Source organism: Acanthochromis polyacanthus, chromosome 2 (assembly GCF_021347895.1).
Source record: "Acanthochromis polyacanthus isolate Apoly-LR-REF ecotype Palm Island chromosome 2, KAUST_Apoly_ChrSc, whole genome shotgun sequence".
NCBI lineage: Eukaryota > Metazoa > Chordata > Actinopteri > Pomacentridae > Acanthochromis > Acanthochromis polyacanthus.
Window position 1 is genome coordinate 19,028,100 of NC_067114.1, and position 106,315 is coordinate 19,134,414.

Below are 106,315 nucleotides of genomic sequence, written 5' to 3' on the forward strand. Positions count from 1 at the left end.
TTATAGGTGTGAAGATATACAGGACTGTGCAAAAGTTTAGGCACAAATAACGTCACAAATCGTTTTTCATTATCAGTTAACTTGATAAAAGGTTAGTGACCACCCTTTGCCTGTAAAACAATATCAATTCTCCTACAATTGGCACACTGGCTCTAACAGGCTTGGCAGGTAGGTTGTTCGGAAGAACTTGCCACAGCTCTTTGGTCTCAGCTGATTCTGTCTCATCATGTGATCCCACACTGACACCATGATGTTGAGATCAGGGCTCTGTGGGGGTCATGCCATCTGCTGCAAGAGTCCTTGTTCTTCTTGGCGCTTCAGATAAATCCGTGTGACTCTGTCTGTATGTTTGACACCTCTCTGATGAAACTGCAAGATAGTAAAAATCTACAGTGCCTCAAGCATTTGCACGGCACTGCACATATCAACAGCCTCGACAGTTCTTACAAGAGACTAAATGTTCTTACGGCAGAGTTTAAGCTTGATCTATACTCCTGCACTGAATGTATGCAGAGCCTGTCTGCTGTATACAGCAGCATGTCTACCAGCATAATGGTGTCTGTGTTGATCTGGAATTACACCATATAAACACTGATGAGCGGTAGGGAATGTATGCCGCTATGTTGAGCTTCTTTGTGTGCTTCAAACAACGGTGACCGAAGCAGCACAGGTTGTGTTTTAGCTGAAGCTAATAAATGTCAATAAAACAAAATTACTACTATGCTGTTGGAGAAGACATTAGAAACAACTACACAAACTGGTAGAGCTATGAAAATTGGTGAAAAAAGGGCAGAACACTGGCTCCTAGGTTGGCTGTATTGGCAAGCCAGGTACAATTCGATCTATTACATGCTGTATTTTGTTTCACATAAGCATTATTTGGGCTGCACAGTGGCCTCACAGCTAGAAGATACCCGGTTCGCATCCCTGCTTTTGCCTGAGATCTTTCTGTGTGGAGTTTGCTTGTTCTCCCTTTGCATGTGTGGGTTTTCTCCAGGTTCTTCTGCTTCCTCCCACAGTCCAAAAACATGCTGAGGTTAATTGGTAATTATAAATTGTCTGCAAGTGTGAATGTGAGTGTGCTTGTTTATCTCTCTGTGCAACCCTGTGATAGTCTGGTGACCTGTCCAGAGTGTCCCCTGCCTTCACCCAAAGTCAGCTGGGATAGACTCCAGCACACCCACAACCCTAATGAGGACCAATCGGTGTATAGATAATGGATGGATAACCATTATTTGTGCATGAAAACATGAAAACACATCGTATTACTACCAGGTGAACAAATCTTGGTGTTACGTTTGGCTTCACTGCAACATCCAATTGCATTTCTGAGGAGGTGCACATCTGGCTACAGTGTAGGATACATGTATACCATAGATTCAGTGGAGAATTATAAATGGAACTAAAGTCTTTAGCATACATCTGTCACATCAACTGTATGCTCTTTCTTAAAGGCATGCCTCGGTTAACTCTGAATACACTGACACAGCATACATAATAATAGATTCAATGTGATGTAGACTGTCTAAGAACATCATTATGTCTGATGTCATCACAAATAAAAATCCATAAATTAGTTTTAATATCAAAGAAAACCATATCTCATGTATCTCCAGAACTTGTTTGAGAATCATCGCATTTGAACTTTTCTTCGGTATCAGAGTAATCCAGTGAGAGTTGCTGGCACATGTGAGGATACTGTTCAAAGAGGTGCTGCTCATAGATAATTCAGAATACTAGTAATGGTGCCAGTTTGTCAAGATGTAAACAAATATAGGTTGAAAAAGCTCAGCTCCATTCGTGCCCCACAGCTAACTCAGAAACTCTATGAAACATTCCTGTTTACGTCTCCCACAGCATTATGAGAGCTGTAGAACTGACCTGATACAAACACAGCATTTGGAAATATGGCCAAGAGTTTCTATAGAATGTTTATGATGAAATTCTATTTATTTACATCAGCTTACATTCTGGGCAATTCTACACCTTGCAGCAGTCACAATAAATGCCTTTACTAAGAATTCATTTGAAGCGAATGACTGCTTGATTGCTCAACTGATTCCCAGCATCTTGCATACAGTGAACATGTCCGCCCTGTCTGATGGACTCGGGCTCTACACTATGCAAAACAACAAAAATCACACTGCAATATGAGTCACAGTTTTAGTGGGTTTGGTATTTTTTGCATTTCTTTTTTCACTGAAGCCAATATAAAAATGATATGAGATATTTGCTGCAGTACGTACCAAACAAATATGATTTCTAGGCCGGGGCATCTCTGTCGCACCACAAAGCCTCATTTAAAATGCTGCGACACATTTGGGCAAAAGACAGCAGCTCCTGCAACATGGATATTGCACTTGGCCATATTGCAATTTTGATAATATTTCAATTAAGTGTTCAGCCCCAATGACAACTGACACCAATGAAGCACATTGTGATGGTATTAATTGTTTTGTGACCATGACTTACTGTTGATAAAAATAAACTGCCAAAAAGCGGCCAAACGTGTCTATGCTCGCTTCATTATAAGGCACAACTCCATTTAGTTCAACATGCGTTTTTATTATTTCTCAATGAAAGTTTCCACCTCTTGAATCATTTCTCCTCCCTACAAAACCTAAGCCAGCAAAACCTCACATTCTCTAAAACCTGCAAAATACATTTAACTCCTCAGTATCAGGACTACTTCTCCCCTATTTACAGCCTCTGTTTAAAGCAGTTAGGAGCACTAACAGCTGAGTAACACAACGTGCTGGTCAAAGCAACACTGTAGAATGGCTGCATTGTCTCCATCTCCCTAGAGGCTAACACCATCCATCCACAGAGGTGTAGCGGAGCTAAACATTCATCACCAACTGTAAAACTACTGAGCTAACTAGTTGAGCATCGCTGACCTGAGTGCTGCACAGTGTCAAGACTGAAGTCCCATTACTGAGAGACACACAGATGCAGGGGCAGCGTGAAAGGACTGAGAGGGAGAGGAGAGAGAATGGAAATGGAGACAGTGAAAGAAAGAGACGGCGTGCGTGCACACACACTCACTCACTCACACGCAGCTAAAATTACATTGAAGAGGGCATGAACTAGGCCACCGCTCTGCATTATGCTGGAAAGTGGTAGTTAGCTAACTGAGCAGAGGCTTGCAGAGACCTGAGGGCTAAAGGCCAACACTGAATATAGTTACAGACTGCATACTCTGCTCTATAACATGTCAGCACAAATGATTGTGGATCTGCTCCTGACTGGCTGATGATCAGGATGCAATCAGAAAGAAAGAGGGAGAAAAAGAGAAAAAAAGTAGGATGATTAGTCTTCTTTCTTCGCAGGGGAACTGACAGTTGAAAAATTGTTCCAGCCATAAAATAATTAACAGATAGTATAATAGTGCGTTCTGTTAAACTGCAGTAAAATAAGTTCAACACTGCTAATCTCTTTCACACAGAGAATTTGGCAGGATCGGGGTACACTGACAGGCCCAAACCGACTCGCCAGACAACTAGTAGCAACTTCACACAGAAAAAGCTGGCAAGGACAGCGTTTAGCCAGACCAGCAGCGAGACCAAAACTGACAGGCATGACTCGCACCTAATAAGCATTACATTACTGTAGCTGTCATTAAAAACTCCCTATGAGAACAGCCCATGAAACATAGAGAAGTTTCCTTAAAAAAAAACTAATTAAAATGATCGATTTATGCTGGTATTTTTCTAACTTAATCATCATCAGACAACAGATAGTGCTCTGCATGTTGTCTGTATTCAAACAGAACGAACACAACTTCATTTCAAGCACAGAAACAACAACAGTGAGAGCCTGAGCCATGCAGGAGGTTCTGTGCAGCATAAGGCACAGTGGTGCTCTGAGCTGATGTCAGCATGCCAAAATGCTCACTATGCTGACGGTTAGCAGATATAATGGTAACCATGCTCAACATCTTAGTTTAGCATCTGATATTCCGTAATCTGTGCTCAACACAAATGAAGCTGGAGATTTTTGAAGGTTTCTGGCCACAAGCAAAGGTATGGGATGAGAAGTTAAAGGCTCACCAGAGTCACATGTGGTCTTTAAGGAACATGATTTTATGAGAAAGCATCCAGTATTTGTCAGAGACACAAACATCAACCTCGTGGTGGCGCGAGATGAACAGTCAGGAGATCATCAGGGTCAACGGGATTAAACCTCGAGACTTTGTGAATGTCTGCAAAACATTTCATGGCAATCCACCCAACAGTTGTTCAGAGATTTCAGGCTGAACCAACAGAGACCGACACTGCAATCCCCTGAGCCATTCCACCAGCAGGAGGGGGAAAAAAATTAGCCCTGCCACAGATGAGGCCAGGTTTAAATCTAGACTGCTTTTTGCCTGCTGTCTGTAAAACGCCATGCATCACAAGCAATCAAACTGTGTGTCGAGGTTCCTTCTGATAATAGCGGCTGACAAGACCGTTTTAGTTCTGGTTCGCAATCACATTCACCCATGTGATTGTAACAGTCAGACGAACGCAGTGACAGTTGTGCTACAAACAGTGAAAACTCACTCAAACTGCAACCAAACCGCTAAGCAATTTCAACTAGCAGATTAATTAATGAAGCCATGCAGAACAAACTGTCTGCTTGCTTCAGGATCACAGTTAACCTAAATTTGGTTTCGTTTTGAACAACTCAACACCGCGCTGCCGTCCTGTTTCCAGAAGGTTTGAGCATTATGCCTACACATTTCACTCACACAGCAAACACAAACAAACTGGCGGTGCACACTGGAGGTCGTTCAGCATGGCTGTAACCAACAGGCCCCACACATTAGGCCTTTGTGCTTTGAGAAACATCAGCCTCTTTTTTTTTTTTTTTTAACCCTGCCTGCAGCACAGCCGAGCGCTGCAATGTGCTGACACCATCATCAGCTATTCTAAAGCTTTTGCCACAGCTATATTCCCACATCCTGATAGAGGAGGGGATGGAGAACAGAGAGAAAGCCTAATTTTCATTTATCTTCATTTGCAGGAGATGTGTCGAATTTTCAGCGTCCGCTAGGATGATTGGTTTGGTATTTTAAAGGAATGTTGCGGATAGGTTTTCTGTTTGGCCACGCTGGACTTCTTTCAACGCGGCCACTCTGCCTCTGATGATCCATGAAGGAACGGCTTCTGATCCCCTGAGTAGCATACAGATTGTGTAGAAGCAGCAGCAGCCTAATAACACAGTATTGATCTAAACTTGGGGGGAATTCATCTATCACTGTGCAATTCAAACTGGCCAAGAAATTAGAAAAAAAAAATTGTACTGTTAATCTTGGAGGCATAATTTCTGCAGACAGAATATGAGCCGAAATTGCTGACAACTTGCCGGCGCTTTCTGTTGAATTTTTTGTACACTACTATTAAACTGAACGCTGTCCTGTCATCATCAGGCTATCATTCTACGCTACAAACAAGGCAGTGTGGTCCACATACCAACACACAACGGCTATTATTCGCCGGGGAGAATAGGCAAGGCAGATTAAATACACCATCAACACAAGGCTGACACAATAGACAACAAATATGGCAGTGAGCCGAGAGAGAGGAAGTTTGGAAAGAGAATTAACGTTAGGCCGGGATTCCTTCCAGGCAGTTATCATCAAACAGTGGAAGTCAAAGAGTCCCAAAACTGCATGCAGCTAGGCAGGGCAGTGCAATCGATGTAGCCACGACTGGTCATCCTACAAGAGCTGCTTGACAGTACAGGGAAAAAGTACAGAAAGAGACACTGACACACTGTTTAAAAGACACAGGTGGACTCCAGAGTCAGAAAATATCAAGCCGGCTTCACTTATACAGAGACAAGGTGAGGATGGGAGGTCAATAAGGAGTGCTCAGATGAAGAGCTGGAATGAAATGGGATGTACAATAACACTAGAGAAGAGTTGGACAGGGGCGGTTGACGCCCTGTGCTCCTCCGGGCCCCGACACGATCAAGTCATTTGAATCGAGTCACTTTCAAAAAATGCAAACACCAACTTCTCCGACGTGTATTCAGACCTGCAGGGCCTCTGCTGACTCATTTAAATATTTCCATCAATCAGATGACCCACAGACCACAAAGGGGAGGATGTCTTTTTAATTACTGCCAGCTGCTGGAGTGCACTGACACCCAACTGCATCAGAGCACATCTACAGGCCCCGGGCTGCCAACTGGTATGCACAGTGTGCCGCTGCCGTGCTGCATGCAGTGCACCACCATCACTACATGATTAGACACTGCATGGGCAGGTATGCGGAAGGGTCAGCGGTGTGGCTCCATCTTCTGCATTTCATCACATAAAAAAATGGCACAGAGTCAGCCCTGAAATGAGGGTTACATATGCAGACATCCACACAGGACCTTCACATCCCTTTGACAAGCCAGTGTGAGATGCACTGCCCTCATTAGTGCAGTGGAGGATACCTGTGTGGCCTACCAATGATCTCTGACAGCCCTGAGAGGAGTCAGCCAACTGGTGGGAGTCTGTCCTCCTCTCAGCAGCAGCAGTAGCAGCATCAGTTGGGGCTACAGGTTATCTGCTGCAGTGCATCTTTCCCCGTGCTTTGCGGTGTCGAAATATCCCCTCTGCGCAAGGGTTCGGACCAAAAATGTGGCCTCGGCTGTGCGTTACATTCAGCAGATGTGCCAGAGCGCAGCGTTATCTCTGTGCGCACTCCAGCCTGCTCCAAAATAAACCATGATCCCCGCGAGAAAAAAAACTTGCCCGAAAAGAAGAAAGACCCGATAACTTAACAGCTAAAAACTTTCTTCAAAACAGGCCTACCCGAGACACCTTGGCCTCCCGCGTCTCGGCATGATGGGGTGGGTTATGTGTCTGTGCAGGGTACAGATTAGTGATGGGCTAATGTGGCCTGGTGTCGCCCCTTTTCTGCGTCTCTTTATTTCCCCCATTCTCTCCATCCCCCCTCTCTCGACGCCATCTGTTTGTGGCATGAGAGAATGTGGAAGTAAAAAAAGAAAAGACGACATTTTGACTGTAGTTGCTGACCTACATCGCGCATTTGTTTTCGGTACAGCCGCGACAAAAAAAAAGCCGCGCCAGAAAAAGAGGACAGTCCGTCCGAAGCGCACGATCGCCGCACAAAAACGCGCATACATTTTCTAGCCTGGTCAGGAGGAATTTAATAAGTTACGGTTGAAACACTCCTCCTCCGCCTCGCCGGGCCGGACAAGTCAACGCTCCGGCACCGCGTCCACATAGATCCCCTCTACTGCATCCGAAAAGGAAGAGAAAAGCGCAACTCACCTGATTCCAAAATCGGTTTATGGTGGCGACGTGACTGTGGTTAATTTTAATATGGGAAAAACAGTTACAACGGTGGGTCCCCGTTGTGTGTAGCAGGAAGGAGGGAGGGGAAGGGAAGAGGGGCTGACGTGAATGAATAAACAACTGAGCTCCTCCTCAACGCCACAAGTAAAAGCGGAATGTGGCTGACTTTAGTGGAATTAACCGGAGAACACTGGACATCATCTGTACGCAGTCTCGGTCACTTATTACCGCAGTTTGCAACATTAAATGGCGGCTTTTGTAGGCTAGACACGTTAAGTTGGTTATTTTAGGAAGACCTAATTTAAAGACACCACATATTATGGTTGTATTATTGTGTAATTTTTATATTATTATTAATAATGAAATCTTTTTAAATCAAATTTCACCATTTGTTTTTTTACTGGAAAACAACAATTGTATGAAATTATCTAAATCCACCAGATGGCAGTATGTCTGCACTCCAACAGGAGTTAAAGAGCCTCCTCACAGGATTTAAGTTGCACAAAATAGCATCATTTTTTCTTTTTAAACAAGAAATTCTTAATTCTGATTATATCAATATGAACACATTAATGTTTCACAAGTATAAACACCACATAGGTCATATCTCTGCAGCTGTGCGCTAAAGGCTTCCTCATCACACCTGTGTGTGACGAATACTGGACTGTGATTGGCTCCCACACGATTTGAGCTATGACGTCACAACATTCCATTTTTCAATCTGAGATTTTAGGAGTTCTCACAGAAACTTTCCACGCTCAGCAGAAGAATTTGAAAAAGCTTTCTGCTGCCAAAGTCATTTTTGAAAGTCAACCATCCCAGCGAGGCAACAAAAAGCAAAACATATTTTTGAGCAGAAGAAGACTTTAAAAGTATTTCTCACATATATCATTTTTATCCTGTGTGAATTAACTGTGTAATGTGACTGTAAGAAGCAGTGTATATCCAAGCAGACTTAATGTATGCTAAATTGTGTTGCAGCAGCCGAATAGAGCAGCAAACACATTGAAATGAAAAAATAATGAGAAATTAGTAAAACAGCTCCACGTACATAGTAGAAAAATTCACACAATGATGCAGAATTACAGGCAGATAATGAAGCAACAGTGACATCTAATTTGCAATATTTATTTGGTGTATGAAACTTATTACAGAAAAAAATCTATTGTGATTATTCAGTATGAAAAGGCTGCACACTGAATATCAGATCTACACAAAATAGCAATTTAAAAAAAAATAAAGTTAAGATAGATACATGAGGGAGCACATTTCAGATTTTGAAAAAAAAATAGCCTCTTAATGTATCAAAATGATTGGTGCCTCCTCACTCAAATCTGAATAATTGGATTAAATTCTATTATGGGGGCTAATATCATGATTAATATCAGTCCAGAAATCATTTGTGAGCAAAAATTAGAAAATTGAGCAGCAGTTATTTCTGTCTGAAGACAAATGCACAATTCTGGCACTAGAGGGCACAGGCACTCCACTGAACTCATGCAACTGAGACGATAAAGTGTCCTTCTCTGTCTAAGTGATTCACATGTCATTTGATTAAAATACCTTAATTAATTCACTGCTGGTAATGTGTGAATAACTACATTAGTGTTCGTCTGTAAACCGTCAGAGAAGATCGAGTGGGTTCCCTGCAGCAGCACTGGATCATGTGATACACAAATCTTCTATGAAATACATGTCAGTGATATGGCTCTGCTCCTTTTAATTTCACTCATTTTTACAACATGAAAGAAAATAAGACTCAGTCAAATTCATTTGCTGCTGACAGTCAGAAAAGGGCTGATTGCTTATGCAGATGTGTGTCCTGTTGTTCTGTGCTATCAGTCCACCCAGAAGGCTGTGCAGCCAGCACTCCTGCAGCCTGTGATTATCCAGTGTTATTGACAGAAAATGCTCTTTTACATAAAGACGCTCCCGTGCCCTTGAGTATTCACAGGCCCATCAACAGAAATGCGCTGTGCATTTAAATGTTTGCGGGTCAGTGGTCTCAAAACTTAGGTTAAAACTGTGTCAGCAGAGTGAGATGAGTTTTTATTGATTGTTATGCAAAAGATTCAGGGGGAAGAACACTGCACGCTTTGTCAGAAGGAAAATGCACTTGTTTTCCCACAGGTAGTGAACAATACTGGAGCATGCAACAGACAATGTGGGGGTGTTTGGAAAGCTTACTGGGTTATAGCTCACACTTGTTAGACACTGACCATCTGAGGTTCTCTCGCAGCCTTTTGCCTTTGCATATGCCTTTCTGTCTGTTAGCTAAGAAACTACTGTTCATTAGTACACAGTATGTTAAGTAATGCACTGCTGTTTTCCATGCAAACATATTAATATTCACGTCTGGTGCTGCTGGTTTATCCTGATAAAGCCACCATGATAATTTGACTGCCTGCTTTTTTTGCACTGAACGAATCTGTGCAGCAGAGTCTTTGAAAATGACTTTAAAACGTTGTACCTGTGGGTGGTTATTTAACAGTGAGGTCTATCTCCTCCTCGCCTACCTCCTCTCTGCCCTGCCTGTCTAGACTGTGATTACCATCTGCTTCATCACTCTGGACGGTCCACTGTTTACAGTGCTCTCCATCCCTCTCCCCCCATCTCTCACGCAAACACAGCCACAAACACAATAAAATAAGATACAAAGGCAGATTCCTTTCAGCCAGATCTGCCAATAAATCCAGTTCTCAGAGTGGACTCATCGGTAGTGCACAGCATTAGAGGTTCGTGTATTTCCAGACTAACGCAATAACAGTGAGATGACTGCATTTGTTTCTCAGAAACCGGTTGCTCAATCTGAAACAGGCATTCTTTTACAGGGAAAATATATCACAGAGGGAATTTAGCATGTGCTACTTTTTAAGACTTCAGCTGACTGAGGCTTGTTTTGAGTTCAAGGTTAATTTTCCTCAAAACTACACATGAAACCAATGATGATGTAATCTGCAAGTCCGTTCTTTAACAAGTTACTGACAGTGAACCTAAGACAGGCTGAGTGAACATGTCCTGGTGATCATTACACCTGTTCAACATGATTATGTTAATATTATAATTGTGATTATGTTAGGATAACAATGTTAGCGTTTCGCTCAAAGCACCCTATGTGACTCTAGAGACTCTAATAAAGAAATCATTCCTGCAAATTAAAAGAAATGCAATAATTGGAGTCCATTAGTTGGGCCGTAAAGTTGAATTGTATCACCGCGAACGCAACATTTATCGCACATGTTAAATTCCACAAATTACAAATAATAAAAGCAAAAGAGTCCTGCGTGCTTAATTTGTTACACCAGTGGATTTTAACTTTGGCCTGCCATGTGTTTGCTATTCAATCCAGGCAGTGTAGTACTCTGGTTTCCCATTCACTTGACAGTGTGTTTTTATTAGGGTGTAACAGTATTACCTCATTCGTCCTCTGAAAGCCCAGTCCGAGCTTTCAGTGCTTTCCAGAGATGTACACGCAGGGCGTGTAGGGGAAACTGAAGTTCACATGTTCAAATTCAAACCAAATCCCCCAAGAATGCATGAACTGTTGTGTAAGACCCTCTTTCAAAGAAATATCCAGTGTTGTCATGAAGCATTTAAAACAGAACATTCTTTTCTGTACAGGATGTGTCATGCTAAAATCCAGCACATTATATTGACAGGGAGATATTGCATACACATTCCACAGGGTTGCAGGAGAAGCATGTGAACTATGACAGCGGTGTGAATGCCATAGCGGGGCCAGAGTCTCTCTAAGAACCCTTTTGGTTTAATATAGCCGAGGTCCTTCTCACCCCCTGATGGGAGACCAGTAATTACCACTGGGCCATCCTCCTCCTGCTTGACATCCTGCCCCACAGCCCACCACACCAAGTGCTGTGCCTATTTCAGCATATATGGCTCCTGTTAGGTTTGTTCAGGAGTGTACAGTGTTAAACATATGTGAGCATGCAGACAGACTGCAGACATGGAAGAGACATCTTCATCGACAACTGGGTAATATTCTCGTAACAGAAGACAGACAGAAGTATACTGTCACAGAGCATTTCCGTCCTGGTCAGTCCATCAGTATTTTTGCAGCTGGAGCAAAGAAAAACAAGATAAAAACATTCCAGATTTCTAAAAAGAAGTCTAACTACTAAACCTGATTTGATTACTTGAGTGCAACAAGTGCTTGATAATGATTCTTCAGTCAACCTTAAAATGTGGTCACATTATTCACATCTAAAATAAATCCAAAGATCCTCATGCAATTCAAAATACTGCATGTCTGAGCTTGAGTCGACTGAAACATGGGAAAAAAACGCATAAAGGATTTAAATTCATTGTCTAGTTTTCGACAAGCTCTAATCAATGTGACACACTCTCCTTTCTGTTAACTTTTCTTAATCCAGACAAATTATCCACTTGTTTAGAGGTATGAGAGGTATTTCCAGAAATATGCAAGCGCCACAAGCGCTAATGGGTAGCTACCATTAGTGGGGAATGCACGGACGCAGCATAATGTCAGACAGCACATGGCAGACGAGACAGTGGGACTGAAGGGTTCCTTGACAACTGGGCCACTGCCAAATCACACAAGTCAACAAAGTGTCTGATGCTTCAATACTTTTACATTTAAGTTCCATCTGAATAAACCTGGGCCTCTGACACATGTCCTACAGGTGTATTTGCAGCATGCATCACCTTCTGAGCCTCTAGTACGTTACTGAAGAGCACGGTTGCTGTAACAGAGGCTCCCCTCTAATTGCTGCAGTGCTTTGTTCAGTGAACACAGACTCTGAACAAGTGAACAAGCAGCAGTCCAATCACTAATTGGTCCCGCTTTCCTCAAGACTGTTTCTGCTCTCTGATGTTCAGTGTGAAGAGTTCTCAGTGTGATCACCTCTCTCTCTCAGAAAGATTCCATTTATCAATACTTACTTTTTGCATATAGCTAATTAGTTATTGAAACAAATATATATATATATATATATATATATATATATATATATATACTCAATAACCAATGGCATTTCAATCCTGGTTGATTATGTCAATCTTATGATGTAGTAAGTGTTGGATTAATGCTGCAGTCAATGATACTGCAACACCAGTTCTCTGCATTTTCTGTTGCTTCTTTATAATAAAAACTGTCATATGTTTTGTCAGTTCAGTGTTTTTATTGTGAGGCAGCCAAGTGTTCACAGAGTGATCAGGGATGCAGTCATCACTGGGTTAAAATTAATTAATAATTAAATAAGTTACTGCAGCAAAATCTTTCTTGTATTTTAAAGCACTTCAAATTCAATACAGGTATGGAGTCTGCAGCTAGCAACCAAAACTACAAACTGAGGCAAGTATCTAATACTGATAGTACAGAAAGCCTATGGAAGGACAATTACAGAGCAAAGGCCAAAGCTAAAGTATCTTTAGAAATTACATTTGGTTTCACAAAAATCAGAAGGATTATGACTATCCAACGTTTATTTTACACGTTTTTTTTAAGTCTCTGATCAGTGGTTTGTTGGATTACAGCAAATGTGTCAAAAATCCAAAAAAGTTCCTTTGGCGCATCAAAAAGCAAAAATAGTTTCTTCAAGGAACCATTTTAAAGAAATTTCTTTGTGAAATGACCTGGTTCTATCTTGATAACAAGCCTTGATGATAGTCTAAGTAATGCTTTGAGCCTTTCTGTGCCTTTCGTTGTAATACATTTAAAAAAATTTTTGTTCTGGACTGTTGGTCAGACAGAACATCATATGACAAGATGCCAATCTGAATTTTGGAAATTGTGATTGACATTTCTCACCGTTTTCTTATGTTTACGAAAAAATGATTGATCGAGTGATTGAGAAAATAATCTATTCAATCAATTGATAATGGAAATAAATGTCAGTTGCAGCTAATTTTAGGTTATTACCTGTCAAAAAACCAAATAACTCCATCTACCATCCCCTAAAAAGAGGCTGTTCAGTTGTGGTGGGACTTAGAGAACCAGAGAAACATCTAAGAACTGTTATTTTTCTGAGAGTCTGAAGGACATCCTCTTGCAGGATGTTGAAAACGGCGGTGATGCTCAGTTTCCTTAAAGACTATATGGAAATAAGCCAAATGGATACTTCATTTGCCACTTTTTTCACTTACTGAGTGTAATTTCCACTTCATTTGTTTACCTCTAAAACATGCAGAGCTGGATATGAACGTAAACAACAATTGTCTAAACCATATATGAAACATTTTGTTTACATATTTGCTTTCTCGACATTTATGTATTTTCTGGTAGAAATAATAGTAGAAAATGATTGCTTTAATTTGAACTTAGTTTGGACTGAAGAGCCCTAGGAGTTTTAAGAGTATCAAAGTTGATTGTTATAAATAAACAGCACTTTAAAACACCACATCAGTTTGTTAAAATTGTGAAATTGCAGCCCATCTACAAATGTTTTTTCTGTTTTGTCTGCAAAACACAAATGCTACTGCAGCCCCATTCAAACACAGGTCAGTAAACTCAGTGTATTTTACATCTTACATCAAGACCATTTGAACCCGTACTGAAAGTGTATTGTGAACATTTTGTTTAGTAAATTAAAACACCAGGTGAAATGTGTGCTTTTTGCTTTTAGCAGCAGTCTGTGTTCGTGCCATAGCTGATAACAGAGAGAGGAGTTTACTTTCTGCTCGTCCATTGAGGAGAACGTGTTTCAGTTCAAAAACTTTCTGCTAATGAGCTTTTGTCAACTCTGAACATCTTTGCAGACTAATTGACCATTAAAGGCTTTGCGTGTGAATGTGTGTGTGTGTGTGTGTGTGTGTGTGCGTGCGTGCGTGCGTGCGTGCGTGCGTGCGTGCGTGCGTGTGTGTGTAAAAATGTGCTGATAGAGTTCAAGTCTGAGCCAGTGATGGATTTACAAATGAAAACGGAGACATGAAAATGATGTTTGTAAGAAATGACAAGTTTTTAATGGTATGATGTTAATTTTTTACTCCACTCTTTCCTCCTCCTGTCTCTAACATTACACACAATATAATTCAGTCAGCGACAGTTCAGTTCTAAGATTCAGGTGTGCTATGCTAGCAGTGGCTAATGTAGCCCTAAGCTGAGATAAGGATTGAGCTACAGGGGATTTATTTCTGCTTGTCCATCTCAATACTAGGAGGATGCAAACGCCTCATGGAAAGCCGAGGGCAGTTCATGTGTGAGAGCTCATCTGGGAGAAGGGGAATTCACCGAGGTTTTTGGTGTCCAACACAAAGCTTTGACACAAACCTCTTGATTTTAGTAGATGGCAGACTGTAAGCTGTGCATCTGTTAAGGGCTTCTCCCTCCTTCTTTGAAAAAGAGAACATTTTGTAGCCTGAGGTGAGAGGATAGCACAGGTGCTGCCTCTGTTTGATGTAGACACTCTGACTCGGGGAAATCCACCCACCTGTATCCATCGGAGTTATTGAAAACTTTCTCTCCTCTGAATTGTCGGTGGGCTTTACAGCGCTATTACACATGAAGGATCTGTCTCTGGCACATGACTGAAGAGATGGAGATTGTTCAAACGCATAATGTTACGGTTTGAAGCTGAGAGGATGTTAACCTGAGGGTTTCTTTTCCACAGACAGCCAGGACTAAAGGTTATACATAGTTCATGAGCTTTGTACGTCATAATATTACTGAGGGTATTGTGTGTCAGAGAACATGTCTCTATCTGGCACCTTTTCAAAGCAGACACAATAAACACATTCATTTTAAGTTACATGTGTTACCAAGCAAGGAGTGGAAACACAAACAGATACCAGCAAAATACAAATACTTCTTTTCCTGGGGCGGCAGCAGAAATCTCAGCAGTGACATCTGAAAATCTGAGTTAGTAAAACCAAACGTATTTGCATGACTAACCTCTAGATTGAGTTGGAAAATATATACTTAAATAATAAGAGAAGGTTTGTTTCCACTTTTTTATTGTTTCATAAGTAGAGGGAAGGGAAAGGCTGGTAAGAGCTTGCAGCAGGCGAATAAAGTGTCACGGAGGCCACGTTTACCACATGGCTAAAAATATGAGATGCGACTTTGGACTGACTGAACACAGCTTGCACTTCATACTCAGGAGATCTCAAGCATCTGAAGCAACTCGCACAACCTCACAGTGCATCATTTTGCTGAAAATAATGAAACACAACGATCTACTGGAAGCTGTTCTGCAGAAATTACCTGACATGTTCCGCTTATATACATTTATTTTTGCCATTTTGCAATCTGTGAGTATTCTTCAGTATTTCAATGTAAAGGTTTTATGGAGCTAGCACTTAAACGTGGAGTGAAGAGGAAACAGTTTGACCTCAGCGCCTCACATCATCAAAAAGCACATCCATCATAAATCATTAAAGAGCGACACTGACTACTGACTCATATGTCACTGCAGCACATTACTGTGTCACAGATTCACACATGCTTCCATGTATCAATTAAATGCCATCAGTCAAAGGTTATTCGTTATCTAGTGGGTCAAAAGAGGAGCCTGGGATGATGCTTCAGCACGTCCTGCTTCAGCTGAGTCACTTTAACACTGAAAGACCAATTGTATCATTAAAGGGAAGCAAAATGTCCCAGTGGCCTTGTTGGTCACATCTCCCTGACTTTATTGTATGCAGTGATGGGTTATTACTCTTCTCTTCTCTCAAAGGGGCCTTAAGGCATCTTAAGCTGAGCTTTTCGCTGAGATGTTGTGTTCTTGATGTCAGAATCAGTGAGGTCAAAGATGCTTTAAACGTCAGTATGGCAGAAATGTGATTTTACTGGTGCCACAAAGGAAGCAATCACAAGCAATCACAGCAGTGTAATTATGTATTTTTCTTTTTGTTTGTTTCGTTTTCAATATAATTGCAAAGCTACAATTTGACAATTTCAAAAAAACATTTAGCAGGATTCTGCAGGAAAATGAGTAAATCTGAATTCCAGCAAGGTCTTGAATTTCATTCATTCATTTATTTATCCATGCATTATCTTAATGAGGATTAAGCAGCATATAGATAATGGATGGATTTATTTGTTCATGCATTCTCTGTGCATCCTATAGCCCTTTGGGAAGAATGATAACACCTAAACACACACTCTGCCCAGATTGTTTTAGTTATTCTTGGCTAAAATACAGTTGGTGTTTCAGTGTGTATGCAGTGTGCATACATAAATCACTCCAGCTACATTAGTAAACAAACAGAGGGCTTTGTCAATCATTTAAGTGCTGCGTACATTATGGTTGGATATGAACCAAGTGTGCTTTAAGCTGCACTGGTCTGTGTTTTTCCCACCTGTCTAATTGGTGATGTTGTGGTAATTGTAAAGGTAGTCTGTCTAAATTTCATTCAGTATTTCTAATCTCACAGTCACACTAATCAGTTGTCTTTTTATTAGCATTTCATCAACTAACAGTGTATATATATTTTTTTAAAAATACTGCAGTGAGACTTTCATTATGCCAAATCCACAGAGAAATATCAAATCAATCTGCAGTGTTCCTCACATCAGCAGAGGTTCTTATAGGCTCTCTTAGCTCCTTGTTTTGCTTTTGCAGGTGTCAGTGAAAAACCTCATATGTATGGTCCACCGCTTATTGGTCTTATCTGACTGATCCAATATTACATTTTTATTTCCATTCTATATTTTTTTAAATAATTGTCAATATTAATTATACGGGCTCTGTGATGGACCGGTGACCTGCCCCTGCCTTTTGTTCTGAGCCAGTTAGTATAGGCTCAAACCCCCTACAACTCTCTGCAGGATAAAATGGAGTAAGTATAGAAAATGGATGAATTATAGAGCAAAAGTCAACAGTTTCAGTCTGGTACAGGTTTTCTCAAATTCAGTGAATATCTCCTTATGGGCTGCTAGATGTCTGTTCGAGACTGTCCTCCTTGAAAAAAACGACCACATAGGTCATCTGTACACGCCCTTATTACGACCAAGTGTTACGTTTTGAAGTTAAGGGACCTCTAGCGGTTGAGTAAATGTCGACACTCCGTTGTCTCAGCTGAAACGTCACCATGAACAAACTTTGACCTAACACTAACACTAACACTAACCATAACCATAACCATAACCCTAAACCCGTCTTGCGAAAGTGAGGGAAAAGCCGTTTCGCGAATTAAATCCCGCAATGCCTTCCTGTCCCTCGTAGGGGCGCTAACCTAAATACGCTCTCATGGGTCGTATTTCAGGGGCACGTACATACGACCTGTGTGGTTGTATGAGTTTGAGGGCTTGTGTGAAATGAATCATAAAAAGCACCTATAATTCAAAAATGCATTACTTTGGCTCTCATATAGTCGCCTCTCTCTCTCACACACCATGTCCATGTAGCCTATCAACACTGAATGATAAATAATACTGAAAATTTAAGAAAGAATTTTAACAAAGCTATATATTGTTTCTAAATATCACTTATCAGGCCCGTTGATCACTAATAACTGGTGTCAGTGTTGGCCCTGAAAAAAAAACCTCTTCAGGTTACCTGAATAACCATGATGGAGCATTCAGAGGCTAAAAAGCTCATTTTTCAAACCAAAGCACAGTTAAAAGGAGAAGGAATACTACTCTCACTTTTCCATTTGGAATGAATCACAACTCTCCTGTATAAGAGCAGATTAGCTCTAATGTTTTGCTTTTCTTACTCCATCTTAACATCCATCAGTATATCTGTCTAGACCAACCAAGCTGTAAAACATCAATCTGTTGTGGGCTTGCCAACATGTCAATTGGTGCATTTTTATCCTGAAACACCATAAGTGGCAGACAGATGTGCAAAAGTCAACGCTTTGGCAATCAACACAAATTATTGTGTAGAATGACGCTCAAGCACAGGATATGACGAGTGCTCCTGGAAAACGCTTGTTTTTAGTGTCCAAGCCCTTGTCATGTGTTGCATCATATCCTTCTTTTCCCCTCCCTACTGATTGGATTCATATGTGCAGGGATGGGCTTGGCCAGGCCGGACAGCGATGACTCCTCTGCTTCTCGACAAGGTCAGAACTCGACGGTGTAAGACTGTGTTTGTTGTCTGCTCTCTCCTGGCTCTCCTTCTGTCTCTCTCTCAGCCTTTCTTCTCAGATGTGTCAGCCTATCAATGATTGATGTCTCCCCATAGGACTTGACTCATCTTTCACCTGCAGCCTGCCTCACAGCTGTTCAGTGAGCTCAGCACCGTCCCACATGCATGAACACACGGCTCCCGCACAACATAATATAAGCTCCTCGGAGGCTATGTGGTTTTTGGAGAGTCCAAAGGCTGATGTATCACATGGCTGTCTCCACATGAATCATCTCGCATCCAGTATGTCTCTCCCGGCGGAGTTTCATCCTCTGCGTGTTTGTTTCTTCTTTACAGAGGAGATTCAGGAGTGACAGATCAGTCCAGATGCTAGCTATGCCTCCTTTTTGCCACTCGCATCTTTGTACGAGAATCAATGCTTTTATTCAATACATGTCCCACCCTTTACTGCCATTCCCAGGAGCGCAGAAATAAAAAGCCACTTTTCAGCTGCAGAGGCTGTAATTCCATGTTGTCAGAGCCCATTGTATTGTAAAAGCTGCATCTGTTCTTGTCTTGTATTGTCTATTGACGGTGTGGGAGCGGCAGATGCCTCAATGGGCACAATTATGCAGCTTCACAAACCAGCAAAACTGCATTTCCCTGCCCATGGATCAGCGTTTTCTTGAAGCTAAAGGTGAGGAAAGGCTGAATAAATATGTTTATCCTCCACAGCAAGAGACCTCTGAGCTTTATGCTAACGCTCAGCGCTTCAACGCCTACAGTAACAGATTCATGCAAATGAGCAGGTCACATGCCCTCAGCGCAGGCTTAGCCACAGTATCATTTCTGTTTGTTTGGCCTTGGATTTTGGTTTAGGGCAGAGATTACGCTTGCAGAAAGTTCTGAACCAAAATCCTCGCTTTAAACAGGCAGACTCACGTGTTTGGAACGACATTTACACAGCTTTTAGAAATATGTGAGTGCAATTGAGAGCACGTATTTTGTATTTGCACTTAACACCATGTACAAAGCTCAAAGACAGTAGGAAAAAGAAAGTGCTTGTAGTATGTGTTAGCCGTTGGAAAGCTCCAGGATTGCACTGAATCGTGTGAAGTTTCTCTATATTTGACCCTTTTTCTGACGTGATATCTTTTGACTGGATTGCTACTCATTCACACGTAAGTAGAATAATTAAGCAGAACGCATGCCAAACTGTTACAAAGGAGTTGGAAAAGTAGAACATGACAGTATGCTGCTTTAACTCCAACTTGTTAAAATACAAGGCCAAACAGATCATGTTACTACACCTAAACAGCAATGTGCCAAAAAGCACAGGACTCATGCCTGGCTGTTACACAATAGACGTGCACAAAAACAACGTTGGATGATTCATGTCTCCAAAACAGTTGATGTGAAACAGGACACCAGTAATCCAGTTGTTTATTTCAACTCCTTCAGTGTAGCTTTCCTCTTCTGTTTGGAAAAATTCTGGGTTCAAACGACAGAAAGTCAAGACAATTATGAAAGAATAAAGTTTTGTCAACAACGACGTGAAACCAGCAATCGAACCCGAACTGCTTTACTGGAACTGAACCAGCAAACATCAACAGTGTGTGTAAATTGCATTACTGTCCTAGATGGCTGGTCCTGAATCATTCGCTTCCTAGAAATCTGACACAATCCTCTCGGCCAGCTGGGAAGAAATGTGCTCTGACGGCTGTGCTCGGTTCCCAGAGCCAAATATATATACAAAAAATAAATAAAGTGCGTCACACTCCCGCTGCACATGTCATTTTGAATTGTTTGTCTGACTTCATGTTCAGCTTCAGAGTCTGGATTGTGTGTGAGTGTATGTGCTTTACATGTTGTGTAAGTGTGAGAGAAGTGAGAGGTCAGAGGGTTAGGATTAAGATTAATAACCCAGTTTTACTGCTGGACTTAGATTAACGTTGTGGTAGTGACTCGGATAAGCAAAAGTAATAAATTAGCAATGACAGATTTATATAACTAATAAAATGAATTTACAGTGATTCTACTTGATTCAAAGCCTGATGCAAGTATATTATTTTCTCCCTCTGATACAGCTGGTGGAAGCATCATTATCCCCAACAGGACACAAAGGGTTTATTTGTCTGACTTCAAGCATGTTTTTGGATCAAAGGAGGCTGCATTTTGTTTGTCTAGGTCATTGTCTTTTACACCAGATTCTTCATTTTTGCATTAAAGCTTCTTCTTCTTTTTTTTTTACAGTAATAATGAAAGTAAATGAATTTATCAAAGCATCCTTCCTCCCTTGCCAAATCTAACTTTAATTACATTCTTTCCTCTTGCACACACATGTTCTGACTGTGGAAGGGGAAAAAAGGCCAAACCAGAATAATTTGCCCTTATGGATCCCATCAAACCACAGCTCTGTTGGAATTTTATTTGTAAGTCAAATAAAACAAGCGGTGAAAATCAAGCATAGTGCATGACAACAGTGTGTTACTGAGGAAAATAATGCAGTTGTTGTAGCACATTGACCCAAAGCTGCTCATCCACCTCTGTCACCTAATTAGTGGCATTTAAAAGCATAGTCAACATTAGATCATGAGTTGTATTATAACTAGTGGTGGGATGCGATCACAGATTACTACATTCAACATTTTCCTTTTTCAGTGTCTTAAAAAGTGGTCTAAAAAGGATCCATCAATTTTTAGCACCCCATTCATGAAACACACAGCGTTGCATGCTGGATGTGTCTCCCTGGAGCTTATTTGTATACAGTAGACTCACTTCTGCATCTAAACTAGCCGTCGTTACACTAAAACAAGGACAGATTCAGCAACATATTTCTTGCCTCAAATGCTTCTAAAAATACTTTTTGCTGAACAGTTTTTGTATTAAAAGAGAATAAAGGGCCGTTTTTTTTTATATCGCAGTGCGTTGCCATGCGAGAAAAAATGGCCATGTGAACACCTAGCTTTAGCTCTGGTGTCTGTGCTCGCAGCAGCATATTTTGCATTGAGGTGACACTGTCGGCTTTAAGCGCTGCGGTAAGAAGAAAACTGCGCCACAAAGAAAACTCTTTGTGGCAAAATTTGCACACAACCACGCTTTTATCCAAACTTTTAAAAGAAAACTTTCTGCCCAAAAAGCAAAGTAATTGGTCTCGTCTCCCTTCACTGTTCACCAAACTACTTTCTGTGATGATCGTAGACTACGACAGCACTCCTGTGAATCCTCTTCACTGCTGGCAAACAGACTTCAAAGTTTATTAGCACCACCTACCGGGCTGTACACTGCTTCAGTGTGAAGGTACGTGTCCACTAGATCCAGCAGTTTCCCGCATCCCATCACGTTGCATGCTGGTTCTGTTGTGGTGTGTTTCGAGCTGCAATCCAGCGTGTGCAATCTGTTTATGCTCATTTGCACAAAGTAGACTTGACTTCTACTTTATGCAAATTCGATGTCCAACACATCACAAAACTTAAAGGTCTAAACTAGCCGTTGTTGAACTAAAATGAGGACATATTCAGCAACTGCACTTCTTGTCTCATATGCTTTCAGAAATACTTTGCGCTGAAGTGTCGAAATAAAAGAGAAAGTTTGTGGCCGAGCTGCCATGTTGGTCCAACTCATCTACCAGACTGAAGGTCTGAAGCGCTGTCATGTGACCACCTAGTGGCTCGTTCGTGACCTCCCACCAAGTAGGCGATTTTCAGATGCAGCGTGTTTACATGCGGGAAAAACTGATCTAGTGGACACGTAGCATTACCGGTGTGCCAGAAATTATGGAACAGAGAAAGGTGCAATTAAATGCGGGTTTTTTTTTAGCACTTTATTTTTTCTTTAATTAATTAATCGAAATGAACGCATTGAAGTCCCAGTCCTAATTATAACAGATTGTCTCATTTAGAAATTGCCTCTTGATCACTGCAGTGCTGCTACAATGAATATACTATTTTAAAAAAAGATGTTGTTAACTGGACTTGCTGACTGTATGGAGGTAAAAATACCATTCACTCTTGGTGTAAAGTCTAAAGATTGTTTGGAAAGCCATATGCAGCTAAGAGCAGCCATAATCGGTTCCCATTTTGCCAGAAGGAAGTTGACCTCATCAACATGAGAATCGTCAAATGGATGATGTCATGGGGAACGTATCCGCTGCACTAATAACCCCCCTGCCACATCTCAAAGAGTTTCCTTTCCCCCTTGTTCCTGTGTGTGCCTCCTGTTTAGTGGGACAGAGGCAGAATATATGTATGTATTCATTCCTGGACCGGCCAATGCACAAAACGCTATTGAGATGCATCGGGGGTATCTGCCTCAAACTCCCCATGACATCACATTAGTTACAATAAGACATCAATTGCTGGGCCTTCCTCTACATTGCTGTGAATGGACGTCTGCCACTGCTTGACAGGTCTTATTGGTTCTTGGGAATTTAATGCCCTTAACATTTAACTAAGCCCAGTGTGGCTCCACTGACATTTGCACATGACCCTGACAGATTATATACAGTCAATCTAAGAGAGAACAATGAGGTTTCATGGTGCATTTTCAGTTGACTGGAAGATGCACTGTATCTGAAATCTCATGTTAGTGCTCATAAGAGAGGGAGAGCTTCTTAAAAAATATACAGATGGAGTAATATAAGTGTCATTGGCCAGTTAATTCTACCGCACAGACCTTAATCTATCAAATCCATCCATCCATCTATTATCTATACACCACTTGATCCTCATTACAGTGGCAGGGGACTGGAGTCTATCCCAGCTGACTTAAGGTGAAGGGAGGGGACACCCTGGACAGGTCGCCAGTCTATCACAGGGCTGCATACACAGACAAAGAAGCACACTCACATTCACACCTACGGACAGTTTAGACTCACCAATTAACCTCAGCATTTTTTTTACTGACTGTGGGAGGAAGCCTGAGTACCCTGAGAAACATGCAAACTCCACGCAAAAAGATCCCAGGCCCAGGCCAGGACACAAAGGTAGATCTTATAGCTGTGAGGTGACAGTGCTAACCACCAAGTCACCGTCCAGCCCTAATCTATAAAATGTACACACTAATTAATTAATATATACATTAAGTCACTCATTTGTCATTTATAGCGAGTCAGTTTTTTCCTCTGCAGTCCTGCTTTCATCAGCTTTTTCCCATTTCCCTTATGTTCCCACTATGTCATCAGTCTTGTGGACGACTGGCTGCCGAGCTCATTAATTGGCTGGTTGGCTGCTGTGCAATCTGACTGTGACTGTGAGACCGACTGACATAGAGAATGAATGACTGATTAACTCTTTTGCTGACTTCTTACCAAGGTGACCAACTGGCTGGTTTGCTGACTGTGTCTCTCATCATCAGATGCTCTCAGTAATGACATGACCAGCTGAGTTAATGAGTAAGGCCTTCTGCATTTTAGTTATTGTCAATATGGCCCATGAAAAAAAAACAGACACACAGAGTGTTAGTGTGTGTTTCAGTACTTTTCCATCTTGACATGGTGATATATGATACGGTTCTCTGCTCTAATCCCATTTGGTCCTAAAAAGAATACTAAATTGATTACATTTCATTTAAAATACCATATTACATTAAAATATAAGTATTTTAGTGGTTAATCCGAATGATTAGAGAAGGATAAATAATATCCTTACACAGCAGGGTAGTGCAGCTTTTAGCAAATTCTGCCAAAACAGGATACAACAATGCTGTTGTTGGGGACTATTTTCAAAGGCGGATTAATACATAAAACATATTAGTTGTTTTTCCAGTGGGTTTTTGTGAGAACTGTGAATGTAAGACTAACTCCCAATAAACAACAGTGTCCAGATTCACTGTAATGATGGAACATGTCACCCAATGCAAACACTGTGGCTCAGTGAAGTGTTTTTGATATTTTTAGACAATCTGTTGAAGGCTTTGGGGCAATACTTGTGAGTGGTGTCAGTTCATGGTTGTTCTTTTCAAGGGGTTTGTTAAGGTAAGAAAATTACCAGATTTACCCTTTAAACCCTTCAGGCTCTCTAGCATACATACAGACAAAGCGATCATTCTCTTACTGTAGTTTCACTGTCATTGAAGTCATCATCTGACAGCACAAATCCTTAATATTCAAGCAGTATAAACCATTTTCAGACACTAAATAAGCAACAATAGCAGCAGAAGGAATTCTTTTATTTAGAACAGGAATGCATATATGGTAAAATAGTAGTTACTTTTTCTGTCACCTTTAAGTGCACTTACCTGTTGGATCACATGTCCAACAGTTAATGTGTTTCCAAACGTTTAAAAAAGTAATCGGTTGATTTTAAGGGGTTCAAATGAAGACAACACAAAACACTTAACCAAATGGTTTGGGTTATACTGTAACTGTAATATCTGGGGAAAAGGAAATCAGCTAGATAATAGTATGTGAGGGTGCCAGACATGGACCCCAGAATCCCATATAAGGTTTGGGTTGTTATGCACTTTTCGCTCACGACAACTTGGGAGTTCTTGGTTGTTGTGGCAGAAACTGTCCAACTGATGGAAGTGAATGAAGGAGGTCAGGAGAGGACAGATCATCTCATTCTCATAAAGCTTTTACTTCAGTCATTGTTTGCATTTATGATTGAGTAATTATCTCATTAGGTTACACAAGTGATTTGTGTCTTTCGTTGCCAGTGTCAACAAAACAAGCTGTTCCTGAACATCTATCCGTCTGTCACCCGGGGCAGTCACAGCCAGATATCGCTCCAAGAAAACTCCTTATTTGTCCCTTTTCTCCTCATCTGCCTCATGAAAGAGAGCAAAGTGATGGTTTAAGGCAGAGAGGCATCCTGTTTCTCTTTTCCTTCCTTCATATCGCTTTCACTCCCTTGCACACACTCAATCATTAAAAGAAGCAACAGTTTCCGCTCTCGCTGAATCTGAAAGCTAATAAATGGCAACTATTTCTAGGAAGTATTTGTATACTTCTAATCAGAACAAGTCAAATACCAGGAACATGCCAGGATAAACCCTTCAGTGTTTGTGTATTGTTCCCTGCAAAGGTATAGAGGCTGCACCTGCTTCTTTTATTCTGTTTCCCTGAGCTCTGAGAGGTCCTTGACCACAGAATCTCTATGAGAGTGGACGATCTTGTTAAGAAGAGGACAATTTGTTCTGCCAAGGGGAAGGCCAAACATACAAAAACCAAGTTAAAGTTCCTTCAAGTCAAAACCAGGCAATTAAAGCTGATGAGTTACAGCTGAAGAGACAAAGTGGTATCCATTCTCTTGACACTTCATTAAATCCCTCGCAACAGAACATGAGAGAAGGCCCCTTGCTGTACATATCATATTGTATGGTGTTGAGGTGAATTGGAACGTGAGGCAACAGCAGCTGAACTCTGGTTATCAGCCTTACATCAAGTTTGTACCAGTTAAAGTTTATGCACTTCACCGCTCAGGAAATTTGTGTTGTTTCTAGAAATACAGAGTCAGACAAAGCAGTCTGAGCTGCTATTTTGTGATGCTGGTTTTGAAAGCAGGAAACAATTTTGCGCCAGCTGAACAATCTTGACATTTCCCAGACTCCACTGAAAAGCTATTTAGACCTGTTTAGTGGCAGATTGGCACAAGTGACATATGACTGGTGTCACTGAAGTCATTGTGTTTAAGCACAGTGACACACAGGTTTATAATGTCGCAGTCCAGTGGTGTCAACACAGTTACTGTTCACAACCTGAGTCTCTTAAAAATAATAAATACTCAAGTTAGCCCAAGTCTGAATAATAATTGGAGTTAAATTTAAAAACAAAACCAACATTTTAAGTCATATATCTACTTTATTTTTTAGAAAAGCATGAGACAATTGATGCAGCTCCCATATCTGTGTGTGAGGTACAGAGCTGGAGCTGGGTGCTAATTAGCCTAGCTTAGCAGAAAGACTGGAAGCAGAAAGAAAATGCCGCCCAAATTTCACCAAAGTTAGAAAAAAACATCTAGAAGCTAGTCCTTAATAACTTTGTGGTTATTTAATCTGTTTGTTCAATGCATGGACAAATTGGAATGTGATTTAACTAGTTCTTGACAATGACATAAAATGGTTGTAGGAATCAGCTTTATAAGCTAAAGTAACTAGTGACATATTTGAGACAAGAAATTAAATATTTAGCGTGTATAATGCTGGTCGTCTTACAGTTTAAGACAAAATAAAAACATACATTTAGAGAATCTGATAGGTAAATATTTTAGCTTTTGATGTAGCTCAAGACTCTCCTGCTTTGAATCTTTATGCTAAGCTAGGCTAATCACATCCAGACATGACAGTGGTATCAATCCCTGTTCACTGTCAAATGCCTAGCCAGACCATTCTGCAGCATAGAACGATGCAGCGATGCTCCCACAAAATAATGACGGATTGTTTTGGTGGAACATTTGCACACATGGATGTGAGCACTGTCATTAAAATGACTAATTCGCTGAAAAAAACTAGCAGGGCTGCTTTACTGCACGATCCACATCCTCTGCATAACTTGAACTTTTCAGTGTGGTTGGTTGCTGCCCAGAGGTTTTTGTTTTGTTTGCTGGTAACATGCATGGATACAACACATAGATGGCAGAAGGAAAGGAGAAGGCCACATGAAATGTTCAGTCAGTGACAGTCTTATGGACATAATCAGACAGACTATTGAATAAAAGAAAAATGGCTCTTTAAATTATCTCAAAATTAAAAATAGACTGATTTACTTTCATCTATTTGGCACAAAGCATAAAAACACATTTGTTGCAATGTGTAAAACTGGATCATTTTGCCCCATACAGTGGATTTTCCACTGAATGGATAAAGCAGTGGATAAAAGCAACAGATACACTGTTTGTCCTCAAAATGTATTGCAGCCAACATTCATTTATCCTCAAAATGACAAAGCACATTATTGTTTTCCTGTTACTCCCTCAGGGATGGAAGGGATTGCATCTTTTTGACCTTAACACGGTCTGACCTGCTAAGGCTCCTACGTTCCTACATACATCCCAGCTTTCAGAATCTGCACCATATAAATTTGAAAAGGTTTAAGTGGAGCCCTTTTCCTGTTTGCTGTCATGCACATTTCTCATTGGGGAGAGAAGAAAATGGCATGCATGTACCTTTTTCTTTGCACCACCTCAGTGAATCCCTCTTCAGCTGTTTGGGGGCAAGAACAGAAGTCGCTGTGTATCCATAGAGAGAGGGAGGCCTGACTGGCCGCAGGGTTGCCAAGGCAACAGGGAACATTGCAGGCATGGTGGTGAAAGAAGAGGGGGTCTTGGCTGATAGGGATAACTGAGACGCCAGGGGACACCTTTGTGCATTAAGATACTCCACAGTCCCTTTTGAAGGGGGAAAAGAGACATTTTTTTTTAGAGCAAACTAAATTAAACCATAAATAGTGCTGCTTAGGCAGTGTCTGAAATTGAAGAACCCAATATCAGGGATTGTACCTCATGGGTGGACACAGAGCATTTTACGGTATCCAGACCAGGGTGAATTGGTACTTTGATCTCTTTCTTGTGTCTGTGTTATTTGATGTGTGGTCTGCAGCACACTGAAAATGAACACACTCGAAATGATGAGCAATGTTTCATACCAGCAATGTAAAATGTATACTAGCAGAATTTACACATATGCTTACATTGAAATAGAAACACTGACACAGGCTCATTCCCATCACCAGATCACTTTATTCGTATTTATTTATTAACTTAGAACAAATAAAATACAAGCACTGATAAAATATGATTTCTGCGTGGCAAAATTGTGTGTGGACATATAACAGCATTTTAATGAAACATGGCAAAAAAAAGAGAAAATTATGTGATTAATACACGTCATCACAGAAACAACACCTGTGACCATCATCTGACGAGCAGGATCTGATGTTATACTTTCGTTCAGAGAGATACCTGAATTTCTTTTGCTACAGTTTCCCATCAGCAGGTTTTTAAAGGCCAGCTCATGTCAGACATTCTTGTGGCCCAATGATTTAAGGTGTAATTGCAGCATCCCTGCTTCAGTTCTGCCTGGGTACCCATGTTGCACATCTTCTCCTTTTACTATCCTTCCACATATCCTGCCTTTGTTCAGTGTCAGCCATCACATAAAAGCAAAATATTACCACCAAATGTGTTTAAATTTAAAACAAATAATTCTGGTCCGTTAAATTTAATTAAATTGACTTTACATTCCTGATGTAAACACATGAAGTAACACGTCAGGAACATTAATTGCAGATTCATTGACACCATTAATTGTTGCTTTTAGGAAACACTGAGCGCAGGAACAGCTGTTAAGTTGAATGTGTCTTACAAACCTTCTTCACAGCGGACAGTTTGACTTGTTGCAGGAAAACCTCATATGTAACTGATAATACTGAAAAGAACTGCATTCCATTAAGTTTAGCTAAGGTTGTTGTATTGTGCACGCTGTTTGAATAGAACCAACTATTTGTCGGTGTAACACCTGCGCCTTTTGTTAAACGTCAAATTAAAATGTTGGCTGTAATAGGAGCTTATTAATGCAGCTGCTCATTCTGTAGTTTCATGACTGAAGGTTGAACTCCTGCTTCCATTTTTGGTAACAGGATCACAGCAAATGTTTTCCATAATTACAAAAACAAGTAAAGCAACATGGCAGCAAACATAACTATAATATGCAATAAAGCAAGTGGAACATTTGATAGTGTGCACGTACTGCCATATTGACTGAGCATCCAGTGCAGCTTGGCCTGCCATTCACATGTCAGCAGTCCTAACTACTGCTTCATTTCCAGAGCCTGGGAACCCTGCCACCATGTTGACTTTAGATGTGGCCCCTTCCCAACAGGGCATAGTTTTGTTTTTATAAGACTCGGAAGATACAGCTTGACTGGAACTGACTGCAAGTTGCTCAGAATGGGCAAGAAATTACCATTCTTTTAAAGTAATGTAAACAGCTACAGGGTGCTGTTTCATCTTTCAGCACAGTTCTTAACCTTTTTATGAGTGCTACTCCCTTCTGAGGATGAAAGGTGAAGCTTAGAAGTGTGTAAGAAAATAGGCAGCAATGTAAAGTGGCATTAGTCAACTATTTTGCTTCAACTTATCATTTTAAAGGAAAATGTTGACTGGTTTTGAGTAGTGACACCAAGAATCAGAGCCCCAAAAACAAATGTTCAGATAACTCAAGTTATTTGTGTCTATAAGAGTTGAGTTGAACCATTCAGATGGCTGGATGCTGCTGAGGAAAAAGCATAAACTATCTCCTACCTGGGACAAGCTCTGTGCTTGTCTTTAAGGAACACCAGCAATGATAAGACACCTTCACAGTGATAACTTGATGCAAATGGAAGAGGTCTTTTCTCAGCTATTTCACTGATTTCTCAAGCTCATCCAATGGCATCTCCACAAAAGTATACCTTAGAGCCATACTGGTTGTAATGCCAATCTTCCAGCTCATTTGGCATTTCTGTCAATTTTGTCACTGCAAAAGCATATTTAATCTACTTTTTTCCAACCACATGTTGCACCAGCAGATTCAGAGTAATAAATGAAGACAGCAACACACACACAGTAATTGCTGAGTTGATTGTGAATAGGACTTGACTGATGTTAATATTCATATCTTGTCCATTTTCAATAATATCTTTTGAACATTTTTGATATTTAGAATGGACATTGACAACCAATGACAACAGTTGTGTTGACTCATCTTCCAGTTCCCTCTTTCTATATTTCTACTTGCCTCTCTTTTGTTGAGGAAATTTCACTCTTGGTTCTGCAAAGTTTGCTGTAGTGGGGTGTTTATTGGTATTCCAGAATACGGTGAGCTTACCAACACAGAGCATGAGCCAGTGAAGGTGAGCCAACCCAGAACATTTGGAGATTTCCCATTTTATAGGAATGTCAGAGGGTGGATCAGAGGGTAGGGAGGGGCTGTATGCAAGTACAGAGGGTAAGACAAAAGGATCAGAGGAAGGGTTGGGGGGTTGTAAGTAAATACTAAGGTAGACAGTGGCTAATTTGCGTATTGTTGAATCAAGGGTAAGACAACAGAACCAAAGGGCAATTGGATAACAGGAGGTAAGATGGGGGGTATAACAGACGGTAACAAAGGATGAGTCTGGTAAACACTTGCAAATAGCAAAGGTGTGATAACAGGAGGTAAGACGGAGGGTATGGCAGACGGTAATAAAGGATGAGTCTGGTAAACACTTGCAAATAGCAAAGGAATTGTGGATAACCATGAGACATTGAATGAACGGGTGACATGTGACAGTGGTACCAAAGGTGTGCTATTTTCTTCATCACTTTCTACAGTTGCATCCAAGCTCTGAGCTTGTTCTTCCGTTTTTTGGCCTCTTACTTGAAAATCATCATGCCTCTAAACAGCAGAGTTCGGGAGTAACCTTCATTATCATCGATTAATTAGTGGTGTCTAGCGCATTGTCATAAGGTCAATGCATTTTCCCAACTAAGACTGAAAACTTTTCAAGTTGGAAGAAACGTTGTATACATGAGGCCTAACAGACTCAACTTTGATTTGTCCTTTTGCGCTGCATAGGTATGGTGTAGTGCAGTGTGTACTGTACAGCATCGATACACCGTTTAACTGTATGTTTACCTCCACAGACCACAGCAACACAGACCACAACATATGTCATGGATTTGTTTGGCCCACTTGGTTAAATATTACTATGTTTACATGACGTGTTGATTTGTGCACAGATAATGCTTCTGTGAGGCAAAATGTAATGCACTTTCATTGTTTGTGGCTTGCCCCAATGCAAGAGGCAGTATTCTGCCAATGCGCATAGCCAAATGTCGTTTTCTCGTTTTTACACTTCTACCAATTTGTGTATAGACTGAATTGGTTCTGATGACTTCTGTCTCTTCTGCAATGCAGTATTTTTCGCAAAAGTAACAAGTATTAGCTACAGCTCCAACACGGTCGGTTATTATTAGCTGTCATTGCTTGAAGTATGTGAAGAAATGCAGCAGAGTGACTTAGAAACCCCTCTAAAAGCTTGTGTTTTGGAAGTGTAACTGAAACACAGACACACAAGCACACATCTCTAAATGCTTATATTAGTTTAGACCAATTGAATAAGTCATGGAGTTTACAGTTTTGAGCACCTTGTAGGAGTGTCATTATTCAAGTATAAATATGCATGTATTAGTTGAAATAATGAATGCTTTTGTGTGCTTTTATTTCAGATTATGTCACTTTAGCACAGTTGGCACAACCCCCCTCATTGAGAACTCCCACAGTATCCTGACCAAGTACTTAATAACCACTGAATCAAAGTATTTGAAACATGAAACGACTTCTTGGAGACTCTGCCAGTTACTTAATAGTCATGAATGTTTGATCAAATATTCTCACATCATAATAGTTGCACATTGATTGCATCATTTCCTCCTAATCTCATGTGGATCGTATGGCTGTGCTAACAAATGCATCATATGTTAATGTCACTTTCATTCTCTCACAGCTGCTCCTGCAATAACCAGCAACTACTCGATGAAGCATCCATGTCATGAGCAACATGTGGCCCAAACGATTCACATCCACTCACATGTGTGCACGGGAACATTAACCTTTGTCACATTTCATTTGGTGACTTAAGAGGATCTCTAATGGCTTGTGACAAATAAAAAGGTCAAACCTCTTAAAGCAGGATACAGAAGAAGAAGTGAAGAGTGTGTGCCTCATGCCATACTCTGTAAAAACACTGCTGAAATTCTTGTTGCACTATTGCTTCACTTTGAACAGGAACTGGGTTTAATTGAGCTGATCTGAAAAATCTGCACCATTAGCTCCAAACACGCAAACGTTTGATAGCGACTATTACAGCAAACCTTTTTAACATTCCCACCTCACCATCCAATAAACATCTTAGTATGAGGCCTTTATATAAAATGAGCTACAGTTCTGACAGTATATCTCACAGAGGAGCGATGGAGTGACCCAGTCAGCATTTCTATGTGAAAGATGCGTGTACTATGACATAAAAGAAGCTTTTTAATCCTTTGGCCAGTTACTGATCATAGCCTTAACTTGAAACAGCAGCAAGAATCATTAGGTTGAAAGTGTGTGTGTGAAAATATCTGCTATCTCATAAAATAATATTGGCAAGAGAAGCAGAAGGCAGCACTTCTAAAAGGCGGCGCAGCGATTGTGCCAGAAATGTTGTAGATGGAGAACAATCATCAATCATTCCCACTCAGTAGAACCGTCTCTGTTTGTTTCCCCACTGAGATTTCCTCTTGTACTTTGAGGTGTGATAACTGCATTAGTGTTGCATTAACCCATGTCACTGTTAAATCTTTGGGCCTGTTATCTTTCAAACAAAGCCCTGCTTCCTCCTCTATAGTATCACACATAATGAACTTGTCTTTGGTCTGAGGCCTCTCAAGGACTGGACTTAAAATCTGCCAGTGTTCCTCATAGAGTTGACCAACAACAGCTAGCTGTCTTGGTAGTGCAGCCCTCAGAAGTGAATAATAGCCCATACTTCCAAAACAGAGGAAGTTTTTGTGGCTTATTAGTCTTGTTACACCACTCATTTTCTTTAATCTAAGCTTAAATATAAATTGCTCCACAGCAGAGCAATGACATGCAGAGTAATGGAACAGGAGTTCTTGGTTAAAATATGTCTTTCGGATAAACTGTGAACTTAATGTAGCCAAAGTAGTTATTTTTGGATTGATTGTAATTATTGAGATGATAATCAGCCGAGATAGAAGAAATGCGTGGGACTGTATCTTGAGGAAAACATGCAGACTGGGGCACTGGTATAGTCTTTGAGTTTCATGGGCTTTTCTTTTAATTTATTTAAACTGTGCCACTTTGACATTCCTGCTCTACTTGACTCACATGTTAAACAGCCCAAATCACAACACTGCAGCAGCAAATTCCCCTGCCTTCATTTGGTTGGTTTATTCTCACGTTAGATATAGAAATATTTGGTTATTTTGTTAACCCTCAGAACCCCAAGTAGATTCTGAATTTCTTTGCTCCTGTCGCATTTACTCATTGTGGGCTCCGTTTTTGCAGCAATGTAAAGTTCTTCACCTCGAAGTAGAGAGAACTCAGAAATGTCTTTTGTGCATTATTAAAACGTTACAAAGCCGTACATTATTTAAAAGCAACATACAAAAAAAGCTGAATTTCTGAGATTATTCATTTTTAGAAAAGACTGCAACATTTCTCCAGAATCGAACAGGTGTTACCAATAATGGGGGAAAACATTGTGATTGAGCTCAGTTCAGCTGAATAGTCCACTTTTAGTCACATTACTAAATGTAAACGCAAAATTTATATCTGATGTATCTGATAAATGTTGCAATGTTAGGAATATTTTTTAAAAGATAGCTTGACTTTCAATCCCACGTATATGATGTGGAGTTCAGAGGGTTAAAGTAGTCAGCTAAATGAAGACCGCAGGATCAGCAGCTGCAGAATTGTGATCTGAACTGTTCAACATGTGAGCCAAGATGTGGAGCTGTGGGAAGGTGACACAGTTTAGAGTAAGTTAAAAAACAGGCCATGGCACTCGCAGAGCAGAATTTTCCCTCCTAAAAAGCTTTTTTATTGAACAAAGTGGTGTTAAATTTGAATAAAACACCAGTGGAAAGTAAACTGAGAAAACTGGGAGCGACTCATACAAGGCCACCGAGCAAGTTAGCGGTTAGTTTGCCATCTACAGGCGTTCACCAGTTAGTCCTGGTAGTAGTCACTATTGTCACAGACCTGAGCTAACCTCGCACATGTTTTGCAGATGAGCAAAGACATTTTGTGTTTGACTGTCGCTTTGGAGAAGTGACATAAGGCGGATATAACTGCATCCTGGAGGAGAGTGCAACATACAAATGTGCTATAAGTCACAGAGAGCCTTCAGGGCTAAACACTGGCATGACTTATGAAAATTAATGAAGAGAGCTGGGAGAAGAGACTTCCTTATCTTTGTGCTTCTGCCACCTGCACCCTTCCTATCTCGTTTTCTGCCTGTCTTGTGCCAGATTGGTACAGACAGAGCAGAGGTGTGAGGATGACCCTGAGCTGTCATTGTTTTCCTACTAACGCCCTTCTTTCCCTCCTTCCTTCTCCCTCTCTGCTCCTCTTTAGGGATGGCAGACTGCACAAAGACAGGTGATTGGTGTTGCTATAAGATAAAAAAATAAATAAAAAATAAGGTGAGAGTTTTTTTTCTCGCTTCCATTTATGTCAAGGCCAGCAGAAAGTGTTTGAAATCACTCACCTGAAATGTCAGTGACTTCCTAACAGGGTGTCCATCAGTGCTTTTTTAAACTGACATGGGAGCCATTAGCCAGCTCTGAGTGTGTGTGTCTGTGGTGGACAGGGACAGGAATGTGATTTTTATTTTTGTGTATGTAACGGGGGAGAGAAAAAAAAGGAAAGAAGAATCCGCATCTGGTATGCATCTGTACATGAAAGCTGTGAGCGTACTTATTTATAGTTGTGAGACGGTTTGGGGACATGATCCATTAAATGTGGATCACACAGTTGTGATTATTTTCCCATCTTGATTATAGCTGTTGTTTATGTTGTGCTCAGATGTACACAACCAGACACACACACACACACACACACGCACACACACACGCACACGCACACGCACGCGCACGCACACGCACACGCACACGCACACGCACACGCACACGCACACGCACACGCACACACACACACACACACAGGTGCAGGCACCATGACGACACTGCACTGTATGCAGCATGGACACAATCTTTAACCATCCCATGGTCTGCTGCAGAGGGACAATATACAGTGATGCAGACACAAACACAAACACAAGGACACACACACACACACTCGTGCACACACACCTTCCCCCACCCGTAGCCCACCCCCTGCAAACCTGCCGTTCCCTAGTCCATGATGTAATGCTATCAGACCCCTCCTCTGCTGTCTCTCCCTCCCTCCGTCTCACACACTCTCCTCTCCCTCTCCTGCTCCTCATTCTATTGGTGGCTCCCGCCTGCATCTGCTGGATCAGCTCTGACTCCCTGAACGCACACATACATACACACACACACATTCACACACATGCACACGCGCACACACACACACACACACACACACACACACACACACACACACACACACACACACACACACACACACACACACACACTCTCATGCTCCCCTACTCACACACACTCTTACACATACACTACCAGGGGGATTCCTCCGCCACTGCAGCCCTCTGCTCGCTCCACCTGGCTCCCGTCTTCCGCCGTGGGGGGAAGAAAAAGCACGGTGAGTCCCTCCTTTCTCTCATGACAGCAGGCGATTGGGCTTCACAATAAGACAAAAGGAAGAAAGGACGTTTCTTTTAATCTGCAGAGAGTGACGGACAAACACCGGGAGGCACTGCAGCCTGGGAGGAGAGGCTCACAGCTGAGTTTGTGCTTGGAGTAATGAAGTGGTGTGGGGTTGCTCAGTTACTACAGATACCGGTCATCTTGGCGCTGGGTGCCATGGCAATAGATTGTACTCAGCCGTGGTCTTGGCTCATTGTGTGTCTGTGTTCTAGTATGATGCTGAGGTGCACGTGTGTGTGTGTGTGTGTGTGTGTGTGTGTGTGTGTGTGTGTGTGTGTGTGTGTGTGTGTGTGTGTGTGTGTGTGTGTGTGTGTGTGTGTGTGTGTGTGTGAGAGAGATCTCAGTGAAACGAAAAATGGGTTTGTATGCATATGTGCACGTGCAGCCTGAATTAGGAAGCCTAAATCTGCTCCAGGGTGTTGTGTGCTATCTGATTTCCTCTTTGAGAAATGTCAGTCACCTTGCATTGAGGGGGGGGGAGGATGTTGGGAGCTGAATCACTTGAATGTAAAACCAAAGCTGCATTAAGTTCCTGCGATGCTTTAGTTTGTTCTGAGTCCTGCCTACTGGACAGAAAGGATACACCGACTACAATAAAGCCCTGACAGTCTCATTATGTTCGTATAGATTGTTCCTCTTGTGTCACTGACAAAACAGGGTGTGTGCATGTGGTGTGAACTTGTGCGCCTGTGACATTTGGACACTTGCAATGCTCTGGCTGTCTTCTCCTTCCCCATTATGTGCACTGGGCTCTTTCACTGTGAGTCTCAATGACATTGAGTCTAATAGGAAAAAGTAATTCTATTATTGCCACGGCTTTTGACTGCTAAATGACACATTAATGATAATGGAATCGGGTGAAATGAAATCACTGGTGCATTTTTCTTCCTTGGCCAAGGTTGACCAGTTTGTATTTTGTCTAGCATTGCACAGCAACCTCACCTTTTGTATCCAGTGTGCTTAAATGTTAATATTTTATATGGCTGGTCTACTTCACATGTGGACACTCTCATAAGTAATTCATCCAGATGTCTTTTTTTTTTCATTTCTATAGCTGGAAAAAATAACTCGGACATGATTCACTTGTTTTCCATTTCAACTTCTTCATCTTGATCAGTTGATTACTACATTGGTAGAATCCATAATTCAAACAAATATCTTACTAAATCTGGGTGGAAATGTTATCCATCAAATGCCACCAGCTCACTGGCTGCAGACCAAACAATATATTTTCCAAGCTTGATAATCCGCATGCCGTTCTTCAATTAACCACCAAACAAATTAGCTTTGCGATGCCTTTCAACTCTCTCATTATTTATTAGGATTGCAGCCATAACCACATATAAATGAAGAAACCGAGATATTCAGTCAGCTGGCCTTATTCAGATTCAGTCCCTCATGGAACAGTGGGTGCAAATATGTTGGTGGATTTTTTAATCGATGATTAGCACATGAAACAGCTCTTCCTCCAGGCTGTTTAACTCTGACACAGTCTCTGTAGGCATACATGGCAAGTAATTAGATGGTGGTCCAACAAAAAAACTAATAAACCAACAGGCAATGAGGAAGTGTAGTGTATAATCACTTCCTATTGGGGGGCTGAAGCATTATTTTAGTGCTTAAAAGGTTAGTGTGGGGTCATATTGAGACGCTTTATTGATTTCTTACTGTTTGAATCCCATCACTGCTGACAAATGGACACTGTGTCTCCCCGCTGCCCCAAAGACGTAAAAAAGTGACACCAGAAGCAAATATCGCAATCATATGCTGCACTTTGCGAACTTGGCATAGAGTCAACGTGTGAAGGCTCTCCCTGAAGCAGTTCTTCAGTTATTAGATCTTTCTCACATTGGATAGATATTCCTGCTTCACCTGTTCTGACACAAACTCTGACTTTTTTGTGTTTTCTTAAAGTGAAGCTGAGGTTGCAGAACTTTGTTGCTGCGATGTCGTGCTGCCTGAACTGGTTAATTCTGTATCTGCCCTCGCTGACTGCACTGACGTCAAAGCAGCTGGGTGAAGTACATGTGAATAACTCAAGGTAAAATATTGAAAGGCCAGGGCGGATTGTGATTACAGCAAAGAAAAGGACTCAGATACTTCTCATCTCAGGTCTGTTTCATTGAACGCTCTGTTGTTTTCTGCTCCTTTTTATCAGATTGTTTGATAGCTTTTTCCAGCTGCTCTAAACAGGGACACCACAAGTATTTCTAAGAATAAAACATGTGATGATGTGGGGCCTACTTATGGAAAAAACAAGCTCATGGCAGCTGCTCTGGTTCTTCCATCCTAAAATGAAAACACTCTTGCTCCATAATAAGACTCAAGTACTCTTTCAGTCAAACGTCATGCATACATTATCACTAAAACAGCTTCAATTAAAAAAAAAACCTCTAAGTCCAAATGTATTTAGTCTAACTTGTCTACCTGCACTGATAAAAGTAGAGGGCAGAGACGTAAAACACAAGCATACACTACAGCGGTTTAGCTGAGACTAAACACAGAACAGAAGGTTGACAGCAAAGCAAAATATGGGGGAAGATCTTTGTTTAACAGTTGAAAATCCACGTTGTCTGTGCTCTCACTTTCAACTGTATCAGCTAAAACTCCTAAATACTTGTTTGTATTGCTGATATCTTTGCTGTCCAAGCGGCTGATTGAAATTGAATTGTGCTTTTAATATTTTTCCTAACCTATTCACGAACCTGCATGCTGTTTCATTAAAAGCAAAGCTGCTCCAAGTTAGGATTCCCTGCCCTTTAATTTCAGGGAGATCACAGAAATCCTAATGGATAAACTTGCCATTAAAAATAAAAAATACATAGGCATGCTCATCATTTTTAAAGGTATTCCCTTTTAACGCTCTGCCTTCTTTAATGTCATGATTAATAAAGTTATTTGCGCTGAAAAATTCATTTTAAAACCCAAAACTCATTAATTCCTTCTCTGCGCCTGGAGGCTTTCTTCCACGGTCCTCCCCCTTCACGCTGTGCAGCTGTGCAGGACCTTCACCTATGCCCTCGTACTGCGGCACCTCGCAGCCTCTCAGCTTCAAAACCAAGAAGAAAGGACCAGACAAAGAAAATCTATGCGCTGAGCAAACACACACACACACCGATGTCTTCATTTAAGCTGGACTGGCCGTCACTGACATCACTTCCTTTGGTCTCTCAGGGGAAAATCAAATCACATTAATGTGCATTAATCTTACAACATCCCATAGTATTCATATTAACGCTACACGTCAGCCCTTCCCCCAAAGCTGTCGGGCAGCTGATAATGCTTTTATTCATTATAGAAGATAAAGAGGTGTCCAAACAGTTCAGCTGGCTCCAGTGTGTACTTCTGGCGCCAATACTTTGAGTCCATTTCACAATCTTTGTCTCATGTCTGACTTTTATTTATCTCATTTCCTATTTCTCTTCTGTTGTTTGTGTGTGGAATTTGACTGCAACTTTGCTGTTTACTGACCCACAGAGCAAATACATACAAAGTTAGTCCATAGATAGGCTGCTTCTTCTCCTTTGGCAGTTTTCCTTTTGTGAAGTTTTATCAAGCACCTTGAAGAACACTCGAAAGAATAAAAAATTTGGTTGCAACATGAAATCTTACACACTGCAGAGCCTTGAAAGTAAAACCAGGACTGTTCACTGGTAGTCTCAGTCATCCAGGCTTCAGCTCTGACTGTTATCTGTGATGAGTGGAATCGACAAGTTAGCTGGTAAACCTCAAAGCTTTAATTATCTGGGGAGCCAAAAACCTTCAGAAAGTCACTCCGAGATGATTGAACGTAGCAGGATTGAAAGTACGAGCCAATTAAAGCTGATGACATGATTTGCATCTTCTGTTTAATTATCGTCGCCATAAACACAAGCGCAGTTCTGACATTTATGAGTCTGAGAGAGAGAGGCAGTGAGACGGGTGTGAGGTTGAAAGGATGGATAGAAAAATAACAGGGGAAGCCACCACCTCTGTCATCTTTGATATGGACATGAGCTGCCATCTGTGGAAACTGAGAGATTTTTTCTCTGCAATGTCTGTTGGTCACATTGGCTGTTGCTATCAACCTACAGGGTCATAAGCACATTGCCTGCTTTCTTAAAGGGTCAGTTCACCAAAATAGCAAAAAAAAAAAGAGAAGCATACTCAAGCACTGATAGTTCCGGTTTAATAGGGCCAGATTTTGGTACATTTGTCACTGAGCTTTCTGTCTTTATCCAAGTACAGCTATGATGAAATGAGTCTTGTTTGTGATACTCTCAGCTTTGAAAAAAGTCAAAGCCTCACGTCTTTCCATAAAATCAACAGATCATAGCTTCTCTGTTGGTAATTTTTATGGGGACTGTTGAAAACTGAAGCCTGTGGACTTTACAGTGTACAAGGGTCATTGTTACTGCTGCATATTTGAGTCATTCTAGTGGCTCTACAGGGATGGCAGTGTTGGACTGTCAGTCAGCCAGACCAACTCTTTGGGCCAGATTGAAATGTCTCTGCTACTATTAAATGGATTGGCACAAAATTTGGTGGACAATTTCATGTTCCCCTCAGGAGGAGTTGAATAACTGCCTTTTCATCTCGTGCCATCGCTGGGTCAAAATTTCAGTTTGTCCAGAATTTCAGTTTATGAACAAAAACCAGCAAATGCAGTGACATTCAAATAAGCTTCAACTGGACTTTCATTGCTACAAATGTATATTACTAATATATTTTTTACAGTATGTGCTTTACTTTTTCAGAACATACTATATAGTGTATATGTTAGTCCAACTCCAACTTTGAAATGTTGCTGCAAAGCAAACTACAGTAGAAATAAACAAATGTTTCTCCGATATATATTTTTGGAACTGCTTTAACACCATGTAGAAGTTATTTTATCTGTTTGGTTTTTTTGGCTATGAGCTGCTCTTCCATTTCCACTGTGAGCTGTGACTCAAAAACCAGCCATTTTTATTCTGCTTTCAGTTTATTTTTTAAATTTCCAGTCCTGACAAAATCTATAAAAACCTGCCTGTAATGAGTATGCAGTATGGATTCAGGGCACACGCTTACCAGCATGCTAGCATGCTAATATGCTATGCTAAGATTGAGCTGCTTAACATGAACACAGCATTGTCAGTGTGAACATGATAGGAAGCTAACATTTAGCTCAGAGCACTGCTGTGGAGCTGCAGAATTTTGTCACTTTATTTGATCTGCGTCTAAAATTCACTTTCAAAGTCAGGCCACCATATGACAAGAAAAAGCAATTAAATGTCTTTTTAGCTGTTTTGATATATCATTTAGATTTCTGAATGAGTTTAGTCAATTTAACTATGCAGACAGATAAACTCTTGTACTTTGGGGTTCATGAAATATGTACAAAAAAACGTGTGTTGATGGTTTCTCATTTACATAAGTGTCAGTGACAAAAAATGATTTCTCATCTGGACCCAGAAACAAGCCATATATGAGGAAATCATGGGGTCACAGTCATCAGAACTTTCCATTTAAGTTAAAGGTATCAGAACCACATGCCATTACTATTTCTGATATATGACCAACTTGTCAAAACAACCCATCCTGAGATCATTTATAGAGGAAGCAAATTGGAAAATTTCAGCCTCCACTGGAGTGCAGCCTCAGTTGAATAGTCATGAATCATCAGTGTGAAGAGAGAAGGTGTCCTGAAGAGAGAGAGAGAGGGTGAGTGAGATGTGGCGACATTTTTGGGACTGTCGGAGTGCGACAAGGTGAGGAAACGGAGACGAGTCTCAGAGCTGTTGGCCATGCAGGAAACGCCTGCAGTGGACCGCTTTGACTGAATGTGGCAGTCTGCAGGGCTGAGCACACCCTGTACCCAGAGTTTGACCTTGTTGCTTGTGAACAACTCATATCTTCATTTGCCTTAAGAGAAGCCGCTCAACTTTTTTGTAATATCCTGTTCTTCAGAGTAGGACTAATGGCAAAACATCAGTTACACCAATAGGTGGTGAAGAAGACTACATGTTAAACCCATTCAAGCAGCTACCATCACTATGAGATTGGGCTTAGCACAGACAGTATAAAAACATGGACGTACCTTTGGGGTATGAAAAGCGAAGCCAATGTTACAGTTACAGAAAGTTACAGTTTTCCTAATGGCCTGCATCGATAAGTGTGTCGGTGGCAAAAACAGGTCACATTGCACAGAAGTTTATGAGTACATGACTCTTCTTCTCTCTCGATTTGTTACCTCAGTAGATATTTTTCTGATAAGTTTTTGATTTTAATTGCTATTTTCAATTCTTCAATACAGCATCATGTTCATTTTACAGTAAATTATGGTCTTATTTACAGCACAATAGATGAAAAAGAAGGATAAGTCGCTGGAGTATTATGTCCTTGAGTTCTCAGTCAGATCTACTCCTTGCTCACCATGTCCAGTTTCCAAACAAAAAGATATTGATGGTCAAATTCAAAATTTGAGTCTTCCAGCAGTAGTCCACTAACTAATAGGTGGCGTCACAGTGGCTACATAATGTTTTTATGTACACACGTGGACAAAATTGTTGGTACCCCTCAGTTAAAGAAGGAAAAACCCACAATTCTCACTGAAATCACTTGAAACTCACAAAAGTAACAATAAATAAAAATTTATTGAAAATTAAATAATCAAAATCAGCCATCACTTTTGAATTGTTGATTAACATAATTATTTAAAAAAACAAACTAATGAAACAGGGCTGGACAAAAATGATGGTACCCATAACTTAATATTTTGTTGCACAACCTTTTGAGGCAATCACTGCAATTAAACGATTTCTGTATTTGTCAATGAGCGTTCTGCAGCTGTCAACAGGTATTTTGGCCCACTCCTCATGAGCAAACAGCTCCAGTTGTCTCAGGTTTGATGGGTGTCTTCTCCAAATGGCATGTTTCAGCTCCTTCCACATATGTTCAATGGGATTCAGATCTGGGCTCATAGAAGGCCACTTTAGAATAGTCCAACGCTTTTCTCTCAGCCATTCTTGGGTGTTTTTGGCTGTGTGTTTTGGATCGTTGTCCTGTTGGAAGACCCATGACCTGCGACTGAGACCAAGCTTTCTGACACTAGGCAGCACATTTCTCTCCAGAATGCCTTGATAGTCTTCAGATTTCATCGTACCTTGCACACTTTCAAGACACCCTGTGCCAGATGCAGCAAAGCAGCCCCAAAACATTACTGAGCCTCCTCCATGTTTCACCGTAGGGACAGTGTTCTTTTCTTCGTATGCTTGGTTTTTGAGTCTATGAACATAGAGTTGATGTGCCTTACCAAAAAGCTCCAGTTTGGTCTCATCTGTCCAAAGGACATTCTCCCAGAAGCTTTGTGGCTTGTCAACATGCATTTTTGCAAATTCCAGTCTGGCTTTTTTATGAGTTTTTTTCAGCAGTGGTGTCCTCCTTGGTCGTCTCCCATGAAGTCCACTTTGGCTCAAACAACGACGAATGGTGCGATCTGACACTGATGTACCTTGGCCTTGGAGTTCACCTTTAATTTCTTTGGAGGTTGCTCTGGGCTCTTTGGATACAATTCCAACGATCCGTCTCTTCAATTTGTCATCAATTTTCCTCTTGCGGCCACGTCCAGGGAGGTTGGCTACTGTCCCGTGGGTCTTGAACTTCTGAATAATATGAGCCACTGTTGTCACAGGAACTTCAAGCTGTTTAGAGATGGTCTTATAGCCTTTACCTTTAAGATGTTTGTCTATCATTTTTTTTTCGGATGTCCTGGGACAATTCTCTCCTTCGCTTTCTGTTGTCCATGTTCAGTGTGGTACACACCTTTTCACCAAACAGCAGGGTGACTACTTGTCTCCCTTTAAATAGGCAGACTGACTGATTATGAGTTTGGAAACACCTGTGATGTCAATTAAATGACACACCTGAGTTAATCATGTCACTCTGGTCAAATAGTTTTCAATCTTTTATAGAGGTACCATCATTTTTGTCCAGGCCTGTTTCATTAGTTTGTTTTTTTAAATAATTATGTTAATCAACAATTCAAAAGTAATGGCTGTTTTTGATGATTTAATTTTCAATAAATTTTTATTTATTGTTACTTTTGTGAGTTTCAAGTGATTTCAGTGAGAATTGTGGGTTTTTCCTTCTTTAACTGAGGGGTACCAACAATTTTGTCCACGTGTGTACAGTCTGTGGTGCTTATACAGCAGTGCTTCAAAATAAATGCAAACATCCATCCATCCATCCATTCTCTATACACCGCTTTATCCTCACTAGGGTTGCGGGGAGTGCTGGAGCCTATCTCAGCTGACTCAGGCGAAGGCAGGGGACACCCTGGACAGGTCGCCAGTCTGTCGCAGGGCTACATACACAGACATACAATCACACTCACATTCACACCTACGGGCAATTTAGAGTAATCAATTAACCTCAGCATATTTTTGGACTGTAGGAGGAAGCAGGAGTGCCCGGAGAAAACCCACGCATGCAAAGGGAGAACATGCAAACTCCATGCAGAAAGATCCCAGGGATTTGAACTGGGGCTCTTCTTGCTGCAAGGCGAAAGTGCTAACCACTACGCCACTGTGTAAATGCAAACATCTGCATGCTAATATGTGAACATGCTAACAAGCTAAAGGTTAGGACTAACAATGATTACCACGCTCACCAACTTAGCACATTATCATGCTAATATTTGTACAGCTGATAGAAACACATTTGCACATTTTTAGTCTAGACTTGCATTACAAACCAAAGCACTGGACAATTTCTAATATGTTGGTGGCATGACAGGAGGATTGTAGCAGCCATTAGGCTTCATACTTGACACCATAAATATTTGTACAAGTTTATGAAAGAAATTTAATACTTATTGAACATAGACTGCATATAAAAGATAGATGTAGCCTCCATGGCATCACATGACATGACATTGACTACCACTTTGAAGTCTCGCGTTTGGAATTTGACCGTCACCATTTTGGTCTTTTGAAGCTGGATGTGACAAGTGAAGGGAGGATTTTGCTGAAAACTCAAGGGCGTTTCCCATGCTGATATGGTAGCAAGTTGTGGGGCGACATAACATACCCTCCTTCATTGTCTATTTTGCTCTAAATGGAACCATAGAGGACTTTAAACCACCAACTAAGACTACAAGCTTATTAGGAAAATGTTTACTGAGGTAATAACAGTGAGAAATGGTGTCATTTTCTCATCGACTTCTATGCAATCTGACTTCCTTTTGCTATCCTTGGGGTTCTGCTGGCCCTTAGAACAAAGGCAGGTTTAAGGGACTCTTATGTTGGTTTTATTTTTAAGACCTGCCGTGTACGTTTGTGTTGTTGAGACAAAACTGGTGGACCAACTGCCTGCTAAATCGCTAGCATGGCTAAAAAAAATTGCTGTAGTTATCTTTTAAAGTAAAACAATGGATTTTTATTGCCGGAAAAGACGATCATAAATAATCATATCACATTATACATTATCACAGATCAACAATAGTTGATCTCACTGGCATAAGCTTTGCTTAGTGGTGAACTGCTGCTGCTGCTTAGGGCTTTTGGTGGGTGAGTAAATCCACAAAACATTTAGGCAGATCTCCAAATCTGATGTTGTCTGTCATATACTTAACCCCAATAAAAGCTCCATGGGTGGCCATGACCTTAATAAGAATGGCTGCTGTGTGCTTCCCACTTACAGGTTCGCGTGCGGCGACAAAGGGATATTATTTGAGTGCAGCACCAGATTAAGGGTGATGTGGTCAACAAATGAGCTTTTGTCAAAGTCAGAAAATTCTCCACCGTGTAATATGCTCCAGATAAACTCCAGCATGCTCATTACAGGAGGCTTTAAAACGGGTCAAAGTTCTCCACCTAAAGCTGCACACCTACTCAGGTAGCATCTTCTATTTGCAAGTGCCGATATGTGAGGATTTCTCGGTACTTTCATTTACTCTCCTTTTGTCGGTGTGAGGTAGAGACCAATTTTCATGCATATTTTTAATCTTTTTATTCTTGGAGAACTCATTTTCAGTTTTGTTCTGTATATTTTCTTGACATAAATTACTGTGCAATGAACTGAAAAGTAAGAAGACGAATTCTGGCCATTTCTATAAGAATCTGTCCTGCTGAGTAGTCCATCCTCCCCCTGTTGTTTCAAGCCTGACTTTTGCATAAGTTGGATGATTTTAATCTCCTCAAAAGTAATCCTTGTTTGAATTTGAGGGATTACGAAGGGCTCAGCAGATAAAGAAGAGCAACTCTGATTTGAGTGTCTGCCTATCAGAAAACACATAATCGAGAGAGATGTGTACAGTCAAAGCAAAAGAAAGACGGTTGCAGAAATCCAGAATGAAATGTGGCTTCTGTCATAAGTTTAACCCCCACATTTTTCCAGTGGTAGTGGTGGTGAGAGTCAGGGAGAAGGGCTACATTGGCCTTTGCCTTATCTGAGGTACAGTCATGCAAAACCAGTCAGATAGTGTCAACGTTTTCAGAATAAAGCGTCAGGACTCTGTCAGACCGACGAGCAGGATGCAGCCTCAAGCATCCTGTGCCTGCTTGCCTACTGTCATCACATTTCTTTGTGCTAACAGTCAAAACATCTGACAAATTCTCACATTGTCATGGCAAGCAACTTGCTGGAGACTAATTATGAATGTTATCTTCTCCCCTGCAGGTGTAAATAGTGGCTTTGCATTAAGCATGACCTTGATGTGTGTCTCCCCTCGTTAGGAAAAGATAATATTAACTTTAATTGTATGTTCTGAACAGAGCAGAAGGGCTAGCTTTTCTCTGTGTTGTTTCAAACTCGTGAAGTAAAATTAGTTGACTCGACTCAACGGCCCTTTTTGCTCTTTTTTCAGGGCCAAAAAGAGATTACATGAATGAGTGAGTTTGGTTGTGCTCAGGTCTTTGCCTTTGTACATAATCCCTTGTAATTCTCTTTGTGGTGGACACTCTCACTTGTCATTCATTGTTTGATGGCTGCAGCGTGACTCTGAGGAGAGAGAGAAAAGAAACACCGATAGCCAAGAAAACCGAGCAGGAAACATTCTCTCTGGTTCTGTCAGAATCTAGAAGATGATACAATACATTTGATATATACTTGACAATCTTTTTCAGAGAGAAACTACTCTAAAAGCATACAATTTCTATACATTTCTAACCCTTGTGTTGTGATTATCTTTTCTGCATTTTTAGAAGGGGTTGACCCATTGTCAGATACAACATTTTTCTTTTCCAGTAGTAAGTATCAATATTTTTTGTAACTGATTCGTGATAAAATAATTTAAACATCCTCTCTCAGCCGTATGTGATCTCCAACACTATAGAATAGAATAGAATAGAATAGAATAGAATAGAATAGAATAGAACAGAATGTGCTTTATTGTCATTATACAGCGTATAACGAGATTGAAGAGCTTCTCCTATTCAGAAATCTGAATGGTTACACATCAGCAGCAATAACTTATTGTCACTGATGAACAAAGATTGAAAAAATCTCTTTTAATGAAACCATAAATTAAAAATATAATGTAAAAAATATGTATATTAAAAATTTTAAGCACAAATAAACACGGATTTTAAAATATTTTGTGTTCGAGTTACTGTTACTCTAAATTTTGACATCAAGATTTTCATTTTTATTGTATATCTGTTTTAATGTATGCCAATTTTAAGCTTGATTGCAAATATTTAGCACTGGCTCTCAAAAACTGTCAATTTTTAGTTGCCTTAAACCTGGTTGTGCTCAGGTTTTTCCTTTTCTACCCAATCCCCTGTAATATTTTTTGTAATGAATCCTCTCAGTTGTCATTCAGCAGCTACTAGCAACAACTTTTGTTGCTGTTGTTTTGTTTTTTTATTGCACTGCACAAGTTGCACGGATGGGAGCAAAAAAATTCCACAGCAATGTTGAGGCTTTTATACGCCCCTTTAGTCCTCCTAGCTCACTCAGAAATCACTTGATAAATGTAAACAATTTGATTTAGTAGAAGAAAAAAAATCACAGAAATTAAAAACAAATTGGATCCCTGCACAAAATGTTTTCCGAGTTCCAGAAAGGAACCTTTTCTGCTTGAATATTCACAGCATTTTGCAAGGAATAATTCAGGCATGAGGAGTTCTATGCAACCTTTGCATGTTTTCCTTTTTTTTGTCATTTCTGTTCTGGTAGACAACATATGGCTGAGGGGAAATGTGACATATGAACTGATCCCTCTCCACTTTGTGGCTAGACATGTGTTCTGCAGGCTGAGGGGCTGCAGGCAGCAGCGTGTGCTGAGGGAGGAGCCAAAGTTTGGAGGCTTGAAAGCGTCCAGCCTTTAGTTTGTAGTGGAGGAGGCTCGGCTCGGTGCGCACTGAGGATGGACTTTACCTCACTGACGCTCTAGTGGACTCAACGCTCGACCTGAAAGCGGATTTTAGTCGTAAATTCGGCTCGTTTCCCGACTGTTTTTTCCAGCGACTGTGAAGACTTTGAGCTGATTCGGAGCTTTGTGCGCTGCGGCTCGTGGATGGTGAGATCTTGATGTGGCTGCTCGCTTTTCTTTGGGCTCCACGTTCAACACCTTTACAGCGATAGGATAGGACGCAGGGAAGCTGATCTTGCTTTATTTCTTTTCTAATTAGAGGGGAAAAAAGCTCTTTAGCCTAAAATAAATGCAGATTTTTAAATATTCTGCAGAGGCATTTTATTCCTAGATGATAATCTTTAAAGCGCAGAATGAGTGTTTTCTAACAAGTGGTTTAAGTTTGAGGTGTTTTGCGTCATTATAGTGGAGAGAAGCAGATGTGAAGTGTATTCTTACGTACAGATTTAGATCTTGCTCATCTCAGAGCTGCCATTTCCATCACAGATGCACTTGATGGGACTCATGAAAGGTGTCATTGCTCCCAAACAAGATTATGATTTATAGATCTGAATGGAAACTAATTTAACAGCAGCTTTAGCAGTTGTTTTGTATTCTGTTGTAAAGAAAAAAAAAAGAAATAAGATGTATGTAGGTGGGAGAGGCAGCTTGATGGACTTACCCCTCTGTTTTCTGTCTCTCCATGTGGGTAAACAGCTGCTATCTGCATCTAGCCCAGAGAAATAACAGACCAGGAATAGGCCTGATGAACTGGCTCTGGCTTCATTTTCACTAGATTTCCCAAAAACAACAGAAAATTGGCCCGAAATAATCATAGATTTCTGGTAATACCATGGGGAGCCTTTTTGGAATTGAGGCTTGCTTAATGACACCTTGCCTGTTTCCTCTTTTTCTTTTCCAAATAGTTGTCTCCTCTTATCTCTGCTGGCATGTTGTACCATGTGTTGACATACCTCCCATATCACCCCACATTTATGTGAGCCAAACACAGCCTGACCTTCCGTAAAACATCCCATTTTCTGTGTATTTGTCTTCAACGAGGATTGCCTATAAATTCTGTGTTTTATCCTGAGCTGCTGGACCAAATCTGGTGGTTATGGATATGGTTATGGTTATGATGCATGTGAGAGCAGAGGGCTTTGAAAGTTTAGATACGCTTTGTTGGAATCGCACTGCCGCTGTGTGATACTGTATCAATAACAGCGATCGTCTTACTGTAAACTAAACTGTTGAAACCTTTTCTCTGGAAGCATGTGCAACAGCATCACAATGCGTGCTTCATCCCGTCCTCCCCCTTTTTCCTCTGAAACACACGCAGACCCCCACCCACACATTCAAACACTCAAAACAAACACACAGTCTCCACCCAACACTCCACCCACTGTAACAACTTCAGAGGAATGGTCAGCATGTGGAGAGGTTGTGGTGAAGAGCTGGAGGGGGAAGTGGAAACCGGTGGAGGGGAGACGGGGGAGACACTCTGCTGCCTTTAAACCCCAGACGATTAGTGATAGCCCGTATGGTGTCCAGAGGGGCTGGAAATTCTCAGTGCAAACTGATGGGAACTTGCGTGTTCGGAGTCCCTGTGCAGCAGCACAGTGCTGAGATGTGGGCAAGCAGTCGTTTTGCTGAGCTGCAGCCAGACTGCACTCAGGGACAGAACAGACATGAAGCCAACCACGCTGCCTTTTCATCAGCTGTGCAGGGTTTGTCCCGAAGGCTTCAAAAAGGGGTTTGTCATCCATCCCGAATAGAAAAAAGAGTGTGCAAAAATCCCATGCAGGTTTTGGTTTCTCTGAGGTTCTGAAACATTTAGCAGTGGAGGGGCCTCAGTTTGAGGAATCTGCAACAAATTCTTTTCGCGTCAATGCTTCCTAAACTGTGAAAAGTCACACTTTGCCTCTACACACTGGCGATAAGGTTTAATGGTTCGCATTCACTAAAACTTGGCTGTGGACCTGCCTGCTGACTGTCTCTGCTGTGTCCTTGCATTGCTTTGATTGCAGCTGCGAGGCCATTCATATTCAGTGTGACCTGCAGGTATGGATGCAGAGAAGCTGGCCAGGCCCTGCAGGGGTTTAGATGTTGGGCTCCGAATGCAGGTGACTCTCTGAGGATATCTTGATTAGCTTGAAGTTCTCTGGCAAATTAAATTTTCTCCATTTTCCTGTTGCGTGACACTTTGGCATTACTTTCACAATCGGCTCTGTTTTTAATAGTGAGAACATGTGTTCCAGTTGCGTTTGTCATGCCCAGTCATCAGTGTTCACACAGCTTCATTCTGTAGCTGCACTTCAGTACTTATCAGCGGTCAACCGCAAAATTGAATCACTCGTAATAGACGTAATGTGTATTTACATGACTCTCTTTTAGGGGACAGTCAAAATATGGATACAGCAATATATCAAATCAGTTCATTTTGTGATGCACTGGTGTCAAATGCTAATATATTTTCAAACATGCAGGCACTCTAAGCAGACTCCTACATCTGGTTTGAGAGATTCACTACTTGCTTATTAGATGAATGAGGGTAAAATGGGTGGAAATTAAAAAGGGGGAAAATGGTGGTCAGTGCAAACAGTGATGGAAAACAAATCCGAGAACTAATTAATTAAATTTACACAACTATTAAAATTGAATAATGGTGATACATGCACACACTGATGCCACAGTGCTGTAATAATTTGTGCTTTTTGCCACATTAGGCGTGCTATTTTCCTCTTCACTTACACAGATACTTTGATGTATCATGGATGAATTTCTTATAATGTATGCCAAAGTCACTGTATCATGAAGTAATTGTTATTGTGTGTATTGTGTCGTGATAATATTATGAGTTAGTCTGCAACTCCCACCCCTACTCTGTTTCCAAGACACAAATGCACCATAATCTGGTTTCTCCGCTGTTTATCCTGGAGATTCAAGATTGCAGACAGTGTTGATTAAGTGATGTAACCTTAGAGCCTCCTTAAGACAGTATAATCCTGTAATATTTCAATAGCATCTCTATGGTGAGCTTATAGCTGGGAGCAGAGTTGCAGAACCAGACTGGATAACACAATGACCTATTCAGGTTTATTGTGAAGGAATGTTTCTGTCATTGTGTCTGTCTGACAAGTATTTAAGTTCATCAGAAGTGACCTCTGCTGTGACTTGCAGGAAGGCTGAACCGAGATGTCTGTCTTTGGATTGGAAATATGTTATGTAACATGTTCTTCCCCAGAGAGAAATTATTGTCTTCTCAATTTTCCCTCTCGTGTTTTGAAAGAAATGCAGAGGAAAAAGATAAACTGTGACTTTGTAATGGAAAACAGACCTGCTATGTGCCTGGAATGTTATATATTCTTCAGAATCTGCTGATAACCATATCTTGTATTTCATTCAGGCGTGATGTGGATACAGTTGTGTTTTTATTTTGCCTCAGCATTGTCTTGAGATGAAGTATTGGCAGGGTAAATTACCAAATAGACTCATTATTTAGCTGTGAAAACAAAGAAATTGTATCCCTGCATATGGCAGGAGGGGGAAGTTATCAGGCGTTTGCAATTAAAGAAAAAGTGTGCTGAGCTGGATAGACAGAGCATTTATTGAGGGGAACACTGCAGCTTTATTTCTTTCCAGACACAACTCTTAACGCTTCTGTTCCAACGCTTCTACAAACTGTGTCTTGCTTCCATCTGTGTTTTCACTTTGCCCTTTGACTTGTCAGGGATCAATCCACTTCATGTGATATAAAGTTACAATCATATATTGATTTCAGCATGCATCAGTAGAGGAAAATGATTTCTATTAAGACTTGGGTAGCACAGAGTGATGGTATTCTTATTTTTTGGGGTGTTTTTTGGCCTTTTTTATGGTATATTGTCTACTAATCCTAAGCATGGCAGCTAAGTTAATTTTAATGTGCATTTAGTAGCACTGCAGTGCTGTTTTTCTATGTTTTAGGCTCTTGTCTTGTTTATCTGATGCGCACTCATTCATAGGTGTGCACTGGGGACACTATTCGAGCCAGGATTACATGATGCACAGTTGGTTTTGCTCTATTTTACAGTCCACTTATGACAGGTTCCATACACTGTAGTTTGGGGTCTTCTTATTCCACATGGACATTAGTGTGGTGGTGTCACAACAGATTGCAGGTCGTCCATAAAGATCCATACATGTGTCCTCTGATGGTGAAGAGGTCGCTAGAGGACTCTCGTGTACTTGCAGAACGTACAAAACCAGCCTTACCAGCGGTGCTACAATGCTTTACCAAACAACAGGTGGTGGTTGCTGCACAGTGGGATAAGTAGTTAGGACTGTTGCCTTCCAGCTGGTTTGTGTCCAGGCCTGGGTCTTGCATCTTTCTGCATGGACTTTGCATCTTCCTGTGCATGCTAGGTTTTCTCCGGGTTCTCCGGCTTTCTCCCACAGTCCAAAAGCATGCTGAGGTTAACTGGTGATTCTAAATTGTCCGTAGGTATGAATGTGAATGTGACTGTTGCCTACCTTCACCCTAACTCAGCTGGGATAGGCTCCCATACGCCCACAACCCTAATGAGGATCAAGTAGTGTACAGATAATGGACGGACAATTAAAGGTCCCATATGGTGAAAATCCATTTTAATTGTGTTTTCTGGTTGTTGTGAACTCAAAAGTGTAAAATGAAAGCTAATTATGTTTACGTCTGCCATTCCTCAACCCCCTCCTCCACAAAAAGATTGCATCTTAGCTTCACAAGCGAGTAAGAATTAGACCCAGGTGCTATGTAACACCAAACTAACCAATGGTCATTCAGCTCAAACTGTGATTGACAGCATGTTCTTCCTGAAGGGGGCGGGAACAGCAGCAGCTGAAACAGCCCGCTTCAAATAACCCTAAAACCACCAGTTTTAGTTATGGTGAACTGAACCGTCTTTGCAGTATTTTGAGCTGAAAAACTGGAAGACACACTGTGAGGGACATGTGGGATTCATCTGCTTAAAAGGAAGGCAGTATAGAACCATTAAAAATATGTAACTTTGAATTTTTCCTGTCCAAAAAAGGAGAGGGCTCCATAGACCATCTCAGTATTACTATGAATGTTTTTTCAGCCTTGCTCCCCGCTGAGTCATTTCTCTGAAGTCCCTTAATTATAAAAAAAAAATAGGTTAATTTTGTCTTCTATTGCTGTGGTCTTTGGAAATCAATTCATCATAATGTTAGCAGCCTTTGTAATAATTTCCAATTATTTCTCTTCATAACTGTTATAGATTAGACTGGAATAAATTCATAATGACACCATTCCTATCTGTCCCACATGTGGAGGATATCAGCTATTATCAGCAGGACCGTTGTCAGGAGGGGCCACACTGCTGACTTATTACTTCCTTTATTGGTTGCGACTGCTTGCAAAGACGAAGACGGAGCCCATACCTGACAGTAAACAACGCAGAAGTGCTTCAGCTGTTCCTTTTGAAGTCGACATGTTTACTGAGAGTAAACAGCCCATTGCCTTGAAGAGGCAAACCCGACAAATGACTCAGACAAACTGTGTCATGTTTCCACTTGGGATGAGTAATTTGAACAGTTTTGTGGTCAAGGCTTGTGGTCACGGTCATTGAAATTTGTACCTGAATGCTGAAGCGTTTTGCAGTTTGGGTCTGACAAGGTGAAGCTGAGGCCAGAAACAGAAAACAGTCATCTGATACGCTTTTAAATCCTATTGCCCTGCTTGTCAAATCGTGTAAAGAAATGAGTCCTCACATCGGTTTAACTACAGGGATTAATCGTGCCCCTCCCCAGACTTGACGTGTAAGTCATGAGATGAATAGTCTACTATGGATAGCCAAGCCTTTGGATTTGATGGTGTAATTAGCAGATGAACTGTGATGCTAACACAGCTTGGTCCAGACCTCACAAAGGCCTCTATTGTGTGATTACATGACGCTAAATCTTCGACTCTCCTTTGTCACGCCACAGAGTTTGTTCACAGTCTTGACTGACATCATCATCAAATCTGCAGATGAATGAGATGCTGTCCTGTGTTGTGGTCATTTGGAGCTTTCATAGTAACAGTCTCCCTCATATATCTGGGCTAGGTAGTCACACAGAGACCAGAATGGCATGAAAATAAATGAAATACTTTTTTTTTCTCACTGCTGACGTCTTTGGACAGTCATTAAATTCAGCTCTGTCAAGCTGTAGAGCCCTAAGTGAGTGGAAATTTAAATTCCTGTCTCTCTCTCTCTCTCTGTCTTTTTTTTTGTGCTGTTCCCACCCAAAGGCAAAATGTTGAGCTCTCATCATGAGGATTTCCTGATTGGTCAGTGCACTTCATTAGTCGAAATAGGTCATCAGGTTAAAAGTGTGGAGAGCTTTTCAGCCCAGAAGCACATAATAAACAAAAGGAGATTAACGTAATCTATTTTCCAGTGAATTTGTAGTCTAATAGCAATTATTTTTCAGTGCAGGGAAGTTATTTCTTCATAAGTGACTTTGACACCTCCAAAGGTTCCCATAGTTACTGTAACAGAGCTGTATCGAGTGGGAAATTATGCCTCCCATCACACTGCGTTCTGACTGACGCACAGCTCATTATTGACGCTTTGCAAGTTTTTCGAGAACCGATCTCCCACCGTTCCCCGTCAGGCTTGAATAATTTGAGGCAAGGGCAAGGCTGTATCAGAGGGAATAAGGTGACCCTAACTCTCCTTTAAGCACTTATCTCCTCTGCCAGTTCTGCTTCACTCGCTCGTTTGAAATGATAATTGCTACTTCCTGCACAGCAAAGTTGAGCAGTACACTAATGTAAAAGAGAGTTTGAATATTCCTTAGAGCCTGTTCGGCTTAGGATCACACCGAAAGTGGTGTCACATCTCGCTCTTTGCTCTTCATTTCAGCACAGTGTGGATATAGCATGTTGGAATAAATGTCACACAAAGACAAGTCCCCTGGCTAACCTTAAAGATGCCACAGAGGGATGTGAAAATCACTGTTTGTCGCTGCCTTTCAATGAGCGCCTTTGAGTCTGAGACATAGGCGTGAGAGGATCATGGAAACAGCGCACGTACTGTAGTTAAACAATTAACACAGATCTGTCTGGTAGCATAGGGTCATGCCAAGCCAATTAGGGCATACTCAGTGCCAAGCCTGGTAACTGATTAACATAAGAGAAGGTGGTTGAATGCAAAGAAGTGGATCAGCCAGTGAATGCATTTACTTGTATATGCACTCTAATGAACACAAAAATGGATTTCATGTTATATTACAAGATTTTGTTGCAGTTTTCTGGAAGCTCGAGTGAAATTACAATCAGCCTGCAGGCTATAGAGACCTTTATGGACATATTGTGTCTGATATATCAAGATATATATCTACTAATGATAATCACGCTGCTTGTGTGTACGTGTAATATTATATGGTTTGTATCTGAGCATTTTTATAGGTGTGGAGGAAAGCTTTTCCCGAACACAGTCCCTCCTTGCGTTTTAATCTAGAAGCAAATGAACAAATTTTGCACATTTTCTGTTGTTTGAAGAAGCAGATTCAGAGCATTGTTCAGCTTTGGCAGCACATCCCATCAATAAATGCTTTCAAGTCAGTCCACTTTGTGTGGTCGGAGGCTCATTCTCCTCAGCAGAAACCTAATTTGTTTAAAATTTCCAGTATTTTCATCATTTGAAGACCATCATTATTCCGCTTTTGAATGCACAGGGGACGCACCGCAGCAGGATACATTACAGCCAGTCATCAACACAAAGACGATTCTGTGAATAATTAATAACGCATGCTGAGAGAAGTCGTCTTCCTCATAATATCAATCTGGGATCACACATGTGAATAAATAATTGAGTATTTAATTGAGTTTCTGTTCTCGGAGACTTCCATTTTAATGTCAGATGACACATCCTGTTGTGTCCAGGAATAATGACCAGAATAGTATAAAGGGAATAAGGATGGGATACGACGAGTATTTTAGTGTTTTTAAAATGCTTAGATCTTAGCAATTTTGTATTTGCTTCCAAGTCTGTCAAGTTGCTTTTGAGATATTGATCAAAGCCAAAAAAGGCAGATCGTGTAGCTTAAATCATCGGCCACTTGTTGTCATTAAGAGAAGCACATTAGTGTAGAGGAAATGGAGAGGGATACATTGAATCAATGGCTACTGATTAGCAGTCAGATCTGTTTTTTTTTCTGCCGTTTAAACTAATTTGTCTCTTTCAGAGAAACTTTGCCTGCAGGCATCAAATCCTGAATCTTCAGTTTGCAGCTGTTCCATATTATAGACCTAAAAGTTGGAGCGTACATAAAGGTTTCTACTTTATCCCGGGTTAAAATCTCTTCTGCTGTGTGCTGGCACTGAGGCCTCGGTTGGTCTCAGCGCCAAGAGAAAATCATGTTACCTGCGGGGAAGAAATGATATTGGAGAGACAATAGAAAAACATTTTTCTCTGTGGTTGTATTGTGTGTTGTTTTTTTTTTATTGGTCGCTCCAGTGTAGAGAGAAACAAGTGTAAGCAGAAAGCAAGACTCTTATGTTCATACTAGTATTAGTAATTGATGCCACATTGATACTTTTCCTTTTGCACTTTTTACTCTCTTTTTAGAATATTTACATTTAGTCAGCATTCAATTTCCTGGTGTACAGGAATTTCCTTTAAAACTGAACAATATCTTGATGGAAAGGTGTTTTTTCCAGGGCTTGCCTTGTGTTCTGCTTGTTATGAGTAAGTTGCATATTAAAAGCTGCTCAAAGGCTTCTGTGAGAGGATATCCTGGAGATTTCTTTCTGATAAACATGGAAGCCAAGAAAGCAATAAGCCACTTTCGCACTGTAGAGCTACACTGTAGATTTACTCAACACTTAAGCCATATCTTATTGTGGATTTCCTGTTTTTAAAATTCCACAGACCTTTTAGTGACTTGTTTGGATGTTTTACAGTGAACGATGACGGCATTAGACCAACATGGTGGCACTGAGACATCTCTACTGCTCTGGACCGAGTCCTGTTCTCATCATACTCATATCCAGTATAGATGTTAGCAGTATATAGCTATGTTTTGTTCTATTTAAGACGATATCAATAATTAATGATCATTTGCATTGACCTATTTTTTAATATAGGTCATCAGATAAAAGGATTGCTTTGAATTCAACCCCCTTAATTTTAGTTTAACCAGTTTATTACTCCACAAAGGAGCGTGGTGGAGTTATGTGACGATCCCCATACGTGAATCCTTCTTTCCTTCTGTCTGTGCACAACATTACTCAAAACGGGAGAACGGATTTTTTTCAGAGAAGGTCAAAAATGACACAAAGACCACCTCATTACATTATGGCAGTGATGCAGCTTATAGTCTGGATCCATGGATTTGTTAAAGATTTCCATTGAGGTAGCGGCATGATGTCACTGTAACTATGACAACAAGTGAACACTACGTCAGCTGCCTGCTGACGATCACATGATTACGATCCTACAACAAATTCATCGCTGCCGACTTATCAGAAATGATACAAGGAACAATTAATTAAATTGTGTGGGTGTTTCCGAATCCCATCAATTCCCGCCGCCCTCTACTACATATTTAGGTCACGTGATTCAGTATCCGTATGTAACCCACACATGCATAACACACGCCTGTGTTCAGTGCGAGGTCAGGGAAGAACTAGAAGAACACCCTGCTTGGCAAAAACGCCCTCTCAGTATGGAGCTGAGAGTGTGTTACGTAGGTGGAGTTGGTGGGAGACCAAAGGGCATAGGTTATTTTGAGGCATGAAGGTGACAAGAGGTACAGGTGACTGCAGACTAGCACACATCAGGAGGCCTGCACAGAAACTCATGAATGGAGTAATAGAGGATAAAGGGGCACCATTATCAAGTAATGACAGACTGCTTATGAGACCTGAAGACTCGATGCTCGGGGATTATTCATGCAACCAAAGTTTACATTTAGGTTATGTGCTTTAATGGCAATTTAAGTAAAACTATGAAGCATTCTATCAGCGATTTTTCTGATTACTGTTGATAAAATGTCTTTTGTCAGTACATATTGCTATATTCTATTGCCCAGCCCTAATTTGCAATCATAGTGGGCGAAAATCATTGTCACACCTGCCGGTGTGTGCTGTAGTTTCCAAATGGTGATGTCATTACAGTCATCTGTGTCCTCTTTTTCGTCTAACATCTTTGTCACTGAGCTCTCTCATCCAGACATGCTGATTCATGCTTTGACGTTGTGTAAACTCACTGAGTCACTGTGATGATGAATTTACTATGAGCTCTGCCGGCTTAGGAAACAATTGCTGCTGTCTCGACTGCTGCACGGGGTGCTTACGGTTTATTTTTAACGCGGTCGTGATTTATTTAGCAGTCTGGTTTCTTGGTGCTGGGAGCAGTCTGCTCAGCTGAAGCCTTCCTCTTTATTCCCCTTTGTATCATTCCCAGGTGGGCAGGGATGAGGAGTTAATGTGATGCCCATCGCTTCCACAAAGTGCCGTACATACTGCTCTACGTAATACATGTATGAAAAGAACTGAAGACTGAAGGATCCACAGATTTAAAGTCAGTGTACAATCATGTTTTTGCCCTTGATTGCCCAGTTATGTTATTTTTCAGATGGACTACATTGTTTTAAAGATTAATAGTAGAAGGGTAAACTTTGCTCATATAGCAAGCAAATGCTATGTGATACCAGGTATTTACAGAATCTACAGTTTACACAACAATGAAACATTTACCACGTGTCCACCTTTTCCCTTCTAAATTATGAAAACATAAAAGGTGCTATTGTATTTACAACCAAAAGAAAAATATAGCGACCACAGATTCCATTCTTCATTTCTTGGCACAGAGTTAATATTTGCTGTGCATTTAGTAGTTTGCAGACATGCTAATTAGCTTGGTGCTGTATATCAAATGCATAAAACAAGAACTTTTTAGAGCAATATGCAATAAGTACTTACACACCGCTTTTAATATATTTACCTGTGACTCTATAAATTCCATCAAGAAGATTTCATTTGAAACAAGTGAATGTGCAGATAAATCGTTATGTTAATGTTTTTGAAATCCTACTTTTGATAAAGGATAATGTGGTTACAGTAAGTTAACAAATGTTTCTCAGTTGACCACTGAATGTCCAGCCATTGATATTGGGAAACATGTACCACCCTGCACATCCCCCTGCTTGATTTTTGCTCTGCCCACTCGACTACACGGGCTGCTATAAGTGTGAGTTATAATGACAGACCCAGCAAGAAGTCTCTGCCTTGTCAGTCACATACTGAGGTCTTTTCTGCACAACATAATGGCTCCATAAATCTTACTGAATACTGACCTGAACCCATGGGGCCATGTTGCTCCGCTTTACTGCAAGACAAGAACATTTATTTGACCCAATGAAAACAATTAAACCTTTAGGTGTCGCTTTTTTACATGTTATGGGGAGCAGACACTGATACTTTCTGGATGGAGTCTCCCAAAGTCACCCTTAAATCTGGCAAAAAATAGAGAGACAGCTTCAGATTTAATTGCAACTGCTCAATTAAAATGCTTTTATAGTTCCCTTTCACTTAGATGTACTCATGATATTGTTAATGGGTTGGACCGTGGCCTAATCTAGCCTCATGTCAAACTCTGTGATAGCGCTCTCATCACAGGGTCCTGCCCAGCTGCTGATTATCTCCATAAGTGCCTCGATCTTTGCCAAAGACTGAATGTGAAACGAGTCACTTTGCGGGATGAGTTATTGGGAGCTGGCTGTCCAGAACAAAGCCCAGTCCCTTATACAAAACTAGTAGAATGGTTAGCATTCATGCTGCTCTCTATCCAGTGAACTTGCCACGACCCGGCAGAGTTTATCATCCAATGTGTCTGTCACATCCTTTCTCTCCATGAACAGATGCAGGTATTAATAGGGAGCCTTGAGGGAGGTTCGAAAGGTTAATGAATCTGTAGCTTTAAGCAATATGGCACCAGATTCACCCTTCACAGATACAAGGAGCAGCAGACCCTTGCCTAGATGAGCAGATGGGTCCTGTGGCATTGAGCATAGTTGGTCACTTGTACAGTAACAGCTCCGCTTGAATAGAACCCTAATCCTATAAGTCCTATAATTGTTGCCTCTAATAAGATCACTTTCTTTGGTCGAGTACTTGCTGTCAAATATGATTTAATGCTTATTAATATTGAGGACTTATATTTGTCAGATCCATACTCCATTGTTCTTCCGAACGGATTAGGAGACTACATGATTTATTCAACTAAAGGACATGTACAGATTACAAGCTACAATATATGTAAAAGGAAGCAGGACAAGTGCAGTATTACATCAGTTTACTTGCGCTTTATGCCCTTGCTAAGCCTGAACAGATTTGACTCAGGCGTGCAGAGTATCTATCCAGACCTCCTCAGGTGCTGGCCCCACTTATAGGAGCATTTATGAGTCATCATGTGTTTTGAACTCCCCAGATACCTTATGTTTCCCAGCCTGCTGCTTGGGCCTCTTCACATTGACGTAACTCACATTTTGACTGAGGACACCTGCTTTTTGAAGTCCTGTGACAGCCGAGAAAATGGACTACATGTCTGACATATGTGACAGAAAATTAGGAGCTACACATTTCTTGTAGGACTTTGTCTGAAGTCATTGTTTAAAAAAATGGAAAAGCTTCAGCTGCCAAGGTGATGTTCACTTTAGATCCAATTTGAATATATTTGAATGTGCTTTTTGGGAGAATCTATAAAGGATGCAGTTTTACAACCAATTCTGTGTTCAGTTACACATCTCTTACCATATGTGGTGATCCCAGTGTTCAACAAAGTACTTTCTGTTGGGCACTATCTCCTCTTTGGGGCACAGAGAGGTCAATGCACGATTGCTGAGATATTTCTTTATGCATTACTGCCCTACAGAATTAGCCAAAAAGCTTCCTAATTTATCAGAGTGGCAGGAAACCCTCTCAACAGCACCCCTCTCACTTCATTAAAATTTAAAAGACCTCTGGAGTTACATAAGGATATGCCCTGGGAACACGGAGACCTGAGGCACACGGCACACGCAGGGCTGCTGTGCTTGTTGTCCCGGCAGGCATGAGAGGGACCACCGGTGGAGGAGGAGGAGGGAAATGTTACAGCATCGTGGGTGGATGTTTCAGCCTCCAGTGACTCAGGTAGCTTCAGTGGAGCAGCAAGAACCAGAACAGGCCTGGTAGCGAAGTGAAAAGTGACACAGACATATTGGTTGACTGTTGGAGACCCTGGGGACGGACGGAGACCAGTGTGTTTGACAGTGAGATACTGAAGCAGTGTGTAAGTCAGCTGCCCAGAGTTCAGATGATGCAGTGGCAGGTAGCAGGGAAGATGTACAGTGGCCAGTACTTATGACCATCTGATATTTCAATTTTTCTTTTTTAATAAATTTGCAAAAATTTCGAGATTTCAGTTTTTTTCTGTCAAGATGGGGTGCTGCGTGTACATTAATGAGAAATAAAATGAACTTATTTGATTTTGGCAAATGGCTGCAATGACACAGAGTGTGAAAAATTTCAAGGGGTCTGAATACTTTCCGTACCCACTGTAAATCTATGTGTATGCTACATTCTGTTGACAGGCTGATCAGATGTTTAAAATAGGCCCCAGCGTGGCCCCGCCTCATCAGATGACCAGGGACTGCTCGCTGCTCTCCTCTTGGACTGTTGTTAGATTTATTAGGTACCGTAAATATTTGAATGAGCTCTTCTGGGAGTTGTTACAGTGATGCAAGAGACGCCACATTCTCTCCAGTGTTTACTTTCTAAACGCAACCACCTATGTGAGTGCCCGGGGGAGACATCCAGCTCTGTCAGGCAATAAGTTGTGTTATATCACAGGCTTTATTGTGTTGAACTGATGTGCCTGTACTCCTCTCAGGATGTTGGTAAAACCATGAGAATCCATAAAGAGCTCTCACTCATCTGGTTTCGGTTTGAAAGCCTTGTTAAATGTTTCACCTGCAGCTGCTTCTTGTGCGCAGTGTGTTTTTGGTCAAGTGAATATCAGCAAATATGCGATAGCCATGAAATTTCTCACTTTCAGTCAGACCCCCTCATGATGAATTGTAACAACTTTGGTGATCCCCTGAGCGTTTCCTCCTGCATCACCACAGAGTCAGAGTTTTAATTTTGGCAGATACTTTGTTACTAATAAAATGCCAGGAAAAACTAACGACTTTCCCATTAGCCTCAGCTGTTTTTTGTGTTTAGTGTACCAAATTATAGCGTACAAACCTGCCAAACTAAGATACTTACAATTGTAAAATGTGTTGTTTTAGCACTATCATTGTGTGCATGTCAGTATATCATAAAATGGTAAGTAAAGCATTAAAGCAGCTGCCATGAGTATATTTATACTAACATTGGACCAGATGACTGTGCCAGTGCAGTCTCGTACCAGAATGTGTAAAAACTACATCAGTCCACAGCGAAACACTTATTAGTTTTAACAGTGAAGTCTATAAAATTATGAGATGCCCACATTTTTGTAGCCTTCTCTTTTCTGCAGGCTTGAATCCATGTCACGTGACCCGCAAATTTCACCCCAAAATGAGTCGTGCATATGTTTTGATTTGCTCACAAAAAGAGCTACAAAGTCATTAGAAAGTTGGAGAAGTGAGGGTACAGACTAGCCTAGCCGCGGTAGACCCAGGTCTGAAGACGCAAGGGTCTAGGAACTCTCGACAGGGAGGGAGGCGGGCTAAAAGGTTGTCTTTCAAATCACTCTGCAGCAATTGGGTAGGTATACAACCAATCAGCGCAACGAATAGGCTGGCATAGTTCCTAGAGCGCCGGAAATCAGAGGATGCGGGCGTTCGGTGAAGCCTTGTTTATCTTTCTTATCTTACCCTTTGTTTATGTTTCAAGTTGAATTTTAGCTTCAAATCTTTAAGGGCTGTGGCCAAAGCCGAGTCGAAAGATAACTGTTTATTGTGCGCAGCCATCTTCTTGTCTATCCTTGTTTCTATGGTTGTTTCCGGTTGTTTCTGTCAGAATCGTCGCGCCTCTGTCATCACTTAGTGACGCCCGCCTTCTGACTCCACACTTCATGGTGATTCGTCGGCCAGCTTTAGGAGCATCCAACCTCGAGGCTTACCGAGGGTAACTAGACCTACCCTGGCAGAGAATTAAGTTCGTTGCCGTGGGTTGTCTAGCACGGCTAGGCTAGGTACAGACACCAACTACAGCGCTTTCACACAGGTGCCTTGAGTTAAAGTCTTGAGTAGGACTGTACTCTTATACTGTTGCTACACTTTGGTTTTGTTAGAAAAAACTATTTGGTTAAGTGTAGGCATCAAAAACTGATTTGAAAGCATAGAGGAAGATCATGGCTTTGTTTAAAATATGTTAATGCAGATGCTTGACACAAAGCTTCCATTGTTTTGTTTTTTAGCTTCCTACACATCAAGTGTTGCCCCTAAAAACTGTCAACAGTTCACAATTTTACAGCTTTTCTTTGTAAGATTAATGCGTTTAATGCTGCAGACCAGCGTACATGTGGTGATGTGATACAGGGTTGACTGTATATGATAGTAAAAGTGTCTCTGACTGTATGAAAGCCTTTACTACCAGCTTTACCTGTTGTAGCCTGTTACAGCTCATTTTTGTTTTTTGTGACAACTTTGCGCTTTTTTTAGTCCCATTTCTTTATACCATACCAGGCATCTGTTTTCAGCAGAAAAACTAAAAAAAAAAATCCACTGCCCGCTCAGCAGCGACAGATAGCAAACATAAAGTTTGCAAGTAGCTGGTGAAGGTGAAAAATTTAGCAGCTTAAAAGCTGTTTCCTGTAAGTGTTGGTGGAGACCAAAAACAAAAGAAAAGAAGAGTGGATATTCCATGAGCTTTCCATTTCCCAAGTGGCTGTGAAAATGACTCCAAATGAATGCTGATATTTGGCTGCATGTGTAAATACCCATTTGCTGTCAATCTCACTGTATCATCTTTTAAGGTCAGGGTTTGTTTCTGTTTCCCTCAGACGCTCAAAAAATACATTCTTGCAGAATAAGGACACAATTTTCAAGTTTAATTATGGTGTTTGATAAACTATACAGCTTATCTCCTGTGTTTGCTTAGCTAAGAGGGATGAGACAGATGGGAGTAGGACCTATTTCAAGTGCTTTCCAAAGCAGCTGACGCCCTGCTTGATTAAAAATATCAGCACACATCTACATAACAGGCACCTCACCTGCACAGTCACAATGAGGCCAATAAAAGTCAGAGAGCTGATCTGTTCATTGCGCCTCATTGTGACAAATTACAGAGTTGTCTGGGGAGTCACTGTTCTTTCATTTATTTCCCCACATAGCCACAAAATTAGAGCCAGGCTCCCATATTATCTTGTCGGGGATCTCTCGCCAGTTGTTGATGACAGCATAATTAAATACAGGGATTAAAAAAAAATCTAGGAGGCGTTTTATCTCAGAGAAACTTTGTGGGCTGCAGTGCAAACGACACATTGGACCTTCACATAAACGTTTGTTAAAGCTGCCACATGAGGAGTGTGTTCATGTCAGGCGGCTAGTGGTCTGAACTATCAGTTCAGTTGAGTTTTTCTTTGGCAGCGTGTTGTAAAGTAAACAGTAGAAGCATAAATAGTTGTTGCTGTGTCCTCCAGTTAAGAATTAAAGTCTCAGGGCAGAGAGATGAGGGGGTCATTTTGGGTGATGCTGTTGTTTCTGTCAAAACCGATGAACTCCCCTCTCAAATCTGGGCTGTATGCAGTAAAATCCACACCATCCTCAGAGTGAACCCCGGCCAGATGTATCAGGGTTTCTGCTTTTGTAGTTGTTGGTTGTAGCGTCAGAAAGTTGGATATGGATCTGTTGCTCTGGCTTGTGTTTCATCTTTTTTTTATCATGTTCTTGGATCAGACATAAAGAAACAACTTCTCTCTCTCTCTCTTTCCCTCTCCGCAGATCCAAAATGAGTTTTACTAAATGGCCACAGGTCGGAGCTTAGTGTTGATCCATCGAAGAGCACTACGAGTGGATGAAAACAAGCAGCCGTTAATCTGGAAAGGATTCCTCTTCTCTGTGCTAAGAGTCTGCTAACCGTGTGTAAGGACCACTGGGAGTACAAGAATCAAGTCAAGGACACGTTCTCCCCCCGTCAGCCTGCAGGAGGATGGGAGTGAGAAAATAAAGCTCTGTGGAGTCGAGAGGAGCTTAATGAATTCCAAGGAATCTTAAAATAAACAGCTTGCATTGTGTCCATCTGTAGTAAAGAATCAGGCAACCATGTGGACATTAGCTGCGACTGCCCACTGTCTTCTGGCTGCTACGCTGCTATTGGCTAGCTGCCGCCAATCGGTGATTGCCACTGAGGATGATGTCACAGCGCGCATCAGTTTCCCATACAGTAAGTAAAATAATCACCTACAGTATATCAGTTTCTTCAGCTATGATAACTGTAAGTATTGTTTCTACCTGTGTTACAGTTTTCAAAAAATGATTGACTTTCTGCTAAACCCCTCCCCCAAACAGTGATGTCCAATAGAGCTTCAGAATTCTCCTAAATCTGAAGGTGGTTGCATTTGCTCTTAGTTCTTTATTTTATCCGTTGGTGAAACACAAATTATTGCAAAAATATCAGGAATATATTTAATGCAAATGTCCCATCCTGAAAGCCTTTTCTGTAGCAATGCTTAAAGTGAAACATAATTTAAAAATCACAATAATGAAGCATAAATGTACCGTCTATATTGCTGCTCCCAGGCATGCAAATCAAACACACAGAGCAGATTTAAAATAAAGTCTCATATATTTCCTTTGTCATCCTTCATGTATAAAACTAGGACTAGAGCAGCACTGCAAGACAAGAGCAGCGTTGCTTATTTCACCGTCTTCTACAAAAGATCATTAAATGACAGATGGCTTGATTTTTTTTTTTTTACCTGCTGCTTATGCCTCAGTCTTCAATTCTGATTTTATGTCCATCCAGTGCATATTTATGAGCCCTTTATAGGATTGTTGTTTTAAAGAGAGACAACTTGAAGATAAAAAGGCAAGACGAAAGAAAGGACAAGATAAAAGGACAGTAACAGCAGAGAAACTGCTGCAACACTTGTAATTTAACTCCTCAGCAAAAATTGAAAAGTTGGCTTTTGTTTGAATTCAATGAACCCCGAAAAACAGAGCAAAATATTAAGTTGGAAATGCGTCACTGTTGTCACTGTGGACATTAAATGCAGTGAGAACACGACAGGAGTAGCAGCGGTAACTAATGTGGGCGGGCTTAGCAGATGCCAATTCCACACAAATAACATCATTTAGTCAGTGGTGAACAAATGCAACAAACACAGCTGCAACAAGTGCGCAACGAAGCAGCCTCTGCGACAGTGTGTTCACATGATAGAGACCGCAAGCGGCTGCAGGCCCAGATGCACACATGCAGACCGACAGACACCCACGCTACAAAATACCGCTTCTCATAAATACATCAATTATAAGCTGTGATCTTTTTAGGATTAGCTGTCATTTTTGTACAAATTTACTGTGTCTTGTTTTTTTTTTTTATAACCTGAGCCCTGACAGAACGACTGGGGGAAAATATCGACAGCGTGCCGTAACATGTGACGAATCAGAGTGATGAGCAAACAAAGCACCATAATTGGAGCCAAGAAGCTGTTCGCAGCACACATAGTCTGGCTTCATACCTGCAAAAACACTTGGTTCTTCCTTCCCTTGTTGCTTCCAGCTGACCTTTGGGTATATGCTGCTGAGTGCAACAATTATCTCACAAATAGAAACTTTAATGTCTCTACCGCCGGATCCGCTGATTGAATGGAAGACCTTTTTTGCACCTGACTTCATCAGCGTATGTAATTACTCCACACAGACTGCAGCACTTCTTATTATAATAACTGTGGATTAAGCTTTTATATTTTAACAACATGGATGCTGTTTTTCAGTATTTGTTCAGCTGGCAGCTTTTTGGTAATTGATTGATGCATTATGGGAGCTTATGACAAATGAGGTAGCTGTTTGGATGTGGCTCACAGGGGAAACTGACTGCTTTTCAGGAAAGCCTCTATCAACACCTACTTTCCAACGTCCTCATGTTGTAGATGTTGAAATGCTGTTCTACTTAGCCAACAAGTTGCTTTTTAAAATGAGTTCCCTGCTTCTTACGATGTATTTCTGCCCTCATTCAGGCAAACATGCCCTTCTAGCTGCAACCAAAGTATAGGCTTATATGATGTAGGTGTGTGTTGGCCCCTGTAAACACTACCTGTCTGAATTTGAAGCCCGTCCCGCTGAAAACACGCTCTGATGCCTGTTTTCTTGGCTCTTCAGCCAACTCAGTGAGGCGTCATCCTGTGATTCACATGCACCACCTCAAATTGGCATCAAGAACAACCTTTCATATACTTGAGCCATTTAACTTTTTTTTCCCTCAAAGAGCTAAATGGATTAAATTGGCCCAAGGCTGGTTCCCAGCAAGTGAGTATTTTGCAAACCACTGATGTTTCTTTTTCCCCCCACTTTGCTTTTCTCCACTCAGCTTTCACAATCCAAATTTCATGTATTTTGACGCGAGCGGTTAGTGATTGAAGTTGTCAGTTGGAGAGTCTAAGTAGTGGTGTGAGACAACATGCTTTTCAGCTGATAACATGGGGTAGAAAATCGTATTTAAATGTCACTGCCACTGATTGTAACCTATTCAATGAGAGCACAGCTTTGCGTAAACAGGGTCTGCAGCATCACTGACATACTAAACATTTGGTATATGAACGAGCTTCGCTTCGACCTGCTCCATTGAAACATACCATGTAAAGCAGGTTAACCCTTTAAACCTTGATTTTTTTGGTTTGTATTGTGGTTTAGAAAAGGGGGACCCGGGCTGTTTTCTCAAGGGTGGACCCTTGCCCTTTTCCTGGAAAGGCGTCCCACTTCTTTTTGTCCTCCTTCCCTCTGCTCTCGCTCCCTCCTTCTCTCCTAATGAGCAGGCTAATCTCTCATGTGTAGTGAGTGGAGGTTTTTGTGGTTGCTGCAGTGGGAGAGAGAGCTTGTCTGGTTTTCATTATGGCTCTTGTGCAGAGAGGCAGCACAAAGGATCATGGGACTTGAAGCAGTACACATCGGTTAGGCATGCGGCATGTATCGCTGCTAGTTATCAGAAACTTCTCAGGCAGGATGTTGCTGTCTTTCTCCAATGATGCACTCGGGAGATGGTTTATTTTTGTGCTTTATTTATTATTTCTCTCGGAACAAGGAGAAAAAATTAAGTTCAGATTTTTTTTGTGTGTTTAAGAGTCTGACTTATCTGCTTTAACTGTTGCTTCTTCTTGAAGTTACATGAGATGATTGATGTCAAAACTGGTAGAGCAGATGGAGAGCATGTAGCCTGACTTTGTCTGAAGAGAAAAAGAGTTCTTCAAAAACCCTCAGTAGTTAAAGTAAAGTTACAGGAGCCAGACTCAGTTTTTGGAGCTGTTGTTATTTACTGTTATTTGCATTTTGATAGTTAGTCATGCTGCCACTCTCATTAAATTGTATTTCATATATTAGGTTGACGACTGATAGTTTCTTTATTTATAATACATGTACATGCATATTCTCTCATAGTCACTGCCGGTGCTTAACAAAACTTAACAAGCTAAAAAGCCAGTCAGTGCTATAAGAGCGGAACTATTTTCCGACCTTTTTCTGAACTGTGGTGTGAATATTGGAGTTTCATGTAACTTTGGAATTCAGTCGGTGTTATACTAGAGTGAAATATTTTTGAGTACCACATTTATTTTTGTGTAAGAAAGATGGGCTAATAAATGCCTTTGTTGCTTCATCTACAGGAGGAGTCTGTGCTGAATTTGTGAAGTAAAATACAAAACACGTGACCAAGTGCACTAAGTTAGGGTCTGGTGAAGTGTTAATCTCCGTAGTTGTGATCAGTATTGACCTTGCACAGATTAAACACTTTTGCTTTGCTTTAGCTTCTGGTTGCTCTTGCTGTCATAATGAGAAAAAGTAGTAAAAGACTGTGGATCTGTTCGATGCAGTCAACCTCCAATACATTTCTCAAAACTGAGTTACAATGTTCACACTTATAAGGTTATATATCTAACAAAACAGTGGAAAAACCACAGTTTACCTGCAGCTCAACTAGCTGACGTGTGTTGCAGCTGTATCTTGAGCACTGATGCATAGTTATTGTTACAGTCTTTATGTGAATTAACATAGTATAGTTTTGAGTAATTAGATGCTGAAATTTGAAGTAGCTTATCAGGATTTTGTCTTCCACACCACTCTCTAGTGATAACGTGTACATTTCCTATGAATACTGAATTAATTAATTCATCCACTAATATAAAATTGTAGTCCTGTCAGACTCCAGTTGTTTTCTGTTTTTGTTCCAATATTAGTGTACAGTGACCGGTGACTTGGACGGCTATTATACCCTCGACATCATAAGTAGCATCAAGAGACAAACGGTTACTGTTTCCCATCCATCAAGGTTTGTACATGATGTACTGTTGGCTGTATAAAACAAAGGAAATGGCTCAGACCAGTCTTACGGGTCTCAGGCTGCTGGTAGAGAAGCAAATGAAAATGCCCCTTTAGCCTTTAAGCACGCTGTGCATGCTCAGTGTACACAGTGTCCTTTCTCGTCTACGTTGGTTTATGTTTGGCGATTATTGTGGGCTTTCTCTCATGCATGCTAACCCACTGACCTTGGCAGTGTGTGGATCGCGGTTCAGACACAGAGGAGGGGTGGCGGGAGGGAGGGGGTCAGTCCAAATACTCGTGAGGTTTTAGCCATGCTCTGATGCCCACCTAAACCCAGCAAGGACACGCCCACTGATCCTGAAAGAAAAGCGGCCTGTGGCTTCCAGCAGAGGTGGCACTCACAAGTGCCTGCATAAAAAACCATAACAGCCGCAACAATGGAGCATAATTACAGCACATCAACTCCGTCTGTTTCAGACGTTTTAATGGCTTCATCGCCTGCACGCTCCAGGGGATGTACAGAAAAGTTCAGTCTTCACCAATTTCAATCAGGAACATTTGATTTGAAGAAAATGGCAAGCAGTAAAAAATAATGGTGTAGCTATTAATTAAGATGGACAGAGAGGAATGCGAGGTTAAGAGTGCCATTAGGTGAAGTTGGATGGTTGTGTTGCAGTGCTGATTTGTTCAAAAAAAAATGTGGCTTGTCTCATCACCACTAAGATCCAATATTATTGCTGTAACACAAAGCACCACTGTAATGGTGAACAGAATTTGAATTGTAGCATTTAAAAGCATTCATGGTGCTGGATGTACATCTGGATGGTTCTGAGGGCTTGCAAAGGCTTTTTGTCACATTTTGTATTCCATCTACATCAACATTTTTGTGTGGAATAAATAGACAACACCTAACCTTTGACAGCTGGTTTGCTCTGGCTGCACCTAACTTTTCAATGTAGGACAAACAGCACACAATTTATTTGGCCTGGAAAATCCAGGACTGACTTTATTTATGTATAAATATAAATAGAAATAAAGGGCAGTCTGCATTGTGATGATAGCGATACGCATTTCAAAAGGAGGGGCTAACGAAATGCAGCTTGAACGAGAAAGACCAATTCAGCCTAACACGGATGTGACGCACAAAACAAATCGATCTTTGAAGTCCATGTAGTCCAAAAACAATGGCATGCAGCCGAGAAAGCATCGCGGTGAATGATTACTGCCGTTTTTGTCACAAAAATCTGCAAATACATGGGGTACTCTCAAGTACAACACTTATTTTGGAAAAGGCTACGCAACAAAAGACTCCTTCCGAACGATTAGCAGTGTTAGGAATAACTTTAAATCGGAGCCAAACCAAGTCGGTGCGTATGTGTAAAAGTTGCTTAAATTTACTCACACGTTTGGAACGGGATTTTCCTCTGTAGAAACAATGGCAAGAAGCCGAAAGTAACGAGCCATCCACTGCCTCCTCATCGTCGGAAGATGATGCAGTATTAACTCCCGCCTCCCGTGCTATGATTGGTCGTACCAAACTTTCCCGGGAGGGAAATGCGATTCAATTCGCCCAATGCCAAACTGATTCTCCTGTATCTCCTAACATGGGAGATAGGAGATTACATGGAGATTCAGTTTGGATTTTCCAAGCTACACAATTTAGGGGCACTGAAAAATGTTGCCTTGTGATGCTGCATTTACAAACTTCAACATTTCAGCCTCTGCATGAAAGGTGTAGGTGATTTATTCTAACAATGACAAATAAAAACAGCCATAAAACTGTCCACTCCAGCTCCTCTCCCACAGGAGAATAGGACAAAGGGGCTGAGAGAGTCTCGACAATGGGTGTAGAGCTGGCAGAAGAGACTAGTGTTGGTTTATGCTGACTGGGCTACACTGCATTCATAATTTACTGGAGGTTGAAACGGTCTTGCTACTCTCAACCTGAAAGTGATCTGACACACAACATGGTTTTACTCAGACATGGTATCAGCATCGACCGTGTTTATAACTGGCGTATCAAATGAGATGGGATAAGAGCTTTGCAAGTTTGCATATAAAAATACACACAGAAGTTCACCATGACCAGAATGTAATAAAACCATTGAAGGACATTAAACATCCTAAAAGCACATATTGTGATTCACTATTGTCTCAAATAAGGCAAATGGTAGAAAAATAATTAAGCCTGCATCAACAAATGTCACCAATATGTGCAGTACTTAGGTTGAAGAACAAATAGCCATAAAAAGAACAGCAGCTACATTGGCTTTTTTTAATGGACATGCCATAAACTATGGAAACACTTGTGAGTCAGAGCTCAGGGCGAAGTGGCTCAGTTCAACAGAGCAGCAGAGGGGAGCTGAGGAATCGGTGATCTGCGATGTAACGCAAAAAGCAGATGGGGGGAAAAATGACACTCAATTGCACACACAGACAGACCTGCTAAATGTTGAGCACGCCAGTGTGGCCAGTGGAAAGCTGACAGACTTTTGGTTGCATCTGTGCCCAAAATGGTTGGACTCTGGAGCCCTCACAGATCACTGTATTTTCCTATTAGAGATGACACACGTGCACACAAACAGTTTCTATCAGGTTTTGCTGGTTTAGCATAAGCTACTTAGTCCAAGTTACTCTGGTTCAAATCCTTAAAAATCTCCTTAAAAACAGCTGCATCAAAGAGAAGGTCTGACCAAACAGAGTCACTTTAAATCCGTCTGCACTGTTCATCTTTATAGTCTTTGTGTTTAATGGTTGAAAATGTACAGAGTTTGAAGTTCTAACTTTGCCTTCTAGTTGACGGGTGACCGAAGTAAGATTTTTGCCAACACAAAATTCAGTATAGAGGCACTTTTGGCTCTTCTATACCATCTTTCCTTCATACTAGATTATCTCATGCACCAAAGCCACTTGGCTGGTCACACTTTTTTTCCTGCACTAATGCGTTACACACCAAAATGTTTCCTTTTGTATTGGAGAGGAGGTAATGCTCTAAAAAACTGCACTAACATCTGGATAATTTGAACTATTGCTCATATGTTAAAATTGATTAATACAATAATAATATAATTAAACATGCTACATTACTAGAAACAACAATCCATGACAGAAATGAGTATCTGCTCTTGCACTTTTCAGGAAACACTTCAGGTTTTGCATTCAAGTAGAGAGAGAACTGAAGCAGTTAACAGCAGCCGTCTCATGTATCTTTCATTAAAAGTCCAGAACTTTCCTGATTTGGTTCCAGTATGTTAATACGCTCCACATGCCTTATATTCTACTAAGAGGCTGTGTGCAAACAGAGAGACTGAGGTGTGTGTCCCCACGAGGCTTGGCTGTCTAAAAGCAGTTATATTGACACAGCTAAGGGATTCTGTTAAAGTCACTGATTTTATAGAAATACCATCAGTCTGATTTTTTTTTTTTGTAAAGACTGGCTTCATTTTTTTTTTTGATATGTCACGGCAACTGACAGCCCTCAGCTAGTCAGTTTGTCGAACCGTGTCAGGGCAGTGTGACCCTCACACTCAAATATGGAGGCGACTGCAGCAGATCCTGAGCTCACCAGACTCCTGATAGCAGCATAACTTCATGAAATACATGCGACAATGGAACAGGAAGAGAAAAAGCTTGCAGCCGTTCCACTGAAGGTGTGTGTGTGTGTGTGTGTGTGTGTGTGCGTGCGCGTGCGCGTGCGCGCGTAAGAAAGGCCATTAGCACAGAGTGTAAACTAATGTGCTTGACCACTTCTCCTCCTCAGTCACTTTGTGGTGGATGAGTGGAAAGCAGGAGACTCAGTGCGACTCCGGGCTGCTCTTCTCATCAAGGACCTCTCCAGAGAGATGCACACATAGATACAGGGCGGAGGATTGTGCTTGTATGCTATGGTAGCACTTTAAAGACCTTCAGCACATGCCAGTCCAAAGTGAGTGCACTTAGCAAACTGCAAGCAGTTCCACTGGTGCCCTAAAAATCGACAAATGTGGAGACTCAAAAATGGTCGCAGAGATGTATCGACGTGTGCTTTGATGGGATTCTAGCTAGAGCACAAACCATCTGCGAGCGTGTGCAAGCCAGCTGGATGTGGATGTTTGAAGTGACGACACATATGACATTTTTTTTCCCTTCTTGAAATCCACTTGGCTGAGTCATAGATATCGTGTAATTCATTAAGCCCATCTTTCATGGCGCACATGTGGTTTTAGTCATGGCGGTGCTGTTTTCTGTTTAGATAGTAAAGCCAGTCAATCTATCACTTCAGTCCAAAAAGAAATGCCTCAACAATTGCCAGTGGTTGACTTCTAATGACTGTCTCAATCCCCTGACCTTTTTTCTATGATAGTGTGAAGATCAGAGTTTCAAGTGAAGCATCTCAGCAGCTTCTGGTTAGATTGCAATTACATTTTGTACAGATGTTCATCTCTTCCAATCTTATGGTAATCCCATTTTGTTTACAATAAATTTTCTTCTTGCACCTTCATCAGATTAAATAGTAACTTTTGCAGCATTCCACTTTATGACCTGTGAAACTGATTTTCCCTTCAGGCTCTGCTGTATTTGTCTTTGGTGCCAATGAACGTGTCATAAATATGATCACAAACCTTCTTGTTCCTTTGTGTAACAGGACATGAGCTACCAAAGCAAAGAAAACATTCAAATAACGAGTCGGAGGGCCTCCACTACTTCATGGAATACAGTTTTCATGAAGTTGTTAGCCATTCTCTTAGAATCTTACAACCAGTTGCCAAGCTGTAGTGTGGTATCTGTATTTCAGCACACACTGAATTTATGTGTTCCAAATTTCCTTGATGTTTTACCGTCTCCTGCCTGCATGGTAGAGGTGGACAGCATCTCAGAGTATTGATACTACTGATGCAAAGTTTCGTTTAATTCTATAGTGGCCTTTATTGATACCAAAAATGGACTCATTGCATGCTATATCACATCTTTTCTACATAAACACTCTTCCTAGTTCAGCTATATTTGCGTCGTTGTTATGGTTGCGTCTTCACACCACTTCCAAATTATAAAATAGCCTTTATCCAGGCCACCGTCTCTGCTTTTAGAGACCCACTCCAATTCCAACTTGTTCTTACTAAGCACATGAGAGCCCAGATCTGTCCCACTGTCAAATTGTAAAGTGCATGAGAGCTCTGATGTGAACTTTTCAACACTATTTTGCACCCTACTGTGGGTCTGCATATCTGCAGACTTTCCCTGAGGGACTGTCCCCCATAGGTCAAAGCAAAATTGGTGCCGCAATAACATGGTTGTCCTTTCACTCCAATCATGAAGGGTGTAGGGGAAAAAAACAGCTAGAAAGTGGTCACTCACAGCCACATGTTGTAAAAGACAATATCTAGGTGCTTGCTATTGTGGTCATAGTTTGAGAAAACATAAAAATACTATAATTACACAAACAGGAAGCGATCGAGCGAGCAGTTATTCAAGCTGCAAATAAACTACAAGTCCAAATTCACTTTTTCCTACTTGGGTGCCCCATGTCCCGGGAAAACAAAAAATGGTGATATAACAAATTTTTGATAAGAATCGACAATATGCAAGGAGATTCTTGTCCGTCCACACCCTTATAATTCGGCATTAACAGAATTATGATTGAATTAGTGCTGCCAGAAGCTCTAAATTCTTTAGAAATCCTGTGCTTTCCCAACACACCTAAGGAATATTTACCGATTAGTTGCTAAAGCTCAGTTTCATAAATAGCTGCTATATCTTGGAAAAATTCAAATCTTATTGTAGTTTGGACAGAGCCATGTGCACATCTTCTGTCCACTTACTGAATGTTGAAAACATAAACTGGTCCATAGTATGTCCCATTCTGGCTTTCGTTTCACAGTCTTTACATCTGTTAGAGCCTTAAAACTAGATTTCTTGTCAGTTCTGCAAATTCTAGGATCACTCGTTTATTTGTTTTTCTTCTGCTGAACATTGCATCTCCATGTCAGCGCCGTGCATCCTGTTAACACAGATCAGCGATCCACCTTCATCATCTCAGGACTTAAAACAAAGGCACCTTTTGTGCTCAAGCAAGCAGGCAAACTATAAACACAACAAGATCTGCTTTCCTGGGGATCAGCTTGAGTTCAGTGGTAAGACGTACGGCGTTTTACATTTTGTGGCCTCGCCCGCCCCAACTGAAGGGAGAGGATGGAGAAAGGGAGGTCGAAGAGGCACCCCAGACACGACAAGCACTGACACGTCTGTTTTGAATTGTGAGTGCGGAAATTATACCAAGTATGCGTCTCCCTCTCTCTCTGGATTTCAGTGTCTGTGTTGGAATAACTCACTCAGATACCACAGAGTGTCTCTGTCTCACTGAGCTTACATCCAGGATTTTGTAAGCTTTCGGCTGTGATAGACCATTGCGCTCCATTGCTTTGCTGTTTTGAGTGTTGTGTGGGTACGTGCCAATCCCGAGTGCATCAGGATGACACCAAAGAGCCTTTAATTACAGAGAGCGGCATCATGTCTGTGTCGGCCCCTTGTTTTCTGTTTCTAGAGGTATGCTGTGTTTAATGCACTGACCTCATCCTTGTTGCATGTGTGTCGGGGAGATGTGTTTTCTCCAGAGTGTGAAGGAAGCATTTTTCAGGTTCTCAGGGCTTATCGACTACACACAACATTCCCAACAAACATTCTGTTATTTCACGTTTTTTTGTGTTTCTGCACCTGTAGCCATGTGCCAACATTAATCCACTCGCACAACAAACACTGGACTTCCACACTATCAGACTCCAGTTACTATCTGCAAAGTCCAGGTGTCTCACAGTATGACGCGCACCCACTCACACACACATTCCGATATGACTAGCATAGACAACATACACACACACACACACAACTGCAGCACAGCGGTAATTACAAACAACACATGTGAGCCTGATGGCCTGGCTTTACAGATACTGTAGGTTTCACTCTCTGAAACTAATTCAGTGCTGCCGTCTTTAATTCCAATCCGGTTTTTCTACGCTCACTTTCTCTGTCTGATTTTTTTTCGGGGTCCTTTTTAAAGGAATACTTGACATTGGCCACTTGCCTTTTTTTTACCATCAGACAGATGAAGATAGATGCTCCTTTCATGTCTCACAATTACATATCATGCAGGAAATTGGCAGAGAGTAAATACAATTCTTGTTTCTCCAACAGTTGTGAACTGTTCCTTTCCCTGGTAGAGAATCCACTCTTGTAACCAAAGTAATTTGTTTAACTTTATCCTACAGCTGACACCTCTGCTCCTTTAATCCATTCTGCCTTCTTTACGGAGTTCAGCATCCTCCTACTGCGTGGACAAACACTGTTTCTGCACTGACTTGGCTGGTATATTACAACAGCAGAGAACAGGGCTGCTCTCAGTCCCCAGCAATGAAATAACCATCACTTTGCCCAAACATCAGGAGGAGCAGTGCTGCGATGACCTTGAAGTGACTTCTGTCAGCTTCTGTCAGCTCCGGCGTTGCTATCAAGCCCATTGTCAAATCATGTCAAACAGAGCGCCTTGAAGCTGTGCACTGTTGTGTAGCTTTGGATGGCAGAGGGCAGAGATAGAGTGTGTGTGTGTGTGTGTTTTTTTGGGGGGATAAATTTATGTCTTGCATGCAAGATAAGCTGAGCCCTGCGTGAGATTAACATCAGCTGTGTTGCGCTCTCCTCTCCTTTTTGCTTTTCTCAGCCTGGCTGCAAGCGAACCCCTTTGTCCCTGTTGCCCCCTTTGCCTTGTGACTTGGCTCATGCTGCCGTTGTAAATCTGGGGCATGTTTACACTCAGGGCTTTTAGGAGTGTCCTGGCAGGCGTATACCTACCAAGCAGCCAATCAGTCACCCTGCCCTTGATGTACTATTAAACCTTAGAAGAAGAAGAAGGAAAAAAAAAAGGTTGCTCCTGCTCCATTTTCTCTGAAAAATGATGTTTGCCAAAGTGCTGGCGTGATTGTGTTTCTCAGCGACACTGCATCTGCAAACTGGCACCCTGTGATGATGTCTTAGTTACCTCAGTGGTGAGTAAGCACACGCTGAACACACACCGTTCTGAAGGGACTGAATCATGTTGAGTTTAATTGATGTCACTGTGCTATTTCAGAGGTCTGGTCTCCTTGGACTGGCAGACTTACCTAAATTTTATAGAATAAGTCCAAAATATGGGAATATTTGGGGATGTATGTATAAAAATGTTATTATTAATACAGCTCGGGGGACATTTTTTTTTAATGAGTCCCTCCTGTTATTCTATATGGGACACTAAATTACATTCCTGCTAATGTTTACTCAAGGTCTGTGGTTGCTGTTAAAGGAATAGTTGAATATTTTTGGAACTATGCTTATTCACTTTAATGCGTGTGCTACAAATATGCTTTCCAGTCAGCAGCAGGTTCCTTTAGCTTCGCAAGAAAACTAGAAACAGAGGGACACAAGTAGCCTACTTTTGACCTGGGATAACAAAATTTGCTTTCTAGCAAACCCAGTGTTCATAAATCAGTGTTAAAGCTAATTTAAGTGGAAGAATTTGTGGTTTTACAGGGGCAATGTGCTTCACTGCTTCTTTCTGTCTTCAGCCTTTTCTGCGGAAACATAAGCCCCTTTCACACAGCCTGTTCAAGGCGGGACTGTTGCGACTTTATTCTGCCACGCTGATCTGTGTGGAACGTATAGAGATGAAATGGGGCATTCGACGGAGGCTGAATTGACATCCGTGTAAAAGGGGAAGCTGGCATTGGTGGAACACACTGCGCTGGACGCCGATGCTGTCATGTCACACATCACGCCTTTAATTCCGAAACGGCGGCACGCTACTTCAACGCTTGCAGTAGAACGCCATTGCATTGGCCTGTTCAGTTCCTTCTGAACGAGCAAAAGGCGAGCAACGGTGGCATAATGAAGGGATATTCTTAGCTTGTAACGCAGTCTCCTTGTGGAAGTGGCAAGTGTGTCTTCAAGCACACATGCACTGATGAATTCTGCACATGTCACAAAATTCACATGCATTTTCACACAGTTCAGTGATACTAGCATCTATAACAAAAAAAAAAAAAATTCCCTGTAAGATGAAAAATATGTCCTATATATGGAATATAGTGAATATAAATAAACGCATACAAAGTAACAGATATGTGATATGAAATGGTCTCCTCATATGACTGCTTTGCTTCAAGATGTTTGTAGCTGTTCATTGCTTGTGCACAGAATTAGTCTGATTCTCTCACTGTAAAGCAAACAGTTCTGTGATCACAAAGCATCTGCTCTCTGAAAACCTGCCTTCTGATTTCTTCCTGCCATCTTTAGCTCCTCTGATTTGCTAAAAAGCAGTGAATGAAGACAGTGGACATTCTGCCAGAATTAAATTCCTCGTAATTAATTGCTGAGAGGTTATTGTGTCTCCATGGAGACAAGACACTCAGCTCTTGAATGTTGTCATTATTCCACTGTTCTTCCAGCTATAAACTGTCCTCACAAATGATGCATCTTTTGAACATCCCATTGCACTCTCCACAACCATGGAGAATTGGGGCAAATGCACTCGGTTTGACTTCTAGGCTGAAATTCAAAGAGCCTGTGGTGCTAACTAATTCAGCATGTTAGCACCAGCAATAAAGCAGCCATATTGATGGTAGGTGTGATGTGATGAGCTCTGGCAGAGGTTGAGGACCTGGTTTGGTGACAGCCAGCTGATTAAACAGGCGGGTGACGAATGGACCTGGAGCCTGGCTGTGAAATGTCCTGCAGTTGCTGTCGCTGCCTGCGGATGCCCAGCATTCTGCTGCAAGCATGTCAAAACACACAAGTGATCTGCTGCATCAGAGAGTGCAAAACTCTCTAAAGAACCAACCTCTGTTAGTGAAATGGGGGGGGGCTTGACATAACACTGACGTTTGTTACTGCTTGACCTTCTACTCTTATCAAAAAATCCATTTCAGAGTGCTTTGAAAATAGCATTTCCCCCCCAGTCTGCATGTTTCTTCATAGGTCAACATCTCAGTCCAATCTTCCTGGTTACCACAACTCCCACTCAGTACCCCGACCTCAAACCCACCCTCCTGCTAAGTCGCCTCGGCCTACTCTCTGACTGAAAGTTTCATGAGTTTGCTCTGCCCTGCTCGTTACTCCATTGTCTGTCTGAGAGATTGTCACTGTGATTTATGTCAGAGAGTTTTAATATGCCGAGGAGAGGCTGTTTTTGGTTCCAGTGAATGTCCTAAGCCCAGGGGAGCCATGACAATCAGGCTATGATATGTCCCCCTGTTGAGAGGAGGGATGGCACTCCTTTGTCTGCCAACTGCAGGATCCACTGGAACCGAGTATGCTTATCTTTATGAGCATTTAAGGACATTTTTACAGACTTAATTTGCCTTTAAATATAACCAGTTTTTCCTTTTCCACAGAGGAAACCTTTCCTATCCTGAATACCTATAACAATCGGACATCTTTATTTATTATTATTATTTGGTTCCCCTGTCCTGGTTTTAATGACAAGCCAGCTTCTTCATTGACTCCAGATGTCATAATGTTTTAAACAGAATGGATGCTGTTGATCTGTCAAGGGCCTCCGATTTGATTTTGGACAAGATGCGGCTTGTGCAGCTGGCTTTCACTCCCACAAGGGGAAGACGGTCCTCTGCCAAAGTGCCTTGAGTGTTAGATGAACCATTTGTTTGTGAGCATATTGAAAAGTTTAAGTCATGGGCTGTAAACATTTATTGCAGTTTACTGCCTCCATTTGCATTATGGTCCAATGCACCACCTGCAGTGTTGAAGATAAACGTACTGCTGGTGTCTTTTTCTTGCTGTCAGAAGTGGCTAAATTTGAACTCAGTTTGCTGGTTATACATGGCGAAAAGGCTATAAACGGCTTAACTGCAGCAAATATTAGTGTTTACGACCCCAGATTTGAGCCAGTAATCTTATTTGGACAAGCAAATGGAGTCCGTGACCCCCAGTGTTTTGGCTTGGGAGGGACATGGAGTGTATTTTAATATGTTTGGAATGGGAGGCAAGAGATAAACATTTACAAAGATGGTCAAAAACTGCACAGAGCAAGGGGTATGTAAGCAATGGATGCAGATATTTTTTCTCATGTCTCTGTTAGACTCTGGTTGAGATGTTGGATATCTGACAGATATGAAGTGAAAACTTTAACCTAAACTGATACACATGAGGGACCCACGACGACTGTTGTTTATCCAAACCTTGAATTAAACTACTTAAGGATTTCCTCAACCCTGTATCAGATTTTACATTCACTTGTTCTGGGAAGTTTATCATACACTAATTCAAACTGAAAAGTGACCAATTGCCAGACATCTTGCTGTTTATTTAAAGCAGTAAAAATCTGCTGCTGATGCCACTCATTGAACGCAGAGTTGTTTGTGGATGCTCAGGGAAATGCTATAAAAGGAGCAATGTGTACATCGAATCTGTACTTCATCACAAGAACTATTTGAAGCTGCAGGAAAGGGATTGACGTGGGAAGAAAGTAACTCATTTGACTTATGGCCCACTGGTAAAGAGATCTATTTGAAGAGGCAGCAGAATGAAAGAGACTTAGATTAGTGTTGAGCAGTGGAGGCTTTTACCCCGCTGCCAGTGCTAAGTAGAGCAAAGAGAGAGCAGGGGAACGTGTGGACGTGGCTCTCTGGCGTTCATACGACATGTTCTTGTGCGGCTACAGTAGCTGCTGGCCGCCACTGTGCAGCAGCGATAAACAGAGCGGACGGTCGCCTCCAGGAATGAGAGCTATAGGAATGACAGGAAGCTGAAAGAGACTTTTCCACTTTGTGTCATAAATCGATTTGACTGAAGCTCACAACTGTGTGCTGTGCTGTAGTTGGATGCAGTGTGATGTCTTTCCACTTGTTCTTGTTTCCCGTCTGATTTGTGGCTCCCCGTGAAGCTTTGAGAGATTCCAAACTTTCATGGAGTGCTGAAAATAGAGAAACAAGAGTTCCGGTGGTATTAAGGGCCCAGCTTTCTTCTAAATCTCTGCTGGGTGGGACAAAATATTGATGCAGCAACATTTGCTAACACTTCCTTATGTGATACATTAGCAGTACGCCAAATATCTACCAGAATCACTGCTTCATGGCTACTTGTGGTGGTGTTTATCAAATGAGGTTAAAGTGACCAGAAGTTAACTAACCTGCTGAGAAGAGGAAAAAACTCTCAGACAGCAGTAAAAAGCAAATCAAAAAGCTAATTAACGGAACTTAATTGACACATTGTTAAATTTGAATTATATTGATAATACACACAAACACCCTGGCACCACAATGCAATGAATAAATGAAAAAATGCTGCCTTTTTTTTTGCCTTTTTAGCTATAGTTTTTAAACGTACAGTATTTGATTTAATACCTTTAACATGTCTACCACAAAGCATTATAAATACCTATCTGTATATCATTGAAACTTCCTTCAGAGTGAATAGAAAATAATACCAGAAAATAGACATAACACTTAAGAAATGAAGAAATAAATTAACATTAAGTTAGATAATGTTGAAAAACTACACTAACAAAAAATAAAGTAAATAAATGAAATGAGATCAAAAAGTTACATTAAAATACAATCAAGGACTTGTAAAATAATGTAGCATCAATCTCTCACAATAAATGTGTTATTTTTACAGTATTGTCACTTATCCAATGCTTCCTCGGTGTCACTAAATAGCACAAGCATCCTTCAAATCAGACGCTTTCTTCCTAACAATAGAGGTGAGTTTCTCAAGAGCCAAACTTGATGTTAAGCTTTTCAAAAAGTGGTCAAGAAAGAGCCAACTAATATTCTTCCAGTAATGAGATGATTTGTGAGATAAATTGTATTGCTGAGTTCCCAAATGTAATTTTTTTTCTTCTTCAGCTACATAGTTATTAAGGTGCATTGTATTGTAGGTGATTGAATGCAATCTGCCTAGTGTTGTTGCAACGTATCATGATGGTAACAAATTGTGAGTTACTCAGGCATTTGTACATCTACTGCTGATCTGACCTCGGTGTTTGAGTTCCAGAGGCCTAAACAAAGGAGTAGTGTTTGTTTTATTGTCATTTGTGGTGTTCAGTGGAGGTTTTGGGGGTTTAACGGTCATTTCTAATTATGAAACAGCAACTTTGTGCCCTTAAAACTCTTAAAAGAAGGCACAACTGAGCTCACTTGTCCTCTCGCACTCTGAGCATCAGGACATGTTATGTTCCAATCTGTTCCTCTCTGTTCTGTCCCGTTACGTGATAATAATCAGCTGTGTGTGTTTTTTCCTACTTTTTTTCCAGATGCGAAAGAGAGATCGGCCAAGAGATTCTCAGCGGACGGCGTCTTCAATTACACCTCTCTGCTGCTCAGCCAGGAGGACGACATGCTGTACGTTGGAGCCAGAGAGGCACTGTTCGCCCTCAGCCTCTCTGACATCAGCAAGAGCAAACTGCAGAAGAACGTGAGTGTGACAAAATGCCAAATGGGCCGTCAGATTCCAAATTGCGAGGAGGTTTTCTAACCTGAGATTCTGGTTCAGGAATATATGGAATATCTGGCAAGCAGATAATTCAAAGCATGGCTCAGAAACAGCATGGTTCCCCTATAGTTCACATGACTTATTCAGGGTTTCTTCCTCCTCTCCAGGTGACGTGGGGCACTCCTGCTGGAAAAAGAGAGGAATGCAGCTTCAAAGGGAAGAACCTGGAGGTGAGAGGCTTTTTCTCAGCTCCAGCAATACACCGAAAGATAAAAAATACCTCAGGAAGACGGTTATGATCCCAATATCAAAGTGTATTTTGTCATTAGTTTTACTAGTACTGTGCCACAATAAATGAGCATAGAGATGTGTGTTGACAAACCTTTCCACCAGTTACAAATAGATTCATCAAGTGTGCAGGCTCACTGGGGAACTGCTTCTTCTTCTTCTTCTTCTCTGTCTGTCTGATACCTTGTTGTCATGCCAGCTGTTGTATCCCTGGGCGACAAGCCTCGGTAATCTGTGTACTGCAGCGTACAACTCTGGTCTGTGTACTACAGAACAGCTCACCAGGCAACTGCTGTGTGATGCTGGGAGGTTTTCCCAACAGTGCTGGAGGAAAAGTAGAATATTTTTCCAATAGTTTCTATTGAACAGTATTTTCACTTTCTGCTCTGACAGATTTATTTATGATTTGGAGTATTTCATGCCGAGGTTTTTAAGGAGCTCTCAAGAAAATCCGTTCTGAGAATTTCTTGTGAATTTATGGACCTGACATTCTCTTCATTTGTTCCCATCCAGACTGATTGCTTCAATTACATCAAAATTCTTCTGCGACTGAATAGCACTCATCTCTATGTGTGTGGCACCTATGCCTTCAGCCCTGTCTGCGCCTACATAGTAAGTAATGGCCTCTCAATCTCCCCATTGTTCACTTTTAAGAGTTGATTTCTTTTTTTTTTCCTGACATCAAAGACAAGCCTTGGTTTTTATTTCTTTCCTGTCCTCTCACTAGAACAGGCTTGAATTTTGATAGATTTTTGTGGGTGCTCTTTAGGAATCAGGCTCTTTTATGCAGCATGTCAGCTTTGGATCTGATGTTAACCAAGCGTAACCAAATCCTGCTGAGACACTTTAGCCAGACAAGTCAACAGGGGGGTACACGAGCTGTGTGCTTTCCAGAGAGAAGGAAGCAGTAGATCTGTTTATCTAGCAGAGGAGTACAGCTGGAGTGATGGTAACCGGCAGCAGGACAACATTGATTCCAGTGGGGGGGCGGGGGGGCAATCGAGCCTGGCGACAGCTCGGCTCTTAAAGCGGGGCGTTAAACTCTCCTCTTTGACGTCAGAGTGAAAGAAAAACACGGAACGTCTCGGACTGAAGATGACTTGGCAGGACGTTAGGCCCTGAACTGGGATTCCAAGCAAGTCTGAGCCCTGTCGGTCTGGGTGAACACTTGTCATGTTGACAGAGTCGCTGTGTGTGTGTGTGTGTGTCACCCAGAACATTCCCAGCAGCCAGACGCTCTCAAAGATGCACAATATCAACATTGATACATGTTTTATTTTTATAGCACTTCTTAAAACAGTCGCTGAAGGTTTTACGGGCAGCGTAGCGGCTGAACACTGAAGCTAAGTAGATACGCTAAACAATCCAAATGACAGACGTGAATTAAAACAAGCTCTGAGTAAAACAACCTCTTATAACGAGGAAGCATGGGAAGATTTTCCGAGCACTCCACATTGTCCTGTTTGATTTGATTATTAGCAAATGGAACAAGTTACTGTTACTGCAAATCCTCCACATATGTTTAATAAGTCTGTCTTAATATAATACTCACTTTCCCAGATGCACATTAAACCCTTTAATGATGGTTGGCTTCCTGTCAGTACAGGCCACAAACAGATTCCATTTTAGAGCAGTTTTTTATGAGGTGTTAGTTGACAAAATCTCCCATCTTCTTTCTGTGACAAAATGTACGACACACTTCAGCTAAAGCTGATTGGATGCTTTTGCAGTCTAAGTACAGAAAAATGGTCATTTCAAATCCAAAGTTTAGTACAGTAAGAAAACGCAAAGATAGAATTTTCCACTGAAAAGACAGAACTTTTAGAAAACATCTTTATTTTTCAATCTCAAGACTGCTGTAGTTGAGCTTTGGAAGTCCTTTTTAAACAGAAAGTGAGCTGTGGATTTTGTTCTTCCAATGACATTGCTTTCAGAAGGCAGTTCAATGCAGACAGTATGTGCAGCGGAAGCAATTGCAGTTACCAATGCCTGTTTAACTGGACATGTATGATGTACTGCTGTGCTGCTTTTGCAGATTTAGAAGTGTATTCCAGTGCTTTTAAGCCGACAGATGCTGAGATATCCAGCTTTGTGCATTGCGTGATTGGTCAAAAGTTATTCAAGTTCATCATCAAGCAAAAACGACAAACGTTTGCTGTTTCCAGGATCTGACATGTGCAGATTTTCTGCTTTTCCCTGTTTTCATATCTTTAACTTTTGACAGACCTTCAGAAAAATACTTTGAAATGCACAAGTTCTATATTTATCTTATACAACAAATCCCATGAAAAGCCCAGAGTCCAACGTGTTTACATGCGTCCCTTAATACTTTCTGCCTTTGCTTCTCTATTAGTGGCACTCAGCTCTCACTCTGCGTGCTCCCACTTATGACATAAATCTTTAAAAATGGGTCACAAATAAATCTTTTTTTTTTTTTTTTCAGCAAAGCGATATTTTCCTAAAACAGCTGGTTACTGTACTTTCAGCAAATGTTACTCAAACAGCAGTCCAGAGTGTATTCAGGACTTAATCTGAGCAGGAAAATGTGCATCAGGCTTTGGCTGCAAAGGCTGCTTGTTAGTAGGACACATTTTTTGTTGAGTTTTGTCTTTTTGTGGGATTTATTGACCAGAATATTACCAGAATTTTCCTTTAACAGATCAACAAGTCTGGTGGATGGAGAGGTTTATCATTGCAATAAAAGGGCCCTCAGAGATGCTTTAACTGTTCATTTTCTCAGCATGGAAATAACATATGATGACATACAGTACATAGGAAATTGTCGGCTTATTAATCGCAGAGCTACAGTATGTTCAGTGTGACCAAACGTCAGTGCACTGTGTGTATTGCAACGGACAGAATGAGCTTGAGGTCGCTGAGCTCACTTTAGCTGACTCTTTTTACTATAAGTAGAATTTAATTGGCCTGTGCTTGAGGGACGTTCGCTGTTTGTGTCTGTCTGCAGAACACGTCAACATTCACGCTGGAGAGAGATGAAGTGGGCGAGGTCGTGATGGAAGATGGGCGCAGTCGGTGCCCTTTTAATCCAGAGTACAAGTCAACCGCCATCATTGTCGGTATGTTGTAATACTTATTATGAGTGGCTTCCGTTTGAGAAGAGACTCTGAGAACAGGTTCAGCTGTTTCTGAGAGCGCTTTGATGTAAGATCCATCTTTGATTCAGTAATGAGTCATGATGTGCTTGCTGATGTTGTTTGTCTGCATCAGGCTGCCTGATAAATAGCCGGACACCAACAGACTCCATTTGTGTTCAACCTCTTCCACAAGCAATTAGTAAATAATTGAATTGGATATGAAGAGGAGAAGTGATTTGGCTAATCCCTCATTCAGACTGTTCTACTATGCTGCAAACTCCTCCCTTTATTACCAACTTCATCTCCAGCTCTTAATTTCCCTGTAATTTGCTCAGTTTATCAAATTAAATCCAGTTCAATTTTAATCTTCTCTTTTGTCTTCTTCCAGATGGTGAACTGTACACTGGCACTGTCAGCAACTTCCAGGGGAATGAACCAGTCATTTACAAGAGTTTGGGTCAGGGAACTGCTCTGAAGACAGAAAACTCTTTAAAATGGCTGCAAGGTAAACTCCATGTTCCTCATCAGATGGCAGTCCCCCACCCCCCCCTCCGCTTTCCACACATCTCCCATTATGCACCGACCACAGCAGATAAGCTCCAAAAAGCAGCGATCATTACTGAGGCGCATTCGCTAATGCATGCAGACCGAGAGCAAAGACAAGCCCTGCTGGATTGCGGGAGCTTGGTCCTATCAGCCGCCGCACATGCACATCAAAACTGCCTCAGCCGGCTGCCTCTGCTTTCGCCAGAGTAGGCCGCACTTTGCGCACAATTAGGACCTCTCTTGTCTTTTGATCTTTAGGTAATTCATGCAGAGTGCTCCTGATGAGACATCTGAGTACAATTACACAGAGGATCCTGTTTCCTCTACCCATGCAGGGTTGTGTGACACAGCTCTGTGGTGTAGATTCTGACTTCCTCCCAAATTTCTGTTGATAAAAAGTGATGAAACGACTGAAAAAATAGCTCCACGGTGCAGAAGATAAAAGGTGTACCATGTCTCCCTAACCACAGGTTAACTCTTTTTCTTCTTCTTTAACAGATCCGGTCTTTGTCGGGTCGGCTTACATCGAGGAGAGTCAGCCAATAGGCAACCCTGTGGGCGACGATGACAAGATCTACTTCTTCTTTAGTGAGGCGGGAAAAGAATTCGACTTCTTTGACAACACCATAGTGTCGAGGATTGCTCGCGTGTGCAAGGTAAAATGCATGGAGTTAGGGTGAGGCGTTTACACAAGATGGTCATGTAAAAGACAGAGGCGCAGCAGGGTTCGAACTTCCTCGCCTTAATCCCGATACAATTGCCTCAAAAACAAGATGGGACACTCCCACGTCAGAGCACGTTTGGTAGCATTTAACTGTACGTAATGCCTGTTGTACATGTAATGGAAATATGTCACCGGTGCGTTGAAGCTTTCTCCATTTGACTGTACAAACATGTTTTCAGCAGATTTGGTTTCCCCTTGCCTGAATCATCGCCTCCTCCTCTTCCCGGCCTCCCTCCCTCGCCTTTCTCTGCAATGTCATATCCCCCTCTCCTTCCATCTCCCTCACAATGTCAGCTGCACTCGTCCATCCCTCCAGCTCCTGCCTTTCTCCACCAGCCCTTTGAGCTTTGCAGGCATTATTAGTATTCAAGAGTGCTTCGCAGCAATATGAAATGCTTTTTCCACTCTACTCTATGGCCTGTTTTTGTTGCAGGCAAAGCATGCAAACTGTAGCAACTGCAGAATTTGCTCGGATCATTTCAACCACCAACGTCATCCCCCCCTCCTCCTTCAGAGTTTAGTTTGTTCGATGAACCCGGACAATCGGCTGCAGACTTTATCCCTTTTCACCTGTCATCGGATCAATTAAAAGGCTGTGAAGCTGCCTGATGCACATGCACTCATCTTCACTCCCTGACTGATGCCTCCTGTTCATGAAGGCAGTAATGTGAGTAATCGTGGGGACAGCATGTAATCTTAAGTGACAGCTTAATGACTTAGTCCTGCTAGGCTCTTGCACTCGGTGCTGCGACACCTCTCGCAGCCGGCAGAGCACCTCCTGGGTTCTATATATGGAAATCATTGACAGAAAGGCCCACAGACTGTGGCAACTTGCTGCAGATGAACTGTGCGAGAGAGACAGAAGAATGGCTTTCTCTGCTCTATAAAGCGCCTTTATATCACCGGAATGCAGCAGCTCCCTTTTTCCTGACTGACATCTTTTCAGATGCTGTTCTGTGGCAGTACAGTAGTGCTGCATGTAGTTTATTCTCCAGTTCTCTGGCTAAATGCTTCAGAACATTGACAAATCATAATGAGTCACTAGAATTCCACTTACTGTCCAGCCTCTATTAAAAGACGTGCTTTCATGACTTGTAATTTTGGGCATATTATTGCCTTGCAAATGGCATTCACGTTCCAACAACCTCCCCTGTGTTGCACCACATCAATTTATTGTGAGTGAACAACTGATGCAATAAAATCTAAGGTTGGTTCCTAAAGTTAAAATTCTGACTGTGTATTATATCTAGCTGATTTTCGAGCTGCTGACAAACATTTGAATTTATCTGCTCTCTTAGTAAATTAAGACAGTTGATTAAAGTAACTCAGCTGCACTCACTCTGGAAATGCTGTCTGCAAAAATCCAACATTTGGGCACTTTTAGCAAAGACTGCAGCAACAATAGACTGTGTTTAAAAGTAGCAGCCGTCATGACATCGTCCATCTTTCTGTATTGAATAAGAATTGAAACCAGCAGTTTGGACTATAAACTCTTTGGAAAATGTTTAGTGTCTCTGTTGGACAGCAAGTGTTGTAAACATATTCTTTAATCATTGAAGCTGTTCACAGAAGGACTCAAGCAGGCCTGCCTCATTGCACAATCCAAATATTAAGCAAGATCTGCCATTTTCACTGTTCGGTGTTGTAGAAAGCAGAATTTTGAAAATGGTAACATGCTGAAAACGTAAGGGGAAAGTCACCTGAAATTAGAAGCCAGTGGCAGGGTAACACATTGGCTTCACTTTTCACAACTGAGGGCTACATCCATATTTTATATGTGCAGACTATGGTAACAATACAATGGAAGCCCTGAGTTCAGAGTTCGAATGGTGCTGGGGTGGGTAACTGTTTAGGCTTGAAATAAGTAAGTCTTTTTAAGATTTTTAAGTTTTCAAAGTCAGACATGGACAAACAGCCAGCTATTATTGGAGTACTTAGTTAAGAAAATGGATTTACTGATATTTATTTGCCACTGGCATTTGTAATGATGATATCCTCAATAAGTGTTAGGTACCATGTCTGTGTGTGCACAATTTAAATGTTAGGGGTGTGATGGTGAAGGCTGGAATATTTAATACAAATTGTGGCAACAGGCCTCAAAGATTCTTAAGGACCTTCACTGCCTCTATGAGCCAAAATCTCATCGTAAAGGTGAACAGAGAACCCAGTGGCCACATTACAAAAACGGACTCCCCGTTGTTTTTGAAATGCCGATATTCAACTTTACATTTGCGACATGTTTTCCTTTCTTACGGCCCCCTGGGGAGGCGCTCTTCACAATTTTATGCCTGAAAGCAAAATTAAATCTAGTTTAATGCCACAGACCGGTTTGAAATGTCTTTGAGGAAGTGCATCTGAATGGCTGCAGGTTAATAATTTAAATTATTACCACATTCACCATGTTTTCCTCAGAATAGCGCACCACATGTGAACACAAGCCCTGTGTTGTCCCTCAGTGAGCAGAAAATGCTGAACTCAGATTAAGGGTAGGTAAAACCGAGGTATGACGACCCCTCCCTGTTAGCAGGATTCATATCTAACACACTATTAACTGACAGAAAGCCTGCACTCCACTCTCTGTGGATCAGGCCAAGTCCAGATGTGTTGGAATGTGGCTTTATTTAATATCTGAATCATGTTGGGTGTGTTGGTTCATCTTGGCAGACACTTAGAAAGAGGATATTCCTCTTGTCTGATAAGATAAATGAAAAAGTGAAAGCCTCTTCCATTTTTTCGACGGTATTCCAACTACTGTTTTCCTTGGGTTTGCCAAGTAATTCTGCTTCCGAGTTGTTTTTTCTCCCCCTCTTTCCTATCTGTCCCCCTCCCTTCTTCCACTCCCTCTTTCTTTTGTTTATTCAGGTGTGCTCACTGAGGGATTGTGGAAAGCAGGCAGATTATGAACACTGTGTGGCACCATTTTCCTTACCTCGCGTTCATCTGCCCCTCAGGTTGATAAACGTGGAGAATCTTGAATGTGATAACAATGCATGAGAGCCGGGAAACGCTCGGCACAAAGGAGCTGGTGCATTTTTGGAGGGCAGCTATCAGAGGGGAGTGGTCAATACGATTCAAAGTAAAAGCTGCGCAGCGGAGCACAGCAACAACGGCAGTGGACAGCTGAGAGAGCAGGAATGTGGTCTCCTCATTATGTGGACAGGCTACTACCACAGCCTAGTAATTGGCTCCCAGTCCCTGCATCAGTCCCACAAGGGTTCACCTCACTGTTGAGCAACATGATTGTTTGTGTGTGACTGTACACGGAGGAGGACACAGAGGTAGTTATAGTTTTGCACTTTATTATCTCCTCAAGGGTGATTCACTCCTTGTGCCGTTATGTAGGAGTAGTTCTGGGTTTGGGAGGCCGAGCTGATGGGATAGTTTGGATCTGAGGCAGGAAAATGTCTTGAGATTGGGCGAGACCGCTTGTTTTGGTTCTGCTCTTCCTCCTTCTCTTGCCTCCTCCTGTGTTTTGCAGCTTTCCAGCTACATTCAGGGAGGAGTTTCTCCTGGTGTGTGTTTACAAGCTCTTTGATAATTGCTAGTCCTAGCAAAGTTGTCTGATAACTGTTTATGTGGATTTTTTGTGACCGCTTAAAAGAAGAGTGAATGCCTCTTCTGTGCTTTGGAGGAGCAGTGAAGCATGAACCGTTCATCTTGATTTCAAAGCTGTAATTAATAACTAACCATTGTTTGTTTTTCGTTTTGCTGTGTCCTCTTCTTCAAAGAGCAACTGATATCTTGGGCTATGGCATCTTTCATGTGGAGGTTTTTTTTGTTTTGTTTTGCTTTTTTGCAGCCCACATTTCAGTGTTAAAATGTCCTTTGTGATGCACCACACACATACTGAACCACAAGAGAGGATTTCAACACTTAGACTGGCATGAGGACATGGAAGTTCTGGTTGTGATTGCTGTAGTTGTCCAGTTTATTTCTTTAAAAAGACGCCATCACTGTCTCTGTAATCACTTTTGTGTCCCTCATTTGACCTCAACAGCACCCTCTAAAGCAGAGGGGATGAAACTGCAGGTGTGATGCAACAAGGACAAAACAAAAAACACTTTTTCTAGCAGCTAGTAAAGGCTTTAAATGTTTTTTGTTTCTTTATACTTCACTCAGATGTTTGATCTTCAGAATGATGTATTGAGGGTCTGACATTTGAAAGGTGTTTTAATATTAAATTGCTGAGGGATCTCTCTGTGTCCACAGTATGATCATCATTTCTACCTTGATTTGGTCCGGTTCAAGATACACACATTCTGTGGAAACTTAAAACCTCCAATGCAAACATGTATTGTGGAAGAATATTTTGTCTAACATTTAAACTTTTGAAATGAAAGATATTTCCATTTTAGATGCATTTTTTAGTAGTTGATTATATAGTAAGTGATTTAAAGAACTTCTTTTGTGGGAAAATTATGTCTTAATCTGTGTGTCTTAAAGTTTGTGGAGAGGATTTTTACGTTAATATGCCGCCCAGGTCTTACATTGTTTGCTGGTTAGTCTGACTATCTGTTCCTTCCTTCCTCTGATCTTTTTTTAAAAAATCCCCTACTCTGTGGGGAGCAACAACAGCCTCCAGGCTGGCAACCTTTTGCCACAGATGTTGATTGTGCAATATGAAATAACTGCTTGTTTTTTTTTTTTGTGGGGAATTAGTCGTCTCAATAATGGAACTCACTTCCCTGCATACAAAAGTTCCAACAAAACAATTCTCCCCCAACACTATTTTTGCACAGACACAGTCGCTGCATTCTGGACTAAGAACTACTCAAAATGATTGTGATTGGTTTAAAGAAATACAAACAGCCCAAAACATATAATGAGGGTCAACCAGACCATTCTGCAGCAGAGCTCCTGCTTAGGCATGGTGGGGCCCCCAGAGGCATAGCCTGCTCTACTCCTGTTTTTTAGGACTCCTGGTTAGGGCTGACTCAGAGGCCATAGCATCCTCCCTTAACACCGCAGCCACAACCTTCAGCTGAAAACAGATTTTAGTCATACTGGACTCCCTGCTTCTCCAGCTGCTTCACCTCCTCCTGAGAAACACTCCTTCTGACCTTTGACCTTTTCCTGCCCTGCATCCCATCCTGCTCTTGTCTCCGAATCAGCAGTAGTCATGTGCTCTATGTCTACGTAAGCAGGGACCGTGTGTTCTCCAGCAGCACTGAGGAATAATTAATAGAATTTTTAAAGGGAACATAAAGTTCTCTATGACATTTTGTAACACCCTGGATCTTGTTTTAGGGTGATAAAGGAGGCGAGCGGGTGCTGCAGAAGAAATGGACCACCTTCCTGAAGGCTCAGCTGCTGTGCTCGCTCCCTGATGACGGCTTTCCATTCAACATCATCCAGGATATGTTTGTCCTGAAGCCCATGGGAGACAGCTGGGAGAGCACCGTGTTCTACGGCGTCTTCACTTCTCAGTGGTGAGACATGATTGCAGGGAATGGCTCAGACTGTGACCGTGCTGCATGTCAGCAGTGACAGTGACATAAATCACATACATAATGTGATTTATCACTGTTACCCTTGATATTTATACACAGACACTGAAGTCTACACGGCTGACACACACCATCTAGAGCCAGTTTCTATTTCATATCTGCACTCAGACTTGGCAAGTTGCCTTTTTTTTTACTTGGCTCCTCTGAATTTAGAGCAGCTGTAATGAGCTTAAACACAAACACAAGCTCACGCAACCCCAGTGTCTAATTAATGTATCAACAAAATAAAGGTTTTAATATGGAAATCATTCAAGCACCCACTCTGCAACTGTTCTCCATTGAGAAGCTGCTGCTCCAGTCTCCTGAATAAAATAACTGCAGAAAGTATGGCTTGGACATAAAATTCTCACATGCTCTGAGAGGCTTTGTTGTAAAAGCTCCAGGAGTAACAACGCACAATTTAATAGGTTGCAATATTGGGTTACACTTAATTTTCTCTAGTAGTCACAGAAATAAAAAGCAGGAAATCAAGATACGTGTTTCTGTTTGTTTACAGGTATAAAGGTGCATCAGGCAGCTCGGCAGTGTGTGCTTTTACTATGGCCCAGGTGGAGAGAGCCTTCAGCGGCCGCTATCGGGAGGTGAACAGGGAGACCCAGCAGTGGTACACTTACAACCACCCTGTACCAGAACCACGGCCCGGGGCGGTGAGTGGTGGAAACAATATCCTGTAACAAGCAGTACAACTTCTCTTGGTTCAGTCTGTACATTTTCATTCATGGTGCATCAGTCAGAAGAATGCAAGTTCACATAACGGATAGAAATAAGAGCAAAGGTTGTCGTTTGTGCCATCTCAGATATCCACTTTGATATCACACATACACTTGCTATATGTCTCTTCCAGCTCTATCTGTCAATTCATTCTGATGCACTCATGGGGGGAAATGAAAACCTTGAAATACGACACACAGGTTAATAACATGGTTAAAAACATCTGTCAGTAGTTTCAAGCTTGCCAGTGTGGTTGATTCTGTGCTTCCAATTCTACCTTAACCCCAAATTTTCTGTTCTTAAGTGAGTGAGGTGAGGCCACGGTGCCACACAGGTTAATACAATGCTTCGTCTCATTGCATGTCTGTATTTCCAGCACTGCTCGAATAAGCAGCGATTCATTTTTCATTTCTAATTGACTCCCCTACAGTGCGTGACCAACCACGCCAGGCAAATGGGCATCCAGTCGTCCTTGCACATGCCTGATAAAGTGCTCAACTTTGTCAAGGACCATTTCCTGATGGACAGCGTGATCCGCAGCGCTCCCCTGCTGCTCAAACGCAGCGTGCGCTACACACAGATCGCTGTGCATAAGATCCAGGGCATGGAGAGGGCTTATGATGTGCTCTTCATTGGAACAGGTGCGGCTTCTCACAGCAAATCACTTTAATAGGGCAAAATACAATAGGAGATGTTTGGTTTGCACAACAAACTGTCCCTGTCCTTTCTGATGCACTTGTTGTTTGCATCTCACAGATGATGGAAAGCTCCATAAGGCCATCAACGCTAATGATAAGATGCACATCATAGAGGAGATGATTCTGTTTCCGGAGCCTCAGCCTGTGCAACACATCGAACTCGATCCTCAAAGGGTAAATCACATCCATATCAGTTAATACAGAAACAAATTAAAACACATTTAATATGCATCTGTGGTTGGTGCTGGACTGTTTTGTATCAGTTTGTAGTAAATGTTGTCATGTTTATTTCATTTTAAACTAATAAAAATGTAGCAGAGCTAGCTCTACCAAAGCACAAACTGGCTACCTACTGGGTACTGTCTTTCCACAGGGACCGTTCCATTGAGTTTTCCTGTAAGTTACAGCACCGTCTGGAGCAGAGTTTATGATCCTCTCTGGCATTTTACCCGGAGCTAAATTTCATTACCTTTTCTCTCTTTATTACATAATGGCCTCTCTCCGGTCCCAAACAGCCAAACTGCAATCTTATCTAAGATTATGTAATTCTAATAAAGTCTGAGATACTTCTTGTGAGTATATTCTTAGCTCCAAATGGGGATATGAAAGACTAAAAGACAGAATCCACATGATGTCTATCTAATATACTGGCAGATAAGCTGGCCTAAAAATAGACTGTATGTTTGGGAACGAGGGGTGCACTGAGCGTCAGTGACTGCAACATCCATGGTAAAGAAGCATGTGTGTTGCACACATACAGATATGAAAAGTGTTAAAAATCCAAAAATTTAATAGAAAAATGAGCAAAGTTCTTTGTAGCACACCCTGACAGGATGAATTTGTCTTTGAGCGCATGTTCTCAGTGCTCAAATTACTCAGCTGGTATCAAGAAAGAACATCTGGCCAGAGTTAGTCCATTGTGTAGGTTATACTCCTCTGTTTACCTTAAGTAATTGTTTCAACATGCTCTCCCTCTTTCAAATCAGAAATCTGTAACCAAAAGCAGCAGACGTCTTCTGCCCTGCGCTCACTCACACATCGGTTTTGTCTCTTTTGCAGGGTCTGTTGTTTGTGTCGTCATACTCGGGCCTGGTGGAGGTTCCTGTGGCAAACTGCTCCAACTATCTGAGCTGTGGTGAGTGTGTGCTGTCCAGAGATCCCTACTGCGCCTGGACTGGACGGCTTTGTCGAGATGTCAGGATGGCTCCACCTGACAGGTGAGAACTCACATTCAAAGATAACCTCAGTGGTGTAGTCTTTAATGAACTATAAAGGATGCTAGCACAAAGTTTGAAAGCCTTATAAACAATCGCCTTTAATTTGTACATATACCTTTAGCACACACACTCTGTATTGCTGTATTTGCAAAGTGATCTCAACAAACTACTTTTTCTCACTTTTATATTTTATGTAAATTTAAAACCACTGAACAATTAGGAAAATGCATGAAATTCTAATTTCCACACCAGAATGATTAAATAACTTACACAAAGTAAAGATGAAACAAGGCTAAGAGTCTACATGCTAGTGGCTCTGTGAGCGCTAAAAGCACTAGCATGATGACACAGGTGTAATTTTTAGCCTGTGTACCCTTTAAACATTTTAAATACAAAGTCATCAGATTAAAATTTTGACCCCAAGTGGCACTAGATGAAATATTGAGAAAAGAAATGGCAATTTAGAAACACCAGACGTACTGAAATATCCTAGGAGGAACATGGATGTGTGTATCAAATTCTATGGCAGTTTATGACTAAATATCATAAACATCAGTATTATATATACACAGTTTTGCAGAAGAATGATTTTTCTCTTTGAGCATCCACTCAAACAAACACATAAAGTTCAAAGCTCATAGTCATGGGCTTGCAAACGTTGCTTCCAAAAGAAGACTGGTCTCTGAGTCACGCTGGTGGAGCTGTACTCAGGGCTCTAAATGAGAGACCTGAAGAAAGAAATGAGTGCATCCATATAAGGTGCCTCTCATTACAGCTGCTAATCATCACCCTGTTGTTTTGTTCGGTACGTTTTGTCTCAGCCACTGGCAGCAGGACGTGGAGGAGGCTGACACATCAGCGATTTGTAACAGGACTTTTCCGAGCTCCAGATCTGCAAGACCAGCGGCTTCTCGTGAGTGTGTCCTTTCTGTGCAGTGGTCTTTCCTTTACATGTTGTCAGTCAGCTCATGCACAACACAAACAGCATTTAGTTAGAGTTGAAGAAAATGCACAAGTTACTCATAGATGTAAATTATATTGCATCATCTTGAATTCAAAATTGTAATTTATGTACATACTTAAAAAATTACATATAAACAAATACTTCAATAGATATTTTAATATTGTGGGAAATTGCTTATTTGGTTTCTTGCAGAGAGCTAGAGTAGTTTGACACATCTCCCATACTTCCTGTAATGTGGAATTATTGCTAGAAGTTATTTTCTTTTTCCAGGTGGTTCTCATTGCCAGCTCATCACGATCCCAGCCAACACGTTTCGAGTCCTGCCCTGTAAACTGCGTTCCAACCTGGCACAGAGGAGGTGGCGTTACAGTGACAGCGCCAGCCAGTTCCTCTACGCCACACCTGAGGGAAACCTGGTGGTGGTGGCTCAGTCTGACAAGATGGAGACCTACGAGTGCTGGTCTGAAGAGGAGGGCTTCCGCCAGCTGTTGGCCAACTACTGCGTGAGAGCAGAGCCCCGCCATGAAAGCACCACTCTGATTGGCCACTCACGCACACCCCACATTGTTCCAGAGGAGACCATCATCCTGCCTGGAGAGTCTCGCTCTGAGCAGGTCCACACCAAGACATACTGGAATGAGCTGATTGTGGTGTGTGCTCTGTTGGCGTTCTCCCTCGTGGTGTTCTCCTTGTTCGTCATCTACAGAAACCGCGATCATATGAAGTCCATGCTGAAGCAGGGCGAGTGTCCGAACATGCAGCAGAAGAAGCCGAGGATAGTGGGAAAGCCCACCGAGAGTTTACCCCTCAACGGCAACACCATCCCTGTCTCTACTTCGGACCACAAGGGCTACCAGACATTAAATGACAACTACATCTGCAGCACGCCCACACACGAGTCCTCACCAGATAACAGCAAGAGCTTCTCCGAAGCCTCCGACAGACGGCCGCTGAACCTGAAGGAGAGCCACGTGGAATACTCCCCGACCTGCCCTCGGCCAAGAGTGCGGTTGGGCTCGGAGATCAAGGACTCTATCGTATGAGAGCACAACATTCGCTAAACAATGACACCCTGCATCTCCATGAGGGATACAGGCCACCGAGCAGAGGAGAGGAGACCCTGACATCCTCCTACGTCACAGCACATCTTTTATTTCAGTCATCTTAGTTCTGTGATCAGTGCGGAGGTCATTACGTTTAACCATTTCCACTCCGAAGCCAGAGGTTGGTCCGGTTTGCTGCAAAAGGCAGGAAGAAGGAAGCAGTGCCAACACTCCGCTGGTTTCAACCAGGACCACGGACCATGGCAGCTGCTCGGAATAATTTTAACACAGTCTTTTTTTTGAGTCATTCTCGTGGCCACTAACGCCATATTTGTGTAAGCATAAGGCTGGGTAACATGGAAGAAATAAAAAAATAAATAAAACAATAAACAGAAGACTTCTTCCAGTATCAATGTTTATCTCAGTATCTCTTTAGGTATGCAACAATAAATTGTCTCGTCTCGATGTCCATCACATGATACAGTTACAACAACAGACAATTCTAAATATTGATATTTTACCCAGCCCAGTCTGAGTAATCTTGCACATTCTCTGCAGAAGGTGGCTGCCACACTTCTGTTATTATGCACACTAGAACCAAGCTACAGCTACATGGTGACCAAGAGTTCAGGTTTAGGAGAATTTAATACATGTAATGCACATTCATTATGATCCACACATTATGGAAGCAAGTCAGATGCACATTTGTTCCCTTTTTCTGACTACATGAGGATTATGAAAGACCAGGAGAATACGCCACGCCCGAGCGCTCTTATCGCCGTTGGAGCCACAATGAAAAGGACTGCAAAGATGATCAAAAAAATGTGATCAAGAGTTACGCTCCAAGGCCGAAACACTGACGTTTACCTCCTGAATGTATGTTGTTGTTCAAAGAAGGTCCGTTTCACTCACACAAGGTTGCACCATGGACGATTTAGGGAGACATTTCTGCTCATCTGAGACCGCCCTCTCTGCAGATACCACGACAGGTCAATAAACGGACTCGGACACAGACGCCCAGTTTCTTGAGGCGAATATGGAAAAAAAGACCTGACATTACAAACGCAGAGAGGCAAATAAAAAAATTAAAATGGGGACATTAACACCTCTAACCATGTTCAGGGCAGCACCGAAATCATCATGTGCACTGTGCCAAAAAAAAACAAATATAACTTGATTGTCTTATCTAAATGCAATAGTGCCATTCCTGTTCTGACCATCTCTTGCTTTGTGTTAGCATTGATCACTGTCAAAGAGCACATGGTGATGGACCCAGAGATGGGTTTCACTAAATGTTTTGTGGCACTAATGATGAATAAATGTGAAGTGCAAGGTTGGGATTTTCTCTAAGACTGTTAGCTCATAACAGACTCTGTTGGGCAGAATAATTGACCTTCATGTAACATTTGAACTGGGGCCAAAGGGCATGGCATGGAGATCGTTTGCCATGTGGGTGAGAAAATATTCTAGTTTTCCTTCTGTCCTCTCACTGAGACGTGCAGATACAACCACTTGGAGATAATTTAGCTTGACTGGCGCTAACAATACGAGTGTTTGGCTAGTTTACGTGCTACTGTGCCCACTCGCAATGTAGAAGTCGCAGAACAACTAATAACTTATGTCGCTGTAGGGGAGAGATAATGTTTAGTGGTTTCTTGTCCAGACTGCAGCTGCACATTGTAGTGAAGTAGACGCACAGAGCTTTGTATCAGCTCAATATAACCACCCCCGCCAGGTCACATGTCTTACATACATGGTGTTCACCACTCAGTCAGAGGTCAAGGTGACGTTAATGTGAAAGCACAAGCAATCAGGGTGTTGAATACTTACAGGTTTGCACATTTCAGTAAATTTGGAGCACGTTCTAAGAAATGCAACTACTGAGACAGAAGGTGTGGCTGCTAAGGAAAGCGATTCTTAGAAATCCGTGATTACAGGGACCAGTGCACCCATTGCGAACACTCTTGCACCCGCATTGCTTCGACTTTTGAGACTTAACGAGCAGAATTTTCCAAAGATGTAGGATGCTGATAGTGTTGTGTAAATCGGAGCGAGAAACATTTACACGGCCATCGGGACAACATGGCACCACATGTCTTAGAATACATCACCAGTTCACTGTATTGATCAATTAAGCCTACGGTATATACTCCACTATCATACAGATCAACATTTTGCTATTTCGAACACTGAGCATATGACAAAATGCTATGTAACTGCTACAAGTTGACAAAGTAACTGCACAGCATACTGCGCAACAGTGGTCAGTGTTTCCTTTTTTTCCCTTATGTTTTTGTTGTGTATATACAGTACCTGTGCTTAATATTGTGTGTTTTTTAAGGGACCTTGTGCAAGATGTGTTGTAGAGGTAGTCTTGAAACTAGAGAGTGAACACTGCTGATATATATTTCTTTTCTTTCATAGTGCTTTACCTGCCTACTTCAGCAGACATTTCACCACGCTGTTAGTTCAGCACCTGGGCTTGTTTTTTCATCAAGCATGTCAAAGCAGGAGAGGTATCTGTTTAGTTGTCTTATTGCTGACAGTTAGATGAGAAGTTTGATCCAATTTAAATTTCTGAATGAAATGTGAAGCTACAGCTTGCATCTGAGGGGTGTATTATCAAGCAAAATGAATGGGCTAATAACATATGAGTTTAAAGTGAAGGTTTTCAACTTGACAAAGGTGGCTCTCTTCTAATCAGGCCAAAAACTAAAGTGATTTCCACATCTCTGTCATTACAGAACAGTGTCAGACCCAAATGCACTTGTAGAGTATCATCTTTAAATGTGTTAAGTTTAAACTTTAAGAGCTCCACTGTGCAGCTGGCATGTAAGAAATATGTGGTTGTATTAAGAGAGCTCTGAGTGGCAAAAATCAACACAGTAGTTGGACTTTCATTGTAATAAATAGTTCTATTTGTCGTGACTCTCCATTATTACAAACTGTTCCTCTTGACTGAAGTAGGGAGGATGCAACTGGTCCATTTTGTGCAGAAAAAATGTCGAATGAGGCGCTTTTTATCAGAGCGCACAGAGCCTGGTGAAAAAAACCTAGTTAACGAAGGACAAAGAAAGTCGATCACTACCACTGTGATACTCACTTTCTCTGATTGGGTTTTGTCAAGCCACCTTTTCACCAAAAAAGCCTGGCTACGTCAGAATTGCTTTGGAATACATCCTTCTGGTTAGCTTAGCTTAGCTTAGCTTAGTTTAGCATCAAGAGTGGAAACTGGGAAACAGCCAGTCTGACTTTGTCCAAAGGTAATCTGCACTTATTGGTTTTTTTTGTCAACCCATAGACTCCAGAGGGTCCATGCTCTCAGCCAAGAAATAGATTGGCACATAAATCCTCTGTATCTTTGTTTATTGTACATTTAAAAAACAAAAAACAAAACATGTTTTCTGATGTGAGCTTTTCAGTTGCTGGTATAAAGATGTTGTCACCTTTGGACAGAAGCAGACCAGCTGCTTCCTCCTGTTGTTGGTGTTTGTGCTAAGCTAAGCTGACAGACTTGTCGCCGTAGTGCACAAACATCGGAGCGATATCGATGTTCTCATCAAACTCTCGGCAAGAAAGCAAATAATATGTTCCAAATTGTTCAACTATTGCAAGCGGAGACCAAACGAATAAACCAAGAGTATTAAATTTGCCAACAAATGAATAAACATAAATCTGATTCTAAAAGGCTTAATGCAGTGTTGCTTTTCACCTCTGCTGACTCAGATTTTCTAAACTATATACAGTCTCAATAACCTGCTTTGAGGTGCTTGGTGAATAACCTCATGACATAAAAATGCCTTTAGATATCAAATTGTTCTGCCTTTAGCCGTGTGCCACATATGACACTACCCAGCTGTGACCTCACCAACGGAAACGTGGTGAAAGGCGTGATTGTAGCCCTCAGTGGGCACACTTAACTCCAAAACACAACACGGGTCAATAGTAGATTTACAGCTTCAACCAAGCCACCATTAACTTTACCTGCAAACTAAACTGGGAGCTGCTCAAAATCTGGTGTCATTCTGCAGCATTTGATGGCCTAAAAACTGTACACACTTCCTATGAGGTCAGTAATTGATACCATTACCATTAATCTCATTCAAACGCTGAAATTACTACAGTTTGATCCTAACAGATAATAAACATTAACTGTCATGCATGTGCGTATTTATTAATGACGTGCTTTTTCAATGAAAAGCAAACAGCACCACAGAAAACGATGCTTCATTTTGAGCAGCTCCTCAGTCATGCAACATACTGTACTGGATATGAATGTAGCCAACTATATATTTGTAGAACATCTACAGCAGTCTATTTTCCTAAAATGGCTTAAGTAGGCAATCCATTGTGGCATCTTTTCAGGATTTAGTTTAAATGGTCATAACTACACAGAAACAGCACAATAGAAGTAATTAATCATTTGTGCTGCATGTTGTAGTACTGCAGTAAGATGCAAGCACAGCTCCAAATCCTTCGTATCGGCTCAGCCATGAGACACAGCGACAGCTTTGCCTCAGCATACTGAACACCATAAGCTTAGTTGACTGAATAACTATTAGACAAATGTGGTCTTGCCTGCATGATTTCTCTTTTTTTTTTTTTATTTGTTGTGTACAAATAACATTGTGAACTGTATTTTTTGTATCATTGAGATTGTGACTGTTGTTTTTATTATATTGTACATAAAAAGCACTTTATTTTAATTTTTTAAGATAAAAGAATAAAATACATGTTTTGACACATGTATGTGTGGGTCCATTCTATGCTGCAGAGCACTGTGAAGTCTCACACTTCGTTTTAAACCCTGTGAACTCCAAGCAGTTTCTGGGTCTTTTTTTGTTCCTGTGACATTTTTACTCCTTGTCGAATAATTTGTCACTACAATATAAACTCCTGCATCTGCATGGAAACGGCACAGCTCTGGTCAGAGGTATATAAAAACTCCAAAAACGTCCTCTATGCATCACAATGTCATAAATAAAATAGAAATATAGTAAAAATGAAGATGTAATTTCCTAATGTATCTGTTTTTGCAAAATTGAAAGAACCTGGAATCAACATATAGAACATTTTTTCCAAGTGCCCATTTAATATGATATGACTGCATAATACACTAAAAGTCAAAAGTTTGGACACGTATTCTCATTCAGTGCTTTTTATTTAATTATTCTAAAAAATCATATTTAATTATTTTGTAGACAAAAAAATGTTCATCTTTGGTAATAATCTACAATGTAAAAATAATACAAATAAATAAAAACCATTGAATGAGGAGGTGTGTGCAAATTTTTTGACTGGTAGTGGATATATCTCACTATTTTAATTTTTACAGCCTGCACTTGTTTATGGCAGAATCTGGTAAATCTGTTTCTGGCATTTTTTTTTTAAGAGAGGCAGGTCAAATAAAGTGATTTTGTAGAGATGTCACATATGTAAGCTTAGATTTTAAGTCTTCTAACAGAACAGCACATCACAGATGAAAAAATGTGTTGGAAAGTAAAAATTCCAATGGTACTTTCTGTTTTCACGAATTTTGGCTCTGATAAATGGTATAATTTTCGCAGATAACATGCCTTTCAAACCTTCTGTCAGGTTTTGGGGTTCAAAGGGTTCATGAATGTAATGTTAATATCCAAACAGGCATATATGCTTTCATAGGCAGGTGTGAAAGCTAGGAATATTGTACAACTTTAATCAATTACATATGGACTAAAGTCAAGTAAAGGTCTTGTTTTAATACGGTCTGAAAATGTATTGTTCACACATCATACCTGAATATGATATGGTATGAAGGCCAGAGTGGACCACCTAAAAAAAAACACATTTCTACATGATTTTAAAAATGAAATCATTGAGTAATCTAATAAATTTACATTTTAATTATGTTGCTCGAAAAAATAAAACCACTTTGATCTCCCATAATCAGTCCAGTCACACTGTTAATTTTACTGTACACTGGTCAAAGATAGACACAGTTTCAGGGAGAGTTTTCCTGTCACCGGCCTCCGCTTTATCAGTCAGTACACTTATTTCTGGACATTGTGTGCAGCTGCTGCTCAGTACTGAAGGATATTTACTCTGTAGGGACGGAGAGAGACGATGACGCAGGGTCTCACTGCTGCTTTGTTTGATCATAGGGCATTACAGGTAAAGACCGGATGGTTTTCTTCAGTTTGTTTGTTTGCTGTGTAACGGTCATACAGTGCTATGAAAAAGCATTTGATTCCCTCCTGATTCCTTCTATTTTTGTGTGTATATCAAACTAAAGCGCATCTGACATTCAAACAAATAAAAACAACATTAGTAAATATTAAATACTATTTTAAAACAATAATTGTGCGTGTTAAATCTCAAAGGTTATCTAATATAATTTTTGTTCTGTGTCAAAAAGTATTCAGTCCTTTCATTCCAATCATCATTTACGTATTAAGGACTGTGAAATTGGCTAAAAGGTGTCATGAGGAGCACTCTGCCAAAAAAGAGATGAGATGAAGGGAAGAGTGATTGAAATACATCAGTCTGGGAACCGATCCACAGCGAGAGAGATAACAAATAAAGAAGACTTGGCACAGCAGCAAACCTGCCCATAAGTGGTCGACCTTCCAAAATTCCCATAAGAGCAAAGCAGCGACTCATCCAGGAAGTCATTGAAGATTCAAGGAAAGCATCCAAGAAACTGCAGGCCTCTCTCACCTCAGGAAAGGTCAGTGCTCATGACTCTACTGTCTGAAAGACACTCAGGCAAAAATGCCAGAAGTGCATTAAGGTTTGTCTGAATTGTGACACAACACTTTAAGTGCAATTGCACTTTATGTGCAATACTGTTTTTTTGTTTTGTTTTGTTTTTATAATGTGTTTTATGTGCAATACTGCTTTTATGTGTTTTTATGCACAATATTGTTTTTATGTGTTTTTTGTGCAAGACTGGTAGCACAGCTTTAAGTCCAACACAAATTTCCCCAAGTGGGACAATAAAGTATATTGAATTGAAGAATGTTCTATTCGCTGATATATTACAAACAGAACAGTTTGGAAGACTGAGGTCCCATTAAATCTGGCATAAACCAAACACAGAATTCCATAAATGAAGCATTATACCTACGGTGTAGCATGAAAGTGGCAGTGTAATCATGTGGAGATGCTTTTCTGTTTCAGGGATTTCTGCTCTCTGTTAAAAATAAATCCTGAAGAAGAACATCAGGTCAGCGATCTGTGAGCTGAAGCTCAAGTGTGACTGGGCGATGCAGCAGCACAGTGATCCCAAGCATAAGAGTAAATCTACTTCTGAATTGCTTTAAAAGGAAGAAATGAAAGTTTTGGAGTGACCTTGTCGGATTCTGCACTCGAACCTCACTGAGAAGCTGAAATGAGCAGTTTGTGCTCACAAACCCTCCAAAGCAGTTCTGCAAAGAAGAGTGGCTATCTGAAGTGTTTGGTTGTTGCTGCTAAACGTGACACAACTAAATATCAAATTAAAGGAGGGCAATTACATTTGACTGTAAACAGAAGAAGGGTTGGTGGTTAGAACTTTTGCTAGCCTTGGAGCTAGAAGATCCCTAGTTTGCATCCCGGCTTTCCGGGCATCTTTCTGCATGGAGTTTGCATGTCCTCCCTGTGCATGCATGGCTTTTCTCCAGATGCTCAGGCTGAAGTTAACTGAGTATTCTAAATTGCCTGTAGGTGTGAATGTGAGCATGATAGTTTGTCTGTATATGTAGTCCTGCGACAGACTGGCGACCTGTTCACGGTGTCCCCTGAATTCGCCCTAAGTCAGATGGGACAGGCTTCAGCCCCCCTGGTAAACCCTAATGAAGATTTAGTGGTATTTTGATAATGGATGGATGGATAAACAGAAGAAATCAGGAGCGAGTCAACCACTGTACTGTACTGTATATTCTAATACAATTAGAAAAATGTCTGTAATCACCTCTGGGTCTCCACATATACCTTGACTCATATCAAACCAAACCTCACCAGATTCATTCTTGGGTCAGCTAAAGTCACAGTAACTCCAACAACCTTTTGCTTTCTTCCTTAGTCCATTTGCTGTCTTGTGACATGGAAAAACAAGAGACTGCTGCATACATCTTTAAATATATTCCAGTTATTTATTCATCTATTCTCACAGCTGCTGCAAACATCAAGCAGATTCTCACATCCTCCAGCTCCAGTATCCGTGTACACCGCATATCACTGACCCTCATTTTCACAAAACATCTGCAAACATCCACACTGTTTGGATGATTCACAGTTTACTGCATTATAATAAGGCCACATTACAGATGGTCTCTTTGGAGAAAAGGAAAAAATGTGTATCATCTGTCACTGTTGTGTAATGACAGCTTTTATCTGACCGTTGGATGCTCTGCAGGCAGTGGTTAAGTGCTTAAAATTAGTGAGTGAGTGCAGCTTTTGAATGCAAATTTTGGCCATCTAGCCTGAAATACCAGACTCTCACTGGAACATATTGTATTCTAAGTTTCTGAGGACATGGAAAACAGGTTTATTGCTCATCATTCAAAGATATTTACACATGCAGTCAAAAGCAACACATTAGGTTCTGCTTTGTGTGGCAGCAGCTTGTGAGCATGCCCAGTCTGCTGGAGCCAAGTGTTGCAGTTAAAGAACAATGCACAATCAGATTAGGGATTTATGAACTAAAGTGGCT

General features: G+C 41.3%; 1 protein-coding gene across 2 annotated transcripts; it reads left to right on the forward strand.

Moving 5' to 3' along the window:
• Positions 1-35,257: 35,257 nt before the first annotated feature.
• Positions 35,258-102,389, forward strand: sema4bb (sema domain, immunoglobulin domain (Ig), transmembrane domain (TM) and short cytoplasmic domain, (semaphorin) 4Bb). 2 transcript variants are annotated; one of them, XM_022199555.2, is made up of 15 exons: positions 35,258-35,556; positions 64,870-65,311; positions 82,673-82,833; positions 83,019-83,081; positions 83,653-83,751; positions 86,105-86,216; positions 86,623-86,739; positions 87,279-87,436; positions 92,752-92,933; positions 93,508-93,658; positions 94,153-94,363; positions 94,479-94,594; positions 95,480-95,637; positions 96,459-96,550; positions 96,872-102,389. In XM_022199555.2, the coding sequence occupies exons 2-15, from the start codon at positions 65,191-65,193 to the stop codon at positions 97,642-97,644; spliced, it is 2,514 nt and encodes an 837-aa protein (XP_022055247.1). In that variant the 5' UTR covers positions 35,258-35,556; positions 64,870-65,190; the 3' UTR covers positions 97,645-102,389. The 2 variants fall into 2 exon arrangements, with proteins under 2 accessions (XP_022055247.1, XP_022055248.1); XM_022199556.2 differs by lacking the exon at positions 35,258-35,556 and adding an exon at positions 47,909-48,102.
• The last annotated feature ends 3,926 nt before the right edge of the window (positions 102,390-106,315 follow it).

Bases quoted from the DNA above. Each gene is read 5' to 3' on its own strand.
- sema4bb (XM_022199555.2), top strand. From the start codon at position 65,191: ATGTGGACATTAGCTGCGACTGCCCACTGTCTTCTGGCTGCTACGCTG. The intron at 83,082-83,652 runs GTGAGAGGCTTT...GTTCCCATCCAG, and splicing joins TCAAAGGGAAGAACCTGGAG to ACTGATTGCTTCAATTACAT. The intron at 93,659-94,152 runs GTGAGTGGTGGA...ACTCCCCTACAG, and splicing joins CAGAACCACGGCCCGGGGCG to TGCGTGACCAACCACGCCAG.